Source organism: Ammodytes marinus (assembly GCF_949987685.1).
Source record: "Ammodytes marinus genome assembly, chromosome: 13".
In the NCBI taxonomy this organism is placed as follows: Eukaryota; Metazoa; Chordata; class Actinopteri; order Uranoscopiformes; family Ammodytidae; genus Ammodytes; species Ammodytes marinus.
In genome coordinates, this window is record NC_137217.1 from 4,811,751 (window position 1) to 4,922,076 (window position 110,326).

General features: G+C 40.5%; 5 protein-coding genes across 6 annotated transcripts in view; 3 read left to right on the forward strand and 2 right to left on the reverse strand.

Moving 5' to 3' along the window:
• tcaim (T cell activation inhibitor, mitochondrial) overlaps positions 1 to 1,130 on the reverse strand; it is an 8,721-nt gene extending 7,591 nt beyond the window's left edge. Inside the window, exons 1-3 of the mRNA XM_080038835.1 lie at positions 1,070 to 1,130; positions 384 to 490; positions 1 to 14 (exon numbers count right to left, since the gene is read on the reverse strand). The exon at positions 1 to 14 is cut by the window's left edge and continues 119 nt beyond it. Coding sequence (XP_079894961.1) covers positions 1 to 14; positions 384 to 454 — 85 coding nt within the window. The 5' untranslated portion in view covers positions 455 to 490; positions 1,070 to 1,130. The remainder of the gene's footprint in view (positions 15 to 383; positions 491 to 1,069) is intronic.
• A 5,605-nt stretch (positions 1,131 to 6,735) lies between these two features.
• Positions 6,736 to 11,370, forward strand: ggctb (gamma-glutamylcyclotransferase b; the record flags this gene model as incomplete). Its single annotated transcript, XM_080038837.1, has 4 exons — positions 6,736 to 6,846; positions 7,439 to 7,584; positions 8,070 to 8,202; positions 11,203 to 11,370. 4 exons carry the CDS (start codon positions 6,736 to 6,738, stop codon positions 11,368 to 11,370), a joined length of 558 nt encoding a protein of 185 aa, XP_079894963.1.
• Positions 11,371 to 25,895: 14,525 nt separating this feature from the next.
• Positions 25,896 to 46,698, forward strand: slc6a20 (solute carrier family 6 member 20; the record flags this gene model as incomplete). Its single annotated transcript, XM_080039500.1, has 11 exons — positions 25,896 to 26,019; positions 30,477 to 30,617; positions 31,532 to 31,623; positions 33,680 to 33,907; positions 34,889 to 34,999; positions 35,325 to 35,566; positions 35,998 to 36,160; positions 40,255 to 40,456; positions 42,551 to 42,710; positions 43,296 to 43,461; positions 46,528 to 46,698. 11 exons carry the CDS (start codon positions 25,896 to 25,898, stop codon positions 46,696 to 46,698), a joined length of 1,800 nt encoding a protein of 599 aa, XP_079895626.1.
• A 24,003-nt stretch (positions 46,699 to 70,701) lies between these two features.
• rwdd1 (RWD domain containing 1) lies at positions 70,702 to 77,075 on the forward strand. The gene is made up of 7 exons (XM_080040236.1): positions 70,702 to 70,879; positions 71,264 to 71,329; positions 72,925 to 73,055; positions 73,517 to 73,660; positions 74,702 to 74,834; positions 75,346 to 75,408; positions 76,165 to 77,075. Exons 1-7 carry the CDS (start codon positions 70,807 to 70,809, stop codon positions 76,272 to 76,274), a joined length of 720 nt encoding a protein of 239 aa, XP_079896362.1. The 5' UTR covers positions 70,702 to 70,806; the 3' UTR covers positions 76,275 to 77,075.
• A 785-nt stretch (positions 77,076 to 77,860) lies between these two features.
• LOC307259476 (amine sulfotransferase-like) lies at positions 77,861 to 94,133 on the reverse strand. Of its 2 annotated transcripts, none has more exons than XM_080039338.1 (7): positions 93,987 to 94,133; positions 93,432 to 93,599; positions 83,467 to 83,684; positions 80,508 to 80,634; positions 79,989 to 80,083; positions 79,666 to 79,837; positions 77,861 to 78,599 (listed from the first exon to the last, which is right to left on the reverse strand). In XM_080039338.1, exons 2-7 carry the CDS (start codon positions 93,592 to 93,594, stop codon positions 78,484 to 78,486), a joined length of 891 nt encoding a protein of 296 aa, XP_079895464.1. In that variant the 5' UTR covers positions 93,595 to 93,599; positions 93,987 to 94,133; the 3' UTR covers positions 77,861 to 78,483. The 2 variants fall into 2 exon arrangements, with proteins under 2 accessions (XP_079895464.1, XP_079895463.1); XM_080039337.1 differs by having other exon boundaries at positions 79,666 to 79,846.
• Between the last annotated feature and the right edge of the window lie 16,193 nt (positions 94,134 to 110,326).

Here is a 110,326-nt window from a genome sequence, read left to right on the forward strand (position 1 = left end):
GTCTCCTCTTCAGCCTACACAGAAACAGATATGCAAATGCACGTTTTAAACAATAAAAAGATTTCCTGATCTACCATTCATTTTTTATGAAGTCATTTGAGTGTAAATTAAGTGTGACAACACTTAAAAATAAAAAAAATTTGCTTTTGTAAAAATTTGCTTTTGTTTTCTTTATGTCTGCCAATGACACAAACATCTCCCTAGAATTACCCACATACTTAAGCATGTTAGAATGCATACTCCAAATTGCAACTGGATGTATTAGGGCATCTGGGTATTTTGGCATGACATCATTGGGACATCTTTTCCTGGCATACTATTAGAGTATGGAAGAATGGTGTATAATGGAGCGCAGGGAATGTCTCATTGTCAAGCAGTGTTACCTGATGGTGCATCGTAGCAGAGCGTTGACAGACATGGCTGGTGCTGCTTGGCAGAGGAGACAGAGGAGCATTTAATCATGGCCTCTGCAGCCACTCCATCAGGACTCCTGATAGGTAGAGGATGTGTGTCACAGCACAGCTTCCAGCAGTGTTCATTCATTCACTTTGATGAAGAATTGAGGTAGTATAATAACAAAAAAACAACCATAAAAATAAGAATCAAATCGAAAAAAAAAAAGTTAAATACATTCTATAGTCCATCTGTTGTGGACTTCAGTGTTAGCAAATGATAAATAGACCAAGGATTATGCAGCCTGTTATTTTATATTAGACTGCAGCGTTTGGCTAGCTTTAAAAGTTATATTTAGCCCTTCAGCTCATCAAAACAAGTCTAAATAAATACAACAAGCCAAAATAAGTGTGTGTGTGTGTGTGTGTTTGTGACTTAGCATGTAGGGTTAAGGTCAGTGCTTCAGCGTTGTTTGTGTGACATCTACCTCTCAATGACAGCAACAAAACATGGCTCCAGTTAGCTACTGCAGCTAGCATAAACGTTTAGCATTGCTGGGACATGGGCCGTCAACTTTCACTGTCTAACTACTAAGAACTAGAAATAAGTTACAAGCTAGGTAGATAAAACTAACCACGATAACAAGCAGCAGCGAGCGAGGTGAATGTGCCCTCACCTCACCGTTCTAGGACCGCTACGTTAGCTCAGCTGATCAGGCTTTCCCGTCTGTCTTCTAGTTTCTTCTTCTGGCAAAGCAGCCGCACTTACAGCGCCTCCCAGAGGCACTGGAGGGCGGCGCAGAGTGGCCTACCGACAGTGGATGGGAGGGGAGTAGGATCAGCTTACTTACACATGATGAAGAAGGAATTGATTTTTATTACAGTTCAAATATAAGACATCATGACATGGTTTTCGGGAACTATTACTTAAGAAATGCAATTATTTAACTTGCATTTAAATCGCCTCATTTCAACCATATTTAAATAAGATATTTTGTCTTACAAAAGATAAATATCAAAAAATGTATTTTGACCATTTAAAATGACAAGTCCATATTTTATATAATACAATAATGATGATTATAATGATTATAATATTCCTTATGTTATTTTGACTAGTAACAATTCCACATATAGCCTAGCAGCATTTTCACTTTATAGTCACTGCATCGTGTGTGTAGATGGTTGTTATTGTAGATAAGGTAGTTTCACACAGGCTGGAAGTCACTTCACAAACATCACATCCAGAGAAACATTCATTTTATTTCAACATAAGAGCATTGATAGACATGAACACGAAATCATGATCCACTTGACTCATTCCAAATAAGAAAAACTCAAGTCACACTCAAGTAACATTAGTTCTCTATCCAATGTGTTGGGCCATTAACTAACTTATTTTTTTTAAATGTTCTACTATGATACTAGATAGTATTCATCTTTATTCTTGGCAATCTTCCTTATCTGATTTGTTTTTTCTCTCCCGTGGCCCAAAAACTCTTCTGTACTTTAGTATGTAGTATAGTAAAAACGAAAAAGTATGTGATTTGGAACGCAGGAAGTTTTTTTCTTTTATTCATGTTGAGTACGGGTCATTTTTTGAAACTCACAGTATCTGAGCAGAACCCACCGCAGACTGTTTAGAAGCACAGCTGTGTTTGTCCAGCAATAGAGCTTTTGGATTTGTTCTATTTTTATTTTATTTATTTTTTCAGCATTTTTGTAATGCTAAAATGCTTCTCCTGGTGTGAGCTATGTTGAGTGAATCCCTCCAGTGGTGATCACATGTGCTCTGGGTGGCTCATGTCTTGGACCGGCTTCCCCTCATAACAGATCTGATAGACGGCTGTGAACAGAGGGAACCTGGACAGAGAGTAGTCAGACTACATACCGGAGGGGAATGGGCTGAAGCATTAAGATCACAACCTAGCTTTAATGTTACATTATGATTCATAGTATGTGGGTTTAGTTACAGCCCACACCAGGGCAGCAACTTACTATTATGTTCATTATCAAAACTGTTTTTTGTTCAAACTCAATCCACATATTGTTTAGTCTATCAAATGGCAAAATAATAATACAAAGTTTGCCTGACCAACAGTCCAAATCCCATTGATATTAATGAGGACAACAGAAAATAACGACAGGTAAACGATGAAGCAAATCAAAAATTCCTAATTTCCTAATCAAAAATGCACTTTAAAAAAAAGCTGTACTATGTAGGATTTTCAATTGAAAATAAGTGTCTCTAAAACTATGTATACAGACATGGGATTGACACCCATCTGAACACCTCGCTCTTACAGTTTTTTACGATCGCACAAACACTAAAATCAAAAGTATGACACAATTATCAAAACCTTAAACTCAAGAAGCAAACCATTGGCCCTATGTGCACCACTATAAGCACAAAGTCAGCCTCACACTTTTTGCAATACACACAGTGATTTGCAAAACACTAAACACACTTAAACACATTAGACACAGAAGTATATCATGATGTCACCTCATTGCAATTCCAAAGCACTGACTGTCAAACTACCAAACACATGAGCCAATCAGTAAACACAACCCCCAAATGCACAAACACATGATTTCTTTATTCTAGACACACCGATCAGGTTCAAGCACTATACAAATGCAGCAGGTAAGTTCACCTGCCTTTACAGTAACCAAAATGGAAGGAGTCAGAATAACAGTGAGAGTGAGGGGGTTGAATCCACAGAGGAGATGGGGTCCTCCTCTGTCATGCCAATATTAGCCCTTACACACCTCACATACTCACATTTTTAGACTGATTGTGAAACATAGTCACAGCAGGTAAACAAATGCACCAGACGCAATACATTGTCATTTGGGACAATGTGTCATTCCACCATGCTGCTTGGTCCAGAACTGGTTTCTACACCATCCACAGTCCACAGTTCACAGATACCTTCCACCATACTCTCCTTATCCAGTTTTTCTCTGCATGGTGGTGGAAGGATGTGGATGAAATTCACTAGATCCAGCTAGGCGAAGAGATAATGTTGGGTATTTTCTATACTGTATTTTCTGTTTCCTTTATCAGATTTTTTAAATTTATTTACAGTATTATCTGTAATGTGTAACCTGTACTGGATACAGTATTGTATGTGTGTTGTTGTTTGCTGGGATAACAGTGTTATGCAGACTACTGCACACATGTTTGGTTGTGATTTTCCATGTTGACTGATTTGGGTGTATGGAGAGAAATAAATTATATTTTCCTCAGTCTGCAGCATTGGTCTTGTCAAGTGTTTGGTGAACTTATTGTATATTTGCACTTTCTCTGTGTACTTTTTATACATTACTCAAATCACTGAGAAGTAGAATTACTAAAAGTGTTTAAGGTTAGCAACAGCAGTGTTTAACTGGTTCAGACAGAATTAAGTCATATGAAAAGTGTGTGTTTCATATGGTAACAAAATATGTTTTTTATAAAATAGTGTATAGTTTTGAAAAGAGTATTTCATTTTGCAAAGGGTCTGAGGTGTTTTGGTAATTGAGTGTTTGGTGTGGTAATTGTGTGTAGTGTTTTGAAAAATCGGGCCCTGTTTTCAAAATCGTGCTTAAGCAATCGAAAAAAACTGTAACAAGAAAGCATATACGATGAATTGCCTAAAGTGTTAAACTAAACCTTGAAGTCCAAACATTACTGTGGTAATGGTCTACAGGTAAATACACAGCACCCGTAAATATTAAAGAACCAAGCAAGACAGAGGCCTATAACTATCTGTATGTCTGTTCGATCTATTTATTGCTGACTTGTCGTTTGTGCTTTATGTTTTTGTGAGTATTGTTGTTTTTTACTGCTGCTGGCTGCAAAGCAATTTGCCCCTCGGGGATAATAAAGATACTTGAACCTTGAACTATATATAGCCGGATAGATAAAAAATAAAAAGAGTGTTGTATACTGACTTGTCCACCAGAGCCTTTTGTTGTAGGATGTGGTGAACCTCAGCTGCAGTGGCTGGACCCTGGAGCTTCTGACCATTCAACATCTCCTTCTCCAGCTCCTCAATGCTCTGACACAAGGTGGGAAAAGCAGATCATGTAAAATTGCATCATCAATGACTTGTATTCATGTAGAACTACAACAAGGGATCTCCAACTTAAATACTAGACTTTTTAGTACCTTTTTAATGCCACTTAAAATGAAAGGTAATGCCAACGTCAAGGAAGGATATAATGGAAATCCTTAAGGTGAAGTAAGCGATTTATTTATTTGAATATAAGTGTTAAATCGCTCTTTATTCATACAGTGATCACTTACATAATGTGCGCGTTTCATAAAGCCGATCTCTCAGTCAGCTGCTCTGCATGTAATCAGCAAATAAACTTTTTGTCGGACCCCGAAATTAATATCCAATCACAAGAGAGAACGCTACAAACCGACACCCGTCTCACTCATGGTCTCACTGCCAGTGCACGCCAGAGGACAGATGAGTGAATGTTTATGCGCCTACAATGGCGGAGCAGGTAAAAATCCTTCCCAATGTCTGTTTTGATGGTTTTTATCATGTTTTATCACAATTACTTATCTGAGATGGTGCTAGATAACTGGCTGCTTGAAGACCGCAGTGCATTAATGTGGTGACGTAGGGACGAGCGAGGGGACCGCTAACTGCAGTAACTGACAGGAAGTTAGCTAAAAGAACCATTCCGCTTACAGCACCTTTAGGCCTACGCATTTTTGAGTCCATCTCATGAAAAATGGGAGCAAAAACAAAAGTGTTGCGTTTATATTTTTGTTGAGTGTAGAAAAATAAATAACAAAAAAATAAATAAAAGCATAGAGAGAGAGAAAATCAGAAACCATCTTCGTACAGCACATCTTGCTTCTTGTCTTATAAGGGCGTGTGCTAGCTCTGGGTTATGATGACACAGCAAAATGGATGAAGTATGTTTTGTGTGTGTTGTGTGGAACTGGTTCAAAGATGAAACACGAGGGCGCCCTTAGCTCAGTTGGTAGGGCGTCCCCCCCATGGGCCTCGGCCAGCAGCGGACCCGGGTTCGATTCCAGCCCGCGGTCATTCTCTGCATGTCACTCCCCTCTCTGCCCCATTTCAACTCTGTCTCTACACTGTCAATAAAGCATAAAAATGCCAAAAAAAAAGATTAAACACAAGAAAACAAGTGTTTATTTTGAGAACTTTTCTTCTATGTCTAGATATACAGGTCATCTGAGGCAACTGACGCTCCTGTGAACATTCTGCTTCACTGCCAAACTTTCATTTTGTGCTTTTTCGGGGCGATTTCTGACCCTCAATCCACTGCAGTGGAAGTTACTTCACACCGACTGAGCCTCCGAGTTAAAATAACCAGCTATGAGACGATTAGAAAGAATAAGCAAGAGGCAAGTTCAAGTAGCCCTGTTAGGATAGAATAAACAAGTATAAAATGCTGACCCAATTGTAGCATACTGCATGCTAACTAGATACTTTTTATGATCAGTTGAAGTACGTAGAATAGAAAAAAATAAAAAGATAAGAGATTTGGAACGCAGCCAAAGTTTTTTCCCATGCTGAGGCGTGTTATTAGTATCTCATCTGACCCTGAACAATTCAACGAGTTTATTATTAATCTATTATATGGGCAGACTTCGTCACTGGACAGGAAAACAGAAAGACAACAGCAATAAATGAGATAAGATAGCAGATTGCCCCTCCTGAGATTATTGTCAGGAGCCGCCACTGTTACATACTGTTTTTTTATGGAGTGTTGTGAGTTTATTTGTCTGGCTATCAATCACAAAAAATCCTAATTTTTAATTCCATAAGGGGGCCGACCAGTAACCATGAACAAAATCCAGTGTGAACACAAAGCCGACACTCTGTTAATGGGCATGTTGCTATCTACGGTGGCCCCCTTTGTTTACACAGTTTACAGGACCTAGGTTGTTTTTGAACAGAATCACTCCCTTTTTAACACTTTAATCAATTAAAGGTGAACGTGTGTGTGTGTGTGTGTGCGTGCGTGCATGTGCGTGCGTGCGTGCAATCATGCATGTGTGTATGTGTGTGTTACAGAACCTATGTGTGTGGCTCAGTGCAGTTGGCTCATCAACACATGAGGCAAACCCTGTATTGTGAGTGTGAATAGGGTTGGGTGGCAGTGCAGGGTGGATTAGCATGAGAATGGTGTGTGTTAGTGCTGGAAAGACCTCAATATATACTATCTATGTACTCAACCCTCACCTCATGCTCTATCAACTCGACCCTGTGCTACTCCCACAGCTTGCCGGCTCTCCACCTTGGTCACTGTGGCCTCACCTATCGGCCCGATACTCTCTGTTCTCCTCCTCCTCCTCCAGGCACAAACCATGGACAAAAACCACACCTTCCTGTACTTTGCATATGGCAGCAATCTGCTGAAGGAGCGCCTCCAGCTCAAGAACCCCTCTGCGACAGTCCACTGTATAGCGAGGCTCAAGGTACGTGTTTTGGGATACAAAGAGCATATTTCGTGTTCCCTGTTTACTTACCTTTACTCAATTAAAGGTGCAGTGTGTAGAATTGATTGATATTTCTCAGAAAAAAAGTATTTGTAGAAATGTAATATAATATTCGTATGTTTAAATTAAATAGAAAATTAAAGTATTTAAGAATGAGAATTTTATATCTACATAGGGGCGGGTCACCCCACACAGAGGCTGCCATTTTGCACTGCCATGTTTCTACAGTAGCAGAGAATGGACAAACTTACCATATGGCCATATGCGTTCTTTGTACTGAATACAGCGGGTGTCCTGGGAAATGCACCTGTTGTAAGACGAAGAAAAAGTTAAAAAGAATAAATAACCAAATTCATCTTCCCCTCAACACTTGATATTGTGGAAAGACGGCAGTGGTGGATGATGCTATTTTTAGTAACTAGCTTCTTTTCTTTGAAGGCCACCATAGCTTTTGTAATTATTTGAAAGGGAGAGGTTAGCAAGGGAGCGTTGCAATCTAGAACTTTTCACCACTCGATGCCACGCATTTTTCGATATTACACACTGCACCTTAAACTTACTTTCTTTTCAGAACTATAAATTGGTGTTTGGGAACTATAAAGGCCTGGCTAGTGACCGATGGCATGGCGGTGTGGCCACCATAGAGCACAGTCCAGGGGACGAGGTGTGGGGTGTGGTGTGGAGAATGAATAAGTCTGATCTGGAGTCTCTAGACAGGTAAGTGTAAAGGTGGAGTCAGTGATTATGGAGAACGCTTCGTTGTCAAAATCACTATTTGTCAAAATCAGTGAATATCTCCTCACGACCCGCTGCTTGCCTTGCCCTGAAAGGAATCTGGTGTGACTACACAGCCTCTCTGTAAACTGGTACAATAACAAAGGGGGACCATCGTAGCCAACAACATGCCAACTTACAGACCCTAGGCTGTGTATTAACACAGGATTTATTTTCTGTACAAACACACAGTACGGACAGGTAGTGGATGGTGAGGAGTTTCTCTGATTTTGTCAAAAATGCATTTTGACAACAAGCATTCTTCAGAATTGTTGACTATACCTTTAAATGTCTATGTCTATTTCTTTTATAGCCTCTCCTGAAATTCCCTGAATTTTTTTCAGTGAAATTGACATTTACCGTGTGTTTATATTGTGTGTGTGTGTGTGTGTGTGTGTGTGTGTGCGGGCGTGCGTGTCCACACTCAGTCAAGAAAATGTGAGGTTAGGTGCCTACAGTCCTGTGGAGCTGTCCGTGCAGACAAAGGGTCAGGAGCTCAGCTGTCGTACCTACATAATGAACAGCTGTGTGTATGCCCCGCCATCGCCACAGTACCTAAAGGTAAGAAGGTATTCACTGCAGCCTTGCTTGTGTGAGCTCAGAGCACTTACATAATACGTATGTAATGTCCGAGGAGTAATTATTTCCGGGGCAGTTGGAAATTACAAACAAATCCTTCAACCCCTAGGGATAGCAACTAGCCTGGTCCAACCAGACCATCGTACTTCATTTCATTTGTACAGAAGGTCTGGCAGTGCTGTAATTGGCAAACGTTCACTCATGGAGGCGGGTGTCTGTTAAAGTTTAAAACTATTGGATCTGCCCAGTGCCACTCTGGATTAGCCAACCAATCGCATAACGTTTGGTCGTCACGTGTGTCATGAGCCGGCTTCTGGCAACTGAAACTGGAGCGCGACTTCGACGTCATCGTTCTCAGCCACTCGCTCTGTTCGCTGATTGGACCGGCTGTCGAATCTCCGGCAAAACTGGGAAATGGGCTGTACACCCAGACTGACTACTGAAGGGAAAATAAAATTTGGCCGGAAGTAGGCGGGCGGGCGGAGCCAGGCTAGATAGCAACGGGGCTTACCAGAATATTCACAGGACATTTTAAATTTACATTATACAGTTTAGAAATAAACTTCAAAAACCCAAAAAGAACCAAATAATACCAAAAATTGTTGCGCAATTTATCAACTGTAATATCTACAACCATTCAACATTCCAAACTGAGGGAGAAACACATTGATAAATATTCACGATACCTAACCAAATACCTACACAAAGTACTTCATAACCATTTAAGATGAAAAATCATACAAGGATGTTGTTCTTGGCGAACACAATATCAGTGTTATATGCTTGAATTTGTAATAGTTAAATAATTAAACTGGTTGCCCATGGATGGCTTTCTCCTAAAACATGGCTTTGGAAATTGACTTTTTGAATTGGCCTATCTCACTCTGCGTGAGGCCAAATCATGGTTGTTTGATGCTGTTGTTTTGAATTTTGAAGACAAAGGAATACAGTCACCAATCAGATCAGGGCCGTCATCACCTATTCACTCCTTCCCATTTCTCTGTGTGAAGCATCTGGAATATGACTGCGTCAGCTCACAGCCCTAGTCACCTGATCACCTAGCCAAAATGCCATGACACATTTGACAGATCTGACTAGCATTGTGAGCTACTGTACATTACCAGATTGTTCTTTTGCACATTATGTGAGAGTTCCAAACATGCCTGAGAGAGCAACAGCTTAATGCTTTGTCTTCTAAAGTGTGTTTTGCAAAGTACACGCCATTGTTACCCCCTGTTATGCTTGGCTCAAGTTGACTGTATTTCTTTGGATCGGGACTCACACTAATTCACATGGCTGTTACATACACAACAATACAGTGAGTGTCCAGTACAGGAGTACAGGGGTGTAAAGACATGTTGCTGTGTGTTATCCAGCCATGTTCAGCACCCACGTCCAGTGTATAGTCATGTCCCAAAATCCAGTGTTCGGTAAAATGCACGTTCTAACTAAGGTCATACTACACCCCTATTACAACTCCCCTAATGTATACTTCAACTTATTGGAATGTGATGCATTCATTTTGATGGCCTTTACCTTTTGTAATAATAGGGGAGAGTGGGGTGAGTTGTGGGGGAAGTAGTTCCACCCCTTGTTTCTAGAAAACAATAGAAGAAATTGGTCATGTGACCACATATTTTTGAAGAGCCATCTATTTGACTCATCCTGCTAACAAGGGAGACACATGGAATGAGATGTAAGCACATTTGAGCTCAAACAACAGTTTTTTGCCTTGATCAAGATGTTGATTATTGTGTCTGAACAATTATAAACAAGTTTGAAAACATTTGACACATGTTTTAGTGCTTATATGCTACACTAAGAGTATTTGCAGTTAGCACGATGTTGGCCCTAAACTGCTGCATCATGCTAGTTTTTACAAAATGCTGGCGTTGGGGTGATTTGTGCCAAAGGGACTGGGGTGAGTTGTGCCAGTAGCATGGCTGTATACGCTTGTCACTAGAAAGAAAGTGATTGTCTACAGTAGCTCAGAAGAGACTGACATCCATATTCCACTTAACGACACCGCTGATGAGAGTTCAGATGGCCAGAATGATGATGATGATGACAAGGATCTGTCTGCTGTTGACTTTGACATTGTGAGCTTTGCAGGTAAAACCACCTAGACCTGCTAGGCTTTGTTTAAGAAAATTGACCTTCAATCTTAGTAAATATTTACCTTATTTACTTTAAATAAACCTTATTCATTTTTATGGCACAATTTACCCCAACCTATTCTCTCCAAAGGCACAACTTACCCCGCACCGAGACCACTTTATTTTCCCCAAAGCTATATTTATTAAACAGTTTTTTCAGATCCTAAGTTATTGTTGCCAGGGATGCACAAAATCCTGAAATATATGCACGTTTTAGTTGGAAGCCCCACTCTCCCCTACTTTCTTTGTGCCCAATATCATTCCCAGTTTCAAACATCTCCTCTCTTTCAGAACAGACATGGTAAGAATTGAATAAAATAGTCTGTATCATCACCATGTTCCAACGCCATATTTCTACAGTAGCACAGAACAGACAAACTTAACGGCCTTATGCATTTTATAAATAGTGGGTACCCTGGGGAAGTTCACCTGTAGGAAGACAAAGAAGAAGTACTATAGAATAAATAACTAAATACATCTTCACCTCATCACTTGATATAGTGGAAAGACTTGAGGCAGTGGTGGATGATGCCATCTTTAGGAACTATCTTTTTGTCCTTGAAGGACAGTAACTTTTTAAAATTCTTCCACTGTAGGGTTAGAGACGGAGCTTTGCGATCTAGAACTTTCTCCACTAGATGATGCCAAATTACACCTTTTTCTGACATACTGCACCTTTAAAGCGTAATACAGTTGACGACAGAGTTTCAAATGCATCAAGAGTGAGCTGGGAAGACCTTTGAATTGGGGTGCCTTGTGTTGGTCATAAGAAAAAATCAGGTACTTCAGGGACAGTCGGTATATTGAGCTTCATGGCCCACTGCAGGTAATTGTGATGGGAGCGGAGCAGAACGGCCTGCCAAAGGACTACCAGGAGAAGCTGAGAGCCATCAAGACCAACATGTATGAGGGTCCTCTGCCCATGATGGCTGACCTGGAGCAAGCCAGAAAAAGAGTCAAAGAGAGGGCAAACTCTCGGTCTGATGCCCGATAATCCAGCACAATCCAGGTACACTTTTTTTTCTATAGTATCTCACTGTATCACCGTGCTTTAGCTTAGCAAGTTCCCCATAGGTAGCTTCTTTGGGCCTCATTTGGCTAACCTTAAAGGATTAGTTACATAATTTTTTAACAGTTAGCTTGTTGCCTCATTGTCCCGCTCAAGAAAAGGCGACTATGTGTGCATTCCCGATAAAGAAATAGGCATAAATCGCTCATCCAGATCAGTTTTCAATTCAATTTTAGCTCTAACATTGGTAGTCAAGGGGAGCAGGTCAAAAGATAAACTTAAAAACATCACTAAACGCTCCTGTGTGCTTTTCGGACTTATTTGTTTTTCACGTTATGTTGGGCTCTATATTTCTTACACATTATGTCATTTAAGAGTCATACATATTCGAAGGAAACCAGCCGTTATGTGACCTTCCTTGTATCCTTCCAGTATATACAGTATTTGATTGAGTATATTGATCTGTGGGCCTTGATTAGTAGTGGAGCTTTTATATTTAATCAACAGCCCATAAAACTACACCAGCCTCTCTTTAAATGCTGTTTTTCTGTGATAACATCACCACCAACTGATTTGGAATATGTATATCTTTTTTTTCTCCGCCATATGGAGCAATCTTAAATACATTTAACTTTTCCCCAGGATGTGTGATGTTATTGAAGCCTTTTGCAAAACTCGTGCTAAATTTGAATCAAGCAGACTTGATCTGTACTGATCTAGAAAAAGATCCACATCAATAAATGCTGTTGAAAGACCTTTACATGGCTGTGTCTCTCCTGTAGGGGGCAAGGCTATGCTGCAGCAAGGGACAATAGATGCATCGACCGTGATGAGAACAGGCCCGGTTCTAGACAGTTAGATTAGGGTGGGCCTGTAGAAATTTTAGGTGGGCACACTGGGCAGAGAGGCCGAAGATGCGAGCGCTCGCAGAGTTTTTTTGCCCTTGTAAGATCTCTGCGTCTGCTTTTTGGCACATTATGGAATTGTGTAGAACACAATATGCAAATAAACTTTGAGTGTTGCTGTGTGGGAGATTTGATTCTTGCATGTTTTTTTCCCCAAATGTTTATGGATAACATATAATATACATAATATACATAATGTATCTTTTTTTTAAATCGCAGTATTAGCTGTAGGCAGCCTGAGCTGATAGAAGAGAAAGCTTTGGGACTGGGCAACCTGGATGGTGGTAGTCCAGAGCTATATACTATACACACTATATAGATATATAGTCTTTCCACTATTGCCTCCGATGTCCAGCTGGGTGAAAGTAGTAGCCAGCCGAGGTCACGACCCTGCTAGGAGGGTCCGGGGGTATGCCCCCCCAGGAGATTTTTTTTTACCTTTTTAAAGTGAAATGCATGAATCTGGTGCACTTTGAGAAGAAAATTAAGAGGCTAAATCTGAGGAATTTTGTGTGAACAAATAATTTGGAGACACTGGGTCGGATGAATTAGAAGCTACTGAAGAAAGACACATGGATTTTCCATAGAAATATAAATTTTAAATAAAATATTAGGCAGGGTCCTCTGGGTTGGGCTTGGTGCTCTTTTTCTTTTACGGGACATATTTTTCTGTAATATAATGAATTCATTTAAATGCAGTGAGAGGAACGAAGCAGAAGAACTCTGTTGTCCAGTTATCTTTTTTTCCACAGACGAGGCTGAAATAGGCTATAGACTATAAACAGTGCATGGGCAACAGAGGACAGCCCCATTTTCAAATATTTTAAAATAAACTCAATACACACTGTGCATGCCATGGACTTGAATTTGACGTGATCAGTTAACCTCGGATTACCTCCCAGATTAACTGATTCAATTATTAAGCTATTAACTATCTACCAAAACATTGTATTCCTTTTATTGTATGATAATTTACATTTATATAATATGATGTTGATATCAAACACACAAACTAAAAAAAAAAAACTAAAAAAAAAAAAAATTGGGGGGGCCCCTCTGGCAGTCGGGACCCTAAGCAACCGCTCATTTCACTTATGCCTCGGGCCGGCTCTGCTGACCAGTGACCATTATAAGCGGGTGGGTAACTTGGAGGCAGGCTATCCTGCCCACCCAATAATACAATTAGAAGCAATGCATGGTAATGGTATATTCTTTAGTATTAATCAATTGTCTGAATTTTATTTGACATTTTCTTGGACAGCGAATGAACAGGTCCATCCGATAGTGGGTCTGGACTTCCACCTAAAAAAAAATATACATATATATATATATATTTTTTTTTTGGCCCCTGGCTACCGCCGGCCCTGGATGACAACCTTTACGGTATGAACTTAAACAGCCCCAATCATTAATACATACCTCAGTGTTGGTGAAGGAATTGTTTATATGCCAAGTTTATGAAATAGTTCAGGATGTCTGGATTTTCTTTTGTGTTTTGATGAGTCCCAGTTAATCTATCTATTCTCTTCTTGGGAAGGTCGGACATTACAACAGACAACAAAGCCCAGGAGGACACAGGCCAAGATGATGCCCCAAATCGCCCTCATTTCTCTCCACTGATCTCATCTTTTAATGTTGCAATAAAGTTCTATTCAGCATTCTGTTGAGGTTCCTTTTTTAAATTGGTTTAATATATATCATGACAACTGGTTATTAATGAATGTAGTAACAGAATGGATGTCTTGTTGAACCAGTAACCATGGCCTTGTGGGCCTACCACCAGCATGGGCCTGATACCCCTGCCAATCACACAGAAGAGAAAGGCAGGGGTCTGAACTGGCTCGTGGGAAAATGGATTGTTTGTATTTGGTGTGGAAGTGGAGTCCAAGCTGCTGAAGGAGGTGGACTATTACCAGCAATACATAGTTGGGCTTACATTTATGCACATTTCTTTAAAAAAAGAAACTTGACTGTATTGTCCAACTTACCCAGGGTGAGAGTGTGTCAAAGCTAACTTACACTCACCGGCCACTTTATTATGTACACCTTGCTAGTACCGGATTGGACCTCCTTTGGCCTTCAGAACTGCCTTCATTCTTTGTGGCATACTTTCAACAAGGTGTTGGAAACATTCCTCAGAGGTTTTTGTCCATATTGACATGATAGCATCACACAGTTGCTGCAGATCTGGCAGCTGCACATGATGTGAATCTCTGGTTCCACCACATCCCAAAGGAGCTCTATTGGGTTGAGATGTGGTGACTGTTCAGGGCATTAGAGTACAGTCAACTCATTGTAATGTTCAAGAAACCAGTTTGAGATGATTTGAGCCTTGTGACATGGTGCATTATCCTGATTGGGTACACTGTGGTCATAAAGGGATGGACATGGTCAGCAACAATACTCAGGTAGGCTATGCTGTTTAAACAATGCTCAATTGGTACTAAGGGGCCCAAAGCGTGCCAAGACAATATCCCCCACACCTTTACACCACCACCACCACCAGCCTGAACCGTTGATACAAGACAGGATGGATCCATGCTTTCATGTTGTTTACTCCGAATTCTGACCGTGCCATCTGAATGTTGCAACTGAAATCGAGACTCATCTCACCATGCAAGATTTTTCCAATCTTCTATTGTCCAATTTTGGTGAGCCTGTGCGAATTGTAGCCTAATTTTCCTGTTCTTAGCTGGTAGGAATTTTTTTCTTTTTCGGACAATTCTCTGTAAACCCTAGAGATGGTTTTGCGTGCAAATCCCAGTAGATTGCATTGCTACCATGTGATTGGCTGATTAGTTATATGTGTTAACAAGAAATGTAACCTTGTACCTAATAAAGTGGCTGGTAAGTGTATATGTGTGTACATTTGTAAATTTTCCACTTGTTGTACTCACTTGAGCACTCTGGTGGCTGTTGTTTCCTATTTTGAATTGGTGTTAAGTAGTGTTATTGGGTATTGCTGTAAAATGCTTGTAGTGTTGATGTTGCCTATGCATCATAGTATGTATCTTGTTTGTCTTTCTAGGAATCATTGGGTGGGGTACTGGATGGGACAGTAAAATAATCCTGTATTACCTCACCTGGATAGGTGTGTTTTTTATTTGACTTCTAGACAGTGATAACATAACAGATACATTATGGTGGTTATTAAGTATAGCTGGCACCAGAACACCTCAGAGCAAAGACTCATGAGTACCTAAAGTCAAATCAAAAGATCTGCAGTTGTACAACCCCAATTCTGAAAAAGTTGGGACGTTATGTTAAACGTACATAAAACAGAATGTAATAAATTGTTAATCCTTTTTCACATACATAAGTTGAAAACAATACAAAGGCAGTATTTATGTTTTACCCTATCTATTTCACATATGCTTATTCTGAATTTGATGACAGCAACACATTTAAAAAAAGTTGGGGCAGGGGCATTAAAGGATTGGGAAAGCTGTAGAATGTTAATAAAAATACCTGTTTGGAGCATAACTCACATAAACATGTTAACTGGTAATATGTTATATAATCATGGGTGGATATAAAGGGTCATCCCGTAAAGGTTCAGTCTTCACAAGCAATAATGGGGTGAGGCTCACCACTTTGGGAAGAACTGCTGAGGAAAACAGTCCGCCAGTTTAAAAAAAAAACATTACTACAATGAATGTAAGGATTTTACCATCTACAATCCATAATATAATTCAAATCTCTGCACGTAAGGGACAAGGTCCATACCCATGACCACAGCATTAAAAAAATACATGATTACAGCACAAGCCTACCTCCTCAAAAGCAAACAAGCTGACTGTACCATAAAATGTATATGTAATGCAACATTACGGAGCTGCTGTAATCACCATTTAAATTTTTTGTAAATCCTGCAGATATAACAATATGCTAACCTATGGGGTGGGGAGGGAGGGGTCACCGCAGTTATTTCTTTTTTTGTGTGTTTGTAGGTTTGTTTTTTGGTCCCGTATGTATAGTGATTGTCCTGCTGTCCTTTGATGTTTTTTTGTTTTTCTGTCTGTTAAAAATAAAAAAAATTAAAAAAGTAGATCACAAAAAGTAATAAAATAAACTGCAGTTCACAGCTTTATACATCAGAAAACCCCTCTGAGTCAAACATTTGCACCTTTTTAGAAATATACAGTAGCCTTTGCCCCCAATCTCTGAGGACAATAAACAGCTGGATTCCCCATTTACTTCAGATGAGGTGCTGTGAGCAATCATGTCCTCACCTGTAGAATTTTACAAGGCCTTTTTGCCCCCAAATTATGCCCCTATTTATGGAATTTGCTTTGGTTTGATTGGTGCACATCACTTACAAAAATAAAATGAAAAAAAAACATAAAAATTAAATTACTTTACAGCAGAACTCAAATATACAACCAAATCATAATTGCACTGTCCACAGTAGCCTGCATGCAGTAGTGTCACAATGTGTGGTAACTACTGCTTTAGACAGACAGGCTGCTGCTTTGAAAAGAAAGAATACTCAAAGGCTTACTCTCCGCATATAAACTTTAATCGACAGTTGAATGTAGAGATAAAACTTGAAAAATACGGAAGCCCGAAGGAGCTTACACACGACCAAATTAGTATTTATTTACCTAGATAATGCCGACATAAATAATGACAAAACAACACTTCTGCCCCTTAAAAGCTATAGCGAGTAGGCTAGTGTCCCACCACTTTAAACCCTATGGAACCGGCTGTTTCAGAGTCTGTGTTGCTAGTACTGCTGCTAGTAACTAGTTTCAAGCCATTTCCCCCCCTCACAAAGAACCTAATAATCATCATGAAACTTTACCAGTTTAAAAAAAAAATTGGGTTGTAGGGGAAGGTGGGGTGATTTGTGCAACTTTTTACTCAAAGTGATTTTAAAGTGAGGCCTTGACAGTTATGTCTCCAACTCAAATATGTACATATATTTCAGGATGTTGTGCATCCCTGGCAATAAAAACTTTGGATCTGGAATAAACTGTTTAAGAAATATAGCTTTCGGAAAAAAAGTTGTCTTGTCGCACAAATCACCCCACTACGTGGGGTGATTTGTGCGTCATTGTGTCACAATGACAAAGTCACCATCATCATCTTTCTGGCCATCTGAACTCTCATCAGTGGTGTCGTTAAGTGGAATTGAGATGTCACTCTCTCCTGAGCTACTGTAGACTATCACTTTCTTTTGGTGACCAGCGTATACAGCCATGCCACTGGCACAACTCTCAGAAATGTACTTTGCACTAGTTGCTCCGTGCTTGTGGAACCAACTGCCACCTGACAAATGTGATTCCCCCTACATTTCTGCCTTTAAATCAAGGCTCAAAACCCATATGTACACCCTGGTGTTTCCTCCCCATTAACCTCTGCACTACTTACTTACCTCTGCACTACTATCTGTGTTTATGTGGATGTATGGGCTTTACGTCTTTTATTTTGGTTATTGTTATTTTACCTTCATTGTTTACCTACTGAATGCACTATGTACAGCACTTTGGACAGTGCAACCTGTCATAAATGTGCTTTTATAAATACATTTTACTTACTTACTTACTTATAACTCACCCAGGCCCTTGCGCACAAATCACCCCATCCCCAGAATTTTGGATAATAGGCATGATGCAGCAATTTAGGGTTGACATTGTGCTAACTATATAGACTCAAAGTGTAGCATACCAAAGCACTAAAACATGTGTCAAATGTTTTCAAACGTGTCTATAATTGTTCAGACACAATAATCAAAAAACCTTGATCATGGAAATTTTACTTTGAAAGGCAAAACACAGTTTTTTGAGCTTAAATGTGCTTATATCTTATTCCTTGTGTCTCCCTTCTTTACAGGATGAGTCAAATGGATGGCTCTTCTTAAATATGTGGTCACATTTCCAATTTCTTCCACGGTTTTCTAGAAACAAGGGGTTTTGCAACTTCCAAAATGCACAAATCACCCCACCTTCCCCTATTATGTTTTTAAAAATTATAGAATAAATATGCCAATTTGGCAATATCTAACTGATTATGCATACGTTTGCATCTTATTAAAAAACAAAAATCGAGATGTTGAGAAAGGTGGGGTTAAAATCTTGATTTTCTTTTTACAGCATCAGTGTCCAAAACGTTTTTTCTCAACAGATATTGGACACAGCCCTTTTCCATTTTATAAATAAAAAAATTATATCTAGTTGTTAAACATGCCTTTTTCTGTATGTTTGTGAGAAGAATATATATCATACATCAGACGATTAACAGCATATGAAAGAATACATATTATTGAAGCAAAACAATCAAAAATCTCAAAATTGACCAGTGCTTGAAAAAAATTATCTAAATAATCTGTATGTGATGAATGCCATTTTATTGCATTATCGAGCATTTATATCATACAGTGATTTCTCCAGCAACAGTTTGTGCCACCCCGTCATTAACTTATTTCCCCCTTTTATTGATTGATTCTGACACCGTGTTTTTGGTTTTCTAGAAACAGGACCCAGTATTGGCCTCCTTGAGATTCAGTCCCTCTAAGAATTCCATAACTGTTGACAAAACATGTCCTCTCTCAGACAGCCTGCTTTACAGAGTGACCATCCAATAATGCTCCATGATCCACTTAACACATTTTGTTTTCTGCGCCTCTTAACCATGGTGGAATCCCAAATAAACATAGGATGTGAGACAGAGGGGTTGTATCTAGGACAGACACTTGTCTTGTGTCTGTGGGGGAGACAGGCCAAACAGATGTTTCTCTCCTGCTGCAGCTGCTATTCACCATCCTAGCATCACATGGCCTCCAGCAGAGCACAGCAGAAGGCCAACACCTGGACAATCCCATCCGTGCAGTCAAATGCTCATCCAAGGTTTAGACTAATCCTGTCTGCTGTTTGATTTCAATTATTTCAAAAGCTCAACTCCAGTAGAGAGGGGCAATGCTTCCATTCCAGTCCAAACGGTCCCCTGATGTCCCTATTTAAATTTGTACATTCATGGTTGGATAATGTGCACCCCATGCTACAGTATGTATCTCGGAATTGGCCTTCCTGGGTGCGCCTGGCCCATTTGTATGTCTTTAAATGAGGTAATATTCAAAATCTTGTACAAAATAACTCCATTCCTATGCAAATAAGCCCTGTTGTAAATAGCACCTTATGCTCAAAGGCCAGCGCTGATTACAGGCCGTTTAAGTGGAGCAAATATACCGCATACGAAACCTGTGTACTAAAGCTGCGCTATTCCACTGTATTTCCCTTCGATCTGTCTCTATGCCTCCCTCTCTCTCTTCAACGCTCGTGAGCTTTAAATTATATTGAATTGATATTCAGTCATATTATGGGGCGAAGTCTACAGGAAGTGGGTTGTGTATTTATATAGGAAAAACAGTTATGATGCAGCTGCTCAGGTTTATTTAATAAGGGCTGCTTTATTAAAAACAATGACACTGTAAAAACCTTTGATCTGTCACAGACCTGTGTGGATGTGAAGCAGATTATAGAACATTCATCACCATGAAATCCTAGACGATTGTCTTGGCCCCGTGTGAAAAGTGTAAAAGTGCACGGTGCTGCCTGAAACAGTCCTGCCTGGGAAGAGACCTGTTACTGCCTGCTGCTTCACTGTGCCCAGGATAAGATTTTCTTCATAGTGTAATTACTACCACAGCGGATCAAGTTAATGAAGTGGATACACAACCCCTTCTCCTGCAGCGCCGCATGGATAAGATACTGAAAATGTTGCATCACATGCTCCAGCACAGAAGTGTGTGTTTATCAATTCCACATTTTTCCCCCTGGACATCAATTGTCTAGTCAAAAGACTAAAATGAAAAAATTTATCTGCCACCTTTGGTGTGTTAGTGAACCCAAAAGTTAGTGAACCCTGAGTTGCATTGCTTAAATCGAGCAGGTAAACACAATCAGGTGGGACAAATTGAGTGATGAAATGGACCAATGTAATGAGAGATCTTTAGGGAGGAAATTGGGTAGCACTAGATAAAACAGAGATCAAACCAGGTCAGTTTAGGCCCACCAAACTGAACCCATACAGGTCAGACATGCCAAAAGGATAGGAAATCTCAGAGGATCTCAGGAAGAGAGTTGTGATGTTACACATTTGTCTGGGGACAGCTATAAATTAATCTAAAGAAATCTTGAGCTCCATCGGTCCACCGTGAGGGAAATCATTTTCAAATGGGGAGTTTTAAGAGTGACTGAACATCTGTCTAGAAGTGGAATTCCTTCAAAAATATCAACAAGCACTAAAAGAAAAGTGATTTTTCAGTTGAAAGCCAACCAAAACATTACATGTAGTGATTTGCAGACCTCTCTTGCAGAGTTTTGGACATGTGTGCATGGTTCAACAATAAGAAGAAAACTCAGTCAACATGGCTTTCATGGGAGGGTTGCCCATCACAACTTTGCCAGAGAGCACCTGGACATACCTGAAGTCTTCTGGAAGTCTATTCAGTGGACAGATTAGTCCAAAATTGAACTTTTTGGTCACAACCAAAACCGCCATGATTGGGGCGAAAACGCAACACTGCATGCCACCAAAAGAACCTTCTCCCAACAGTGAAGCATGGTGGTGGCAACGTTAAGATCTAGGCCTACTTTTATTCCTCAGGACCTGGACAACTCCAAGTAGTCCAGAGAATCATGAATTCTGTGATATCCTGTAACAAAACCTCAACCATCAGTTATGAAGTTAAAGTTTGGCCCGGAGTGGATCATGCAACATGACAATGATCTGAAACATTCCACTAGAACAACCAAGGAATGGTTGAGGAAAGTTTTTCCAGTTTTCTGGATTGGTCCAGTCAAAGTCCAGATCTGAATCCAATTGAAATTATGTGGCTGGACCTGAAGCGGGCAGTTCATGACTGAAACCCGTCCAACCTCACTCAACTTGCATTCTGCAAGATGGAGTGGGCAAAGATCGCCCAAAACAGATGTGAGAGACTGATTTGTTGTTACAGAAACCGATTGGTTGAGGTTATTGCAGCGAAATGAGGTGAAATATCCTATTAACTGAGCTGAACTCACATACTTTTGCACCCATGAAATTTGACTTTTTGTTAAATCAATCTCTTTCACCAAATTTTCAATGAAAACATATAATTTATTTTTGTTTGAATCCATTATTTGAAAAGTCAATGTTATGAATTGTAGTATTTAGTATTTACATGTATGAGTTTTGTTTAGCATTTCTGAGGAAAATAACGGAATATCTCTGTAGGGGTTCACAAACATTCGAGCAGCACTGTACACATCCGGGTGTTTGCAAACCTGAAACTGAACTTTACCTGTAGTATACTCGCTCTCTGAGTATAAAATAGGTAAAGTAAAATTGGTTCCAGGGTAAATTTTTTTTTTATTATTACAAACCACACAACTGCGAGATTTATGGCCAGAAGTGCTTTCATTTGACCATGAGGGGCTTCAATGATTAGGACTAATGTTTGGTTTGGCAATGTATGAACATCGTGTTACCTTCATATACAACCCATGATGACTGTTCTCTTGTCTCAGCTGTCTGGAGGTCAGCAGGTCTCTGGCTGCACTCCAACTGATGCTTCAAAACACAGCTGCTTATCCACTCATACTTACTATCTTCATTTTTTCTGATAATAAGAAGTGCTTAGTTGTGAAATCTGTAACTTCAGACCATCAACATCACTCATCCGACACATAAAGGACAGACAGCATTCCTCATATAACTGTTGCCAAGTGTCTTGACTTTTTTTTTGTAAAATTAAAAAATATATCTAAATATTATGACTTTATTTTTTACAGTAGCCTATAATGGCTTTTTCTCATTCAACTAAAACTTTTTTATAATATTCAAAAAGATATATATATTTTTTTACAAGCCTCTGAACACTTTGTCCCGTTGTAATCCAGCATCGTAGAGATACACCTTTTTTTCAAAACAATGTTATACTTTATAAAAATGTGACCAATATGGAAAAGGTTTTAAAGGTGGAGTATACTATGTCCATAGAACACTTGTTGACATTTGAACTATTACCAGACATTATTTTTTTGACAGCGCACACACACTACGGACAGGGAGAGGATGGTGAGTAGATATTTGCTGTTTTTGTCATTTGTCATTTGGATTGCAAACTGTATTCTTCACCTTTAAACCCTGCATCTCTACACAGCTATTACTGTATTTAGCCCAGCCCTGTTGGGGGGGGGGGGGGGTCTTACGGCAACATTTGCGGTTTAACATCTGCTTTGGACAGCACTTGCTCCACCCAGGCTTAATTTGGCGGTATTTCACTGTCAAGATTTGTTTGTCCTAACTGGAATCAAACAGTGGGAGCAGAATCGTCATGCATGTCAAGAGAGATTACTTCAAACCCCAGACTAATTGCATTCTTTGAGGGTTAGCTCCTTAAGTGCTTATTCAATGGAGGAGACTCAGGGCTAATAGTGCAGCTGTTAACCTATTGAACCATGATTTCTCATATTTGAAGTATTGGGAAAGTAAGAACAACAATAATGTCACAATAACTCATATGGTGCTGCTTGTTTTATTCAGATTGTTTTCAGCACCTCATGCAACAAGAACCAGGGATGTTGAGCCTGTTTTACCCACACAGGCCCCGACAAACTAAATAGTCTATCATGTGGGGGGGGTGGAACTCAACAACAGTTAAGTGGGACACAGCAAGAAATCACACGTGGGATATTACACAATCAGCTCCATCTGGGAGTCATGGTGACGCTGCATGGTGCTAAGGGACTGTTTCTTTAGGAGGGAGAAAATAGAAACATTTCATAGTGTTGTTGTTTTTTTGGGTGGGGGGGGGGGGGGGCATTTTTCCTTTACTACGAAACCGACTGGGAGTTCTGAAAAGCTCCGTTAGCCTTTTAATGGTTAAAACCAAACATTGTTTAGTTTCAGATTCCATGCCACCGCTTTAAGTAGCAATGCAATCTGAAAGAGAATGACATAAGCTTTGTGGAAGTTTCATTGTTCTTCCACCAGTGTTGTGAATGCAGCAGTGCTTCTTCCACAGGACAGCTTTCCTCAGACTTCCAGGACCTGCATGTATCTATCTCCTTTGCTGCATGGAAGTGACCTCTTGGGGTCATAGGCAGCAAGATTGTCTTTGCTACAGTGTACTTACTGTATCTCCATTGAGTCCCATCTGTTGTTACAGATCAGAGACATTGATGCTTTACATAGGTTCCTAAATCTTGGATGGTCATTTCCAAAATAGGTGCATTTCATATAATAATAATCATATAATTATGATATTTATGGAAAGTTCTTTTTCTTTCCATTATTTAATTCAAAAACTGAAAGTTTCATATATTCTAAATGTATTACACATACAGAGAAATATTTCAGGCCTTTTTTGTAAAATGTTGCCGATAACGGCTTAAGACCAACAAAAAAAAAAAGATTTATAATACAGTCGAACCCCTCTGCTTGTCACAACGTCTATGGGGAAGCGTACAGCCCTATGTGTATTTTAAGACAGCGCAGTTGCCATCATAGACCTGTGGTTAGTGCCAAAGCACATCAAACCTAAATGGTAGGATTGGAGCGAACATGCAAGGCGCTGACCTGGCCATTGCAACCTTATTTTTTCTTTTGCTTGGTTTGAAAACACTGAAAAGCATTTCAAGTGTTTGCTCAGAATCACTTATATGCAAACAGCAGCACATTGATGCTGTGGTGGAGACTGTTAGATATTTGTCTTGGCCATTGCTAACAGTGGGCTATGGTCTCCACTTGATCACATCCAGCATGGTAATGGAAGAGGCTAATGTAAAATAATCATGCAATTCAATTTAATCTTAATCTTTTTTAATTGAAATACAAAATAGTGCCATAGAATTATTAGAATCTGTAATTACAATTCTCTCTTATTATTATACTTTTTTTTTATGAAACATAATTTTCATGCAATTTTGATAAATATGCACACAGGTGGTGAGCTGGACGGGGTGCTAGGATGGCTTAGTAGAGGAAAGGTGGCCGGCCAGTAACCATGAGGTCTCTGGTTTGATCCCCGGCCCCGGATGGGGGGGATGGGCTGTTAGTTGCACAACTAGTAGTGGCTGGTATTACATCTACGGTGCCCACCATCTCTACCATTGTGTCCTTGAGCAAGACACTTAACCCCAAAACTGCTCTAGGGGCGCTGTACTGCGGCTGACCCTGTGCTCTGATACCCTCCTAAGTGTGATCATTTAACTTAAAGGTTTAGTAAGCGGAATGGTCAGTTTAGCTAACTTCCTGTCAGTGACTGCAGTTAGCAGTCCCCTCCCTCGTCCCCACGTCACCACATTAATGCACTGCGGTATTCAAGCAGTGAGTTATCTAGCATCATCTCAGATCCATAAGTGTGATAAAACATGATAAAAACCATCAAAACAGACATTGGGAAGTATTTTCACCTGCTCCACCATTGTAGGCGCATACACATTCACCCATCTGTCACTCTGCACGTGCACCGGCAGTGAGACGGGTGCCGGTTCGTAGCGTTCTCTCTTCTGATTGGTTATCAGTAGTGGGATCCCCAAAAAGTTTATTTGCCGATTACATGCAGAGCGAGTGACTGAGAGATCGGCTTTATGAAACGCGCACACTATATAAGTGATCACTGTATGAATAAAGAGCGATTTAACACTTATATTAACATAAATAAATTGCTTACTTCACCTTTAACCCACACACACACATATAGATAATTTGTTTGTTTATTTAATGACCTGACCTTATCTCAACATTATAAAAGTCTGGCATTGATCCAGTGGCACACACAGTATGGTAGTTAATTACACAACCAAGTGCAATAGAAACAAACCACTACACATATAGCTAAGCCTGTGAATTTATTTTGCAGAAAGGGCACATTGAATTTAAAAGGGATCTAGAAATCCAAACGTCAGCATACAGCTGTAGAGAAGTTCGTATAGTCATAAGTTCAAAACGGTTTCTCTTGCCAGCCAGCTCAGGTTGAGGTGTGGATAGGGGTTTGCCCGGACTTTTCACTTTAAAGAGCCTGTACACTTAAACATTCACTCGGGTTATCTCTACCTTTCATGTTCCGCCCCACAGTAAGTCGGACTGTCAACAGCCTCTGTTCTACAGCCATAAGTGTGAAATGTGTTGTTTGATAATATTCACTCCATATCCAAACTTAACATATTTCTTCTACAACACTTGCAATAATAACTAGGACATGCAGGCCTTTTGATAATATTCACTCCATATCCAAACTTAACATATTTCTTCTACAACACTTGCAATAATAACTAGGACATGCAGGCCTACTACTGCACAAGACAGCACTATTTTTTTTACATGTTCTTTTGTCTTTCAAAGACTGTGTGTATCCCAAGAAGCTCAGAAAGCCCTTTCAAATAAAAAGCGTACAGTGTGTGAATTGTTTATTTAATCTCACAAAAATAAACATTCTCCTGTAAGATTTAGACCCTCCTCCTCAGAGTGTGCACATGTCAGCCACGGCGAGGTTATAAAACTGGTATGTGACACACGGTGCCACATACCAGTTTTTACGCACGGCTCGCTAATCCCATCCGCTATTTTCCTTCTGATTTTTTCGGCTGCTGCAGTTTACAGGACGTAAATAAAAACATGGAAAAAGATGCAAGACCCAACTGGGACAGCCCCACGCAGTTTGTGCTGGCGTGTGTATCTTACGCAGTGGGACTGGGGAACGTGTGGCGGTTTCCATACCTGTGTCAAATGCACGGTGGAGGTAAGTCAATGGTCCCAGCCTTGTGCACACCACTTCCATAATAGCATATACCGACTTTTAAACACATCTGTGCCTTCAAATAGCGTAGGTGATACATGATTCACACACTAAATCGTATTTGCATTATAAGGTGAGACACTGCAGGTGATTGGGGTTGAGAATGTTTAACTTATAGATGTCATATCATCATTAAACGTTACCAGTTGATTACTTAGATTAAAACAATTATTTTGTATTACAACAATACATATGCAAATTTGGCAATCTCTACTTATCTTATATACTGTATATGTACATTTGTATTTCTTTAAAAAACTAAATTCTATATATTAGTGTCCAAATATTCAGCCTTTTCTTTCATTTTATAAATCATGAGATACAATGTGCAGGTCTTGAAAATGCAATTTCAGTATAACAATTGTAAAAAGAAAAAAAATTAACATTAATCCGACATCAAAATATGAACAAACCCTTCTGTTTATAACCTTCAGAATAGTGCTAAGAATGATCATGAGAAGTTGAGTTGATGTGTTTTAGAAGTTGAGATGTTTGGTTCAGAATGTTAAGATAAGGGCCGTTAAAGATGGTTGTAGCCTAGAGAACAATATAAATGCAAACAGACACTGTTTAGTAAAATTAACACCTACATGTAGATTTTGGACCTTTGATTAAATACTAGTATGAAAGAAGACATTGTCCTTCAATAGACATTGTCTTAAAATAGACAAAACTCTCAAAATTGACCAGTAGGCCTACTTGACATGTTTTTGCCTGTAGTGGTTTGCCTTAATAGAGAGACCACGTTTATTTTCAACAATTTTAATGTGCAACACAGCTGGGTAACAAGTGTATGTTGTGCATAAAATGAATAAATAATGAAAAAGAAATGTACTTTATTGGTTTGAACCTCATCCAACAACTTGCTAAACAGTAGTGCTGCCTTGACATTCTGCTTGGAATAAAAAGTGAACATATCATGCACTGGTTTATTGAGGTGTTGCCTATAACCATGTTATGAGTCATGCAGGTGGGAAGTTTCTGTTGTATTTTTCTTAGTTCCGAATGTGTTGTAAACAGTTGTTTGATTTAGCAATAAAGTCATTTCAGGTGATAAACTGGGGTAGAGCCAGGAAGTAACACCACTTTAAATAGAGGTTAAGTAGAGGTTTATACACCCCTATCTGATACCTCCAGATACACTAACCATAATAAGATAATACCAGATAGTAAAACACAAACCTAATTTAAGACCACGCACAAATATTATCTACTGTAGGCCTACTTTACTGTACTGTACAGATTGACATGCAATCAGAACTCTACAGAATCCTTTGGTTATTAGTCAAAACACACATTTGCAAAAAGTAAACTGGAGGAAGGAGCAAAGAGACGTTTTTCTAGAAGGTGTGTTGGATGTAAAAATCTTCAACTGGGAGTTGTAACATTTGGTTTCCTTAAACCACTCAATAAAGGTAACTTTATTTGTACCCGAGGGTAGATTTGGTTGCAGTTAAAAATAATTGGCTGATTACACACACACACGCAGACAACATTAACAACATCGACAGACAGTGACATAAAAGTGACAACAGCTCCAGACATAGGAACATGGATTAAAAGCATACAAAAAGGTATTACTATCAAAAGATAAATAAATACTGAATACAAGCCATCATGGCAGATACAAAAAACAAGTTTAAGTTTATTTAAAGGGACATTGCATATTAATAAATAAACTCATAAATAAAAACAGACAATACAAAAAAAAAAAAAAAAAAAAAAAAAAACATGCAACCGACAGAACAAGTGAGTAAAAATAATTATTCAAATAATGTTAAAAAATAAAATTAAAATAAAATAAAATTAAAATCTATGATAGATTGTGTGAACAGTTTTGAGATTCCAGCAGCCATACTTTAAGACATTTTTTAAAAGAGCCAAGAGTGGGAAGCTCACGTAGAGCAGCGGGTAGTGTGTTCCAGGTATGAGTTGCACGGTATGAAAATACAGCCTGTCCATAGGCACTTTTTCTAAAAGGAACAATACAGTCACCTCGAGAAGTTGCCCTGGTGGATCTACAAGGTCAGAATAAATAATTAAATAGATGAAGAAGGCCGTACAGTCCATAGGTTAATAAGTTAGTGTGTAGCTTAATTAAATGCCTCTCAGTGCCAGCTGTTCATTCCAACTGCACTCTAACTATGAATTATATACAGCAGATTTAAAAACTGTATTAGAACTGCTTTTAGGTCTGACCCTGTCCCCTAATGAGGGATAACTTGGAAATCCCTTTGGTTTTTTGGCAATATCAATGTGAAAGACATTTTTATTGATTGAATATTATCTGTGATGAATACCAATAAACTAAATCATTGACAAAGTCTGAGTTGTGTGTGAATATTTCTGACTAATGTAAAGTCTACTGTGCACTGCAGTAAAGTGTCAAGGTGAGAGAAATGAGCAAAAGCTAGTTTAGCTGAACAGTGCAGAATTCTCAGAATGAATCTATATGTATCAGGTGTTGATACATAAGAATAGAAAGGGGCACTGCTAGATATTCTCATTAAAATAGGTCCTAAAGTGCCCAGCCTAAACAAACAGTGGTTAGATGGGAGAATTGTATTGTCCTTAATGGGTCATACACGGTTCACTGACCAACCATCACACTCATCTACTCTAATTACTGCGTGTGGATGTGTAACTTTAGAACAGGAAACTAGTGGAGACATGTGACAGACTGCTTTCAAGGTTGGATGCTGACAACTAAATGAACATTAGCATGGCTCACTAGCTCCCCAAAAAATGAAGTGGTAATCATTTTGTGCGCAGAGATAGCAAGTGAACCATATACTGTCATATTCAGCGATTTTGATTGCTCCCCCATGAGGCTTTGGCGCTCGAGGTGTACAATTAGCTCAGATTTATGTAGATACTATTTAATACCAAAGAAAACCCTTAAACAAATTTTAAATTTTGTTCAGAATATTGTTAGCCGGGAAAAACCAGGCAAATTTAAATTTGTTCAGCTTACTACTCTGGGCCCGAACCATTGGAGATCATTAACTATGTCGGAAAATTCGGAGCTACCAATCGAATCGTACTATCTGATAAGGGCGGGGCATGCGCCGCCGAAGTTGTGATAGTAAACAACAAAGATGGCTTCAGATACTTTGAGTTTGATACAGCTTAGGCCTCGACACTTAATGATTTGGAAGACGGCACTCAAATATTTAATTAGCAAGAAAGCACTACCACTTAGCCCTGCTGTGCGCTTAACGAACGGGGCTGAAGACATCACCTTGTTAATTGCTCTGATTGGTTGTACTGCTATCCAATTGCGAGCAGTGGTATTTGAAATGCATGCGTTTCTGCCGCTCCTTGAGGTGGGAAGGTCTATTGCTCATTGCCAGACCCTACATCATTCTAGATGGGTCTGGAATTCCAGGCTAGGATATTATAGGACTTTAAATTAAAGCTTATCTTAATATTCATATTCGTATTCAAGCTTAACTTCATAACTGATGGCTTGAGGTTTTGTTCCAGGATATCACAGAATTCATGATTCTCTGGGCTATGTGGAGTTATCCAGGTCCTGATGAATAAAAGCAGGCCTAGATCTTAACGTTGCCACCACCATGCCTCACTGTTGGAAGAAGGTTCTTTTGGTGGTATGCAGTGTTGCGTTTTCGCCCAAACATGGAGGTTTTTGGTTATGACCAAACAGTTCAATTTTGGTCCAATATCTGTCCACAAAATAGACTTACAGAAGACTTCATGTATCTCCAGGTTCTCTCTGGCAAAGTTGTGACAAGCAGTTTTGTTTATTTTTTTCAGCAACGCTCCATGAAAGCCATGTTGACTAAGTTTTCTTCTTATTGTTGAACCATGCATGTCCCAGATGCTGCAAGAGAGGTCTGCAAATCTCCAGATGTAATTCTTGGGTTGGCTTTTACCTGAAAAATCACTTTTCTTGTGGTGCTTGTGGATATTTTTTAAGGAAGTCCACTTGATGTTCAGTCACTCTTGAAGCTCTCAATTTAAAAATGATTTGCCTCACGGTGGAACGATGGAGCTCAAACTTATTTTAAATTAATTTATAGCTGTTTGTAGAAACACTGGTTATAAGACATGGCACTGTGCTGCTTGTCCAGCATTTACATCCTCAAAGGCATGAATCTCCATTCATCCCCATGCAATGGATTTATAACTGCTGCAAGAAAACATATGGGTTACTAACAAACTGAGAATTTGGCACTCTTTTAAACTTAACCTAAAGTTTTCCCAAATAAGTTAAATAATTACTTGAGAGACCTTGAGACCCTTTTTTGCTCAGAATTTCATTTAAAAATCAATGCATATAGAAAAAAACACTAGCAAAACACTTTTTTTTTTTTTTTTTTTTTTCTGTGTTTTCCTAGTTGCCTATAAGTGAAATATATATTTATTTCCCCCTTCAGGTGGCTTTTTGATTCCATACATGCTCATGCTGGTTCTCGAGGGCATTCCCTTGTTCTACCTGGAGCTCGCCATTGGTCAGAAGATGAGAAAAGGCAGCATCGGGGCATGGACGTCCATCAGCCCCTATTTGGGAGGAATTGGTGAGAGCTGACTGGACCAACTGATTGTACTTGCTGTGTTTGTGTGTATGTGTGTGTGTTTTAACTTTTACATTTTATTGTACTCACTGCTATTATATTGTATATTTTGAACACGGTATTACAGAGTCTGCCACACCAACATATCTGCACAGCACATACTGTATGACCATGACGAGACGAATAAAGTATTTTTGTATCTATGACAAAGGTTGATTACATTTTAATCTTTTTTAACTGGTCACTGATTAAATGGGGGGGTCAGCGACTCTAGAGTTGTCCTCAAAATCAGTGAAAATCTTCTCACAATCCACCTCTTGTCCTTACTGTGTGGGTGATGAAAATAACCCTGTGTAAATACACATCCATAGGCTCTGTAAACTGGTAAGTAAGGAAAGGGTCTCAGACCGACCAACTGCAGCTAGCAACACTGTCTTCGATAAAGGCTTAGCTACTGATCGGCTTATAAGAACTAAGTTGTTTTTGGCTTTGATAAGTTACAAGTAACAACTATTTAAATTCTGGGTCGGTCCGAGCCACTTTGTTTACGTACCAGTTTACAGAGCCTAGGCTGTATATTAGCACTGTTTTTTTTTTCAGCGCACACACAGCACGTATAGGTATGTGCATTGTGAGGAGATCTTCACTCATTTTGACAAAAAGTGATCTGACTCCTGCGTTCTCCAGAATCGCTGACTCCACCTTTAATATGTTCTAGTATGTGAAGCATTACTTTTTAACACCGTTCATCAAAACCAAAACTCTAGCAAAAAACATGGATTTGTTTTTTCCGTCATAGAGCTCGACTCACATTGAAAAAAAACTGAGGTAAATGTAGAATATGTTAATTAGGACTATGTTGTTTTTATAAAAATGTGTGAACCCTATTTTTGTTGTATGATTCTGCCTGTTTTTAGGTCTTGCTAGTGTGGTGACATCCCTGTATCTGTGTCTCTATTACAACATCATCAATGCATGGAGCTTCTGGTACCTCTTTCATTCATTTCAAGTAAGCTGTGAATTTAATTTTTTTCATTAGCAGATACTATATGTATATACAATATTTTGTTAGCCTCATAGCATAATTGCCTAAATCATATTTACTCTACTTTACTTTTACTCTACATATACTCTTTTCTACATCTACTCTACTCTACATCTACATGTTAGCCTCATAGCATAATTGCCTAAGTCATATTTTAAGGGTTATTTACAGTCCCGGACAAAAGTCTTGTCACTTATCCATTTTGTAGAAACAACAGCTAATAACCTGACTTTTAATTAATCCATTGGTTTTAGAAATGTCCATGCATGAAAGCTAAAACCCTCCCAAATTATGTTTAATAAACTAAAATAAATTTGCTTAACTGAAGAAATATTGATAATTTAATGAACACAGGAAGGTCAGATGTTGGCAGGACAAAAGTCTTGTCGCCTACAGAGAGTAATGTGAAGATTGAACAAATAATGTACTTCAAATACAAAAATATGTTGCATAAAATCAGTGAATTAAGTAGTGGTGCTGTGAGATCCATATTTAATATCTTGGATGACCTTCCATGAGCTTGAAGGACTGCATCCTTGCGGTTTGACAATGATTCATACAATTTATTGATGAAGTCATCAGGAATGGCAAAGAAAGCAGTCTTACATGCCTCCCAGAGTTCATCAAGATTCTTTGGTTTGGTCTTCCATGCTTCCTCTCTCATTCTACCCCAGACATGCTCAATGATGTTCATGTCTGGTGACTGAGCTGGCCAGGCCTGGAGCACCTTGATCTTCTTCGCCTTGAGGAACTTTGATGTAGAGATGGAAGTATGCGATGGAGCACCACCCTGCTGCAAAATGTGACCCCTTTTATGGTTGGGAATGTAAGAGGTAGCTAATTATTCTTGATATTTTAGGCTATTGATATTGCCTTCCACCCTGCAAATCTCTCGCACACCCCCATACTGGATGTAACCCCAGACCATGATTTTTCCACCACCAAACTTAACTGTTTTCTGGGTGAATCTTGGATCCATGCAGGCTCCAGTAGGTCTCCTGCAATATTTGCGGCGGCTGTGATGGAATTCAACCGAAGATTCATCCGGGAAATCCACCTTCTGCCACTTTTCCAGCGTCCATGCTTTTAGCAGGCTGTGGGCCTTAGAAAATGCCACACATTTTTTTAATTGCCTTTTGTTAAGTGCTGGCTTCTGGGCACTGATTCGACCAGGAAGGTGGATTTCTCAGATGAATCTTCAGTTGAATTACATCACATGGTTGCTCCATAGCATACTTCCATCTCTACATCAAAGTTCCTCAAGGCGAAGAAGATCAAGGTGCTCCAGGCCTGGCCAGCCCAGTCACCAGACATGAACATCATTGAGCATGTCTGGTGTAGAATGAAAGAGGAAGCATGGAAGACCAAACCAAAGAATCTTGATGAACTCTGGGAGGCATGTAAGACTGCTTTCTTTGCTATTCCTGATTACTTCATCAATAAATTGTATGAATCATTATCGAACCGCATGGATGCAGTCCTTCAAGCTCATGGAAGTCAAACAAGATATTAAATATGGATCTCACAGCACCACTACTTAATTCACTGATGTTATGCAACATATTTTTGTATTTGAAGTAAATTATTTGTTCAATTTTCCCATTACTCTCTGTAGGCGACAAGACTTTTGTCCTGCCAACATCTGACCTTTCTGTGTTCATTAAATTATCAATATTTCTTCAGTGAAGCAAATTTATTTTAGTTTATTAAACATAATTTGGGAGGGTTTTATCTTTCATATGAGCCATTTCTAAAACCAATGGATTAATTAAAAGTCAGGTTATAAGCTGTTGTTTCTACAAAATGGATAAGTGACAAGACTTTTGTCCAGGACTGTAGTAGGGTAAAGTAGATGTAGAGTAGAGAAGATGTAGAATAGAGTAGATGTAGAGTAAAAGTAGAGTAGAGTAAATATGATTTAGGCAATTATGCTATGAGGCTAACGATTTTTAGATTGAATTTAGACAGTTTACGGTAACTCACACCTATAATACTGTCGTGTGTTCACTCCTAATCTCAGTCAGTTCTGCCCTGGGCCGAATGCCCCGTCAATGCCAATGGGACAGGGCTTGTAGCGGAGTGTGAGAGGGCCACACCCACCGAGTATTTCTTCTACAGGGAAACTCTGGACATAGCTCCGTCCATTGAGGTGAATGGAGGCGTCAACACGGGCCAGGCAATGTGTCTGGTGCTGGCCTGGATCCTTACCTACCTGTTTATAATACGAGGAGTCAAGTCAACGGGGAAGGTAAGAGACCTTAAGGTATTCTGCATTGTACATGGTTTGGGTGTATAGTCTGTTAAATAGACAGAGGAAATAGGACACTTTCCTCTTCAAAATAAAGGACTGGGATTGTTGAAGTTTGGAAGAATGTTAAAAACATATAACATCAACAAAGATAGATACACCATTTGTAAAAAAAATATTGAACCAACCATCAGTTTGGTTGATATTTTGTGGATTGCACAGGGAGCAGAAAACATGATTTATGATTTATTTAAAAGTAAGTAAAAATATCCCATCAAATATCGTCTGTATCACACTCAAAATATGCTGTTTACATTTGGTAGAGGCTGGTGACAGCATTATTCATTTTTAACCTCTGAAAAGTTTGGCACCGAAGCCCCCCCCCCCCCCCAAAAAAAAAACAGGAGAGGAAAATAATTTTAACTTTATATGGTCGATGTTTCAAGATCTGTGTTCTAGTCCAGAGGAGAGGCAGTGACATTTGATCATTAACAAACCACAACTGTGCAAATACTTTTGAAACCTGTGTGTTCCTTTTGGGCCCTCTGCATTCTCCAGTGGGTATACTAAAGAGCTTTTTAATTGTGATTTGTCGGTCCATAGTTTGTTCAGCTAATATTCAGTGATCCAGTTCCAATAGTGCTGCTAACCCTGGAAGCAACACACCTGTTAATTCCAGCTATAGACTTTATTTAACACCTGACACTAACACAGGAAGCTGTTCATGTTCAAATCTGCACACACTTTCTCATACCAATGAATGGTGATGTGTTACACTCTTAATCTGAAAGCTTGAAAGACCATTCAAACATACAGATTAGACCTCTGATTGTAAATCTCAAAAGTGTTTAAGTTTAAGTGTGTCTCTTATGACCAGACTAGAGATATAATTGTGGAGATATTAAGTTGAAGATGTAGTATGCTACCAACTCCCCACACATTAACATTGACCCTAACCTCACTGTCTGACTCCATCTGTAGGTGGTGTACTTCACCGCCACATTCCCATATCTGGTCCTCTTCATCTACCTGATCCGAGGGGTCACTCTGCATGGTGCCATGAACGGAGTCAAATACATGTTCACACCCAAGGTATAAGCTTGTTTTGGGATATTTGTTCATCTGCATATATGCATTATTAGCATTGAAGCCTAACGGCTACCTAACTTTGATTTTATTTTTTAGTTCATGTATTACATTTTTTGTATTTTATTTTGTTATAATTTCACATCACATGTACATTGTCAATCTGACCATTTATTTTACGACATAGTTTGAACACCTTTTTCTAAGTAGCTTTTAGTTCATCAAACTAGATTTCTCCCTACAGGAACTTTTCCAGTGTGGTAGTTTGCAAATCTAAGCTTTGTTTCGAATTATAGCTTACTCCCGACACTGTGTTTGTGTCTGCTTCTAGATGGAACAGCTTCTCAACCCTACCACATGGATCAATGCAGCCACTCAGATATTCTTCTCTCTGGGTTTGGGCTTCGGCTCGCTCATAGCTTTCGCCAGCTACAACCAGTACCACAACAACTTTGAGCGGCAGGCCATCATGGTGTCCCTCATCAACAGTGGAACCTCCATCTTTGCCAGTATAGTCACCTTCTCCATATACGGCTTCAAGGCCACCGTCAACTACGAAGACTGTCTGGAAAGGTGTGTGATTTTTTTTTAGTTGCTCATGTGTGTATACTTGAATGCACCTTTATACCTGTATGGACGTTTGAGTGTGAAATCCATCTAAAGACACTGTGACTTGACTTAATCATTGTCTGAATGACCATAAACCCAAAACATACATACTTTCTTTAAATTTATTAAACCACCTGTTTAAACATTCCTTTTTTTAATACAATCTCTAAATATCCTTAAACAAGATACATTTGCGTCACTTTTTTTTGTTATACAGTACTTTCAAGATGTACATTATGAGCTATGGCTTACTTATAATCATACCTTGTAGGACACAAGGCTAATATGGGGTACTGGTGGTGATACTCAACTGTGCAAGGGAAAATAAAATTCAGTTTGATCAATGCATAGCCTAGGCTCTGTAAACTGTAAACTTTTTTTTTCACTGCTTCCAGGACTCGTACCCTGCTGCTGAATACCTTTGAGCTAGCAGAGGACAGTATCAACATGAACAATGTCTTTGAGTGGGTAGAGAGGCTGAACAGCACCTTCCCAATGCAATTTGCTGACATCGCCGACAAACTGGAAAGCTGTAGCCTGGAGAGCGAACTAGACACTGTAGGTTCATCGGTCTCTTTACACTTTGTCTTACACAATGAGAACGAATGGGGCGACTGTGGCTCAGTTGGTAGAGCGGGTAGGCTGATGATCAAAGGGTTGGAGGTTCGATCCCCGCCCTGCCACCTGTTGTTGTTGTGTCCTTGGGCAAGACACTTCACCCACCTTGCCTCGTGTGAATGTCGATAGTTAGCCTGCTATCGGTGTATGAATGTGTGTGTGAATGGTAACGTGGGAAAGGAAAACAGGTCTCCCTTGTAAAAGAGTCTTCCGTCTCAATGGGATTTACCTGTATAAATAAAGGTTAAAAAGAAAGAACACAGTTGGTTCAGGGGTGCTCTTGGGGGTTGATGTACTAAGATCCATAAATAAAGAGTGCTAAACTGCGTGAGCATTCTAAAAAAATTGCACTTCTGGTTTGTGGGCGTTCTGCGTGTGATCAACTAAGAGTAAATGTGCAAGTGGCAATGGATTCAAAAATGTTAGAGGAAGTAAATCTAAATGAGGGTTTTGCACATTTTATTGGGTATCATGTTTAGAAGGACAGCAGAGTGACAGCAAGCGCAAAGAGAAATGTAATGCCATGGAATTGAGTTGAATTGAGAGGAAGCGCTTCCCGAAAATCTACATCGTTTTTTGTGATGTGATTCGTGTCAGGTTGCTCTATAGCAGTTTTAAACAAGAAAATAAGACCAGAAAAGTAGTATAATGGGAGATCTTTAAGGTGCATTGTATGGCTGGGTCTAATTAGCCTACTGTCCAATGCAGTGTAAAAAGGATATTAGTCCCACTGAAGACATGATGTTGGCTAATATAGGCTGTATATAAAAGACGATGCTAGCAGTAAGCTAACTGACACCCCATTGAACCTAATCATCTCTGAACAACCTATCAGAAAATCTGAAAAAAGTATCTGCTGACCAGAGATCAGTTCTAGTGGCCATGGTCATGGCCAAGGGTAGTAGTTGGAAATTGCAAACTGGTGTTTGTGTGATGAACAAGGCCAACTACCTATCAAGAAAGAAAAAATAAACATATCATCTCTGAAATAGGCTACCTATCAGGGAAACATTTATTATTAAGAAATTTATAAAATACCTATAAGATCTGGGTGGGGTGGGGGGGAACAGAGGTGGCCAGTGATATTTCAGAGGGGGCCATGGCCCAGCCCCCCTATAACCGCCACTGAGTAGATCAACCCCTTGGTGTAGTGGTCAGAGCGCCCCTATGTAAGCATCCTGTAAAAGTTACGCGAGGGTGAACGGGCTAAGAATGAGAGGACATAGACAAAGTACTGAGCCTTCTCCCCAGTCCATTGTGTGAGACTAGCTTTGTGTCTGTAGTGCAACATATCTGGTACAAGCCAAGTCACCTTTATTTACATATGCCTTTATCACATAACTATACAGCCCCTACAAAATAAAATAACTCAGATAGCCGATTAACTGAGAGGGCCATAGATAGACAACTAAGAGATAACACAGGCTATTACAGTAAAGGTCCAACTCATCAATAATTAATTATTAAACAAAAACAAAACTCTTTTAAAACATAACAAGCCTCCCTGAAAAAGCAAGCTAAGGTTTGGGCGTACCAAGTTAAGATTGCATCCCTTCTATGATCAAAGTCTTTCCCTAACTTGGACCAAGCAGTTTAAATGAATCATTAACCATAGAGTTGGCAGATCAGACGTCTGTTCAGTGGTTACTTTATTTTATTACATGACAAACAGCTAAATGCTCCGAAAAAATACTTTAATTGTGCAAAGAACACACACCGTCTCGTCCCAACATTTGGCCTTCTCCCGGTGTATTTTGATCACAGTGACCCTTATCGAATTTTGTCACATCACATGACCAGGAGGGTGATGGGGCAAAATAAACATACATTCAAATTCTGTGTACTATAATAGGTCCACAAAAGTTACACATCTCTATAGACAATTACAAGATCTAAAGATCAAAAGCAGCAGTTTTAGAATAGGGCATTTAAGATGACAAAGGGTCAGTTGTATATTTCCCATTTTTCAGGCTAGTTAAAGCTGGGGTATGTGATTTCTGATTGGTCAAAATTAACATGAGCGGTACACTTTGACCAATCAGAGCTAGGCTCCGATTCTAAAAAAAAAAAAAAGAAAGAAAAAAAAAATCCGATTCTCTGTTCTTATTGGCTGTTGGGACTGTGCAAATTAGTAAAACACATGATCATACATGGGTTAAAAATGCCAGAATGAGCCAAAAGGCTACTTTTCATCTGTAGTCCCCTGACATCGATGTTAAAAGAAAATACAATTAAACAAAATAAAAAAACAGCATACAAAACAGGGCATCACAGAACAAACAGAACTGACTAACTTAGAACACAAAATACAAAGCACCAGTGATTTTTTTTAAAAATACATACATAGTGTGTTGACCACATTCAGAACAAATGATCTTAGTGCTGACATGTACAGTATATGTTTTGATCAACCATTCATAGTAAACAGCACCTTTCACCAAGTTATCCTGACACATGGATAACCATTTGCCCTGTGCGTCATAGCTGCTGTTGCTTGCTGTATGGCTCGGGGTGGTTATCTCAGCTCTATCTATTCAGGTGGCTTCTGAAAACCCATTTACACAGACAAGCCTTCTCATAGTTTGTCGACTTTTGGTCTAGTTTCTTTTTTCCCGTGTGTTGTGTCTTTATTAGTGGTGGGCCGATAACGGCGTTAACGTGCTGCGTTAACGCCAGACTCTTATCGGCGATAAAAAAAATATCGCCGTTAATCTCTTGTTCCTCTTATTTTAGCGCGGATATATACCTGGCCGAATTGCACTGTAGTGCACGAGTCAGAACGAGTCCGACTTCGCACCTGTGTAGCCTACCACATCAAACGTAACGTGCTGACATGGATGCAGCTAGGAAGCCGCCGGGTTTGCTTCAGGGAAAATGTATTTTTAAGAAGCTTCCCAATGGAAACCTCGACAAGACCAAGCTTGTTTGCACCTTGTGCAATGCGGAATTGGTTTACTGTAGGAGTTCTAACAGTCTGTGCTCTCGGAAGCGGCCGGGGCATGCGTGTGTGCAATGGGAGAGCTTTGTGTGGAGAGAAAAAAAGAGGCAAGGGAAATCGCCAAAGCCAATGCATAGCCTCGACTCATTAAAGGTTGAAAATCACTGAATTACACAACATGTAGGCTAGCCTATGGCTTAAGGCTATGGAAATCATTATGGAAACAATATTTTTTTTTATCAGTGATAGCTCAGCTGATCTCGTTGCTATAGAGACCACGTCCGTCCGCTTTGTTTGACAACTGACAGAGCTGCCAAGTCTCACCCTTTTGGCCGTGAGACACACTCATATCAACCAGCTCACACTCTCACACGCTAGCCTACAACTCAAATTTCTCACGCGGAGAAGTTAATCCCCAAAATAACGATTGTTTTGCGGGACTTTTATTTTGACAGTCTTATATTGAAAAGCTAACGGACATGAGTTCCGTGACATCCTCTTTCTGCACGCAAGTTAACTTGATGCATTAGGTGTGCACCTGCACAGGAGACGAGCCCCTGGTCTGATGCGCCACCTGGCTTGAGAAACACGTTCTCAAAGATTTACTTTGAGTCATTATTTAGGAGCACACACATATTATGAATGAATTCAAATGAGACATTTTAATCTAGATTCATCTAGATTAATTCCAAAATTAATCTAGATTAATCTAGATTAAAACAATTAATCTATGCCCACCTCTAGTCTTTATTTAATTTAAAAAGTGTTTTACTTCCTGTATTTTCTCTTTCACTTACATAATGTGTGTGAAGCACTTACAAAAGTCCTATATAAAAGCCTTACTTACTTTCTTACTAACTTACTATAGAAACATTCTACTTTACACTGTGACAAATTTGCACCGGACCTTAGTCCTAATGGAGAAAAGGAGAAAATGGGATGCAGCCATAGGACCTTAATAGCTAAATGTATCTGAACGCAGCCAATGCACGCCTGCTCTGTGACACTGTTCAAAGAGACTGAGTCAAGTGGATCACAGTCCCAAGTTTCCATTTGAATTAATCAAGTGTTTGTCTTTTTCTTTGATGTGTTTCAGGCAGTAGAGGGGACCGGTCTGGCCTTCATAGTGTACAGTGAGGCCATTAAGAACATGCCTCTGTCTCAGCTGTGGTCTGTGCTCTACTTCTTCATGCTTCTGTTGTTGGGAATGGGCAGCATGCTGGGTAATGTCACCGCCATCATCACCCCGCTAAGAGACTTCAAGGTTTTTAACAAAATGAGCAACGAGCTGTTGAACGGTAAGATACCAAGATGGCGTCCATGTAGGGCTGGGCAATTCATCAAAAAAATTAATCACAACCGACATTCAGACCCTGTCACCGACTTCAACTTGAACATGTTGATTATTTGGATGTGGGCTTTGTCCAAGCCAAGTCTTTTTTGAACTCTTACTCAGCAGTCATTAATGTTGACATTTTTGTACATGACATTTACTGTATATCTAAATGAATATATATATTAGAGATTCAAGTTATTTCATTATTTTCACATGGCAATATTTAAAATCATTTTATTTTAAAGCTCCCATATTATACACTTTTCGGTTCTACTATACACCATATTATATGGTCTTAGTGGTCCCTAATACGTTTTTCTTCAATTGTTTGCTGAAAAAAACTTTCAGATAATTTATTGTACTATGCTGATGTTCAGCTAATCTCACAATGGCCTATTTTTTAAAAAGAGCTGCAGCTCCCCTCGTACATATGCAATCTTTGAGCTCCCCCCGCCCCCTGTCCGGAAGCGAAGCCAGATACGCCTCGCCCTCTGTCTGTTTGTAAATAATGATGACGTATAGCCTGTTAGCACAGTTAGGTTTAGCCTACCCATGAGAAGAACCAAGTCTAGAGCTAATAACGCACTTTGAACAGTTTGACATGACCTATCCTTGTCTACATGAAAGACTATGTTCATACAGATGCACTGACAGCCACACGCTAATGGAAACGGCATGTTCACAATAAAAATGCTGCAAAAGATGGTGGCTACTGCGAAGCTAGCTTGGGAGCTAGCTGCTAACAATACCACGAAAATCAGTGAAAACATTATCTTCAAAGTCAGACTTCTATATACCTTCCAATCCTTTGTCCTGTTAAAAACGCGGCATTTCCAGACTGGTGTGGGGAATAGAAATATGTTTTTATGAGCAAAAGCTGAATGCTTGTCCCAAAGCTAATAGCTATACACCAGTCAGGCAAAAATACCAATAAAAACATTTAGTTCAGAAAAAAAGCACAAGTAGCTTCCTATCCGTTGTGTTATTAAAAACGAGGCTGCTGTGGTTAAGATAAATTAGTGGATTATGCAACATTCATCATGTTTTGCCGTACTACAGGCATCTTGTCGCTTAGCAACAAGCAAACAACATGGGGGTGAAGGAATATTTTTCGAGAGGATCTCGGGGCCGTGGACCAATAAGAAATAGGGGGTGGACTGCACAGTGGAAGCTTCTGGCTTTCCGGTTTTTGACGTCAGAAACGGGGAGAATTCTGACTGGAGTATATTGGGTGGAGAGATGGAGGGTTTCAGAAAAGGGGAGAGTGAGAAAAGGAGAGAGCTTTCTTTTTTTTGATACTTTGGCAGTCTCTAGGCACACCGTGGACCCATAATTATGTTCAAAAACATCGGAAAAGTGCATTTGCACAATATGGGAGCTTTAAGTTATTCATTTTCTACTGTTACTTTTCGATTTTTAACATTCAAAACTGACATTTTCAAGCGATGCTTTGATTTTAGTTGGAAATATTCAATATATAATCATAAATAGTTAATCTGTGCATTTCCTTATTTATTTTTTAAATAATTGAGGTAAAATGTTCAATTATTGCCCAGCCCTAATTAAAGATGCCGCCCATGTCAAACTCTGCCACAGTCTTCTGTGTGGCAATAAGGATATGCTGCTGGTTTCTCTTGTTCCAGTAAACTAGTGCCAACCTGGCACTAGTTTACTGCAGGCAAGAATCAAGATAAGCACCATATCAACAGTGTCTCTTCACGTGTAAATGCTTTTCATTATTTACCTATCACACAACCCTCAAACTCAAAACACTTCATATTCAGCTTTACAAATGCTTTCACAGTGCCAGCGGGCACCGGCCATCACATAGGAGCTGGGTGTCCCAGTGTACAGACATGTTCTATCAATTCTAGACATAGATTCATCCCATTTTAACTGCTAAAGCTAAACAGTGTCTCTTCACAATAGGATAACTTTCAAAGTCGTTGCAGAGCTCTACTTTTGAGAGGGACATGCCTAAATGTAAATTTTGGACCTTTTATTTATACTAGTATGAAAGACTGAGTGTGTGTGTGTGTGTGTTTTGCTTGTCTAGGTTTATTTTGTCTGTTCTGTCTGCTGCTGGGCCTGGGCTTCACCACCTCGTCAGGGAACTACTGGTTCACCATGTTCAACGACTACGGAGCCACCTTCTCCCTGCTCTTCGTTGTGCTCCTCGAGGTCATTACTGTCAGTTACATCTATGGGATTAAGAGGTGCGTGTATGTGTGTGGCGGGACACACATTTGGCTTACCATCAGTTCAGCTTTTGTGTTTTGGCTCAACTATAGTGTGAAGTACAGGTGCATCTAAAAAAATATGAATATCAATTGAAGGTATAAAAAAAAAAAAAAAAAAAAAAAAAAAAATTGAATTTGAAAAGTGAAACCTCATATATTTAAGGTTACTTTCACAATAAGTATAATGATTTTAGAACAAACATACATTTTTAGAAGGTCAACATTTCTGTATTATAAATCCTTTTTGTGATTGGTTTTGTAATATCTTATATTAATATATATTAATAAATGTCTCGATATTTTGAGACGCTGAGATATTTTTATTCCATGAGCTGTAAGCCGTAATCATCCAAATGAAAACAAGAGACATGCCTGACATTTTTCTTCACTTGTGATTAATCTAGAATATATGAAAGTTTCATTTTGGAATTGACTTTTCCATGATATTACATTTTTTTTTTTATAGAAGCACCTCTATAAAACAACCAGCAATGCTCTCGCAAACTACTATATGCTATAATATTGGATCTTAATACTATGTTTATCTACACATTTTTCTAGGTTTGAAAAGGACATAGAAGACATGCTGGGCCATCGTCCACACTGGTACTGGAAGATCATGTGGGCAGGAACCAGCCCCGTCCTCCTCATTGCTCTCTTCATATTCTACATTGTTAACTACATCCAGGGAGGCACGCCCACCTACCAAGCATGGGACAAAGAGCTGGTAAACTGGGACTTTATTATAATACACTTCTTTTGTTTTCTGCTTTTTTTTTATCACCAAGCTGCTGCTAATGTGTCAAGTCAAGTCAAAAATGATTTCTATAGCACATTTAAAAACAACATCAGTTGACCAAAGTGCTGTACAAGATACAATACAAAATAACATAAGATACGTGAAAAAAAAAAGTTAGGAGTGTCAAAGTCTCAACTTGTGTTAAAGGCCAATGCAACAAAAGTGAGTCTTCAGCAACGTATTAAACTGTTCAACTTTACAGGGATCCAGGTTCTATTCATTCACACACAGTCATACTTTATAATAAATTACTGGACCTTGGCTATGGCTAGCCCAGGTCCAGTTTAACAAGGGTTAAACTGGACCTGGGCTAGCCATAGCCAAGTAGCCTCCTGGAGTCGCTACCCCTCAGCCATATTACATCAAGGGTCGCCAACTCACAGCATCCAAAACAAATGCATTCCAAAGTAGTCTCAAATATGGCCCTGAATGTGAGGTAGTACATTTTTTACCCCCCATATTCATTATGATTGGACAAAATACATGTCATGTGATTTTCAGGTTTCTTTCTGTGATTACTAAACACATGGCGGGCACCCCTTTTTTTCCCGTGAAATTGACTGTCAGTAAAATCAGTAAAGATAACCAATGATTTACACTAGAGTTAGAATAAAAGTTATCATGTGCCAATCCAATGAATCCACATTGTGACCATTAGGAGATGAAGGCATGAATGGCTATTTTGCATCTATTCAGGTCAAAGGTCAATCAGGTCAAACAAATTTTCGATCGTAAAACATTGTCATAAGTGAAAGTGTAATAATCTGGGATGAAGAGGAGTCACAGATCAGAAACCTAATGTAAGCATCATAAAGTGCTAATGAATAACCAGGTTTACTTTTATTCTATCTTATATTTTCCACATGATTAAAACCCGGATAAGACTAGCTTAGCATGCACGCAAAGTTAGTAATTGACAGATAATGCTGACGCAGATGAGAAGTCATGTCATATAATATAATCATGAAAAGGCCCCAGTGGATATATGGCAATAAGCCAGACACTGACATTTTCACAAACAGCCCTGCATGTGACCGTCTGTTTAAAAATAATTCCCAAAGCAAAAGCTAGTTAAAATAAAGGCACATCATATATAACTTATTATTTCGCTTTGTGGCCCTCAAGGTGCAAGTTTTGCAAACTGGACCAGAGCCCTGTTTCAGGTAGCTGGTTTTGAAGCAACCCAGAGTTTGTTCGCTCTGAGTTAGTGGAAACTCTCGGTTTTCCGTTTCAGGTAGCAGGTTCAGCGCAACCGAGAGTCAGTTACTGCGGCAACATACGCCGTGGGTCTAACCTGCTCGGGAGGTGGTTAGACCTACCCTGAGTTTGTTACGCTGCAGCTCCGACTGAAGAAAGAGTCACTGTTACAACGCGTCCCTGTACAGTTTGAAGCAAAATCAATCCATAAAAATCTCCATCGGGATGTTTTTAACATGTAATGATGATTTTACGTTTGACCGATCATTTATCTGATCAGTAGCCTTGTTCTCAGCCCTTGTTCGTTCATATGGCGGCCACCTTACACAACGTGAACATGTTCTACATTCAGATGAATAAACCTAGGCTATTACTGCATGTAGGCCTATATCATTCTTCTTTTTATTAATAGGGATTTTTTAACGTCTGTGCCACTGAACAGATTTATGTCAGGTTGAAATGTAATTCTGCAGCTGGGGCTGCATGCGATCGTTACTGTTCACTTGTGTCATCCCAAAGTCACAGACGAGCCTCATTAAATAGCCGTATATGAATATAGAAATAATATAATAATTTTAACTGTGATCACTAGAGGACAAGGAATCTGGTAATACATCAATCAGGCTCTACAATAGAAACTGTCATCTAATGTGTATGACGTTAATGTCTTTCACTCCTCATTTAAAAGAAGTGGCAGTCTGTTTACTGCACAGTAGGCTATTATAGCTTGCCTACATATTACAGCGAATATAAAACATTGTCAGAAATGCTGTGCGGCGCCAGCTTTTTTGCTGCTGCTGATATGCGTAACTAAATTCTTAAAATACACTTGCTCTCATACGTAATGATTCTAATGAAGTAATGAAGCGTAATGATTCTATTGACAAAAATGTTTCCCCCCGTTGTTTTTCTGAATGGCCGAGGTGATTAGATCAGAGTTATGAGATAGTATCCCCGTTAATTCTTCTCCATACCTTAAACTCATTCGTTAATATTTCTTACTCTAGTGGGAGGAGCGGAGAAGTTTTTTTTCTTTTTTTTTGAGAAGTGGAGAAGTGGGAGGATCAAGCATTTGTTTCTTCTGTTTCCATGGTGAATCATGTTATCAGCGATCCATTGACGATGGCTTTTACGCACGCTCCACCCAGAGTGAACACGCTCAGAGTTGATTGACCCAACACTGATCCACTGTTCTGAAACCGAAAACCCAGAGTTACTCAGCTCTGAGTTGAGCAACAGGATTAAACCCAGAGTTTTTGAAACCTGCTACCTGAAACAGGGCTCAGTGCTATCTTTTTTCGGGATTTAAAAAAACATCCCCACTTGTTATCATGTTTTGTTTTGTTATTTGTGGAAGTAGGATTGGATAATGGTGTAGAGTTAACTAGTTGGAATGCAGCCGATGTAGGCCTAATCTGTTTTGAAAGGACAGCGCAAGGCACAGGAAGGTATTTCACACACTGATTATAATATAATCAGTGTGTGAAATACCTTCATATTACCATAAGGTCTCCAGCACACAGAAGCCACCACTGCAGATATTTCAAATATTACAGTTATTTTGACCTCTTTAGGGGAGAAGGACCCCAGGAAGACTATGTTGCTAATGGGGATCCTAAAAAAATCAAAAGGGGTTTGTCTTTCATATTTTCCGATGGGAGCAATATACCTTTTCTAAATGTTGACAATGAGCGTCAACATTTCACTAAGCCGGCTAGAACGTTATATTCTGCCGAAAGGTCTGTTAATGAACATGTGAATACTGGTGGTGTTAACTGTACCTCTTGTTTTCCTCAGGGTAAGGCTGTGGTGACGGAGTATCCCATCTTTGGCCAGCTCTTCATTGGACTGCTGCTGGCGTCATCAGTTAGCTGTGTTCCCATCTATGCTCTGTATGTCTACTGCAAGAAGGGGAAACATGGACGCCATCACAAAAGGCAGCGTACAGTCAGCACAGTGTCTGCTTAGTGACCAGACCATGGCAGAGACTCACCTCCAACCAGCAACTGGGTTTCTAGACCGACTGAATATGGAGGAACAGTGGCAAAGGATAAGAGGTCATTTGTGTTTTTTTCTTTCTATTTTTGTCTTCACTTTCACCCAAATTCACAAGCCTGTAGAGATCGGCCTGAGATTAGTTTCTCTCTCGCAGATCAGTCTGGCCTTTCTCCAATCTCTGTGGGGAGGAGCCCGGCCCTGTCTGTTAGTGGAAGGCAGCCCCTGATTGGTTCATGTAGTCATCAATCTAGCCTCCAGTCAGACCTGGCCCTCCCCACTTTCGGTCCGTTGGTGGAAGGCAGCCTCTGATCTGTTTGTGTCGTCGTTGATGCCAACATAGATCCACAAATAAGCTCATGAGATATGGCTGGTCTCAGGAGGCTAGATTGACGACTACATGAACCAATCAGGATCTGCCTTCCACTAAAAGGGAGGAACGTTAGGTGAACACTGGCCCTGATTGGCTGGGCTTTCTCCATCAAGGAGATTGGAGAAAGTTATGAATGATCTGCAGGAGAGAAACTAATGGAGACTAAAGAATTGAGGCATGGTAACATCAAACAAGATCAAAATAGTGTTAAATCTGAACTCTTTGCAAAGGAATATCTGGGTATTTTGAGGGAATTTATTTTTGTATAAATTCTTTCAGTATTAAAATAACACGTCTGAGACATATTCCACTTAATACTATGCTCATATTCTGCATAGAGCGTGAACAATGCTTTTATTAAGTCTCTGCTAGTCATTTCCACAGCCTTACTGTGGAACAGTACTGGTTTTATTGCCAAATATTGAGAGCAAATATAGTTTTAATTAGGATTTTACATGATGTTAGTTTAATAAAATGGTCATAATATGAATGTATATAGATATGTACAGTAGCTTACTCAATGAATTATGAGATTGTGTTATTGGATGTTAGACAAATGTTTTTTAGAAAATAAATCACAATGTATACACTCCAAAAGAGTATGTACGTTAAGTATATTTTGAAAACTACTTTAAAAAAGGGCAGCGTCTGTTATGATAACTTCTCTATAAGCTATGCATGAGTACATAATGTAGGTCTACTGTGTATGCCAAATCTAATTTCAATACTGTAATATTTGCTTCGCACCACTCAAATATGTAAAGCCTGTACATACTGTAGATATGCTTTTTCTTCTAATGATCGGAAAACTTTTTGTCATAAAAGACATGTTAGTAACTAACATAGATGATAAAATACCCTCCAAAACTAAAGATCAGATCAAAAGTGTAATACTACATCTTGTGAGTAGGAATGTAACCATGTTATGAGCTTTTTATTTTTATGCTGAAAAATGGATGCTGATATATTTTTTATTAAAGAAAAGTGTCAACAATGGACATGTGGTCTCTCTGTCTGTGTGTGTGTGTGTGTGTGTGTGTGTGTGTGTGTGTGTGTGTGTAAACCGCATTTTATAAACGTTACAAAATAAATTTAAATTGCAAGTCACTCATGAACCAATACAATCAATAAAGGGCCATATACAGTTACAGTGAAAAACAGACCGGGAAGCTGTAAACCTACAATAAAACGATAACTGGGGAAACACTTTTGTGCATCATACACTGTACGATCAAGGCTGTTCAAAGTACTGCTTTCATTACTGCACCTAATCTGATACATAACAAGATCTAAAATAACCATATACACTCACACTGTTGCAGGAAGCCGGAGCAAAAACCTTTGAGTATAGGAAATAACTTTACATAACAGGCTCATATTGTCGGTCGGCTTTAGAGACATAGCCTGCGAAAGGATCAATCTAACTGACCCTGTGTTCCAATCCCCTACTATTTAGTGTACCAGAATTTTTTTTTAGGATGTCCCAATACATGCACGTCAACTGTAGTATGCTGAAAATACATAAATGCCCCACTAACTCCAATAGCATTTTGGACTATTTGTCTTTATTCTTGAAATTTCTCGACATAATGAAAAAAAAAGGCCTAAAATTATTTTTTTTCTCTCCTGTGGCCCTAAAACTCTTCTGTACTTTAGTATGTAGTATAGTAAAAAGAAAAGTATGTGATGGGAACGCAGGGATAGCCTGCACAAGGATCAATCCAACTGAGACTGTGGATGGAGGTGTTGTTTCTTTATTTATCTGTACACCTTGATGTTGGATAAAGCCAGAGTTAAAATCTGTATTTAATATTTTACAACATAGTAGTCGAAAGTTGAAAAAAAAACAGATTTTGAACAGAGCCTTTATTTCATTTTATCTATCATAAAAAATACTATGTACAGGTCTTTAAAATGCATTTTCAGCATGTTTTGCGAACAAAATGTATTTTGTAATCAGACAATAGACAACATATTAACTAATCCTTATGTAGTTACGTTCAGAAAAGTGCTTTAGAAGTCGAGATTTGTGGTTCAGAGTATTGGAGAAAAAAAACTGTTGAGATATTGGCTGTTAAAGATGGTTGTATAGGAGAGATATAAAGCTGCGGACAGACAAGGTTTTGTCAAAATAAACACCTAAATGTACATTATGGACATTTGATTTATACTAGAATGGAAAAAGATATTATTGGCACGATTGCCCAAAATCAAATTTTTTTTTTACCAGTGCTTGAAAATACAATGTTTTTGCCCGCTGTGTCTCACTTTAAGTGCAACATGTAAAGCAACATGTCATGTGTGACGCTGCAGTTTCTGCCGGACCATAAATAATATGGCAGCTCGGCCATAAATAAGACCTTTGAGCTTCTCATGCCATAGTATTCATTGACTTTGCATGACAAAGGTTTCAGATCATTGAGTTCAATTATGTCGTCATTGTTTTTGTTGCTTTTTGCATATTATGAAGACATACATTTTGTCAGAGCACTTTTAAAGCACAATACAGGTATATTTCTATGTTTGAGCTCTTTTAGCCTACTTTAAAGCCACTACGAGTAACATTTAAATATCTTTTAAACAGCCTCATGTTTCCTCTGATAATCATAAATTACCTTTAACAGCAAACGAGACCATCAGTGCAAAGAAAGACATTTTTACTTACTTACTTACTTACTGCCCTTTATGGATAGTGGCATGTAGGGCAGCAACAAAGGATCTCCACTCCTGTCTGTTTTGGGTGAGCTTTTGGATAGAACTCCAGGTCTGCTTCATGGCTTTCAGTTCTTTCTCCACTGTTCGACGCCAGGTCTCTTTGGGTCGTCCTCTCTTTCGAGTGCCTTCAGGTGTCCAGTGTAGGGCGGTTCTTGTAATGTAATCCTGTTCTTTTCGCATGATGTGTCCAATCCATCTCCACCGCCTTCTTGTAATAATGGTCTCTATACTTTCTTGGTTTGTCCGAGCAAGTAATTGCTGGTTGGAGATGGTGTTAGGCCAGAAGATACGTAAGATTATTCTGAGGCTTCTTGTGTGGAATGCAGAGATCTTGGAAAGGTCATTCTCCGTCATCCTCCAGCATTCAGAGTTGTATAGTAAGGTGGAGAGAACACAGCTCTGGTATAACTTGAGTTTGGTGTTGATGCTGTACTTCGTGGACTTCCACACATTGTTGATCATTCTGAATGTGTGTCTTGCCTTGTTGAGACGGCTTTTGATGTCATTGCCTGTTCCTCCATCATATCTTAAAGTGCTTCCCAAATATGAAAACTCTTCTGTTGTGGGTATATTTATTCCATTTATTTGTATAGGTGGAGGGTTTTGTGTGTTTAAGGTCATCACCTCTGTTTTCTTCAGGCTTATGTTCAGTCCTATTTGTTGTGCAAATCTGTTGACACGGGATGTTTTTTCTTGCATATGTTGGTGTGTGTGGGAAACCAGTGCCAAGTCGTCTGCAAAGTCTAGGTCTTCAAGAGTTGTAAATAGTGTCCATCTGATGCCCCTAGGTTGATCTTCAGTTGTTCTTCGCATCACCCAGTCTATGACGATATTGAAGAGTAATGCAGACATCACGCATCCTTGCCTCACTCCAGTCTTGACTTCAAAAGTGTGGTTGCTGTTTCCTACTTGGCATTGGTGTAAAAACCCTTTATGACGAGGATGATTTCTTGTGGAATCCCATACAAACGTAGAATGCGCCATAAACTGTCCCTGTGGATGCTGTCAAATGCTTTCTCGAAGTCTACAAAATTGATATACAGCTGTCTTTGCCATTCTGTGCACTGCTCTATGATGTTGCGCAGAGTTAAAATTTGGTCGGCACACCCTCTTCCTTTCCGAAACCCTGCTTGTTCTCTTCTGAGCTGCTTGTCTATTGCATCTGAAATTCTTTGTATGATGACTTTTGATAGTATTTTACTTGGAATTGAAAAGGGTAATTCCACAGCAGTTGTCGCAGCTTTTTAGGGAACCTTTCTTGGGTAACAAAGACGTTTTTATATAGTTTTTATTACTGCATTTGATCTGGTCGCACACCCAGTCCGATTTTCGGTTTGCGCATGCAGGCTTTTTGGTCACATATTCGTATTGGTCGCAGCTGTAACGGTTGGGTCTGGAGGACACAGGCGCGGAGACAGTATAAGTAAAAGAAGATTTATTTCAGGAGAAACCAGCAGGGTGTTAGGACCGTGATCCGGGGAGGGAAACTGGCTGGCATGGGGGTCCAGGGAGAGAGCAACGGGCAAGTCCAGGGGGCTGAGTGGAAGCAGGCTAGAGCAGGCAGGCAGGAGGGGTCCGAGGAGTAGTGCTGGAGAGCTAGGGCTGGAGCTGGTGGCTGGAGTCAGGCCGGGAGAACTGTGGCAGAGAAACAGGGGTTAACCAGGAAAAAGTGCAAAAAAGCAGAGCTGTAAACAGGTGAGCAAGAGAGAGAACTGACTGTGTGAAAACAGAAGCTACAATCTGGCAGTGTCTGGAAGGTAGGCCCGGGTATATGTAGAGCAGTAGATGATGATTGAAGGCAGCTGTGAATGTTGGTAATTGACTCCAGCACACCTGGCTCCACCCCAACAATTAGCTCAGCACAAAGACAAGGGTGAAAGGGAAAACACACACAAGGCTAAGGGGCCCAAGCGGGATTATGACAGCAGCAACACGATTTGAGAAGCCTATCCCTCCAGGTGAGGGAAGGGGAGCGGGAGCCTTGTTTGAGACAGTTATTTGTCGTCATAATGACTGATAACGGGGCTGAACCATCAAAGAAAAAAAAGAAAGTGCAATGAAGAAAAGCTAAAAGGGAGAGTGATAGACGGGCGGGAGGAGGGCTTTGCCAAGCAACGTGTAGCCTACACAATTTCACAGGAGCGAACTAGACTGCAGTGTTTACTCCTAAATGAGTGAGCGGTACTAAAACAAAGTTTACTTTGCTTCACCATCATCAGATGACCATTATTCATCTGAAATAGTCATTATTTACAACAACATAAACACATTACCTCATAGTGATCCATACAAACTACCGTCTCTCGTTCATTCGCTTTCTGTGAGGACACGGACTCTTTCAGCTCCGTGCGAGTGGTCAGTGAACCTGCATCAACTCATTGCAATCAGGTGTGTGTGGCACTGACTGGCATTAGTTGATGCAGAGTCACTTACCACTCTCACGGAGCCGAAAAGAGTCCGGTGCCCTCATACTTTCGTTTCAACACACGGACATGCATTAGGCTATACAGTATTGCGTCCTAATCATTTGACACTCGCACGACAGCTGACATCGTAAAAATACTACCGCTTTTGTCCAAAGGGGCCGCCAACTGACAAAGTTACTCGTAGTGGCTTTAAATCAGGTTCACTTCATTTTATCACCAACTTGCATATAGACACTTTCATTTCAGCACAGTAGCCTATTGGAGTTCCTGACATTATATTTATCTGGTTATTGAGTAAACAGGTCAATATGTACGATATGAGATGTACTATTGTAGCTGTGGACATGCATGATTTTAAATATTCAGTCCGTTTTATGTGTAAAATAAATAAATTATAAGATTTGTTTGCTAACATACTGTATTCACAGACTATTCAAGTTGTTAAGCTGCCCCCAAGTGACCAGAATAAATAAACCATGTCACTTTAGAAGAAATGCATTTACAGTCATATGAAAAAGTTTGGGAACCCCTCTCAGCCGGCATTATAATTGACTCTGCTTTCACAAAAAAAATATAAAAGTGGTATGTCTTTAATTTACCAGGAACAGCTAAGTACTGGGATGTTTTCCAAACAAAGATTTTTTGAAAAGCAGCATTTGGTTGTATGAAATAAAATAAAATGTGAAAAACTGGCTGTGCAAAAATATAGGAACCCTTGTGGTTTTGTTGATTTTAATGCCTGTAACAGCATGTAATACTGATGACTTTAAACACAAAGTTGGTTGGATTATGTTGTTAAGCCTTGAAACTCATAGAAATGTCTGTTTAATCATGAGAAAATGTATTTTAGGTGCCTAAATGCAAGTTGCACTTCTCTTTGACTATCTGCTGAAGTGAGACAGAATGGGATCATCAAAACAGCTCCCAAAAGATCTGAAAAACAAAGATTGTTCATTGTCATGGTTTAGGGGAAGGCTAAGAAGCTTTTCCAAAGGTTTCAATTATCAATTTTGACTGTAGGGAACGTTGTCAGGAAATGGAAGGACACAGGCACAGTGGCAGTTAAACCCAGGCATGGCATACCAAGAAAAAAACAGGAGCGGCATAGGTGAAGGATTGTGAGAATGGTTGCACACAACCCACAGATCACCTCCAAAGACCTGCAAGAACATCTGGCTGCAGATTGTGTATCTGTACATTGTTCAACAATTCAGCGCAATTTGCACCAAAACATCTGCTTTTTATAAAGACCAAATAACTTAATTTTTGTCTCATCAGTCCAAAGCATTTTCTTCCAATATGAAGCTGGCTTGTCTAAATGAGCTTTTGCATACTCCATGCAACTGTATCTGTGGCGTGGGCGCAGAAAGGGCTTCCTTCTCATCACCCGGCCATACAGATGTTTTGGTGCAAATTGCACTGAATTGTAGAACCATGTACAGATACACCATCTGCAGCCAGATGTTCTTGCAGGTCTTTGGAGGTGATCTTTGGGTTGTGTGCAACCATTCTCACAATCCGCCGCATATGCCGCTCTTGTACTTTTCTTGGTCTGCTAGACCTGGGTTTAACTGCAACTGTGCCTGTGTCCTTCCATTCCCTGACAACGTTCCTTACAGTAGAAATTGACAATTGAAACCTTTGGGAAAGCTTCTTGTAGCCTTCCCCTAAATCATGAAAATGAATAATCTTTGTTTTTAAGATCTTTTGGGAGCTGTTTTGATGATCACATTCTGTCTCACTTCTGCAGAGAGTCAAAGAGAAGTGGAACTTGCATTTAGGCACCTACAATACCTTTTATCATGATTAAACAGACCTTTATATGAGGTTCAAGGCTTAACAACATAATCCAACCAATTTTGTGTTTAAAGTCCTCAGTTTTACATACTGTTACATGCATTTAAATCAGCAAGACAACAAGGGTTCCCATATTTTTGCACAGCCAGTTTTTCACATTTTATTTAATTTCATAAAACTAAATACTGCTTTTCAAAAAATCTTTGTTTGGAAAACATCCCAGTACTTAGCTGTTCCTGGTAAATTAAAGACATACCACTTTTATCTTTTTTGTGTGAAAGCAGAGTCAATTATAATGCCGGCTGAGAGGGGTTCCCAAACTTTTTCATATGACTGTATATATACAGTATCTCACAAAAGTGAGTACACCCCTCATATTTCTTCAAATATTTCATTATATCTTTCCATGGGACAACACTGAAGAAATGACACTTTGATACAATGTAAAGTAGTCAGTGTAGAGTTTGTATAACAGTGTAAATGTACTGTCCCCTCAAAATAACTCGACACACAGCCATTAATGTCTAAACTGAAGGCAACAAAAGTGAGTACACCCCTAAGAAAAAATGTCCAAATTGGGCCCAAAGTGTCTATTTTGTGTGGCCACCATTATTTTCCAGCACTGCCTTAACCCTCTTGGGCATGGAGTTCACCAGAGCTTCACAGGTTCCCACTGGAATCCTCTTCCACTCATTCATGACAACATCACGGAGCTGGTCGATATTAGAGACCTTGCGCTCCTCCATCTCCCGTTTTAAGAAGCCCCAAAGATGCTCAATAGGGTTTAGGTCTGGAGACATGCTTGGCCAGTCCATCACCTTTACCCACAGCTTCTTTAGCAAGCCACTGGTCGTCTTGGAGGTTTGTTTGGGGTCGTTATCATGTTGCAATACTGCCCTGCAGCCCAGTTTAAGAAGGTTGAGTGCACGTTTTCAGCGTCATACCAAGAGGTTGGCTTTGGAAAATTGACGTATGAGTGCTGCCAGCATTGCTGCAGGGCTTGAAGGGGTGGGGGGTCAACCTGTCAGTGCTCAGACCATACGCCGCACTCTGCATCATACTGGTCTGCATGGCTGTCATCCCAGAAGGAAGCCTATTCTAAAGATGATGCAAAAGAAACCCCACAAAAAGTTTGCTGAAGACAAGCAGACTACGGACATGGATCACTGCAACCATGTCCTGTGGTCTGATGAGACCAAGATAAACTTATTTGGTTCAGATGGTGTTAAGAGTGTGTGGTAGCAACCAGGTGAGGAGTACAAAGACAAGTGTGTATTGCCTATAGTCAAGCATGGTGGTTGGAGTGTCATGGTCTGGGGCTGCATGAGTGCTGCCAGCACTGGGGATCTATAGTTCATTGAATACCAACATGTACTGTGACATACTGAAGCAGAGCATGATCCCCTCCCTTCGTAAACTGGGCCGCAGGACAGTACTGCAACACGATAACGACCCCAAACAAACCTCCAAGACGACCAGTGGCTTGCTAAAGAAGCTGTGGGTAAAGGTTATGGACTGGACAAGCATGTCCCCAGACCTAAACCCTATTGAGCATCTTTGGGGCTTCTTAAAATGGGAGATGGAGGAGCGCAAGGTCTCCAGTATCCACCAGCTCCGTGATGTTGTCATGAATGAGGGGAAGAGGATTCCAGTGGCAACCTGTGAAGCTCAGGTGAACTCCATGCCCAAGAGGGTTAAGGTAGTGCTGGAAAATAATGGTGGCCACACAAAATATTGACACTTTGGGCCCAATTTGGACATTTTAACTCAGGGGTGTACTCACTTTTGTAACCGGCAGTTTAGACATTAATGGCTGTGTGTCGAGTTATTTTGAGGGGACAGTAAATTTAGACTGCTATATAAGCTGTACACTGACTACTTTACATTATATCAAAGTGTCATTCCTTCAGTGTTGTCCCATGGAAAGATATAATGAAATATTTGAAGAAATGTGAGGGGTGTACTCACTTTTGTGAGATACTGTATATATATCAGTGATTCTTGAGAAGTGGGACAAAACAGGGTTCAATATTGAAAAAATACAAACCATATGTTTAGGTAAATTAAATAACATGTACGTATGTATCCAACATATACTAAGCTACTGAGCTAAGGTTTGACACAACCTCCCAGCTTTTGTCCTTTTTATCAAAATGGACTTTTTACCTTGCTTCTCCTTTTTAACATGGGCTTTTTAGCTTGCCATTCCTTATTTTGTGTCAACTCCGTCAGACACCAAAAAACACAAATAAATGTTCCCTCATTTTATGCTAGACCCATGAGATGTAATAGTGATCACAAATATTCACCAAAACTGATAGAGCCACAAAAAAATATTTTCAAAATGTATATGAATATAGGGGAGAGTGGCCTAAGTTGTGCATTTTGGAAGTTGTGCCACCCCTTGTTTCTAGAAAACTGTGGAAGAAATTGGAAATGTGACCACATATTTAAGAAGAGCCATCCATTTGACTCATCCTGTAAAGAAGGGAGACACAAGGAATAAGATATAAGCACAATTAAGCTCAAAAAACTGTGTTTTGCCTTTCAAAGTAAAATTTCCATGATCAAGGTTTTTTGATTATTGTGTCTGAACACTTATAGACAAGTTTGAAAACATTTGACACATGTTTTAGTGCTTTGGTATGCTACATTTTGAGTCTATACAGTTAGCACGATGTCAGCCCTAAATTGCTGCATCATGCTTATTATCCAAATTTCTGGGATTGGGGTGATTTGTGCCAAAGGGCCTAGGTGAGTTATAAGTAAGTAAGTAAGTAAAATGTATTTATAAAAGCACATTTATGACAGTTTGCACTGTCCAAAGTGCTGTACATTCATACATTCATTCAGTAGGTAAACAATGAAGGTAAAATAACAATAACCAAAATAAAAGACGTAAAGCCCATACATCCACATAAACACAGATAGTAGTGCAGAGGTAAGATAGTTAATGGGGAGGAAACACCAGGGTGTACATATGGGTTTTGAGCCTTGATTTAAAGGCAGAAATGTAGAGGGAATCACATTTGTCAGGTGGCATTTCTGAGAGTTGTGCCAGTGACATGGCTGTATACGCTGGTCACCAAAAGAAAGTGATTGTCTACAGTAGCTCAGAAGAGAGTGACATCTCAATTACACTTAACGACACCACTGATGAGAGTTCAGATGGCCAGAAAGATGATGATGGTGACTTTGTCATTGTGAGCTTTGCAGGTAAAACCATTAGATCTGCTAGCCTGGCTCCGCCCGCCTACCTACATCCGGCCAAATTTCATTTTACCTTCAGTAGTCAGTCTGGTGATGGGGTGTATTATTGGGATCCTGCTCGAACAGATTTCTGTGTGTCCAATCAGCGAGTGGCTGAGAACGATGACGTCGAAGTCGCGCTCCAGTTTCAATTGAATGCTGCGTTCCTTTATACTCGGAAGAAGGAGATTTCCGACTTGGTAGTTCCGAGTTCCGACCTGTCTGTGTTCCAGTGCATCTGCTCGCGAAAGTATGGATGCCGACAACCTTTCTCGTCCAAATAACTAAACGTTAGGCTCTAACAAGTTACCGTTGCCAGGTACTGGTAGATCCATAGACCACAATATAGTGAAGTCGGAAATTTCCGAGTTCCCTGTCCAACTGGAACGCACCGCCAGAAGCCGGCTCATGACACACGTGACGACCAAACGTTATGCAATTGGTTGGCTAATCCAGAGTGGCACTGGGCAGATCCAATAGTTTTAAACTTCAACAGACACCCGCCTCCAAGTGAGTGAACGTTTGCCAATTACAGCACTTCCAGACCTTCTGTACAAATGAAATGAAGTACGATGGTCTGGTTGGACCAGGCTATAGATCTGCTAGGCCTTGTTTAAGAAAATTGTCCTTCAATCTTTGTCAACTATTTACTTTAAATACACCTTAAATAAGTGATTGTCTAATGGATTTGTCTTGCATTACAGTTTATGAGATATATAGCAATGGCACAATTTACCCCATGGTATTCTCTCCAACCGCACAACTTACACCACACCGGGGGCAAGTTGTGCAACAAGACAACTTTTTTTCCGAAAGCTATATTTCTTCAACAGTTTATTCCAGATCCAAAGTTTTTATTGCCAGGGATGCACAACACCCTGAAATATATGTACATATTTGAGTTGGAGACTTTACTGTCAAGGCCTTACTTTAAAGTCACTTTGAGTGAAAAGTTGCACAACTTAGGCCACTCTCCCCTACATGTTTTTGATATCTGACGGTGTTGACATATTTAACGTTTCTTAAACAGAACAAATAGAGTTTTTCTAGTAGCAGTTTGGTTTTTCTGTTGATGATAGGTGCTAGTATGAACTACTTCAGGAAAATAAAATTATCGAAACATTTCATATAACTTCTTCAGAAATTGTAAGTCGGTGTTGACGTATCATGGTTGTGACGCAGGACTTTCAAGATTTGTAATGTAAAATATTCTAAAACTACAACACTAATCAGAGCCTGTCTGACTCTAATGTACTCTGCATAGATAGCTTGTGACAATAGGTCCTTCACGGAGACAGCTGCCCCTCATATTGCCTGATTTTATTACATTTTAATGAAATGTCTGACGCTGGTGACAAAAAGTGTACCCCCACTTAGAAACCTTATAAAACATGAATGTGTTGTAGAATTTTTTTTTATTGATATGAGAGATTATTTAGTGTTGCCTTTGATGAAAAAAGCTCTTTTTAATAATTAAAGTACATTTTTAATAGGTTTTATTGCATATGAAAGATTGAAACCTTCTCTGTGGACACACTGTTTTTGACGTCATGAGAAGATAACAAGTGTCATAAATTTGACATAATAATAATAAAATTAAATTTAAGGGGAAAATTGTGCTCCAGACATTCTATTCTTAATCCCTAATATCTACAATTTTAAATATTTGTATTTTTAAAGATAACAGCAGTTACATTTTGTCCCGGTTCTCAAGAATCACTGATATATTGCTAGGCAGATCAGTGCAATGGCAATGTTAACAATATTGGAATTTTTTTAAATGAATTGAAATTTGAAAAATATACATGGGGTACAGCAACAATGTTAATGGACTTTTTTCAGCGAAGGGGTGTGGGTTATTTCTGAGAGTTAAACTGTGGCTGTGTCTTGATTCAGGGGTTGCGGTCTTGGAACCGGCCTCGTAGGCTGCATTTGAAGACCGATTGCGTCATAGCGGCGCGCAAAGGCTGTCCCATTTGCAAGGCTCCTTGCAAGGCTCCTCATATGCGGTCGTGAAATGCAGCCTTCGTTTCACGGTTTTGAAGCAGTTTTGAAGGCTGCATCAGATGTATCCTTCGTGGCCCAACATATCCCAAGATTCATTGCGTTTTTTTCAGAGATTGCATAAAATAAAATAAAAAATAACAAAACAGCAACGTGTTGCTCCATCTTCTTAACTTTTATCTTCCTTTCTTTTTTTCTTGTACTTTTTTTTCTTTTCGTCTGGTAGACAACTTATTTTTCTTTTTTCCTCCGCTGACAGGGCTGTCTCCGTTGGCAGCAATCAGGGTTGCTAGGCAGCACAGGAGCGGCGAGTCGTCACGCAAGGTAACGGCTTGTTACGTAAACCGGAAATGCTCGTAAACGGAGACCTGCGGAGACCGTCTCGTTTAACAAGGCTCGTTGGCCTTAAAACCGGCCTTAAAATCGGCCTTCATAGGCTATAGCCTTCATAGACCGCGAGACTGCGTCCTACCAAGTGCGTGGTCTCTGAATCAAGACACAGCCAGTGACAGCTTGGGGAAAGAAGCTGTCTTTGTGTCGGCTGGTTTTGGCAGGCAGTGCTCTTTATCGCCTACCAGAGGGAGGGAGGTTGAATAGAGTGTGTCCAGGATGTGAGGGGTCTGCAGAGAATTTTACTGCCCTTTTCCTGACCCTGGACCGTTACAGGTCCTGGATGGAGGGGAGGTCAGCTCCAATGATCCTCTCTGCTGTCCAAATTGTCCATTGGAGTCTGTCCCTGTCCCGTTTGGTGGCTGACCCACACCAGACAGTGATGGAGGTGCAGATGACAGACTGAATGATGGCGGACAGCAGATCTTTAGGCAGATTAAACTTCCTTAGTTGTCGCAGGAAGCATAACCTCTGCTGGGCCTTTTTCTGGACACAGTCGATGTGGGGATACCATTTGAGGTCCTGTGAAATGGTTGTTCCTAGGAACCTAAAAGAATCCAGTGTGGACGCTGTGTCGTTCTGGGTGGTGAGGAGTGTGTGTGTGGGGGGGACTTCTCCTAAAATCCACTGTCATCACTGTCAAGAGTTGAACAAATTGTGTTGACTTCCCTGGATATGTTATTTTTGTGATTTTTTTTTTAAAGGGGACATATTATGCTAAATATCGGTTTTGAATGTGTATTTCCAAGGTCTACTAGAAAAGGTTTTCATGGTTTATTGTTCAAAAAACCCATTAGTTTTCTACCATTGCCCATTTCTTCATCGCCTTTTCCAGCCTTTTCTGCTCTCTATCTTAAAAGGTTGGTTTTGACATCGCAAAAAGCCTAGTCTGCTCTGACTGGTAAGATCTACATGGGTGTGCATGCACCGTCCTGCTCATTTACTCTACCTACCTACATGGGCGTGGCACTGGCCGGCTGTCAGTTTTGTTTACTTTTGACCAATGCAGCATGGAGATCGATGTTACCATGTTTAGCTTCATTTCTACAGCAAATGTCAGCACACTTACCACTTCTAAACCAAAAGCTTTACAACTGAACCTGGTCAGGCAGGAGTCTGAGCTGAAAACTGTGAAAATTACATCAAGATTTCTGGTTTCCCTGACATTATCCTCAGGTAAATACAGTTTAAATATGTCAGTCAATAACAGAATATGAGCTAAGTATTTATGCATACATTCTCTAAACTTGTAACATACAACGTTTTAGGTCCTCAATGACATCCATTTAAACACAGACAGTGGCAAAAGTTCTGTCTTAGTTTTACTGGATCTCAGTGCCGCTTTTGACACAGTTGACCACAACATATTACTAGATCGACTAGCAAACTGGGTTGGACTTTCTGGAACTGTACTAAACTGGTTTGAATCCTACTTAAAGGACAGAGACTACTATGTGTCAATAGGCAATTTCACATCTGAGCGGGCAGATATTGAATGCGGGGTCCCCCAAGGTTCCATTCTTGGGCCTCTTCTGTTTAACATCTACATGCTCCCACTAGCTCAGATTATGAATAAGAACAAATTATGCTACCATAATTATGCAGACGACACACAGATTTACATAACCATATCACCAGGAGACTACAGTCCGATACAAGCACTGAGTGCATTGAACAAATCAATGACTGGATGTGCCAACATTTCCTTCAATTAAACAACGACGACACTGAAGTAATTGTCTTTGGTGCCAAAGATGAACAATTAAAAGTCAGCGCACAGCTTACATCTGTAATGTTAGAAACCACACACCAAGCCAGAAATCTTGGTGTTGTCGTAGACTCCGACTTGAATTTCAAGAAACAGATTAAAGAGGACCTATTATACTTTTCGACTTTTATGACCTATAAACGTTGTTATAATGATTTATAGTCATGTTTAACCATACTAGCGTATCAAATAATTACGTACATGCATTTAGACGTATTCCCTGCTGACCGTCTGGGGTGGCTGTGCAGAGTGCTTAACACTAGGGCAGCCGGTCGAGAATTCACTTGTTCAAATCGGTTCAAATTTCCTGCCATCATGTTCCCGGATTTTTCCATGTATGGTAATGCTGCAACGTGGTAGCGCGCTCCGGCCATGCCCCCACCTTCCTGCTCTCAAATCTGCCCGCGTGCTTCTGAAAGTGTTCCGGAAGGAAGGTAACCAATCACAACGGAGTGGGGTTTGCAGGGGGTGGGCGGAGATGGCCGAAGCACAGTGTTGACAGGGCATGCTGAATCGCCCAGATGAGAGGAAGTGTTTCCCGAAAATCTACATAGTTTTTTGTGATGTGATTCGTCTCACGTTGCTCTATAGCAGTTTTTAACAAGAAATTAAGACCAGAAAAGTAGTATAATAGGAGATCTTTAAATCAATTAATAAGTCAGCCTACTACCACCTTAAAAACATATCAAGAATTAAAGGGCTTATGTCTCAGCAAGATTTAGAAAAACTTGTCCATGCATTTATCTTTAGTAGACTTGACTACTGTAAAGGTGCGAGCACACTACAAGCGTTACCCGCGTAAGATTTACGTGCGTAACGCAGCTAAAATGTTGCTTGATCATTTTGTGTCAAAAATTATTCTACGCGCGTAACGTGCCTAGTCTCCCTCCCGATACTGTATTTCCCCTAATCAACCATGGCTGCGATCAGACCCGACCCGACACAACAGCGTGCATGTCCGCACAAAAACAACAACAACACGGGCAACAACTGTGCCAAAAGACAAACTGAACAGCACAAATAGCCTAGCATTAAAACAGCATTGCATATTCACGGCAGCTACATAACAAACACAGTTACAGCAGCATCGGTGCACGGCGGCGCAACATAAATAGTCAGCTGCAGATATGACTTGACCCCAAAAAAATTCTAACAAAAGGTTTTTCAGTGGATTACAGTAGTATCAGATGTACTTAAAAACATACTAAAAGTCTACCAAAATCTGACCACTAGAAAGGCCCCATTTTCAAAATTTCCAAAATGGCGGCCGTCAGGTCCTTAAAATGAACATTCCGTTCCTTTGTTTTCTTCCTAGAACAGGAATACTGGTGCCCGATACATGTTTTGGCCATGAAATATTCTAATTAGCATATTTGAACAAAGTGAATAAAAGTACAGTTATATATTAAAGGAATTGGTAAGAAGCATAATTATGCAAAAAATAAGGACAATTTCCCTTAAGTAATTCCATATTTCTCCTTTCTCATATCGTTTTGCCTAGCGTTGGTGGTTTCTGTGGTTCATAACCATTCTCTCTACATGTCCTCTCCTCTTTGCCCCATTTCCACTCTGTCTCTCCAATCTTGGGCCTCTACTCCGCGGCCCAGCATAGTAGAGGAGAAGAATGAGTAGGTCTGTATCCTCCCCTATCAAGGTTGTGGGCTGATGTTCTGAGGCCTTGACTGCAGCTTTGACAATGTCCACGTCTGCATCACCTAATGCATTGATAACAGTGCAGCCCTTCTTCTCCAGCTCCACTGTCATAAGATTGATAAGTCCTTGTTTGTTGCAAGATCTTGAAAGGAAATCATCCTTTCTTCCCACAAACTCAGTCTCTGCATTGAAGTTAACAATAGGGTGAGTGTTTTCACCACGTCTGTGATGCGTATTGTCTTTGATGGAAGGACCTTCGCTATAACCATCAAAAACAACGGTTGCTTTATCATAATGGCGTATGGTAAAGTCTGCATATGAATGTGCAATGGCACCGTAACTCACACCCTTTTTCCATGCCAAGCGGTGAACCAGGGAGCCACCATCAAGGACATAATGCTCACTTGGTGGGATGGAATCCAGGATAGTTTTGTTTGTTGTTTGGTTCTTGCTTGAAAATTCAGTGACTGCCTGTGCTAGTTGGGGCTTGTTGGCTTTACGGAAGATTTCCTTGCCTTTGAACAGGGCTGCAGGAAATGAGCACAGCTCGTAGCTCATTACGTCTTCCAGTGAAAACTGTCCAGTTTTCGACATGATCAGGAAGCGTTGGAACAGCAGAGCAGGATCAATGGTTCGGTCTTGGGCAACTTTGATGGTGGAGTCATCTGTAAGTGTTTTTGCCCGGTCTTTCCGTTTGAAGGATATTCCAAAAACGGGTTTTCCAATGATCTTTTCAATGATCTCTTTGCCAACAGTCTCAAACTCATGCACATTCACCTCCTCTTTTGCAACAACACCAGTTACAATATTTCTCAGAGATGGGTCTGGGGAGAATGGTGTGCAAATGCTAAGCTTTTCCTTGATCTTTTCTAAATCAGAGTGATCTCTTTTCATCCTTGCTTCTGAGGATTCTCGGTGCTGCTCGCTGGTCGTGTAGGTGAGGTCATTGAATTCCTGTATGGCGTTGTTGTATTCAGATGTTATGGGTATAGACATGGTCCACAATGCTCGCATTTCTTCAGTCATTCCACTTCCATGGGTCAAGCCTCCACTGCTTTTCAAGGATCGCATCAATGTCTGCTCGATGACGAGGTCAGAGCTAAGGCCGGCCCAGTACTGGTTGCTGCGGTGTATCACATGGAAGCCCCTGGAAAACTTGTCATGTACATCAGGGTGTTTTGTTTCGAGTTGACACATTTCTTGGAGGTAGAAATATGCCGATTTCAGGTAGTTGTAGTGCCCAGCGGCAGCAAATGTTGGCAGACAGTCCAACATTGTGCACAAGTGCATCTTCCAAGATCCGGTACGATCTGCTTTGATCAGAGCTCGGGCTGTCTGCAGCATCTTCTGATAGTTTACCCACAGTCGGCTGGTTTTTGACCTTGTGCTAAGGTCTGCCCTCTTCGTGACCACCTTTTCCTTGATTTGGTTTAGGATATCTGATGCTGCAGCACTCTCCAAAGTTGTTTCTTTCGTTACCATGGATGAGTACATCTCTTCAGCTTGGTTCACCAATGACTCAAACTGTGAGTCATCCTCCTGCAGCTCTGACACAACTAGGTGATTAAGACCTCTGTCCACCAGCAAATGTCCACGAAAAGCTCTTTGCACTGACTTTCCAGTCATCATGTGCTGGACGGCATTTGATCCATAGACAACTTTCATAATGTCCCTCAGTCCTGTGCCTTCCATCAGTGTGCCTATTGCACCAAGTAGGTTCATAAAAGTATGGAAACCTCCAAGCATTAAGACTATGTTTTTTAGGGGACTAAAGATGGTCATAGAAAATGCATTTCCTGCTGAAAATGCGTGTGAATGCTGAAACAGCTTACGCTAAACTGGATAGCTGAGTATAAAGATTTTAAAAAGTTTATGAAGGTCATAATTGTATAAAAGGAGTTTAAAAGGAGTTGAAAAGTTGAATATATAGAGGTTTGAATAATATTTATTTCTGAAATTATGAATACGTTGAAAGACATGGATAAAACACTTAAAACTGTGAAATAGTAATTGAATAGACTTGGAGCTAAAGTACATTGATGGCTTGATGGAGGGCTCGTCTGAGGACGACCTAGAGAGAGAATGTATATGAATCAGCTAAAGGAGTATGAAGATGTGGAAAAGTAAGAAATAGTCTAAAGTATGAACGGTAGTGAATTGTTGAACTCTAATTAAAACAATGTGAAATATTTAAACATTTCTAGATAAAATTATTATTGAAAGACATGAAAATTTTTTTCATGTGTGAAATAGGCCTTCAAAGAGCAGAGTGTTTACCCCATTTCAACTTTGTCTCTCCAAACTGTCTAATAAAGCGGAAAAAAGAAGAAAAAAAATCTAGAAAAAAAGTGAAATTGCCCTTTAATGGGCAGAGTGAGTCATCAAGGTGAGTGTATGTCTTATTGAGGGTCTGTGATCAGGCAGAAATCCCACCTTTTAGAGGCCTCAGAGAGGTCATTTCATCCGAAACTTCACCTCAAACCGCTGCCTCTAACTAAAAGACAGTGAGTCTAACTGACAAAATTATTTTATTGTTAGAACCAGAAGAATCTGATGAAGACACAGTGTGAAGATTATGTCTGTAATGCGAAGAATATGAGAACCAGAGCATTTTAAATGTGTGGTACAGTCTGCCTTTCTCCAGAAATGTCATGTCTCAGTTATCAAGGCGGCAGTTGGTTGGACACCATTTAGCTTGGAAGCCCAAACCTCCCATTGTGTAGGTCCGATTGCTTCAGTAGTCACATCTATGCGACCGGCAGAATATGTCCTACATTTTGATGGAAAAATTATCCATGTAGGGTTTAATTTGTAGGAGTGAGAGGCAGTCATATCATAGGTTTTGGTGTATTTTTACACCAGTTCTACACTGTAACAGTTGGTTCCCCCACTCTGCCTCTGAACATTCCGTCCCATCCGGATCCCATTATAAATTTAGAAAGAGGTTGAAAAAAGCTTAAAACTAAAACAATGTCCATCTTGAAAATGACACCTTTCTAGTGGTCAAATTTTGGTAGACTTTCAGTATGTTATTAAGGACACCTAGTACTACATAAAACAGCTGAAAAACCTTTTGTTAGAATTTGTTTAGGGTTAGGTGTTTTTTTTCCATATATGCAGCCGCCTAAAAGGCAAGTAGCCAACATTACCCTACCTGGCTGTGACAGGGGACCGTGGCTGGCGTAGATCAACACCGGTGCTTCGCTGTACTTGTTGTGAAAGTCCCCCGGACATAGCCGTCATGTTTGGGTTCATAATATGAGGCGCTAGCCGCCCACACACAACCGGGTGAGTTAACTAATGCTATACGGCGCTAACTTGTTTTATCGGCTAAAGTACAGCCGCACATATTCACTGAATTAACCAGGAAGTCCATTCTCCTGGTTTACTCTCCCCACGTCTTCTATTCCCGAGCTGCTGTCATACAGCACCGGGCCGCCTGCAATACATTTTCCTCCTCGGTGTCTCTCATCAGCCTCTGTGTACAGTACACTGTTCTCCGACCGTGCCAATGTATGTGACGTCGGGTCAAGCCCAACGCTGATTGGCCAACGCGGCTAGTCGTCACGCGTAGGAGCGTAAAAAGTTAAATTTTTTTAACTCCGCGCGTAGCTGCGTATATACGCGGCTCATACGCGGCTAAAATGTTGCTTTAGCACGAGTGACGCATCTACGCGCCATGTACGCGCGTAAACCAATGGTTCCCTATGGAAAAATAGCCGATTTTATACGCGTCTGTACGCGTGTAACGCGTGTAGTGTGTTCGCACCTTAACAGTGTCCTTGCAGGCCTTCCAAAACAATCTATCAGACAGCTTCAGCTAATTCAGAACGCTGCTGCTCGAGTCCTCACTAGGACCAAAAAAGTGGATCACATTACCCCAGTTCTGAGGTGTTTACACTGGCTTCCTGTCACTCAAAGAATTGATTTAAAAATACTGATGTTGGTTTATAAAGCCCTAAATGGTTTAGGGCTTTATAAACATTACTGATCTGCTGATACGTTATGAACCGTCCAGAGCCCTTAGGTCGTCTGGGACAGGTCTACTTACAGTCCCCAGAGTTAGGACTAAACAAGGAGAAGCAGCTTTTAGTTTTTATGCACCAAATATCTGGAACAAACTCCCAGAAAACTTGAGGTCTGCTGCAACTCTCAGTTCTTTTAAATTCGAGTCTGAAGACTTTTCTGTTTCCATTTTAACCTGCAATTTTTATTTTATTTACTTATTTTCATTTGCTTTTAAATGTTTTCTAATGTGTTTTATGTATTTTAATCTTGCCCCTGTAAAGCACTTTGAATGGACTTGTGTCTGAATTGTGCTATATAAATAAACTTGCCTTGCCTTGCCTTGCCTATGTTTGTCTCTACAGGTTAAACTGGGGAATGATCTACAACCCAGTGGAGTGAAAAGCTTTGGTTGTGAAGCGATGCTGAGGTAACGATGCATGTAGGCCTACAGTAACCATTATGAGGAAGGAAAGGAATGTATCATGTCAAGATTCACTGGAAAGGCATTATCTTTTGTAAAAATGTATTGTTGAAATAATTACAGTCAGAGCTGCAAATTATCTGATACCCTTTCAATATCTAGTAAATAATGTATCATTTGTATTGTGATCACTCATTTATAATAAAGTTTTACTGTTAAAAAAATTATTGTGTTGCTTACTGTCACTGTTTGCTACCTGTAGTAAAGGATTACTTGAAATTCACTTTTTCATAGTCAGGATGTTGGACAAGTTTTCTGACCGATCTACATGCATAGACTTATACATTTATCTCTCGGAAGATTTTTTTTTTATAAAACAGTATCATAACATTTAAAAAAAGACCAACACCATCCTTAAAAATAAAGCTGTTTATTCAAGTGAAATGGAAATATAAAGTGTACATAATTCAAACAGAATTGGCAAGCCCTCGCCTTTGTCAGACGGAAACAGGAAGTTTGTTCAGTCTTTATTTCTCACCATTAAATAAAATTCCACCGCAATTATATTTTAAACACTAATATATAAATTCGGTAACGATAAGAACCTTGTAGATTTTTTTAGGCCTGTTTTGCTATCACTTTACCTTCAAGTCTAAGTTATTTTATGCTTAACCTGTACACAGAACATTTCAGAAAGGATATTGATGATAATCTTATACAAAGCATTGACCTGAAACATTCTTTAGCCTACATTCATAATAATATACGCAACGCATGTGAGGATAAAATGTAGTATTGAATAAAAACAAACTCACTCCCATGCTTCTTTGGCTGCATAGTTTATTTTTTGCATATTAACTGCATATTCTAAATTTTACCAGCTCAGTATGTAGGCTAGTGGAAAAACAGGTGGGTGTTTGATCCGCTGTTTAATTATCCTTTTAGTTTACATGCACAGCAGCATACAAAACCAGGGAAAAGAACAATAGTGTGCTAAGGCATGTATTCCACTTGTCATGATACGTTAATCTGCCATTACGACCCGCAAATCGCGTCAGTTAATTAGCGTGAATAAATTATAATGCACTGCAAGGGTGGTCATAAATAAGAAAAGTCATGCATAGACGCTCCAGCTGACTGACGTCACTGCCGCTATTACTACCCCTCGTCGGCTTTAAATAACAGTAGGCTAACACAAATCTTACTAACAATATAAGGAAACAATAATCACTGTCCCTTATTAACTTGTGGGCATTTTCTTCATCTGCTTCGTTTGATCTTTTATCCACGGTCCTGAAAATACACTAAAGGTAGACAAGTGGCATAGTCAATTCAACAAGTGTAAAACAACATGTTCGTTCCGATATGCTAAATTGTAGGCTACCCTCCGGTTCCGTCATTTAGGGCTTTGCATAAAAAGAATTAATAAAATGTCTGTTTGAGGTAAGAGAACGTTTCATTTATAATTCGGGAAACACACTCTATGGAACTCTCATTTGTAGGTTTGGCTCTTCAATTCCGGACATAATTGATTGGCGGACACCTGTGTTAAACGTAGGGCTAAGCCTCCATCGATGCAGACTCGGTGATCGAGGGCTTTATAACCCACTTACACTCGAGGCTTGGTGGTTTGGGACGGCACTCAATATGGCGGGCCCTCCCCGCGAACGCGCAAACGGAGGGATAGTGGATAGGGATAGGGTGTAGGGGGTGGATCTAGATTGGGCCTTCATGTTACATCATGTAGCCTAGCTGACATATACATCATACATCTGTAGTTATGGCAAAGCTACAAACTAATGAAAATATATTTTTTCTTCCATTATTAAATAAGATAGGCAGGAAACAAACACCAGCAGAGGCATCTTACAGTATCCCTGTCTATTATAGTGTACATTACACTGGAGATGTAATAGGCCTACTGCTGCTTGTACCACAACTGCTTGCATAACTAACTGTCTGCGGACTTATTGCGGTGTTTACTTCAGCTATTCTCTCAGACTGCTAGCAGGTAGCAGGCTGAAGCTATTCAAAACAAATACTCTTCAGTTCCCAAAACACCATACAGTTTCACCGTCTGTTTTTCACACATGGGCTGTCACAGCAGGTCTAACGTGAGCTCACATAGAGCTAGAATACCAAAGACTCACAGCTCTAACCGTTAGCACAAAGCTAACGGTAAAGCTTGCTAACTACTAAACCCAGCGGCATTCTCTCATTTCAGTCGGTGTTGGTTATTATAGGAGGGATAAATTAAAGCACATTACACACATTGAACTCACAACTCATTTTAAAAATAGGACTAGGCCTACTTACATTTCCAGAGGAGAGATGTTCCTCAGTCTTCCAGGCACAATCTCCTCCACACTCCAGCATAATGGCAGATCACACTAACAGATTGCCAACCTTTGCTGGACATAGCCTAACAAAAAGTGAAGTAAATCCATTCAGCTCTGGTCTGCTTCAAGGCTGGGGCGTGATGGTAGATTGAGCTAACACCGCAGCTTGCTTCTACTGTGTTGTTGGGGGGTGTCTTGATTTGCCAATCAACTGCCAAGTTTCTGGCGAGCTTTCCCGTGGGAGTATAATATGTTAATGAAAACCGACCAATTTCGTCACTGGTCGGTGTATTTTGGAACAGACCTTCAAATCCCCCTTTTTTCTAAATAAGCATCCCAGAAGAAACTGAGATATTTGTCTTTTTTTGTGTGTGTGCTGGTAGGGACCCCCATAACCTAAAAAGTGTGCCCAAACACCGGAAAAGTCAGTTTTTCATAATATGTCCCCTTTAATGCTTTGTATTCTGAACATAAAATAATGAGAAATTCCACCCATTGTCACTTGATGACGCTGTTGCCTCTTCTTGTCAATTGCTCTTGACCTCTCAATAAAGTTGATGTCGGGAGAAAAAAAGAAGCTCCCCTCTGTGCGCATTCAGACCCAAAATATGGATGTCAGATAAATGATGTTGTGCCTGTCACTCTTTAACAGATAAGTTGGTGAAGAACTAGTGAACAAGCAGAATAGCTCCGGTTATATTGCCCAGATATATAATGCTGCCCTCGAACATTAGAATCTCCCCCGAGGAAAAAGGACTTAGCTATATACATAGCTTCACATAGCTACACTGCTATCAGACCAAAGCGTCCGAATGAAGATGTCATCGATGAGCACTGTGCAGCAGCACCACGCAGCACAGCCATGAGCATAGCCCGAGTGTTAGCTTCAACACAGTGATGATTTTTGTAACGTTCAGATAACTTGAAACAGCACCAATATGACTGACTACGCCGAAGAGCAAAGGAATGAGCTTGAAGCTATAGAGTCCATCTACCCAGACTCTTACACAGGTTTGAATTTCATAAATGTGGACAAAAAAAGTAACGACAGCTAGCTTGCAGGCTAGCAAGACCAGTTAGTAAGTTAGTTAGCTAGCTACTAAAGGATAATTCCAACAAACAGTGGCACCACTGGTAAATATGTGTTGTAACCATGGTTGTAACGTTACTCTAGCTAAAAGTGACATATGCATGATGCAGCAGTGACTGGCATCACATATGCCGGGACTTTATCAAACACAGTCAGACTGTTAAAGGTATGTCATGTAGCTATGGCTATATTAACGGCACTGAACGTAAATGTGTGATGACACCTGGGCATCTTGATCTAGACATGTTTTATTAGTCAGCAGGATATAGAAATTATGTTACTAACCATAACGTGTGTGTGTGTAGTGCTTTCAGATGATCCCACCAGCTTCACCATCAATGTGACATCTGATCCAGGGCAAAATGGAGAAAGTGAGTATAGTGTGTGTGTGTGTGTGTGTGTGTGTGTGTGTGTGTGTGTGATGTAAAGATGTGCATTGATACAGGAGGAGAGTAGATTGTAGGTTAAAGTCACTTATGCCCAGTGCTTGAAGTGGGGGAAAAAAGTGCCAGTACTCCCTTATTGACATATTAGCGTGCACATCAGGTGGTTGGCTGATAGATATAATATGTGGGAAGAGATACCTAAGATGCGAGCTTGCGCATTTTTTTGTGCCTGTTTTTTGGCACAGTTACTGTAATGTAAGCTTTTTTATACACATCAATGCTGTACAGGGGGGTTTACCATGATAGCACTGATGTGGAAAGCCGAGTAGCCTCTTACTGCCTTTGCAACGGAGAGATTGCGCTCTATGGACGTGATTGACACACAGAAAAGGAGATGATGGGTGACTTTGCACATTAAATGAATCAGTGGGCTACACACTGCGTCCCGCTGGTACCATGTCACCATAGTCACGTAGCTGCCGCGGCCAGCGCTGTTTGCTCACTGTGCCAATGGAAACACGCACCAGATCTAGCATAAGCAAGGTGACCCGCTCTGAGCCGCTCTGCTCGGTAGAAACGTGGCTTTAGTCTCCATAGAGGGATTAGAGAGTGTGTGTGTGTGAGTCAGGGGGGGGCACCAGGGACTATTTAACGAGGCCTGCCATTACGCGCCCCACACACATCCTACCTCTACTGCGCGTCTACCTCGCGTCTGCGTCTGACTTTTGGTCACAGACTGTGAAATCAACGTAGAGCGAGCACACATCCAACCTCAGACGCACTGCTGAGGCGCGTCGGAGGCACGTCTGCAGCGACGCTCCCCTTCACCTCAGGAGGCTCGCCTATTTTTTTCTGAGAGCAGCGCGTCTCTCTCGCGTCTCTGTGCTTTAACTGATAGAGAAATACTCTGCTGACAGTCATACCAGCAGCATTCACTCTAGTTACACGTTTACCCGGTGTGTTTATTTCAAAATAAAACATCCCTCAGTCGTATACGCGAATAATCCCTTTATTTCACGATTTAATTGTGCAATCAAAATCCGAGGGATTTAAAACCTAATTTTCAATTAGTTCTGGCATTTAATTTTTGGATAAATGACACATATAGAGATCCAATATAGTGAAGAAATAAAAAAGATCATGATGAGCGCAACAGTTTTCCGTTGCTCTATCTGTGTCTACGGCCTTCTTCTTCCCCGACCACACCCCCCTCTCTCTCTCCCGTATAAATCAGTAAAGTGATTTTTGAAATACTCTGCTGAGAGTCATATTGACTTCATACTGGCAGCTTTCGCTGTAGTTTCACCATTTCCTGGTGTGTCCCCTTCAAAATAAAACTTCCAACAAGCAGCAGCAGCTGCTGAGACGTTGCATGTGTGTCCGAGAAAAGTCCGAGAGAGGCAGCAGTAAGGTAACGCGACACGCTCCAGAGGTAGACGCAGGATGTGTGTGGGGCGCGTGATGATAAAGACAGCAGTGTTTGAGTGTGAGCTGTATAGTAAACATCCTACAAAAAACTTAAGATGGAAGGTTGAACTATTGCAGTGCCATAACCCGTGCTGTCTGTTTGCTTCTTGCAGTTGTGGAAGCAACATTAAAGTTCACCTATGTAGAGACGTATCCAGACGAGCCTCCACTGTGGGAGATCTACGCCCAGGAGAACCTGGAGGACAGTGACGCAGAGGACGTCCTCAGTCTACTGCAGCAACAGGTCTGTCCAGCTCAACTCAATATGGTCTCCTTTAGGGATGGGTGCTGTGATGGCATATACAGTGTGATGGTAGAAATCTATCTACCTGTGGAGATTTGGCAATACCGTTTATACCGCGGAGTAAAATACTAAAAAGTAACCTTCTCTACCACTTACAGATGAAGCAAGCTAAGCAGTAGCCTACTATGGAAGCCAACACGTCTGGCACATTCACCTCTACAAAGCAAAAACTTAAGCTTTAGCTTACTTAAGTTTATTTTGACATTTTATATTTTCTTAAAAACATTTGTGTGATTGTGGGTGTTTTTTCTCAGCCGAGCTAAGGGCAGAGGGTGTCATAATGTATGGAATGTAAAGCCCACTGAGGCAAATGTCTATTTGTGATATTGGGCTATACAAATAAAAGTGATTTGATTTGATGTTCTGGGTATTAATAATGTGTGTATGTGGCATCTCTACAGGCAGAAGAGAACTTGGGCATGGTCATGATCTTCACCCTGGTCACTGCTGTTCAGGAGAAACTCAATGAGATCGTTGATTTGATGAAACACAGACAGGAGGAGGAGAAACTGAGGAAAGAGAGAGAGGCAGAGGAAGCAGAGAAGGTAGGAACAGCAAAAAAACGAATACAACATTTCTATTTTTTTGTTTTTTGGGTATAGTGCTGTATATCAGTGGTTCTCAACTGGTCGAGCCTAGGGACCGACCTTTTGCCTCAGAGATGGAAGTCGCGACCAACATTTTGGAAGATTTTTAAACATCCAAATTTAGTTTGCAAGAAAAGTGCAGCAATATACAACAATGCATTCATGGCTAAGGGTTAAAAACCCACGGACATACATACAGAATTGAATTGGGAATACGTTTACAAGGGGCTACCACCACTGCAAGGTTTCAATCACGTTACACAAAACATAATGCTTTTTAAAGTCGTTAAGCTGGGGATGCCTTAGTTTCAACAATCTAAATTAAACTGTTTGGAATATCAAATAAAAAGTTAGACTTATCTTAAATGTATAGGCACTTGTGCTTTTTAAACAAGTTAACTGATGATCTTAAAGTCTCAAGAATATAAATTTAACTGGGATATACAGTGAAGTTAGTGGTGCATTCACTCATGCGCGACACTTGTGAGATGCTTGGGATGTCTTGGGGAGGGCCAGAAAGATCATGGCTGACCCCGCACACCCAGGCCACGGTCTCTTCGCCCCGCTCCCTTCAGGCAGGAGGTTGCGGTCAATAAGGACTCTCAAAACCAGACATTTGCACAGCTTCTTCCCCACGGCCATCCGACTATTAAATGCACTGCCCCCCCCCCCCCCCCCTCAGTAACCTAATGGTCTGTTGTACATATACTTGATCTCTTGGCACGTTGGCACTTCTTATTGATTATATAATTTATTATTTACTCATTTTTGCACTATATATGTTGGTTTGCACTGTCTTGTCCTGTCTTGCACTTGTCCTATTGTAAACTCCACTGTACCAAATCAAATTCCATACATGTTCACATGTCATGGCAAATAAAGTCTTCTGAATCTGAATCTGAATCTGAATCTGAAATAAAGAGGCCTTAACTTGTAACTTGTATGTAGACAGGATGTTAGGTTAAGAAATGACTGTGTGTGTGTGTGTGTGTTTGACAGGTGTTGTTCCAGGGCACAGTGGTGACCATTGAGAACTTCCTGAATTGGAAAGCCGGCTTTGAGGCGGAGATGGCCGAGCTGAGGAGTAAACGGCAGAAAGAGGAGGAGCAGGGAGGGAAACTCAAACTCACTGGTAAACTTTCACTCTGTTAACCCTCACTGCATCCCGGGGCCATTTTGACTTTTCATTTTACAACTGCTGAGGTTGTGTTCATGGCTTCATATTTGGTCAAGGCTAATGTTTTCTGACCAATTTATGAATTTACTATAATGCACTGTATATTCAATTTACTCACACTCTGCCTCTTTCGCCCATTTTTGGTCCCATTGACTTCCATTATAACAACACTTTTTGACCCTGCTGCCAAAAGATTTTTTTTTGCTTCCTAGCACTAATGTCTTGACATTTTTCATTTTTTTGTGTTTTTTTATTAGTTGCATCCATTTTCTCACATTGCTTTCAATTACAGGCTGATATTTAATACTGCACTCCTCTGCTACTTAGGCTGCTGCAGGCCACATGAATAAAATATTTCAGCTAAAATACTCTCTCTGGGTTCTTAGTGATGGCACAGTGTTATGTACATGTGAGTTTGACTTCTTCAATTTGTCAACTAAAGATGATGTCATGTGTTCCCCACCAGGTAAACAGCTGTTTGAGACGGACCACAACCTGGACACGTCGGACATACAGTTCCTGGAAGATGGTAATGCCTGTGATTTTTTTTTAAACTGATGCTGCTAATGTTTTTATGGCTTATTTTTGGTGCAAATAGTTCAAACATAAAAAAATAATAATAATGTCTTTCTTGTAGGAAATAATTACAGGCATTTCATTAAAGATTAAAAAAAAAACCTTTTGGATTTAAATGGACAACACGTTATCTTCCATAACTGAAACGTAAACATGTCACAGATCGTCCAAGAGTTTTCAGAAGTTATCAAAGTCTGTGGCTGGGTTGTTTTATTTAATTCACCTCGTATGATGTATATAATATATATATAAAGTTCAAAATAGTGCGGTGCTTGTTGTGGTTCATTTGGGTTGTTTTGATCCGAGACTCTGGTGTGCTCTAAACAACCTGACTCTGACCGCACATCAGCACCTCACCGCTACATGCCTACATGTGCGTCTGCGGGAAAATAAAACGATCGATCGCTGATTATTGAGAAAAAAGAACAAGGAGAGACAGAAAGATGCTCAAGACAGCTACATATGCCCTGCCTGCTACAGTCTGCTGCTATTGTAAGATGGGCTGACTATAGGAAAGTAGCTTTACATTTAATAGATTCTGGCTGTTACAATATTTGTGAACTGGGAGGACTTTCTGAGATGTAGAAAGTCATGAAAACAAAAAACAGTTTTGACCAGAAAAGCTGAAATCTTTATTTCAGAATGTATCTGTTTAGTTGAACGATTCAATCATTTCTATTGACACACACCTGCTTTGTTCCCCCTGCAGCTGGAAACAACGTTGAGGTGGATGAGTCCCTGTTCCAGGAGATTGAGGATTTAGATCTAGAGGACGACCCAGACTTTGACCCTTTAGCAATGGGCAGCGACGAGGACTGAAGCAGGACAGAGGACAGACCTGCTCCTCTCTGGATCATCCCTACCATCATCACTAAGATATGGAAGAGCATTAGTGCCACGGGAGAGAAGGAAATGAGGAGGGAGATTTTTTTTTTAAATTATACAACTTTGAGAAAAAGACAAAAATAAATTGAGAATTTAAGTGGAAATACATTTTCTTGAAAAAGACAAATAAAGAAATGTGATCAAAACACAAACGATGAATCTTTGCTCTAACCTCATTTTTACTGAAATCAGACGTCCCCTAAGCTCCACTAATAAATGCACTGCACTGTATCTGAGTGAAGGTATTGCATTTTTTTTTCTTAGGTGTTTCCCTTTGTAGACGGTCCCTTTGGCCTCATCTCACAACACATATAATGCAGTATATTATTACTGGAGCTTAGAGGTCCTCTTGGTTTTGTCAGAAATGAGGTTGTAGCCCATTTGTCTGCCTTTTGACGATAGCAAAGATGCATCGTTTGTGTCATAATAACGATTTACTTATGAGTTATTGAACAACAAGTTGAGTTTAATCTCAACATTGTATTCAATATTTATTCATGAAATTGTACCTCCACTGTATTTTCCACATTTTATTCTTGAAGTGCATAATGAAAATAAACTCCCTCTCATTCTTTTTCTCTCCCTTGGCCCTTATGCTCTTCTGTACTAAGAAGATCCAACAGCTGCATTTATTTTTTAACGGACTCAACAGTTGTTGGAGAGGGACTCTTCAGAAAAATACAACACATACATCCATACTTGTTCAATTCTATGTCTGCATAATTAAATTCACCAGATAAATGTCTTGACTTGGCTCCCGTGCTGTTTTACATGCAGGGTGATGCGATGATGACAGTTCTGCTATTCGGCCAGAAGGGGGCAGTTACATATAGAGAATGACAAGGGAATAGAAGTAGTATTCAGTTGCATTACTGTGGTATAAATTGGCCCTTTGTTCCAAATCACATACTTTTTCTTTTTTACTATGCTTCACACTAAAGCATGCTGGTTTCCATACTGCAAAACACAATTGGATGAATTAAAGCATCCGGGCATTTTTTTTTGCCATATATCAATGGACATGAATGTATTGGGACATACGAAATCTTTTTCTGGCATACTAAATAGTATGCAAGTATTGGTATTGGAACGCAGGGACAGAAACATTTAGTTGCAGGTCAGAAGGATATATAAATGTGTCGACCTCTTTTTGGGAGAACAGGGTTTTCTTTCGTATTTATTTGAGGGGAAAAATGTCTTCTGGATATTGAGTGGGATCCTCTGCACACCCCTCCCCCCCAAAATCTACGCCTACAACGTTACATCCTTTTTTTATAATAATTGACATCATGTTCTATCAAACATTCATCATGTGTTGTGTTGTGAAATCTTAATCTGCAAAATAACTGGTTAGTATAGCTGTCTGATACAGTAAATTAGGAATACAAGTAGGGTAGACGCATCGCATTCATTGATTGACGGCCCGTTTTCTGAACAGTCAAATATCTCCAATTTTTCAAAGCAAAGTAAATACAAAATGGATCCATTGTTTAATGTCTTATCGTACATACAAAGAACATTTCCTAAATCAAACAGTTTGAAAAAAAAGCTCACATTTCTAATGTCGTACTTCAACTCCGATTTATGAAAGCGTCAAATTAGGCGTATATACTATATATTTAGCAGCAGCCATAGAAGTCCATAGAACATACTAACATGAGCCATGTTTTCACTCATTCATAACCTTACAGAAAAAGTATACCAAGGCTTTCTTACACTTTGTGTGAAACCAAAACACGCATAGTCTATAAACCGCTAATCCACTGTGGTGAACAGGAAGACTGTTTTTCAGAGTAATTACTATGAATGAGGCATTGCTTGTAGTGAGGTTTTTACAAAACATGGGGAAAAAAAGGCCTTCATTGAGATGGTCAAAAATACAACATAGTTTCTCAGTACAGTTTTGCATAGATTTTTTAAAGTGTCCTTAAATGAATGGTAACCAATGTCTACCTGGGACGAAGTAAAAACAATATTATGCATCGAAAAAGCAACATTAAAGTGAAGGCTAAAAATGTACACAGACACTGGTGTGTCCAGAAGAAAGAAAAACTTGCGTGAATAATGCTTTTGTCTGTAAAGCACAGTGTTCGAAAAAGCTGCGACTGTGACTGTCTTCTTCTGTGTGTTGTCCTGAGACTGATCACTCAATGTCCCAGATAAAAGACAATGGAAAGTCCTTCATCTCGTTGTGGTAGATGTGGTCAAAGCTCTGGTCCTGGGCCACTGTGAAGTGATTCTTCCAGTCACCGATGGTTCCTAATGGGAACAGAACAGAAGGAGAATTGATTGAAAGTTTTATATCGAACATGTAAAAGAAAAAACAGAAATTATCATACATCAAATAATATCACACAAAATACAAAGCATAACTAGATGACTACTAGACTACATGAGGAACAAACACTAATGATCGGAATTACATGTTGGAAAAAGGAGTGGGAAAAAGTTCACACTTATTTAATCCCACCTAGGTTGGAACAAGTTGTAGTTTTCTGGAATTAAGTACTCCAGTATGTAAACTGTTCTATGCAATACTGAGTATAGTCAATCAAATTAAAACCGCATTATAACTGTAATTCACACTTTTGTACAGCCCTTTGAGCCTTCCATCTCCATCTTTCTCATAACATGTGTTAAAAAAAAACAGTCAGATTTATCTCCCCTTGTGATGTCATTAGGGGAGAAGCTTCCAACCTATTGAAGCACTATCTCTGCCTGTGATAAGCCACACACCCAGATACCCCTGAATCTAGGGGTGGTAACTGGCAGTTAGATTCAAACCGACAGTTAGATTCAGGACCAATCAGAGCAGACATGGGCATTTTGTAAGGCGGGGCTTACAGAGACCTGCTCTAAAATGGAGTGTTTCAGACAGAGGCTGAACAGAGGAGATTTAAGCAGTGCGAGATTATTATTATTTTTTTTGGACACTACACCATGAAAACAGCTTATAGTACAGATCCAATTTACAATTTTGATTCTGAAAATGATCATAACGTGACCTTTAAAAAGCTAAATGTTGAAATACGATCATGAACAGGTGGGCCAATGTAATGAAATGAGAACAGGCCCTGGCAGTGGTGCTTTGATATAAGTTGAAGTTTGCTAATTGCTCGTTTTGGTAAATCATTACATTACATTACATCCAAAGCGACTTCCATTAAGTGCATTCAACCATGAAGGTACAAACTCAGAACAACAAGATCCCGCAAGTACTATAGCTTCAAATAAACCAAACTACTAAGTGCCACATGTAAGTGCTACATGGAGACGTAACAAGCATCTTTTTTAAAGTCTTCCCCCGTCTGGAGTATGCTCTTACCTTTCCTCATAAACGTTCCCTGGTTGTGGTTGAGCAGGTAACTGGGCACCTGTTCGTAGGAGGCCTGAGGGATCTTCTTCATGTTGTTGAAGGTGCTGTGTTTGACCACGTTGGCCAGCTCTTCATCAGTCAGCTCTAGACCCAGCAGGGAGCAGATCCTCTCCACTGCCGACTGAAGGTCCTGGACACAAACCCAGTAGCCTAAATCACCTGAAGATCTGTTGTCCAAACCATTGTGACTGAATACTTCTCAACAAGAGGCCAGTTACAACATGTGATATGACAACAACGTGTGGACATGCACAGAGGGTTTGAGCTCCTACTTGGATCATTTCTTCATAAGTCATGAAGAGCATGTTCATATCGTCCTTGTGAGAGTACCAAGTCTTAATGTGCTCAAACCAGCTGCCCCCAAACACTGCAAGAAATCAGCAATGCACAATGTCACCACAACAACATGAGCTGCACTGCTGCTAACAGAATGACAAATGCCACATTATCCGTGCAAGTATAGCCTGCGTTCCAAATCACATACTTTCCTACTATTTAGTATGCCATAAAAAGATGTAGGATGTCCCAATACATGCACGTTAATTGTAGTATGCTGGAAATACATAAATGCCCCACTAACTACAATAGCATTTTGGAGTATTCGTCTTTATTCTAGACATTTCTCGACATAATGAAAAAAAAAATCTACCTTATCTGATTTTTCTCTCCTGTGGCCCTAAAACTCTTCTGTACTTTACTGTAGTATGTAGTGTAGTAAAAAGAAAGAGTATGTGATTTGGAACGCAGGGATTATGTTTTTGTGAGCTACATAAGAACAGGGTTGCTCTTACCATCTCCTCTCATGAACTTCTTAAAGAAGTCATCGAAATCCTTTGGAGTTTCCAACATGTTTGCAACCTTATGGAAGTGGAAGTAAGACACAAGGACGTCTTTGGGATTTCTTGCCACGTAGATCACCTAAAAGATTTAAGTCTGGGCATGAACAATTTGCGGTAACGCTTTATATTAGGGTCCTCGTAATAAACATGCATTAATAGGTAATAAGACCCTTAACAGAGGCTTATTAACATTCATTTGTGTTATACGACTATATTAATTAATTATAACAACATGTTTATTGTGAGATTCAACAAAGGAAAGAAGGATTAAGGTGAGACACTGTGGGCGGCAGTGGTGAAGTGGGTAGGGATATCGCCTCTGGAGTGTAGGGTCGGAGGTTCGAACCCCCGCCTGCCCGCCACATGTCGGAGTGTCCCTGGGCAAGACACTGAACCCCAAATTGCTCCAGATGGTTCAGAAGGCGCCTTGCATGGCAGCTACTGCCATCGGTGTATGAATGGGTGAATGTGGTAAGATATGTAAAGTGCTTTGGGGCTGAGAAAATCGGCTAAAAGGCGCTATATAAGTCAAGTCTGTTTACCATTTACACTTCAGGCAATTTTTTTTTTTAAATCTTGGTAATCTATGTTGCTTCCATAACATGTCTTCTTCCATACCAGTATAAATCAAAAGCCCAAAATGTTCATTTAGGTTAATAAACCTTGTCTGTATATTGCTCCTATACAACCATCTTTAACACTCATTAACTCAACATTATTTTTTCAATACTCCAAAAATCACTATTCTGAAGGTTAATACAGACGGATAAATGCAATTTTTAAGACCTGTACATTGTATTCTTTACAGTAGTAGTAACAGCTAGATGTTTTATTTGAGATCCAAATGTACGCAGAAATAGTTCGATATTTTCACATTAGCATATTTATACTGAAAACTGTTTTGCTTTCATGTAAGTAATCAACTGCAGTGTCTCACCTTAAGAAAGAGAAAGAGAGAGAGATAGAGATAGAGAGAGAGAGAGAGAGAGAGAGAGAGAGAGAGAGAGAGAGAGAAAACTGAACTAAATGAACATTTATTCTTGTTGGCATCTTATGGGCAGTGACAGTTCAACAGAACAAACATCTAGTAGAGGGATTTACAATACATTTTGGAACAATTTCTCTTGTGCATGGGTTTTGGGTAATGCCTGAAATGCCTCAAGGCTGATACATTTATACTGTATATATACATTTCTTTTGTGTGAGTAAGTAATAAAATGTATTTACTTTCTCTACAGTTGATGGGCAGACACTGGCGTTGCTGTCCCATCAGAACCTGAAGCAAAAAAGAAAAGAAAAAAACTCGAGCCAAGGCAGACAGTCTGCAGGACTGTCCCTGCGTTCCCAAATCGCATGCTTTCTACTATTTAGTATGGTAGAAAAAAGATTTAGTATGTCTCGATTCTCTGGCCAAATTTAGAATGGCTGGAAAGACCCGGATGTCTACTACTGTACATCCGGCCAAGATTTTTAGTGTTGAAAACAGCATCCTATTTGGGCGATTCTGACCCACAATCCAATTTGCACCTGAAGTAATCGACGGAGTCTCCATATGAAAACAAACGGAGATGCAAAAAAAAAAAAAACAGAGATGCAACGGATATAAAAGCAAGAGGCGAGATCAAGGCGCAATGTTATGATGAAATAAATAAGTAAAAGTATGTCCCAATTGTATGCCTATTGTATCCTAACTAGATTATTTTTATCGTCAGATGTAGTATGTAAAATAGAAAAAAGAAAGAGTATGCGATTCGGAACGCAGGACTATGAGTGCACCACTTCAAAGTGTCACTGGCAAGAAGCTTAAAATAGTGAGGAATCTAGAACTCTCATAAAGATACTCACAAGGGAACGTCAGAGGGTTTTACCACCCTCCATAAACTCTGGCCTGCCTTAGAGACCATCTAATGTACACGCACATGGTCCCCCCATCAGGTCCCCCCATCATCTTCTACTAACAGTCATGCCTTTTCCAAAGAGATTTGATTGGTCAGTATGCTGTGCTTTTACACGTGGAACCCAACCCTCTCCAGAGTAGGTTAGCCATGCTTCATAACGTAAGCCTCATAGCATAATTGCCTAAATCATATTTACTCTGCTCTACTTTTACTCTACATCTACTCTATTCTACATCTACTCTATTCTAGGCTACATCTACTTTTGGTTAGCCTAATAGCATAATTGCCTAAGTCATATTTTAAGAGTTATAGGGCCAGTTTCACAGACAAGCCTAGTCCTCGACTAAATTGTACTTTCGATGGACAATCTCCATTCTAAATTCCATTTAGTCCAGGACTAGTCTCCATGTCTTTGAAACTGGCCCATAGAGTAGGGTAAAGTAGATGTAGAGTAGAGTAGATGTAGAATAGAGAGGATGTAGATTAAAAATAGAGTAGAGTAAATAAGATTTAGGCAGTTATGCTATGAGGCTAACGATAAGTTACTGTGTTGATGTAAAATGGTAAACCACTGTTTTGACAATGAAAACCCAGGGTTAAACCTGGGAATTGACCTTTATCAAGCCCAAATCCTGCTTTCGTAGTGTACAGCTTTCATAATTTCCGTCTGGACCAAAACAGTATTGAGGCCTTTAATCTAGCGGACTGCTTTGGAATTTAAATGAGCTCCACCTCATATAAACCTATTCCGTATTCCTGGAAGTATACGGAGCAGCTACAGCCGTCAGATTTGTACGCCCGACTTTACCATGTGTGATGTCACACATGGTAAAATGTAGGGTTAGGATTAACAGGACAGCTGGCCCAAGGGGAAGACTGAGGGAAGAAAAACCTAATTTATTATATTATAATAGTGATTTTATAATGATCGAATGCGGGTTCCGTATGGGTGAAGTATTCCTTTAAGTATTATTCAACACGTATAGGTGGAATACACAGGTGCTATTGCTGACCTTGCCCTTCTTCTGGCTCAGAGGACGAGGCATGAAGTGGTGCTGCAGATGGGTGACCCTCATCCTGGGTGAAGGTGCTGTGATGAACGCTTGTCTGTTGTCATTCACCTCAATCCAGGGCATGAGGCCAGCGTTGGAGTTTAGGTCGGGCTTACTAATGGCTGTCACATCTCCCTTGGCCTCCAGAAGCAGCAGGATCTGCTGCATCCAGATGGTCCCTGGGTAAAACAGAGCAGAAAGGCCTCATTTATATCTATCTGCCATACTACTGTGTGTACATAGGCGGCAGTTAAATTGTCCACGTCAAAGGTAATACGAGGAACTTTTAAACATTTCTGAAACAGTCTAATTTTTCCTCTGATGATCAGAAATTACATTTAACAGCAAACGAGACCATCAGTGCAAAGAATACTATTTTTTATATATATATATGTTTTTCTTAATGCCTTTGTCAGGGGTACAGCAGCTAGCGTGGTAAAAACACTACTGCTTTTGTCCAAAGGGGACAAACTGAAAGTTCCTCGGGGGACCTTTAAGTAAGTTAGTCCATAGTAAACACAAGGCACATTGAAATTTGTCTTTCTGCATATCCCCTCTGAGGGGGTCAGAGAGCAGGGTCAGCCATAGAACAGCATCCCTGGAGCAGTTGGGGTTATTTGTCTTGCTCAAGGACACAATGGTAGAGATGGTTGGCATCCAATGTTTCCCCTTCCATTGTCTTGGAAATGTTTTCCCCCCATGGACATTTTTTAATATCAGGTGCTATTTTATTAAATGAGAAAAAAAAACACTTACAGTATATGTTATTTATGTCATTAATGTGCACGTAGTGTCTACTGCTGCGTTGCTTTGCTGCTCCCTCCTCTGCTCTGTTCAGTGAAGGGCGGAGGAGGATGCTAACATTAGCTCTGCTGCTAGACATCTTATGTGGATCTCAATCAATGGACCAGAGGTGTCTGACTTCACATACCAGGAGGCAGTGGAAACTGCTTGACAGTACGCTACTGAAAAAGTGCTAAAAAAACAGCCTGTCCTACATAGCTGAGATTTTGAATGAACATGACTTTTTTGTTGTAAAAAGAAACTTCTGAATATACATATAAAACGTAGTTGTAAAAAATTGCTGTTGTACAAAAACAAGGTAAATACAAGCCCCCCCTCCCCCCAAAATCAGTAAACCTAGGGGAAACACTGGGGCACTGTACATGTATTACCAGCAGCCACTAGTTACAACTAGCACCCTCCTGTCCAGTGGCGGGATCCAACCAGCGACTTCATGGTTACTGGTCGGATCCCTTAGGCCATCCTAACACCCAATAGGTCTGCATGAGGTCAAACTCACACATATACTGTACATACTCTCACTCATCTGATCATGTGATACACTGCTCTCTGTGCGACACACACACAGAGTAGGGACATTCATCAAATGCCAGGCATACTAATCAGCCTTGGTTCCTTCCTCTGTGACGGGACTCACACTGCAGTGAGATTCACACTGACCTTGGACACTGCATGACACTGGACTCCACAGTGTACCTGATAGAAGAGCCGTCATTGTGTGTGTGTGTGTGTGTGTAAAACTGGACTTTTTCATATCTCTTTTCCTTAACATTCTATAATACAGCCCACAATTACAAAGGTTGTATGTACCAAGTGTGCTTGTACTAAAAAAAATGAAGCATAAAAAAAAGACTTGAAATGTCTTCACATTACAACTGCTTGAAGATACTTTTCCCTCTCTGGCTCCAGAAAGCCTTAATGTATGTGCAAGAAAGGTAAACTGCAAGTCTATGAGTTTGGGCTTAACTTGACTTAACTTATTTGAAGATTCGGTCGAATAGTCAAAAAATGTGATTATGAAGCAAGGATGATGCTGTTGGCTATATGGGGGTGCTGAATGTCTGATTTAACATGAAATTGCTAAATTGCCTATTGTACTGTTAATACAAAATTTAAAATAACTAAATAATGATTTTGATCAATCGTGAATGGTATATTAGGACACAATAAAATGAATTCCTATGACAATACCAAAAAGACAAATTGTTATTGGGTCTTTTAGCCCCTTTGTCTGGTGTGGGAAAATGTCTCAATTGACAATATGGATCAATAAAAAAAAAATTAAGAGACCACTCCAAATGTTCAGTGTCTCTTGTTTTACTATTTATAGGAACATGTTTGAGTAGAATGAATATTTTGGTTTTATTTTATAAACTACTGACAACATTTCTATCTAATTCACAATAAAAATATTGTCATGTAGAGCATTTTCAATAAGTCAGTGATTCTTGAGAACCTGGACAAAAGGCCGTCTTCCATATGTAACTGCTGTTATCTTTAAAAATTAAAATATTTACAATTGTAGATGTTATTAGGGATTAAGAATAGAATGTCTAGAGCACAATTATCCCCTTAAATTTAATGTTATCATTTTTATGTCAAATATATGACACTTGTTATCTTCTCACAACGTCCAAAACAGTGTGTCCACAGAGAAGGTTTCAATATTTCAATAAAACCTGATAAAAATGTACTTTAATAATTAAAAAGTGCTTTTTTCATCAAAAGCAACACTAAGAATCTCTCATATCAACAAAAACTGTTTTTCTTCAACACATTCATGTTTTATATGGTTTCAAAGTGGGGGGACACTGTTTGTCACCACCGTCGGACAATCCATTAAAATTTAATAAAATCAGGCAAAATAAGGGGCAGCTGTCACCATGAAGGACATCTTGTCACATTCTACCTCTGCAGAGTACATGAGAGTCAGACAGGCTCTGATAAGTGTTGTAGTTTTAGAATATTTTACATTCCAAATTTTGAAAGTCATGCGTCACAACCATGATATGTCAACACCGACTTAGAATTTCTGAAGAAGTTATTTGAAATGTTTCGATAATTTAATTTTCCTGAAGTAGTTCATACTAGCACCTATCATCAACAGAAAAACCAAACTGCTACTAGAAAAACTCTTTTTGTTCTGTTTAAGAAACGTTAAATATGTCAATACCGTCAGATATAAAACATGTATATTCATATACATTTTGGTGAATATTTGTGATCACTATACTCTATCTCATGGGTCTAGCATAAAATGAGGGAACATTTATTAGTGTTTTTTGGTGTAAAAAAAATAAGGAATGGCAAGGTAAAAAGCCCATTTTGATAAAAAGGACAAAAGCTGGGAGGTTGTGTCAAAGCTTAGCTCAGTAGCTTAGTATATGTTGGATACATACATGTAATTTAATTTGCCTAAACATTGGTTTTGTATTTTTTCAACATTGCACCCTGTTTTGTCCCACTTCTCAAGAATCACTGAAGTAATGTAGAGATGAAGATTGAAGAAAAATCCAGACTGGTTTTTTCCACGGCTCTATATACAGCTTTTATTGACTGCTAAGAGGGCTAGCCCAAACCCCAAATGATCTACATATTCTCAGTTTTTCACCCTAACTCACTATAGCCTCAAATCAGAACTTGGTGCAGTCAAATCCTTAGCAAGTATAGCGGTAGAAAGTGCCATTTCATTCTTACAGCCTGACAGCCAAATCTCGTTCAAAACTGAAGGGGCTTATATACTGTATAGTGGAGCCAGCCTTACTATAAAGCTGACTTTCATCACAGAGTGTTCTCTGGCATCCAGTACAGAACAGCCAGATTCTGCAACAAGTCATTAGACTCCTGACCTGTAAATAACCTCTCTCTCTCCCACTACACCTCCCTCAATCCCCTCCTTCTAAACCGGATAATGTACAATTACTTTATAAGCAGCTGTGAACTGCTTTTAGTGAAATAATTTTTTTAATGTGCATTTTACACCAGTTGTTCTAGCATTATTCTATTATTTGTTTTTATTTGTAGATTTTATTCAAACACCAGTACTCATTTTATTCTATGAGCAGTACACTGTATTGTGAGCCAGTGGAACAAAAACTATTTTGGATGTGCAACTGAATTACATTATCATATTAAAGCTATCTATCTATCTATCTATCTATCTATCTATCTATCTATCTATCTATCTATCTATCTATCTATCTATCTATCTATCTATCTATCTATCTATCTATCTATCTATCTATCTATCTATCTATCTATTAATAATTGATAGGTTTCATATAGCGCTTTATTGCCTAGGCACTCAAAGACGCTTTACAGGGTTCCTGGTTCAATTCGTTCACACACAGTCATACCGGTGGTGGTAAACTACGAGAGTAGCCACAGCTGCCCTGGGGCAGACTGACGGAAGCGTGGCTGCCATTCAGCGCCAACGGCCCCTCCGACCACCACCTCAAACATACAGCAATCATACACATTCACACAAGGCAAGGTGGGTGAAGTGTCTTGCCCAAGGACACAACAAATCTATCTATCTATCTATCTATCTATCTATCTATCTATCTATCTATCTATCTATCTATCTATCTATCTATCTAACCGCAGAATCACAAATGTATGCATGTATGTAAATATGACAGTGCATGTTAAAACTAGCCCTATTACACTCATGGAGGCAGTCAAAGGAACACATCATTAGTTTCAGAAGGAAAACGGGCCGACAGTAATCCCTTAGCAAATCTGGTCCCAAAGCCCAAATGAAAGTGAATTCCAAATAGAAGGGTCAAGTGTTGTAGAAAGGTCTTCGCTAACAACACAGTGAAACCTTCACTGTGTTCCGAATCGCATACTCTTTATTTTTTCTATTCTACATACTACATCCGACGATAAAAATAATCTAGTTAGGATGCAGTAGGCATAGGGGAGAACGGGGTAAGTAGGCACACTTTTTACTCTAGTGAGAATTGCTCATCACCAAAACATCTGTCAATAGCCATTCCTACATTAAATTGAAGCTTAAGGTGTTGGCTAGAAATGTGTGTCTCTCTTTTTTCCCAACTTATTGTAATGAAGAAGTAATTTACCATCAAAGACACTCTGACACATTGTGACAACCAACCCCATCAAGGGGTTGGTTGTCACACACTATGGGGTTGTTTGTCACAATGTTATCTTAATGGGAAAAATCTTAAAAAGAAGGCAAGGAGGCAGGACCAAATTTGAATGTTTAATTGCATTGTCAAGTTGACAAATAGGCCTACATAACGTTCTGTAGCCTTGGCAGCTGGTCTAGTTTGGGATGCACTGGGTTGTTTTGATTTTGTTGCCCTTTTTTCTTTTGCTTGCTAGCTGCCTTTTCCTGCTCTATTATTTCCTTCTCTGGGGTGTCAGTGAGGATACAGCTTGACAATTTCTTTCGTTATTGGGTTCCTTTTCTGGCTGCAGCCTTGAGATAACATGTGACAACCAACCCCCCAAAAAATTTGACGACCAACCCCAACTTGAATTTCTTGCTAGCATCAAGGCCAACAACCATCTGACAACTAATTAGCTTGCTAACCACAATCTAAACTATAGTTTACCCTTCACACTTTCTGAGGGTAACAAGTGTTTTGTTATAAACCCATTGTGTAAAAGCCTAGAAGAAAAATACTGAGAAGCAAAATATTTGGAATTTGACATGAAAAACACAAAACATCCTCTCACCTGAAATGCAGCAGTCGAACTCCAAGGAAGTCTATGTATGTGACCTCTGATCCCAATTCTGGACCTTTTTTATATCAACATTTCAGAGCTAGCGCGCTCTGGTGGCGAGATATAACGAATGTGACATCCAACCCATGTGACAAATTACCCCGTTCTCCCCTTCTATTGGGACATACTTTTACTTGTTTATTTCATCATAACATTGTGCCTTTATCTTGCCTCTTGCTTTTATATACTTCAGGTTCGCACTGGATTATGGGTCAGAATCGCCCAAATAGGATGCTGTTTTCAACACAAAAAATCTTGGCCGGATGTAATAGACATCCGGGTCTTTCTAACCATCCTAAATCTGGCCACAAGAATCGGGACATACAAAATCTTTTTTCTAACATAGTAGAAAGTATGCAATTCGGAACACGGCTTGTCATTTTGGCTCACATTGCTCTCAAACTAGGATATATGACAAATCCAGAGGCCGCAGCAAAAGCAACCATTAGAGGTCTCCTCTTATAGGTGCAAAGCGGCCTGACGTGCCCTTTATGTTGGAAGAGCTATGAAAAATCCTATTCATGCGAAGGGCGGTAATACTCTGATAGACAGGAAATAACCCATTTTGTGGTCACCAATCTCCCCTGTTTCTTTTTTTTCCCCAGATGATCGCGTGTCTCTGCTGAAATAGATAGAGAACTGTGGGGGCAAACTAGCCAGCCTGACTATACATCTGAATAAACACACTGTTCTTACAGACAGCCCCCTACTGTTCTCTGGTCAGCCTGCCCCTCCCACGTTTACAATATCAATGTATATTTGAACCGTCTGCCTCTAAGGGGCACTTTACACGGTGAAAACGTGAGTTTTCCCGTTTTTGGTTTAAAAAAAAAAAACCCGTTCAGACACAATTTATCTGACATCTTCACCCGTACACAAGTTTTCAGAGGAAACGGGCCGAAATCGCTGAAGTAGCAGCCATGCCAAGCCAATAGTCAGCGGTGACACAGCCTAGTAGATAGCTCTTCCGGTACAATTTGATGCATAAAACCTTACTGTAACCGAAAATTAATGCCACTAACGTTCATAAAGCGGTTGGTGTAAGCTTGGGGTTACAAATATTGTAAAAGACAAGCTTTCTGTCCTCTTATTTCACCGCATTGAACTCGGAAAAACAGCAGACTTGCTGATAGTGAAGGGGCTTCGTGAGCGGATATTTTCCTGTTAGGCGTACTTCAAAATAAAAGTCAACTCACGTGTGTCCAGCGAAATGCTATGAATGTTTAGCCAGTGAAATGCTTTTACTGTGAAGCCATAGCCTTAATGCTCCTTTTGTTGAACAGTAGCCTAACTTAACCGCTGCACGCTGATAGTGTTTTTTTTAATGTAGAGCCGTGTCCCTGGCATATAGAAGTGACACACGTTTATTTAGCTAGAAAAACAGGCAGAGCACAACTCTTTCCCTATTTGCTTGTAGGAGCGATTGGTGGCACGATAACAAATGCATCAGCAACAGCACAACGTCCATGAGCACAATGAATACAGCTCGGTGATCCGCCATTGTTGTTGTTGTTTTCCAACTGGCGCACGTGGACCTACAAAGACGGCGCATGCCTATTTATATCCAAACGCAATGCGCATGTGTGAGGGTGGAGCCGTGACGTCAGCGTTATCAGGGGAAATGGTTTCGATGTTTACAGGAAACCAAAACCGTTAAGTTTTCCAAAAAATCCTCCCTCGGAGGTGATCTCAAAAATCTGCGGTTCATGCCTGCGTTTGCGTTTGCGTTTGCTGTTTTCCTGTAAATGATATAGTGCAACCGCAGAAATTTTTCTGCGTATGCACCGTTTTGCGTGGCCGTGTAAAGTGCCCCTCAGCCTGTCTCTCCTCCATTGTAATGTAATTTAGACGTCTCCCCCCTCCCCCCGGGGAGCAAATGTTCCTTAAATATGTGACAATTTTAAGGAAGCGTCGTCACTCTTAGCAAGATACCCTCATGTATATGGCAATCAGTGACCCCTCCAGAGGACCCTTGCTATTTTGAATAAACCTTTTGCTTTAAACACTGTATCATTCTGCTTTTTATCACGACAGAACTAATCTATTGATTCTGATTCACTGATTATGTGGAAACCCAACATGTATTACATGTAGCCTGTTATAAAATGACGTGCAGTGCAGATACTTTTACTGCTTCTCCATACTTCATGGGCCTGATATGCATTAACCTCCCCGGGACTCCAGACCCCGGTGGAAACACACACAGACATTGCGGTCCAGGAACTAAAAGTGTGTGGAGGAAAGGCAGCCGTAGATAGTGTCTTTGCATGAGTTTCTCAGTGCTCCCCATGGCTCACACAGCGACAGTGGCATTCTTTTGCTGGCATGTGACTTTCTCTCCCCTATGGGTAGCTTTGCTATTGTTTAACTTCTTCCATTGTGAAGTCATTTGTCGCTTTCTAGGGAGCTTCTCCAACACACTCCCTGTGTTCCAATCCCCATACTCCCCTACTATTTACCACGCCAAAAAAAGATTTAGGATGTCCCAATACATGCACATCAATTGTAGTATGCTGAAAATACATAAATGCCCCACTAACTCCAATAGCATTTTGCAGTATTGGTATTTATTCTTGACATTTCTCAACATATTGAAAATAATCTTCCTTATCTGATGTTTTTCTCTCTCCTGTAGCCCTAAAAGTCTTCTGTACTTTAGTATGTAGTGTAGTAAAAAGAAAAAAGTATGTGATTTTGAACGCATGGACTGTCCGCTGCAGAGGCCCAGAACATAGGCCTACCTAATGGTATAGGTTTATGAGGGACACATAACTACGGATCCATGGGAACAGAGAAATGAAGAATATAGTTCTGCTATTTCTCTCAGTGTTACAGCAGTATGGAACCAAAGCTAATAACAGGACTTGTGTTACCCAGACCATAACCTAATAATCAAAGACATTGTTGAGAACAGAGACTCAGGCCTGCTGACTCATAACCAAAATCAGCCACAGATCAAGCCCCATTACAACTCAAATATATTTCATATGCAGAGTTGCAGGCCACATAAAGAAATTTGTCCATCACTCACAACAATAATTCCAAGAAGGATGTTGAGCAAAGACTATCTAAATAGAAGTTACGTATATAGAGGAATCAGATTCCCCCCATACTCAAAATGAATACAAAATCTCAGTGTTAGTGCAAATTTTTCTTTAGGTTGTCAGTGCATATTTCATGGAAGTGGTGCGAAAAAGTCCACAGCGGTGTGGACAAATATAATTAAGGCAGCAGACGTATTGCGAGAGAGCTTGTGTGTCTGTTGAGATGTAATGGCTGTGGGTAGACATGTCTGTTGCAACAAACCACTGACTGCTGGCTTCAACAAAAGGGCTAATTCTCATGCTTTGTTTATGTGGTACGAGCTAAAACCTAAACATTCAAGCAAACAGTAGTCTCCTGTTACATATGCTGATGGTTTTTGAAACTCCATTTGGAATATTGTTATTGTTAAGAACTGCTGTTACTCTACTGTGGGCTGTTTTCTGACGATACATCCTGACATCATATCCCCAGCAACTTATACAACAGACGTAAAATATATTTTATTTTTTATAATCTAGGATAATTAAGAACAGTTCTCTTTTAGGATATAGCCAAATTTGAAAATTGTACATTTTAGGCCTACACATCCGGTCATGAGTCTAATGGGAAAAGGCTATGATTCAAAAAAGTTGGCAGTGAAGTCAGTTCAGATTGAAATACATTGTTTGATCGAGCGACAAATTGAAATACAGTTTTATCACTAATTTACATCAAGATTTGTGTTACTGAAATAATGAATATTAACTGTTAACTCAGTTTAGTGGACAAGGTAATCACAATCTAAGACTGTGGGCCTTGTTTGTTTAATCATAGTTTTTTGGGGGATGTTGCAATTTCCAGCGGAGACAGCTCCCCGTGTGAAGCGGTTGATGTATCCAATCTGATTGGGGGAAGGATTTTTTTTTCCACAAAAAAATAAAAATAAAATGTTATAGGAACTTTTAAAACATAGGTATAGGAATGTTATAAAACATAGCCAAATGTATACGACATTTGCAAAGATCATGACCTAAACAAGTGTCAATAGCCAACTTATGTTTCAGCTGTGTATGAACCTTTGGGAAATGTAGTGGGAGAAAATCATTCATGCATAAAGTAACTAAACTAAATTAATGGAATTATTGTAGTGGAGGAAAAATACAAATTTACCTCGAAGTGAAGTAAAAGTATAAAGTAGGCCTAGGCCTAAAATAAAGAGATAATAGGCTACTTAAGTAAGTGTAAGTGCCTCAAATGTGTACTTAATTTAGCCTATGCAATACATGACTAAATAGCCTAGGCCAACTTCGTTACTTTCCAGCTCAGTTTCATTCTCCTCTCACCTGATTTGGGATACGTGACGACGAATAGATCGGAGTCTCTGATGTGCAGCTCGGAGATCTGGTCCACTTCCTCCGGGTCATGGATCCCTCTGATCAGCCCGAAGCCTCTGTGCGCCACCAGTTCATGTTGGTTATTATGCGCCTTGGCATCCTTTAACTCCATTATAGCTATAGAGCAAATGACACGAGGGGCGTTTTGTGTTAAATTCCCCTGCTTTACTTTCACTTTTCTATGCTGCTTGTAAACCTTAATTCAATAATTGAAAGCCTCGATCAAGGCTCCAAAGACAGACAAATAACACTTAACGTAGAACATATTTACACTGGTAGACTATCAAAAAAAAAAAAAAAAAAAAAAATCAAGCATCATTTAGGCTACCAGCAGAAAATTGTAAATTATGCAGCCATGGAGAACCGATGAGAACGCATCTAATTGGCTTAGCCTACTGGCCTAATGTCCAAAGAGAATCACTCTCTTGACTGCAAACGACAATACATATCGATGTATGAACGTAAAGTTATATGATAGTTATATAGTCAAATGCATAGGCCTACCTGCTATGTTTGCTGAAGAAAACCACGTCCAGTGTGTTTAAAGTGGCGCGTCTAATGTCGCTCCTTCCATCGGGAAATTATATAGCCTAGTGAGCCCGTTTATTAGGCTGCTATAAATACAGGCAAGCACCCAACCTCTCGACTGAAACCAGAGATCAACCGAACAAAAGCGGCTCAAAGTACAGAGTGTTTCCCGTCTGCACCGCACCTCAGGAATAAAGTGATGAGAGAGAGAGAGGGAGAGAGAGGGAGAGAGAGAGCGAGAGAGAGCAGGGAAGGAGGGAGCATTCTGCGGGAGGTCACGGTGTGTCAGGTGATAAACCGCTCTGAAACGTTTTGACTGTGGGAGACTGTCCCTGCTGAGAAAAGAAAAGAAAAGTGTCTGCTTAGAACAGAGCAGCCAAAACAAAGTTCTGATGTTGCATCATCAGCGCTGTTGGTGTTCCCATTGTGTATTCATGCTTGCCAAAGTTTTATTTTATTTATATACAGGCCTATATATAAAATGTTAGAATAATACAAACACTTTTTTTTTTACAAAGCTTCAAGACGTCTTTGCTTGTTTATCTTAAATCACCTTGCTCTTGTTTTTTAATGTAACTATTCTATTGTTTTTGTTATTGTTGCTATTTTTGGGGAGAATGAGAGCCTGTGTATGTATTTGTCTTTAATAGTTTGTTTTGTGTATTGTATTAGTTAGGCCTACTGTATGTGTTTCTGAGGACCCTCTCGAAAACAATCTCAAAGGGCTTATCCTCAAATACATTTTATATTTTATTTATTTATCTAACCTTTATTTATACTCGAGATATCATATATAATATACACACATATTCATACTATATTTGCATCCTTCACTGCCATGATGTGAAACTCGTTTCTGCCCTTTGGGACAAACTTAGAACCAAATGAGTGGAACAGATGAACCAAAACCAGAACGCGCCAAACAGGAGATCACTCCTCCAGCTCATCACTATTCAATATTTTGTTTTCAGAAGTTTTTTTTAGTTAGAATATATAGGGCCGGTTTCGCAGACATGGATTAAGCCTAGTTCTGGACTAAATTGTACTTTCAATGGACAATCTCCATTCAAAATTCCATTTAGTCCAGGACTAGGCTTAATCCATGTCTGTGAAACTGGCCCATAATGTACATTTTTTCTGCTCTTCATCACAGTTGCTCCACAGACGTACACCCTTAGTTGTAATACAGTATGCAGATACACACACATGGAATGCAGCCTGTGTGCAGAGACTGGAACGTTCACTGTAGAGTGTACTTGGAGCCTGGCATTGTTGCTTTTACCTTACATGAACCAGTGTTCTCAAACGTCCTGCCAGGAAAAGTATCTAACCACCCCATAGATGTGTTTCAAATTGTGAGCCAATTAAAGTCAACTCCGCTGATTTAGTAGCCCACCATCGACGGGGGATTGGCAAAGATACATGGAAAACAAAAAATTATCTTGGGTGATGCGGCTGAGGTCAAGGCCATACTATTGGTGAGGCTTAAAGTGGGTATTGGAAGTTAGATGCTGCAGTGAAGAATCATATAGGAAAAACATTCTAGTATACCATTTTAATATTGGTTTTTATAAATCTACACTAGAAGTGGCCTCTGGAGCCGTTTTTGTGATACAAATTTTACTTCCGCATCTCAAAAAGAGTTTTCGAATGTGACATAGCATTTGGTCGACGAACATTCTAATCCATAGACTACTTGGTGCGAAACAATGGTAATAGGAGGGAGATTGAGTTATGGTGAGAGGAAAATCAGTGGAGAATCGGTCTGGTGAGTGACTGGCATTAGCTAGAGTTATTAGCCTCGTTCGACTTCGAGCCGTCTTGCTCAGACCTGCGCAACTATGACGCGCGTCTTGCTGAGCGCACAACAAAAATGCTGCAAAAATGCTGTGCGCTCAGCAGGCCGAGCGTCATAATTGCGCAGGTTTTAGCAAGACGGCGACATCTCAAACGAGGCTAATGTTAGCTTATGACAGAATGCTAGCCATATTTCAACACTTAACAGTCTATCACTTTACAAGTAGGCCTATAGGTTATGAAGCTGCATGATGTGTAACTCCACATTACCTCTTGCATCACTACTGGAGCGAGCGAGCGAGCGAGAGACAGAGAGAGAGAGAGCGAGCGGGCGAGCTAACGACAGAAATTACGACATTTACCTCATACACCTTTAGTTTGATAGGTGCCTGTGTGGGAAAGCCAATGAGCTCAGCTGAGCAGAGCATGTGCTGCAGGTGGATCCCTTATGGGCTCTGGTGGAGAAGCTAAACCCCAGACCTCCCGAGACAATTGTCCGAAGACAATTGACACTAACCACGTTGCCACACGTTGCCACAGCACTATTAAAAGCATAAAGAAAAAAAGAAAAAATAAATCACGCAACCCAAAGGGGAAACGCAACTGAAGCCTAACAGGGAAAACTCCAAATCAGAGTGCCACGGTGGTAACACTTACCTTCTCTTAGGATCACAAAAAATACCCAGTGCAGTTTTAATAGATCGAATTATTTATTTAGGTCATGTTGGCCATGGATCCTTATTTAAAGTCTCTCACACCATCAGGGGGTGAGGGGAACTCTGTCAGTCATTTGAAAGAAGACAGACACCAATCAGCAGACTGTGCGATGTTTACTCCTCCTGTCACATGACAGTATGACCATTGTGTGAACCATATTTTAACACCATTCATTCTTAATTTTGAACAAATTTAAAGTTTATTTACATTAATTCAGTCTTTATATTGACAGGTGATCATACTGAAACCAAGGCCCCTTTCTACTTGTGTACTGAAACATGCAATTTAGACATGTTTGAACAATGGCGGGTTAATTATTATCCTACACTGGGGTCAAAATTACTCTGAATGGTCTCAACATATAAATATGATACAAATTATACTGAAATAACTTAAAACTAAACGAACCAGATTAAAAAGACAGTAACAAAAAGTTAGAATGTTTATTGTACTAGGGATAAAAGCTGTAATTTTAATTTAAGTGTATAATCATCAAATACAAATTATCTTTTTTTTAATACTCTGATTACATTAATGGGGGGTGGTCAAGGCTAGGATTAATTTGTGTGAGGGAGAGGGAAGACTGCGAACTTGTCTCCCAGGGGCAACCGCACACACTTTTGCACATTCTTCAGCTCTACACATTGTATCACTGGGGACAAGTGAGATACCATGTGCACTCCCAGCTCCCTTGAATCCATTGGGTAGTTGTAGAGGGCTTCTTTTAGTCTGTACTCCTGGTACATGACATACTCTCTGTTGTCATGACCAATTATATTTTTAACACAACCAATTTTACCGTCAATTACAATGCAGTCATCTTTACTACTGACTTTGATAATAAAACCATCAACTGTAAACTGTTTGAACTGATTTCCCAACAGCCACTCTGGTACTGGCCCAATTCTGATGCGGATATTTTAAATTTGTCTCCTGCTCAATTGGTGAATCCAAATCGTAACCTCTCTGTTCTTGTTCTGACAACCTTCGGATGACCTGTGCCAAAGGATTATCAGCTTTCCGTACCATTTTCTGAAGCTTACCCAATAGGTTTTCAAACGGGAAACCAGAGATGCAGTCTAAATGGCCAGGTACCTTTACATCACTAGAAAGATGCACTAACCCATGTATGTTATATACTACTTGGTCTTTACCATAAAGCAAGCTGTAATGCTCCACAAATGATACTATAAAATGATGAGCCAATTCGTTCAGTTAAAAACAATACTTTGGGCTAACCAAAATGTATATAGCAACAGAGAGTAGCATGAAGTTATTGTAGACTTGAGGCAGCAAGACATCTTTTAAAACTAGAGGACCAGTGAACAGCAAAAATTGGCGCAGCTCTGTTGCTTTCCATCTCAGTCTTTCACTGAGTGCCTGAGGTTTCCTGGCAAATTCTCATGGAATATGAGGTGCCAATGCCAATAATTTCTCAGAGATTAGAGATACTTGACGAGACAAAATTCTAGTTGTACGCAAAGAGCCAGTAGTACCAACCCTTAATTCGAGAAGACGCCTCATAACACCCAAACACACTAGGTGCATGTAATCATGGGGAAAACCAGCAACCATATCAATGCCAGTATCTACCAGAGGACAACGAGTATGGTGGTGATCTTCATGTGTTCCTAATCTAAAAGATTGGTCTGTTCTAAGAGTTGGCGTTGTCTCAGGAAAAGTCATACGGTGATTTGTATGCACTCCTCTTTGTATGCACTTATCACAGCCATAATATCCTGTATGGGACTTGATACCTTTGATAAATGCCCTTGCTGGGGCATCACAAATCACGGAACGAACTTCCAAGAAAAATGTATTTCTCTGGAACACAAAACCAGCGCTCAAGCATTTTAACTCTGCGACTAAATGTTTAAGGAAGTCAGACAGTGTGTCTGGCTTTGTTGTCCCACAAAACAATGCAATAACGAAAGGCTTCTTTGAAAGTTTGGGTAATTGGCCGAGAATGGGCCAAAACTGAATGGAGGAACTTTTAAAAAGAGGCAAAATTTAGCTGCAAATTAAATACATTGCCTTCTGGAAAAGATGATACTAACTTTTAGAATTTTGTTGCGACAGCATTCACTATGCCAAAATAGTGAAATGAGCCACCAGCAAGCATCTCCACTTTGTAATTAGTCCTTGTTTTAAGAAGTGTCCTCCCGTCCTTTGGCAGGAAGGGAAAGTGGATTCTGAGGATTGCCAGTAGGGCTGACAGACAGTGCCACCAAACAGACCCCAAACCTAACTGCCCAGTCAGCTAAGCTGCCCAACAAGCTCTCATGGTCACTCACACTACTATCCCCACTACAGGCACTGCAGTCTTCTCTATAAAGAGATCCTTCTCTACTTAGCACCATATCTTCAATCGGGCTATCTGGTTCTATCATGTCTTCAAGATATCCTTCATTCTCATCAATTGAACTTTCAGCTGGTTCGTTGATGCCCTGATCTACTTGCTCAGTGCATACATTTTGCAAGAAATGTTCAACTTTTTTCTTAGCCCTCCTCCTCCTTTTTTTTTTTTGATGGACCTGGCCCGGCCCAAAATGCCTACCGGCCCACCGGGCATTGCCCGGTACGCCCGATGGCCAGTCCAGCCCTGCGTCCCAGGGCCAATCCGAATAGTCTTTTTTGTATAGGAAATTTCCTTTCCTATCGAGATGACCCGGAAGTACTCGGCGGATAGGTGATTCGAATTCTCAAAATGCTTAGGAAAGGCATAGGAAAGGAGCCTCGATTCATTCTTTAACCCTCCTTTAGCATAGGTTACTCCGGACCAACCTATGCGAAAGGAAAGGAGATAGTGGTATCCCATAATCCTTTACGGAGGCAAAATTTAAAGCAACAGGCCACCGCCGGAGTTAACCGACTCTACACGAATACGAACGAGAGGTAAAACAGAAGAGAGGAGAGGAGAAGAGAGGAAGATTTAACTCGGCTAAAACAAAATACCCCCTCCCCCATAAAGATAATAAAGAACAAACATCATAATAGTTATTTTCATAGCACATAATTTACACCATAAGAAAATAAAATACCAACTTCACATTTAATGAAGTTACTGGGGGCAGTTAATTTCAACATCAACATAAGTGTAGCCTCTTTTTATTCCACATGTGAATTGGGATATATCCGAGGGATTCTCACTCTGTTGGCGACAACCTGATTAAAATCAATATGAAAAGAACGCATGGATCAAACGAGCGCTTGTTGTAGTCAATTTTCGGAGAAAAATGGAGTCGAATTCATTTGAAACAGTGCTGTCTTTTCCTATGTTCGATAGGAAGCACTGTCACTACACGATCTGAGGAGCCTGCACGATATGAGGACCGCATGCGCAGAACGGCCGCCATCTTGGAAAGCCCGCAGTCGCCTAGGCAACGCACGTCAGCGTCCTCACCCCCGCCCCCTCCTAAAGTTCCCCGTGAGCACACACACACACAAAGTCCGTGGGTCAGCCGCCCCGTAACTGAATTTAATTCCAACACGTAATCAGTATCATGATTAATTGTTCTATCTTCATAACAAACTAAATTTCATGAAAATCGGTTCAGAATTGAGCGAATTACAGTCTGTTTTAGTGCAGTCTGTGGCTCTCCAAAACCCTTTGGGCTAAGCGGGCTGTCAAAGATGGCGGCCATTTTGCGCACGCGCACCTCATATCGTGCAGGCTCCTCAGATCGTGTAGTGACAAGCACCTTTCATATCTCCTTAACCCGATGACGTTTAGGGGTTAAGGTATAGGAAAGGAGGCTTAAGGTGCCACACACCGCGGCGCGGCGGTTGGCCGCGCGAATCGCAGGTTCCGCGCCGCGTGATCATATTGGGTCATATTGTGTCCGCCGCCCGACCAGAGTAGCCTTCTCTACTCTGGGGATATGCTGGCGCTGGTGCTAACCGGTGCTGAGAGCACCAGTCTGTTGTGCTGATGGTGCTTTACCCAAGCTAACCGGTGCTAACTTGGTTCATAAAGCAAAACTGATAGCTGTACACAGCAGGCAACAGACACAGAGGCTATTCACAGAACTTATGGGAGCAAACTGTGACTATTATGTTTTCATCCATCTTAATTTCCTCTGTCAGTCGTCCCGAAGCGAGTGACGTTGGGAGGAGCTCAACGCTGATTGGCTATCGCGGCGCGGGCGGCGGCAAAAAGTTCAATATTTTCAACTTCCGCGGCGGCCGCGCCGCCCTGTAAACTCTCCGCGCGGCGGTGTGCAGTGTGTTCGCATCTTTATAGGTTAGGAGATTGGACTATTCGGATTGGCCCCCAGCCTCACACTTCCTGCCATCAACAGCGGGAATTGAAACCATTGAAACCTAAAAGCCTAACGGGACGGGAGAAGTAGTCATATGACCATGGCAACGAGGGAACGCTGGCAACTTGCTGCCGCTGCTCGCCGGTAACTTTTGAACTGTTTGAACTTTTTAACTTAATTTTATTTATTTTATTTTCCATGACCTAATCGGACAGTGTGATTGGCTTCACTTGGAATATTTTTTCAATCCGCTGGCATTACTACTTGTGTGGGAACAACGATTCATTGGATGCTTGCTTACTTCAAGATTGAACGGGGACTTTATCTCATAACACCATTCGTGTGTTGGCAACCGAAGGGACGTACCAACTGTAGGCAGAGGCCGCTGCTGCTGATTGTTCGCTGCTTCTCGCCACTGCTCATATAGCCACACACGCCACTACACCTGCTGGCGCTGTCCTCCAACACTGGCCAGTCGGATAATCTCCGGGTGCCTGCTGACCATCATCGTTGGTCCCACCCGCTTCAGCCGCCTCCTGGTCTCTCTGATCGCACTGTGTTGTGTACTGCTAGCGGGTCGCCCTCGCTCAGCTACCGAGTGGCGGCTAACGATCGCTGCTCCGTCGGCTACATCTGGTCGCATCCATCCTCCTCACTCCGCATGGTCTCCCCTCAGTCAGACTCTTCCCCTGGTTCATCATGATTACTTATTCACCTGCACAGCTGTTTGGACTTTTCAACTACCTCATCCCATCGTCCATCTCAGTCATTAAACAACTTGGACTCCTATGCCGCCGCCGCTACATCCACAGAGGCTCCCGCCGCGGGTTTGTTTTGACCCAGCACGGAAACTCCATCCCATTCGTCCGGTTACCTGCAAGCTCCGGCGCACCTCTGCCACGTCATCCGGACTCACCCGCTATTGGACCATTCACCGCTTCTGTCAGGCAGCAGCTCACCAGGCAGGACAGAAAACATGGACTGGATTTCACTGCTGTCCTTTCCCCTCACCCACACATCACTTCACCAAATGGCCAATCATTTATATACTCAACCACCACCACCCCTCCACCCAGTTTCCCCCCCTCCCCTCCACCTCCCTGCACAGCTAACCTGGCTAACCTCAGACCTCTCCAGCCTGCCCCTATCCCATCACCCTCTGGCTGTGCCAACTTTGCCCTCCTCAACACCCGCTCACTCAACAATAAAGGCCCCGCCATACATGAACTCATCCTCGACAATAATCTGGACCTCCTATTACTTACTGAAACCTGGCAACAACCCAATTACTTTTTCTCCCTCAACCAAGCATCTCCCCCTGGTTTCAGCTACATCGCCAAACATCGCCCCTGCCGCCGTGGCGGTGGCCTCGCTGTCATCCACAAACATAATTATTTGATCAGAGAACTCACCCTCTCCTCAGTATCATCATTTGAATTCATTGCTTTTAAAGCCCCCTCCTCCACGACAGTTATCCTCATCTACAGGCCACCCAAACCTAATCCCTCCTTCCTTTCTGACTTCACCGAACTCATCACATTAGCATTACCCCTCTCTCCACGCTTGCTGTTGCTTGGTGACATTAATATCCACATGGACTCCCCCACCTCCAAGCTCTCATCTGAACTCACCATTTTACTGGACAATTTCGATCTCACCCAACATGTCACCTTCCCAACCCATGACAAAGGACACATCCTCGACCTTGTCTGCTCCATCAATCTCCCTATACCCAGCCTTCACCCATGCCCCTTTCCCCTCTCTGATCACAAACTTATACTGTTCACCATCCTCTCCCCCACCACCTGCCCCGCCCCCTCAGAGAAATCACCTTCCGTAACCTCAAATCCATTGATCCCCACCATCTATGTGACCTGCTCTCCTCCACCCTCCCCCTGGACTCAACCCTCAGCTCACCTGATGAGCTTACAAACCACCTTAATTATATCCTGTCTTCCTCCCTCAACACCCTGGCCCCCCTAAAAAACCAAAACTGTCTCCTTTAATACTTCTTCCCCCTGGTTCACATCTGCACTCCGCAAATTGAAACAGACTGGCCGCCAACTCGAACGACTCTCCAAAAAAACTTCACTCACAGTCCACCACCAAGCCTACAAACTCCACCTCACTGCCTACAAAGACGCCCTCACCGCTGCCAAGTCTGCCTACCGCTCTGCCATCTTCTCTGACCCCTGCCAAAACCCCAGAACCCTCTTCTCCACAGTGAGCAACCTCCTCAAACCCCGGACCAGCACCCTCTCCACCTCCTCCCCAGATCTCTGCAACTCATTCCTCCAGTTTTTCGCTGACAAAATCACCACCATCAACCATTCACTTTTCCCTGTACATGAACCCCCTGCACATTCAATGGCCCCTCCCCTACCCATTTTGCTGGACCTCCCAACCCCTCCTCCCCATTGCCGTCTCTCCCACTTTGACTTGGTTACCCCTCTTGCACTCTCCAAGCTTATAAGCTCCTCCAAACCTACTACCTGCTCCCTTCACCCCCTCCCCACTCCCCTGCTCAAGTCCTGCCTCCCTGTTCTCTGCCCCTACCTCACTAACCTCTTTAACTCCTCACTGTCCCATGGAATTGTCCCCTCTGCTTTCAAATCTGCTGCTGTCACCCCCACCCTCAAGAAACCTGGTCTCGACCCCGCCTCCCTCTGTAACTACCGCCCAATCTCCAACCTCCCCTTCCTCTCCAAAACCCTTGAACGCATAGTCACCAAACAACTCCAATCCCATCTCCACGCCAATAACCTCTTTGAATCCCTCCAATCTGGCTTGCGCCCCCTCCACAGCACAGAAACTGCTCTTCTTAAAGTCTTCAATGACCTCCTCACCTCTGCCGATGCTGGTTCCCTCAACTTCCTCATCCTCCTTGACCTGAGTGCAGCCTTTGATACTGTAAACCACACCATCCTGCTCACCAGACTCAGCAACCTCGGTATTGAAGGTACTGCACTCAGCTGGCTTCATTCATATCTTTCTGACAGATCTAACTTCATCTCCCTCCACAACCACACATCTGCCACAGTCACCGTCACACAAGGTGTTCCCCAAGGTTCTGTACTCGGCCCCCTCCTCTTCATCATTTACCTCCTCCCCCTTGGTCAGTTACTTCGCCATTTCTCAATGGACTTCCACTGCTATGCTGATGACACCCAAATTTACCTCAGTACCAAATCCCTCCACAACCCCCCCATCTCCCACATTGAATCCTGCCTGTCTTCCCTTACACTCTGGATGAAAAATAACTTCCTCAAACTCAACAGCAACAAAACTGAACTCCTCCTAATTGGCTCCAAATCCACCCTCAGCAAATTTACAACCCCCCCCCCCACACTCACTATTGATGGCACCATGGTCTCCCCCTCCCCCCAGGCCCGCAATCTTGGCGTAATTTTTGATCCCACCCTCTCCCTTGAACCCCACATCCGTCACACTGTCAAAACCTCCTTCTATCACCTCCGTAATATTGCAAAGATTGGATCCTCCCTCACACCCCATGCTGCTGAAAGACTCATCCATGCCTTCATCTCCTCCCGCCTTGATTATTGTAATTCACTCCTCGCCGGCATCAGCACCACCTCCATCAACAGACTCCAACTGGTCCAGAATGCTGCTGCCCGTCTCCTCACTCACACCAACTCGTGGAACCACATCACCCCAGTCCTTAAAAAGCTCCACTGGCTCCCCATTTCATTCCGGATCGATTACAAACTCCTGGTCCTCACCTACAAAGCCCTCCACCATCTGGCCCCCCCATATCTCACTGACCTCCTCTCCCCCTATCAACCCCCTCGGGCCCTCAGATCCTCCTCAGCCAGTCTCCTCTCCACCCACACATCTAAACTCTGCAGCTTTGGTGACAGAGCTTTCTCCAGGGCAGCTCCCAGGCTCTGGAACAGCCTCTCCCAACATATCCGTGACTCTGAGTCCCTCACCATCTTCCAGTCCAAACTCAAGACCCATCTCTTCTCCTCTGCCTACCCCTAGTTCACCCACCAACCCAACTCTACATGTTATTTTTGTTTGTTTATTGTTTTGTTTTTGTAAAGCGCTCTGAGTGAGAGAAGAGCGCTATATAAATAAAATGTATTATTATTATTAGTCGCACTCCCATGACCAATACGTCCACCGCCGTTAAACTGAAAATGGATTCGTCGTTAAAATATGTGAAGGTAAGCTAAGTTTACTCGAACTCATGTTATAATTATTCGTCTTTTATAAATTAATTCGTCGTGTTAATGATAAAATGCTGCACCGAGGTTGCGCTAACCGTTAAGGTTACACAGCAACTTTTAGCTAGCTAGTGCATTCATGGCTAAGCCAACGGTTCTAACCGTTCTTCTAACGTATGCCAGTTGCCAGCTTTACGTATGGTGCTCAGTTGATTTATTTTAGAAACAAACGTTTGTTTCTCAGATATATTAACCACTTGGCTAAGGAACTAAGTTATTTAATTTTTACATTTTGCTATGTTGGGGTAATTTGTTTGAATCAGAGAAATGTAGAAAAAATAACTGAAACTAAATAAATAATAACATCAGGCTGACTAAAACAGACTAGCTAAATTGACCGTTAGCATCAAACTTACCGGTATGTCAACGCAGGCGGAGATCTTATTATCTGATTGAACTATATTCAGGATTGATTCTTTATATACATTAAAAACAAATTATCAACAAAAAAAAGAAATTTGTTAATTGATTAAAGAAATAAGTAAATTCGTTGTAGTAGAGATGCTGTATGATGATGATGTGAAGCTGACATTTCAAAACGGTTACAAGTATGGTGAAATGAAAGTCATAGACATACTACCATTTAAATGTTTTATTTAATCAAAAGATCAGTTAATCAATAAATACTTGCATATTTTTAAAGATATGCAAATTTGTGCATCATTTGTGAAATATGCAAAATTTGCATAAATATTAAAACATTTTTGAAAAAAACTTCAATACAAAAAATCATTGTTTTAATTTCAGTAATCAACTGGTAAAGTTTCATGATGATATCTATAAGTTAAAACATTTCAATTTTACCCTCGCATTAAACCATGTTTCTGATTTTTCTATTTCGGCCCCCTGTAGCTTTCCAGCAGGTAATTGACCAGGTAGTCCACCCAGGTTGTGATCCTTGGAGGTCCTAGATATCATTTCTGGTGAACAACCTTTTACAACAGCCCATGTCCAAAAAATCACTTTGCCCCCTAGGTATTACCATATCATCCCTTTGTATATGGGGGCCAATAACATTTGTCTTTTTTGTATATCCAATTTTCAGGGACCACTTCCACTTCATTTGTGGCCTCAAAGATGACAATGACAAACATTCGGGGCGTAAATAGCAAATCGGTAAAACCGTAAACTGTTTGAACTGATTTCCCAACAGCCACTCTGGTACTGGCCCATTCTGATGCGGATATTTTAGATTTGTCTCCTGCTCAATTGGTGAATCCAAATCGTAACCTCTCTGTTCTTGTTCTGACAACCTTCGGATGACCTGTGCCAAAGGATTATCAGCTTTCCGTACCATTTTCTGCAGCTTACCCAATAGGTTTTCAAACGGGAAACCAGAGATGCAGTCTAAATGGCCAGGTACCTTTACATCACTAGAAAGATGCACTAACCTCACGTTCAACCTGCTCTCTCATTCTACTCATTGTCTTCTGCCTTCTCCAGAAACCCCTACAGAAATTAAGGTTCCGATTTGCTATTTACGCCCCCTGTAGCTTTCCAGCAGGTAGTTGACCAGGTTGTCCACCCAGGTTGTGATCCTTGAAGGTCCTAGATATCATTTCTGGTTAACAACCTTTTACAACATGCCATGCCCATAAAATCACTTTGCCACCTTGGTTTGCTAATCTAAAAGATTGGTCTGTTCTAAGAGTTGGCGTTGTCTCAGGAAATGTCATACAGTGATTAGTATGCACTCCTCTTTGTATGCACTTATCACAGCCATAATATCCTGTATGGGACTTAGGCCTATTTGTTGTTTTGTTCTGTATTTTTGTACAGCACTTTGGTCAACTATTGTTGTTTTTTAAATGTGCTATTTAAATAAATATGACTTGAATTGACTAAATAACCATTAATAATTCACTGAATATAAAGATGGTGTGGTGTCTTTGCTGAGAGCTAAGCGAAAGAGAGTATGATATGACAGAGGGAAGGATACAATCAATTCATTAGGTTTACTCACGTTCAACCTGCTCTCCCATTCTACTCATTGTTTGTAAATATTACTTAAAGGTCACATATTATGCTAAATGCACTTTTTAAATGTGTTCCAACATATCCATGGGTCCACGGTGTGCCTAGAGACTGCCAAAATATAAAAAAAATAACAATCTCTCCTTTTCTCACTCTCCCCCTTTCTGAAACCCCCACCCCTCCCCCCCAATATACTCCAGTCAGAATTCTCGCCGACTATTACGTAATAGTCGGCACAGCCACATCCCCATATTTTCTTTATATGGCCATGCTTCCCCCCCAGAAACGTCCACCGTGCAGTAGTCTATGATAACCCCACCCCCCCCATTTCTTATTGGTCCACGGCCCCGAGATCCGATGGAAAATTTTCCGAGTGACAGCCATGTTGCTTGTAATTTTGTATTTCATTTGACAACATTCCTGGGTTAACAATGTTTATATAAAAAAAGGTTAATGATGCATTTATGAAGTTATCTAATGTATCAATATGACAATTTTTTAAATAGTTTATGTAATGTTTACACTCCTTGAGCCATACCAGCAAAAAACAAAAATATAATAATGATGAATTTCTTTTTTGTATTTAGAATCATAATTTATTATTTCAATACAGTTTTTACCTGCATCTAAGTCTGAATATCATTGTACAATCAGCGTCTGTGCTCTGTACCGTCACTCTGGGGCGATGTCGGGCTGGTTGAAAATCGCCCCCAGCGCTCTCATAGACTACAATGTAAAACTATCTTTTTTCAAACTGCAGGCCTCCCAATGCAATCTCTATGGGTTCCGGGGGTGCTCGCCCAAACGTGTTGTCGTCATACGTACAGTAAACAATGGACCAATAACAGTGACTGATACAGTCACATGTCCGGTCTGCTACCCAAAGCGGTCAGATTCAAGACCAACAGAACTAATATCAACTCAGGCTAGGCTGGCAAGCTACTTGATCATGTCATTAAAAGGACTAGGTCCTTTCCAGATAAAATGTAACCATCAAGCACGTATCTACCAAGATGGATTGGGGGATCGTATAAACGCGGATTTTCAAGGGGCTCGTTTGAACGGCTAACGAGGCTAGCAGGATGCTAAGGAGCTAACGCTATGCTCTACTCTACTTTTACTCTACATCTACTCTATTCTACATCTACTCTAATAATGTACATCTACTTTATCCTATTCTATAACCCTTAAAATATGACTTAGGCAATTACGCTATTAGACTAACCAAAAGTAAATGTAGAGTAGAGTAGAATAGAGTAGATGTAGAGTAAAAGTAGAGTAGAGTAAATATGATTTAGGCGATAATGCTATGAGGCTAACGATTTTCCAGTTCACAATCCACAGAGTAGGAACTACATGTTTGGAAGCGGAGACGAGAGGACGAGGCAGCCGCACTGCACGGTTCCCTTCCAGTTTGTGTTTGATTCTAAAATGACAAAGTGCAAAATAGAAGCGCAACATAACGCGATAAATAAAGCCAACAGTCCCAAAAAGCACACAAGTGATGAGTGTTGTAAAGTGTATCTTCTGACTATCAGCGGAGGCAGGCTGATACTTCCCATTGACTACCAGTATTTGGGTTAAGCTAATTAGCGATGATGAGTGACCTTTGCATATTTCCTACTTCAAAAATCCCCTCACAGAATGGTTTCTGTCACCATGTATGGAACACGAGAGTTTGGCTAAAACAATAAAGGAAAAGTTCAACATATTTCATTTTTCGGTTCTAATTTCATTTTGTTAAAATAAATAACAAAATTCAATTAGACATTCAATGCCAAACCCCATACCCCCAGTTTGTGATCACTTTGTTATAAAATAATTCTCGAAATCCACGCTGAAATAACCTTAAAGGTGAACTATGCAGTTTCAGAGGAGGGGGGGGGGGGGGGGGGTTTGTTTACATTTGCAGAGCCTGCAGCTAGTATGCAAAACATAAGTACTCTACATGTAGTTCTTAGTATGGAATAATTATATAATCATAATAAAAAAAAAATATTTTCAGGGCACCTGCAGCCAAAAGTAAGAAAATAATATGCTTGTTAACCAAACTGTGGGCCCTGCTGCTTTAAACAACAACAGTGAAACAGTAACTTTTCAGGAAGCTTTCTAACTTCAAACAGTGTTCCAGGGATCACATTTTCCTGTGTGGAAAGTTTGTTTATTCAGTTATGAGAATACACCTTAAGGCCAGGACACACCAGTCCGACTACCCGAAAGTGGAGACTGCCGATTCAGGGAGCTCCAGTCTTCCCGTCGCGGCCGAAAAAGTGCAAAGAACACACCAAACCGACTGCTGACTTTCCGTACGCTCTGCGCTTGCGCGGGACGTAATGTCTCCATAACAGCAGGCGGCGCTAATCTGTATTGTGTCCCGAAAAAATACAGAAGCCGGAAATGATGGGCCGGCTCTCTAGATCATAAACATGGATAGAAATACGTATTTATATTTATGGACCATAAAGAGCACCATTTTTAGCAGAGTGTCGAGCATGGTGTCGAGCAGTCAACAAGGGTTGATGCATGTGAGTACTCGCTGAACGAAACAAACAAACACATTAAAACGATGGCTAACTGTTGTTAGCTGTTTGTGCTACCCGCCTCACTTCCGGGCTTCACAGATTCGCTAGCCCTCCACAAATCAAATTGCTCCAACTGAAAGACTGCCCACCGCCGATTGAAGGCTCAAAAGAAGCCCGACGACATCTATTGACACCGATTTCACGGCACACACCAAACAGATTCGTGTCCCCGCCCCCTCGAAACTCTACGACGGCGATTATCGGGCCGGTGTGTCCTGGCCTTTAGGAAACCTTCACTCCTCTGACCCAGCCAAAGTAACAAAGTGCACCTTTAATGACACTGGCGGAAAAGGGGGTTCTTAACATTTTCCAGTAAACTGACTTTCATGTTTAAAAATAGGTGGAGTGTGCCTTTAATTTAAGTGGATGTAATAAGGGGTTTGACACTATATAAAACACTTCAAATAGAAAGGAAGTACACAAGTTTAAGCTCAGGACCATTATAAAACACAAACGCAAAAGTGTTCACCCCCCTTCAAGTCACTGTTAGCAGCAGTGACAGCTTTGCACATCTGGAAATCTTTCCACATTCTTTACAAACTTGCTAAATCTTTCTCCAGCTGTATGGTGGACCAGGAGGGAAAAAACTATTTTCGTTAAAAAATCTTGGTCAATCCAAAAAACCACAGGACTGGAATGCATGTTAACAGACCTCCCCCACACTACTGGCATCGCACGTAGACACCTGCACCAAACAAATACAACGTCTAGGTGTTGTGTGTGTGTGTGTGTTTGAA

Bases quoted from the DNA above. Each gene is read 5' to 3' on its own strand.
- rwdd1 (XM_080040236.1), top strand. From the start codon at position 70,807: ATGACTGACTACGCCGAAGAGCAAAGGAATGAGCTTGAAGCTATAGAG. The intron at 70,880-71,263 runs GTTTGAATTTCA...GTGTGTGTGTAG, and splicing joins CTACCCAGACTCTTACACAG to TGCTTTCAGATGATCCCACC. The intron at 73,661-74,701 runs GTAGGAACAGCA...TGTGTTTGACAG, and splicing joins AGGCAGAGGAAGCAGAGAAG to GTGTTGTTCCAGGGCACAGT.
- LOC307259476 (XM_080039337.1), bottom strand. From the start codon at position 93,594: ATGGAGTTAAAGGATGCCAAGGCGCATAATAACCAACATGAACTGGTG. The intron at 83,685-93,431 runs GTGAGAGGAGAA...TGTTTTACCCAG, and splicing joins CGTCACGTATCCCAAATCAG to GGACCATCTGGATGCAGCAG. The intron at 78,600-79,665 runs GTAAGAGCATAC...TGTTCCCATTAG, and splicing joins GGGAACGTTTATGAGGAAAG to GAACCATCGGTGACTGGAAG.